Source organism: Diabrotica undecimpunctata, chromosome 9 (assembly GCF_040954645.1).
Source record: "Diabrotica undecimpunctata isolate CICGRU chromosome 9, icDiaUnde3, whole genome shotgun sequence".
NCBI classification, from domain to species: Eukaryota; Metazoa; Arthropoda; class Insecta; order Coleoptera; family Chrysomelidae; genus Diabrotica; species Diabrotica undecimpunctata.
Window position 1 is genome coordinate 9,855,455 of NC_092811.1, and position 140,276 is coordinate 9,995,730.

The 140,276-nt window shown below is 33.4% G+C and overlaps 7 protein-coding genes across 13 annotated transcripts; 3 read left to right on the forward strand and 4 right to left on the reverse strand.

The window, feature by feature from the left end:
- Positions 1-3,241: 3,241 nt before the first annotated feature.
- LOC140449507 (uncharacterized) lies at positions 3,242-52,519 on the reverse strand. Of its 5 annotated transcripts, none has more exons than XR_011951812.1 (5): positions 52,057-52,517; positions 51,203-51,648; positions 50,669-50,911; positions 49,676-49,799; positions 5,068-5,149 (listed from the first exon to the last, which is right to left on the reverse strand). XR_011951812.1 is itself a non-coding variant. In XM_072542702.1 (4 exons), exons 1-4 carry the CDS (start codon positions 52,191-52,193, stop codon positions 3,831-3,833), a joined length of 2,145 nt encoding a protein of 714 aa, XP_072398803.1. In that variant the 5' UTR covers positions 52,194-52,497; the 3' UTR covers positions 3,242-3,830. The 5 variants fall into 5 exon arrangements, 3 of the variants coding, with proteins under 3 accessions (XP_072398803.1, XP_072398804.1, XP_072398805.1); XR_011951811.1 differs by lacking the exon at positions 5,068-5,149 and adding an exon at positions 45,961-46,072; XM_072542702.1 differs by lacking the exon at positions 49,676-49,799 and having other exon boundaries at positions 3,242-5,149; positions 52,057-52,497.
- LOC140449508 (uncharacterized) lies at positions 5,257-14,560 on the reverse strand. Its single transcript, XM_072542706.1, has 3 exons — positions 14,399-14,560; positions 13,894-14,133; positions 5,257-9,930 (listed from the first exon to the last, which is right to left on the reverse strand). Exons 1-3 carry the CDS (start codon positions 14,466-14,468, stop codon positions 8,786-8,788), a joined length of 1,455 nt encoding a protein of 484 aa, XP_072398807.1. The 5' UTR covers positions 14,469-14,560; the 3' UTR covers positions 5,257-8,785.
- LOC140449505 (uncharacterized) lies at positions 15,638-39,502 on the reverse strand. 3 transcript variants are annotated; one of them, XR_011951810.1, is made up of 5 exons: positions 39,211-39,502; positions 37,496-37,835; positions 34,782-35,015; positions 31,635-32,257; positions 17,580-17,719 (listed from the first exon to the last, which is right to left on the reverse strand). XR_011951810.1 is itself a non-coding variant. In XM_072542700.1 (4 exons), exons 1-4 carry the CDS (start codon positions 39,394-39,396, stop codon positions 16,311-16,313), a joined length of 2,169 nt encoding a protein of 722 aa, XP_072398801.1. In that variant the 5' UTR covers positions 39,397-39,470; the 3' UTR covers positions 15,638-16,310. The 3 variants fall into 3 exon arrangements, 2 of the variants coding, with proteins under 2 accessions (XP_072398801.1, XP_072398802.1); XM_072542700.1 differs by lacking the exon at positions 31,635-32,257 and having other exon boundaries at positions 15,638-17,719; positions 39,211-39,470; XM_072542701.1 differs by lacking the exon at positions 31,635-32,257 and having other exon boundaries at positions 15,638-17,719; positions 37,571-37,835; positions 39,211-39,469.
- Positions 52,520-57,493: 4,974 nt separating the features above from the next.
- On the reverse strand, positions 57,494-61,512 carry LOC140450135 (uncharacterized). Its single transcript, XM_072543573.1, has 2 exons — positions 61,193-61,512; positions 57,494-60,954 (listed from the first exon to the last, which is right to left on the reverse strand). Exons 1-2 carry the CDS (start codon positions 61,332-61,334, stop codon positions 59,972-59,974), a joined length of 1,125 nt encoding a protein of 374 aa, XP_072399674.1. The 5' UTR covers positions 61,335-61,512; the 3' UTR covers positions 57,494-59,971.
- Positions 61,513-61,829: 317 nt separating this feature from the next.
- LOC140450042 (uncharacterized) lies at positions 61,830-62,712 on the forward strand. The gene is made up of 2 exons (XM_072543466.1): positions 61,830-62,067; positions 62,159-62,712. Exons 1-2 carry the CDS (start codon positions 61,830-61,832, stop codon positions 62,710-62,712), a joined length of 792 nt encoding a protein of 263 aa, XP_072399567.1.
- Positions 62,713-65,444: 2,732 nt separating this feature from the next.
- Positions 65,445-66,497, forward strand: LOC140450136 (uncharacterized). The gene is made up of 5 exons (XM_072543574.1): positions 65,445-65,657; positions 65,723-65,896; positions 65,972-66,061; positions 66,130-66,192; positions 66,247-66,497. Exons 1-5 carry the CDS (start codon positions 65,469-65,471, stop codon positions 66,427-66,429), a joined length of 699 nt encoding a protein of 232 aa, XP_072399675.1. The 5' UTR covers positions 65,445-65,468; the 3' UTR covers positions 66,430-66,497.
- Positions 66,498-71,095: 4,598 nt separating this feature from the next.
- On the forward strand, positions 71,096-73,209 carry LOC140449509 (ADP-ribosylation factor 4-like). The gene has a single exon (XM_072542707.1). It carries the CDS (start codon positions 71,325-71,327, stop codon positions 71,862-71,864), a length of 540 nt encoding a protein of 179 aa, XP_072398808.1. The 5' UTR covers positions 71,096-71,324; the 3' UTR covers positions 71,865-73,209.
- Positions 73,210-140,276: the final 67,067 nt, after the last annotated feature.

The window sequence follows — 140,276 nt, forward strand, 5'->3', positions numbered from 1 at the left end:
ATTGGCCCGAAATTTTGCGCCTACGCTCTTAAGCGAAACAAAGAAATTACTAAAAATCTTAAAATTATAACAGAACAAGACTTCAAAATTTCAAAAACATGGTTGCAAATAAACAAACTTACATTAAATTATGAAAAAACTAAATAGGTACTCATCTACTTTTTGCTATATACAAAAGTTGTCTGCCAATTTTTAAATCGTTAACAATTTTTAGTTTGAACATTTTAGTAATGTCTTTGTTTCGTTTAAGAGCGTAGGCGCAAAATTTCGGGCCAATGCTTTTTAACATTGTTTTGGAATCCTGAGAAAACTAACAAATATTTTTGAAAAATTTAAACACAGAATGAAAGATTACATTATTACCGAGGGCCGAAAGTCCCTTAGAAAAAACAAAAAGTTTTTTTGAATGAGATATTTGAAATTAAAAATCACACTAAATTTTCTCTTTTTTTTTTCACTCCTGTAACTTATTAAAATAAACATAGAAGTTTTCGGGGACTTTTGGCCCTCAGTAATAATGTGGTCTTTCATTCTGCGTTTAAATTTTTCAAAAATACTTATTAGTTTTTTCAGGATTCGAAAAAAATGAATACATTTAAAAAACATTTGCCCGAAATTTTGCGCCTACGCTCTTAAATAAAATATTCTAGTGTATAAAACCCTCTATATATTTTTATTTCCTAAAAATACTATATTCGTATTGTTGTCTTCGAGCGCACTGACGCCGGGCCACCATCTGTTGATTTTTTGACCTGAGCCTTCGGAGACTTGCGTCTTTCAATAAAAGAAATAGCACTGACACCAAATTTAATGTTTTCATTTTGAACTATCCCTTGGCAGACCAAAGTTTATTTTTTATAGCTCGGACAGACACGTCGGCGTCGGCTTACTGTTCGAAAGTCAAACCAATACTATTATGTAATAACTAATAATAATTACAAAGCAATAGTAATTACCTGTTATTATTCTTGGGAAATCTAAATAAACTTATTCCTTTTCCTGTCACAGCTGAACATCCGCGAATCGCACAAATATATCCAGACATTTTAAATATAAATTAAACTTTTAACTATAAACTTATATATTTAACTATAACTATAAACTATAACCTTTTAACTATAAATAAATTATATAAATGGTCAAATGCACTTGTTGTGTCGAGTATTTACCATAGACGCCTACGGACTATCGAAAACAACCAGAATTAAAGAATAAGCACGTGTTTTTGACAGTTACACAACCAGAATCGGGCATGCGTATACAAAAATGGTACACGCTTTTGGACCGTTGTGTCGCTTCTATGTGTTCGGTTTTTATATGATGAAATGTTGGCGTTTGGCTGTGTTGCCATATCTTTTTAATAAACCAGGAAAGAGCAGGTTATATATAATTAATAAAAATCCAATAGAACTTTAACAAACTAACAATAAAAAAGAAATTCTTTCAAAAAATAATAAGAATACTATTCTTTAAATTTTCTGGGTAGTTTTGGGGTCATATGTTTCCTCAAGCCATAATAGCACTATTCTTCTTTTGATTTCTTCGCTGACATTGTTGTCTTTGGTCAGCAGAGAGCCCAGGGCCCTGATTCTATTTCATTTCGATGTCGAAATTTAAAAGCGACTACGCCATGACAGTCGCAATCGCTAGCGATTCTCATTCATTTCGATTGTAGTTAAAACTGGGGATATTTACTTTATCATTTTGACACTGCTGAAAATTTGGGTTGGCCCTGTTGTTTATTGGCTGCACTACGCTTGTTGAATGTTTGTTTTGTTTACGTTACGTGAACGTCTTTTTTTTCTTGTTTGAGTTGTTAAATCATAAATATTGGCCATTCTCAATTATATTTTGAATTGAAAGAAAAGATGGCAAGAAAAAAAAAAGGCGATGTGGGAGATCCTTAAGTTATAACCACTAAGATTTGACTTAGTGGTTATATTCTAATATATTTTTAAATTTACTGCAGCTTAGTAATACTAACCCTAAACATTTTGGGTATCCTAGAGGCATAAACACCTTCTTCCAAATATGGTTCTAATACCCTTATTAAATAATTTGCAGCTTGTTTATTAAGCCGGAATTGCTGCCTAAATTGAGCATCACTTAGTGAAAAAGAATTTTGAGTATCCCCTAACATTCTTCTTATCCTCCGTTATGAACGTCGGATATCTAACCTCTCTAATTCCTCCAAAACTAGCAAATGTCCGTAAAACACAGCCATATTGATACTTTTTGCCTCAGTTTTCCTTGCAAGGATCAAAACACCGCCTACTTAAACTGAACCTAAGTTCACTTCTCCCAGTCCAGTCAGTCATGACAGATTAATTTCGACTCGAAATGAAATTTCAACCACTTTCTTGAAGTTGAAATTAATTTCGATAAGTCGAAAATTAGTGACGTCGTTTGATTAGTTCAGCTGAAATCCACAAGGTTCGCAAAGTCGCATTTCGACGTCGCCATATTAATTTCGACATGTTTTGAGTCGAAATCTCAATTAGAATCAGGACCCAGGTAGACGAAGGTGTCCACACCTTCCAGTTCCAGGTATCTGGTTGCCTGATCTAGTACAATACATTAGCATTACAACAACATAAAAATGAAAAAGCCCCAAGATGTGGCTGAAAATGACTCCTGTCATAAGTTCATTTGTTATAAATTCCTACAAATCAATCAAAACATGAAATCAAACACTCTACACCTCTCCAACTTCTATTAATCTCTACTGCTGCTTTTGCTCCCAAAACATATATTTGATATTGAGACAAAATTCAAAATGACTTGCTTTTTGTTCGTTCTATCCTCTCTTAATATTTGTCTGGAAATTTATTGAATAATTACTTATCATTTTTGAAAACTGCTCATCCCAAAGGACACTACCACGACTACTTTTTCTTCTTCAATTCTCTTACTGGCACACAATTTTCTTCAGGTTAACAGCCTTCTTATAACTACTATCAAAATCGAATTCCTCTTTTATGTCTTAATTATAAAAAAACCTTTTCACTCTTTTTCTCGCCATTTTTAATTTCTTAGCCTTTTATTCTTAATATTAACAAGTAGCACTCCCTAAGCTTTGTTCCTCGATTTTTATTCAAAGTAATTGTTTTCCTGTTTGAGTTTTCAAAACTGTTTCTCAGATTTATATATTATTTACAATCTTGTTTATGTAAATTATAATTGAGGGATTAAAACGATATCTCTAGGACTTTCGACACCCACAGGTTGATATTAAATTACTTCTTTATTTCTATGTATACAAGAATATATAAATTATAATATATTAAATTATATATATAAATATTTGTCATACAATAATTTTATATACGATTCCTTATAGTGATTAATGTTTTTTTAACAATTAAAGCTGGTTTTTACTAAACTAAATTCTACCTTAAATTAACACTCCCGCACTTCACTTATTCGTTTTAATTAAATTAAATACAATTCTTTAGACATACTAGTTTTTTAAAGATCTTTAATTCTTTTTTTGATTTTATATAAATAAGGCTGTTTGATCATATCTCAAGACCTCTTATACAAATACCATCTTTTAAATTAGTAACAATATTTTTTATTTCAATGGTCATGCTGATTATGCATTCAATTAATTGTTTAAACCATCTTCACACTTTTTTCCAGTATGTTTTTTCAGATCAATGGGGTAGGAAACTTATTTAAAAAAAATTTTACATCTGTAAGATTTTTCCCCGTAAGCTAAATTGCTTAAAACATATTTCACACTTGTAATGCTATTCTTCAATGTGTACTTTTTTATGACTTTTCAAATTGCTTTGTTGAGAAAACTGTTTAAAGCAAATTTTACATTTCTAATTCTTTTCTCCAGTGTGTACTTTGCTATGATTTAGCAAATTTCTGTGCTGAGAAAACTGCCGAAGACAAATTTCACACTTATACGGTTTTTCCCCAGTATGTGTTCGCAAATGACTTTTCAACTTATGTGCTGTAACAAATGCCTTAAAGCAAATTTCACACTTGTAAGGTTTTTCCCCAGTATGTGTTCGCAAATGAATTTTCAAGTTTTCTGCTGTAAAAAATGCCTTAAAGCAAATTTCACACTTGTAAGGTTTTTCCCCAGTATGTATTCGAGAATGTACTTTCAAATACTTTGCTGTAGCAAATGCCTTAAAGCAAATTTCACACTTGTAATTCTTTTCTCCAGTGTGTACTTTATTATGATTTACCAAATTTCTGTGCTGAGAAAACTGCCGAAGACAAATTTCACACTTATACGGTTTTTCCCAAATATGTGTTCGCAAATGAGTTTTCAAATAACCTGGTAAAATAAATGTCTTAAAGCAAATTTCACACTTGTAAGGTTTTTCCTCAGTATGTGTTCGCAAATGACTTTTTAAGTTCTCTGCTGTAACAAATGCCTTAAAGCAAATTTCACACTTGTAAGATTTTTCCCCAGTATGTATTCGCATATGTACTTTCAAATAACTTGCTGTAGTAAATGCCTTAAAGCAAATTTCACACTTGTAATTCTTTTCTCCAGTGTGTACTTTACTATGATTTAGCAAATTGCTGTGCTGAGAAAACTGCTGAAGACAAATTTCACACTTATACGGTTTTTCCCCAGTATGTGTTCGCAAATGACTTTTCAACTTATGTGCTGTAACAAATGCCTTAAAGCAAATTTCACACTTGTAAGGTTTTTCCCCAGTATGTGTTGGCAAATGCCTTTTCAAGTACTCTGCTGTATTAAATCCCTTAAAGCAAATTTCACACTTGTAAGATTTTTCCCCAGTATGTATTCGCATATGTACTTTCAAATAACTTGCTGTAGTAAATGCCTTAAAGCAAATTTCACACTTGTAATTCTTTTCTCCAGTGTGTACTTTGCTATGACTTAGCAAATTGCTGTGCTGAGAAAACTGCTGAAGACAAATTTCACACTTATACGGTTTTTCCCCAGTATGTATTCGCGAATGTATTTTCAAATACTTTGCTGTAGTAAATGCCTTAAAGCAAATTTCACACTTGTTTGGATTTTGTCCAATCTGAACTTTTACACTTTTGTTTAATATGGTTTCTTCAATATGTCGACTTATTTGTTGTTCCTCGTGGTATGAGCACTTAGGTGATTTTTTTTCATTTTCCATTTTATTGTTGATTTGGGGAAAACCTAAAACATAAACCAAACTATAAAAATTTGTTTGTTTACAGCAAGGAAAAATTAGTACAGAAAGAATGTCAACAACAGGAATAAAAATAAATAAGTCTATAACAAAAAAAAATGTAATAGACAATCTAAAACAAGCAAATTTACCTTTTGCAATTTAATATTTTAAGTTTACATAATTCTATATCCACTTAACAATATTGTTATACTTGGTTTGTTGATCCCAGTCGTAATTGTCTACTAAATTTAGTAATTATTTTTGATGTGTTGGTTAAATTTTGACCAACCCTCAGTGACTGGAAATTACTATACAAGCATACATTCACATAGCCAATATTTAAACAAAAAAAATCTTCATATGCTGTTTGTTAACAAAATTAAACTACCAATTAAAAAAAAAGTTTATTTATGAAATTGCATACACTGAGTATAAAATTAGGGTCACCCCATAATTTGAATTTATTATTGCCCAAATATATGCCCAAAAAACAAAAAAAATATCATAAAACTAACACCAATTATAAATTTAAGCTAAGTTAAATAATTAAGTAAATCATACAAAAAATTGTGAAACAATAAATAAATAATGCGGTCCGAGTAATCCTATAAATAATATAAAGCGCTATCAAGTTTATTTTTAAAGATATTAACACTAGTCGCCGATATGGTGTCTTGATCCAAATTATTCCAGAATATTCCAAAATATTCTATTTGGGAAGAAGTTCACTCTGGACCTTACAGTATATTGTCCATTCTTTAATTTGCAACGATGGCTTCTTAATCTTTCGTCTTGGTTTAAAGTGAATATGGTGTTTAGGTTCCCAAAATTATGTTTTAAAATACGGAAGGACATAATTAGGTCACCTCGAAGACGTCGCTGAACGAATGTCGTAAGATGAGTCATGGATAGTCTATCTTCATAGTTAGGTCTTACACGGCCGAATGCCAGTCTTGTGGCTTTACGCTGAACATTTTTAAGTAGGATTTTATCGCGACTGAGATCTGGATTCCACACATCTAACGTATATTGAGTAAAGTTTACTAACAGAGGTTAGAGATATACGTATAAAACATTTACGGATCAAAAATAGTTTCTAGTTTGCTTTACACACCGATACTATATGATCAGACCAATTAAGTCAGTATTAATTATCACTCCGAGATCTTTGTGAGAGGTTACCGAGTTTAAGGTATGTCCATTAATAAAGTACGGCAGTGATGGGTTATTTTTGCCGATATGTAAAACAACGCATGTTTCAATGTTAAGCGGAAGACCATTCTGAGGACCATTTGAATATTGCATCAAGATCGTGTTGAAGAACATGCTGGTTAATAGGTAGATTCACATATAATTTCGTAGCATCAGCGTAAATGGAAACTTTACTGAATATAATGAGCGGAAAATCACTAGTGTAAACACAAAAAAGCGGTCCAAGTACTGATTCCATAAGAAGAAGATAAGCCATTCTTGACTGGCTTATCTAGTGAGTGGTCTTCCCCAACACGAACCTTGAAATATCTGTTGTGATAGAAAATCTTGAATCCAAATGTTTAACTTTCCGCGGATACCATAGTGATCCAATTTAGCTAGTAATCAACGTTTTGGAGCACAGTCGAACTCTTTGGAAAAGTCTAAGCAGACTACAGCGACAGGTTGCTGATTGTTTAAAGATAATGACCAATCATTTACACAATGAAGTAAGTTTGTGATCGTTGAACGACCTTTGATAAAGCCATGCTGTTGGTGAGGGATGATATTTTCTTGAAGAAGAAACTCAGACATAGCTTCCTAAATAATCGATCCCATGACCTTGCCGACAATAGGAACTGATTGGCTGATTGGGCGATAATTATTGCAATCAAGTTTATTTAGTTTCTTGAATATAGGAGTAACCGAAGCCAATTTCTAGGACAAGGAGAGAGAACCTTCATTAAAAGAAGTATTCATTATTAGAGATATAGGGATGGCTACACAGATTCTGCACATTTTTTGAGGAAAAAGGAGGTGAGTCCGTCTAATCCAGGTGATGAATTACTGTGTAGTTTTCATAGATGTTTAATTTATTTAATTTGTATGTATAATTATGTTTAATATAATTTTATTATATTTATAGGACGGTACCTATTCCGCACGATAAAATCATATGATTTTCGATAATAATACTGGTAACACCAACATATTTGAATATCGTGCCTTAGTCTTATGTCAATTCAGTGAAATTCCCTTCTCGAGAGACAACATCCTTTATTTATTTATTTTTTGTTTGTTGCATTCAGAGTATATAATACTTTGGTTGCATTGATATTGAACCTATTGTCTAATCTGTTGTTGGCGGCGTATTATTTAATAATAGTCAGGAATCCAATGCAAGCAAAGATTTATTTTCCATTATAATAGTTTAAAAATTTAGTTGTTACCTATACTGTGTCTAATATCTCTATGACCATAAACAAAAAGAAAAGTCAATAAAACCTCATTGTCACTCATATAATAAGTCTTAAATTATCATTCAGTGTAAACATAATTTTTTAAAACATCATAGAAACAAGGAATCATAACAAATCTCATATGATATTGTCATTTGATAAAATCATGTAGTGTAAAGTCGACATAAGTAATTAAAAAGATTATGGAGAACTCCAGTGCAGTTTACTGTGCCTTGTACTACAACAAAAGGTTTTCTGTGAATTTCATTAATCATTTAGATGTGTAAGTTGGTTGAATGTACTGTATAAAGTATATTAAAGGAAAATTGTTCATTTTCATTACTTTGAATAAACTTTGAGGGTAAAAAGGTTGTTTCCTTTTAACAATTAGTTGGTAAACTATTGGTAAACACAGCTCGAGGAGGAAACAGGTAAACAAAATACATAGTAGTAACTAAAAATCCAAGACCAAGAGTTAGGCAAAACATCAGTATTAAAGATCACAACTTCGAAGTAGTAAAGGAGTTTAAATACCTGGGGGCGATAATCACAGCGGACCACCACATAGAAAAAGAGGTCTCAGCAAGGATAGCTGCGGGAAATAGAGCATTATACCCCCTTTCAACATTATTAAGATCGAAGCTGCTAAAAAGAAAATCTAAATTAACACTGTACAAGTCGATTATTCGCCTGATTATTACATATGGCAGTGAAACATGGGACTCTCAACCAGTGGGAAATCAGTAAGCTTCTAGTATTTGAAAGAAAGGTTCTCAGAATAATATTTGGCTCTCAAAAAGATGAATTTACAGGGGATTGAAGAAGACGCCGCAATGCTGAATTGGTGACTTTGTATGGTACTAAAAACATAGTCAGACATATCAAGGCAAACCGAATAAGATGAGCAGGTCACGTGGTACGATCAGAGGATGACAGAGTGTTAAAGACAGTGTTTTTTGAAAGACCAGATGGTAGAAGATCAGCAGGCCGACAGAGAAAAAGATGGAAGGATGATGTTGAAGCCGATTTATCTAGAATTGGGGTACAACAATGGGAAATAAAAGCGCAAGATCGTAGAGGATGGAGGGCGATAGTGGATGCCCCGAAGACTCACCCCGTGTTGTAAAGCCAGTGAAGAAGAAGAAGGTTTTTCCCCAGTATGTACTTTCCCCGTAAGCTAAAGTGCTTAAAACAAATTTAACACTTGTAATGCTATTCTCCACTGTGTACTTTCTTATACATTTTCAAATTTCTTTGCCGAGAAAACTGTTTAAAGCAAATTTCGCACTTGTAACTCTTTTCTCCAGTGTGTACTTTAGTATGATTTACCAAATGGTTTTTCTGAGAAAACTGGTGAAGACAAATTTCACAGTTATACGGCTTTTCCCCAGTATGTGTTCGCAAATGCACTTTCAACCTATGTGCTGTACCAAATGCCTTCAAGCAAATTTCACACTTGTAAAGGTTTTCCCCAGTATGTATTCGCAAATGTACTTTCAAACCATCTGCTGTAATAAATGTCTTAAAGCAAACTTCACACTCGTAAGGTTTTTCTCCAGTGTGTACTTTCTTATGCGTTATCAAATTTCTTTGCCGAGAAAACTGTTTAAAACAAATTTCACACTTGTAATTCTTTTCTCCAGTGTGTACTTTAATATGATTTACCAAATGGGTTTTCTGAGAAAACTGGTGAAGACAAATTTCACAGTTATACGGCTTTTCCCCAGTATGTGTTCGCAAATGCATTTTCAAAATACCTGCTCTAGTAAATGCCTTCAAGCAAATTTCACACTTGTAAAGGTTTTCCCCAGTATGTATTCGCAAATGTACTTTTAAACCATCTGCTGTAATAAATGTCTTAAAGCAAATTTCACACTTGTAAGGTTTTTCCCCAGTATGTATTCGCAAATGTACTTTCAAATAATTTGCTGTAGTAAATGCCTTCATGCAAATTTCACATTTATAAAGGTTTTCCCCAGTATGTATTCGCAAATGTACTTTCAAATAATTTGCTGTAGTAAGTACCTTACAGCAAATTTCACACTTGTAATTCTTTTTCCCAGTGTGTACTTTACTATGATTTACCAAAGTGCTGTGCTGAGAAAACTGTTGAAGACAAATTTCACACTTATACAGTTTTTCCCCAGTATGTATTCGCAAATGCTTTTTCAAGTTATCTGCTGTAACAAATGCCTTAAAGCAAATTTCACACTTGTTTGGGTTTTGTCCAATCTGAACTTTTACACTTTTGTTTAATATGGTTTCTTCAATATGTCGACTTATTTGTTGTTCCTCGTGGTATGAGTACTTAGGTGATTTTTTTTCATTTTCCATTTTATTGTTGATTTGGGGAAACCCTAAAATATAAACCAAACTATAAAAAATTGGGTTGAGTTTACCGAAAGTACAAGCTGATTATAGCCGCAAATGTCAAACATGGAACAAAAATGCTAAGTGCCAACACTGCTAAACCGAAATATTTGCGGCTATATTCAGCTTGTACTTTCGGTAAACTCAACCAAAAATTGTTTGTTTACTGCAAGTAAAAATTAGTACAGAAAGAATGTCAACAACAGGAATAAAAATAAATAAGTCTATAAGAAAAAAAATGTAGTAATCAACAATCTAAAACAAGCAAATTTACCGTTTGCAATTTACTATTTTAAGTTTCAAGTAATTCTATATCCACTTAACAATATTGTTATAAAAATTTTTCCAATAAAATCCTTTATAAAAAGGTATATAAAAAAACCCCGTCGGGCTATGTTAAAAAGACAAAACGTTTTCGGAATAAGTATTCCATCATCAGTGTCAATATATTACATGAATGTAGCCACTAAATATGAGGGTAAAAACCCTTTAAAAATTAATATATAAAGTTTAGTTTACATTATGTCGTGTTTACAAATAGGATGGTAAAGTTACCGTTGGATTGGTAACATGGCGACATATGACTCTACATTAAGTTGCAAGTCCTGAGACGGTATGTCTACGAGGACTTTATTAAAGCAACAAAGCAGGTCGGTAAGAAGGGAAGATATTCTGTTGTTTGCAGAGCCTTTTTCTTAAAACTGTTTGAAGTGAAAGCTCCACGTGTTTTATTAATTGCACGTAAAACTCTAAACGGAGAAAGCGTTGGAGATAAAAGTGGCGGTGACAGGCGTTCTCCAAAAGAACTACCTAAATTTGAACGAGTAAAACAATTCATTGGTAATTTTAAAGCCCAAGAGAGTTATTATAACCGAAATAAATCTAAAAGGCTCTATCTGCATTCGTCATTAACCATAAGAAAAATGTGGGAGACGTATAATGATCAAGCAGATGTCGAGTTTCAAGTGAAATATTGTTATTTTCATAAAGTTTTTTCTACGCAGTTTAATCTTGGATTCGGTTCACCTGCTACAGATGTATGTAGCTACTGCGAACGCACAAAATTTCGAATAAAAAATACTCCAACAGACGATGAGGCCAAACGTGATTTAAAAGTTCATCAACATAAGGCCAAACAGTTTAATTTACTAATGAAAGAAAAGCGAGACAACGAAGTTACTTACTGTTTTGACCTCCAACAAGTTCAAAATCTGCGAAAAATTCCCATACAGGAAACATTTTACTCTCTCCAAATAGCTTATTATTGTTTTTGTGTAGTTGATGTAGATGCCAGGATGCCAAACTTTTATATTTGGACTGAGAACCTTTCCGGCCGAGGATCAAACGAGGTTGGGTCAGCGCTTCTTCATTTTTTAAAGCACTCTCAGTTCAATGAATCCGTAACGAAAATTCGTTTGTTTTGTGATGGATGTGGCGGTCAAAGTAAGAATAGTCACATCCTGCACCTCCTAATGTACTGGCTGTATACGGAATCACCCATGCATATTAAAGAAATTGAAATCGTTTTTCCTGTGCGTGGTCATTCTTATTTGCCTGCTGATCGCATCTTCGGACGAGTTGAAAAAGACTTACGGAGACACGACAGAATTATTTTACCTTCAGATTATACTGCTATCTACAAGAAGTTTGGAAATGTATTTGAATTGGAGAAGGATTGGAAAGTGTACGATCTAAAGGGCTTGCTCGCGGTGTTTAATAAATACGACGGGATAAGCGAACAAAAAATTGTTAATATAAAGAAAACTTTAAACCGTGGTAAACAACATAATGCAGTAACGATAATTTCGCAAGTATTTTATAGAAACAACGATCCTTCAAAAAGAGAAAAAACCCTTTTGAAAAGAGGAAAATCTTTAGCAGGTGTTTCACTGAGACAATTAAGGGAAAACAATAAGATTTCGGCTGATAAAGGAAAAGCCGTTAACAAACTTTTGATTGCAGCTTTCGGAGAAAACTGGCGTCTTGAAGAAGGCTTAAGTTGGTATTTCGAACTGCTGATTAATAATATTCAAAACTATGAAGAGGATGCGGAAAATGATCACGACTATCACGTTAATTGCGAATGTGTTCAAGAAGAGCCAGAACTAAAGGTGTGAATGAAATGCATATTTTTAATTCGTTCTTTATGTTTTAGTGTATTAATTAAAATACATATTTTTTTCAAAATGTAACTAGTCCGCGTTTTTTTTTTTCAAAAAGAGACAAGTCCATTTAAATGGCGGTCAAATAAATGGATAGGAATCATTCTGATTTACCAAAAATCATAATTCTAGATAACTATATGCCCTTAATTCTAAAACACATAATTTGGTCTCCTGCGATTTGCAGAATCGTCAAATCAGTTATTTAACCATACCCAAAAATTGGAAAAAATGGACTTGTTGCCTTTTGAAAAATAGCTCCTCATATTTTCTTGAAGAAGAAACTCAGACATAGCTTCCTAAATAATCGATTCCATGACCTTGCCGACAATAGGAACTGATTGGGCGATAATTATTGCAATCAAGTTTATTTCCTTTCTTGAATATAGGAGTAACCGAAGCCAATTTCTAGGACAAGGAGAGAGAACCTTCATTAAAAGAAGTATTCATTATTAGAGATATAGGGATGGCTACACAGATTCTGCACATTTTTTGAGGAAAAAGGAGGTGAGTCCGTCTAATCCAGGTGATGAATTACTGTGTAGTTTTCATAGATGTTTAATTGTATTTTGATAGATGTTTAATTTATTTAATTTGTATGTATAATTATGTTTAATATAATTTTATTATATTTATAGGACGGTACCTATTCCGCATGATAAAATCATATGATTTTCGATAATAATACTGGTAACACCAACATATTTGAATATCGTGCCTTAGTCTTATGTCAATTCAGTGAAATTCCCTTCTCGAGAGACAACATCCTTTATTTATTTATTTTTTGTTTGTTGCATTCAGAGTATATAATACTTTGGTTGCATTGATATTGAACCTATTGTCTAATCTGTTGTTGGCAGCGTATTATTAATAAAAGTCAGGAATCCAATGCAAGCAAAGATTTATTTGCCATTATAATAGTTTAAAAATCTAGTTGTTACCTATACTGTGTCTAATATCTCTATGACCATAAACAAAAAGAAAAGTCAATAAAACCTCATTGTCACTCATATAATAAGTCTTAAATTATCATTCAGTGTAAACATAATTTTTTAAAACATCATAGAAACAAGGAATCATAACAAATCTCATATGGTATTGTCATTTGATAAAATCATGTAGTGTAAAGTCGACATAAGTAATTAAAAAGATTATGGAGAACTCCAGTGCAGTGTACCGTGCCTTGTACTACAACAAAAGGTTTTCTGTGAATTCCATTAATCATTTAGATGTGTAAGTTGGTTGAATGTACTGTATAAAGTATATTAAAGGAAAATTGTTCATTTTCATTACTTTGAATAAACTTTGAGGGTAAAAAGGTTGTTTCCTTTTAACAATTAGTTGGTAAACTATGCTACAACCAAAAATAGTGAAAAATTAATAAATTCTAAAATAAATTCATATTTTTGGGTGACCATAATTTTATACTCAGCAGTGTAGTTGTATATAGATTAGTATTTACAGTAGAAAGTTTTTAATTACAATAATAAATACATATCCACTCCCACAATGGAAGAAATCTGTAATAGTAATTTTATTTGAGCTATTAATAAGTGTGGTATGAATTTTTGTTTTGTATGTTTCCAACAATTAATGTGTCAAAATATTTTCAAACTATAACAATAATTTATAATTTTCGATTTTTAGTAAAAATGCTTATTTTACAATTGTTTTGTATCTGGACAAAAATTTATTCATGGCATTAGTAATAATAATAATAACTGCAACTAGGAAATGTAACATGTCTACATTTGGTTTTACATTTTCATGTTTAATTTAGTGTCTTACCTGAATGATCTTCTTGTTTTTCTTTTTTAACATCTTCAACATCTATTATATCTACTTCTGTGGATAACCCACTCTGCATATATTGTATGTCTCCACTACTAAATCCATTATCATATTCCTCAAGTTCTTTCTTAATTTCAACCTTAATATCCATTATATTTTCACTCACTGAATTGGCTGCTATTTTTGACTCCAAATTCTTCAGATGCAGATCATTCACAGAACTGATTGGCTTATTATCTACAATGGTGGTACAAAACAAATTAATGGTGATTTTGTTTTTAGACAACTCTTTTGCCCTCTTACTACACAATCAAATTATACAAGAATGATGCTAGAAATACTATTGCAGGTTATGTTGGATTTATTATGTTTAAAAGTCACATTTTCCAATTACTCTGGTATGAACATATGGAAATAAATATTAAAATTTATGCAAAACTGTAACTAGGAAATGCATGTCCATATTTGGCTTTACATTTTCATGTTTAATTTAGTATCTCACCTGAATCATCCTCTTGTTTTTCCTTTTTAACATATATTATATCTACTTCTGTGAAGAACCCATTCTTCATATATTGTACGTCTGCACTTCAGTAATATAATATATTCTTTATCTATGGTCTGCATGCACTAAATCCATTAACCTATTCGGATATTTGATATTTCGGATGTCTCTCACATTTAGTCCCAGTGAAGTTAGCTATAATTGAGCTGTCAATTAAAGTTCATAGAATGAAATGTTGGCGTTTGGCTGTGTTGCCATATCTTTTTAATAAACCAGGAAAGAGCAGGTTATATATAATTAATAAAAATCCAATAGAACGTTAACAAACTAACAATAAAAAAGAAATTCTTTCAAAAAATAATAAGAATACTATTCTTTAATTTTTCTGGGTAGTTTTGGGGTCATATGTTTCCTCAAGCCATAATAGCACTATTCTTCTTTTGATTTCTTCGCTGACATTGTTGTCTTTGGTCAGCAGAGAGCCCAGGTAGACGAAGGTGTCCACACCTTCCAGTTCCAGATCATCAGTCCAGGTATCTGGTTGCCTGATCTAGTACAATACATTAGCATTACAACAACTTAAAAATGAAAAAGCCCCAAGATGTGGCTGAAAATGACTCCTGTCATAAGTTCATTTGTTATAAATTCCTACGAATCAATCAAAACATGAAATCAAACACTCTACACCTCTCCAACTTCTATTAATCTCTACTGCTGCTTTTGCTCCCAAAACATATATTTGATATTGAGACAAAATTCAAAATGAATTGCTTTTTGTTCGTTCTATCCTCTCTTAATATTTGTCTGGAATTTTATTGAATAATTACTTATCATCCTTGAAAACTGTTCATCCCAAAGGACACTACCACAACCAGTACCATGACTACTTTTTTCTTCTTCAATTCTCTTACTGGCACACAATTTTCTTCAGGTTAAAAGACTTCTTATAACTACTATCAAAATCGAATTCCTCTTTTATGTCTTAATTATAAAAAAACCTTTTCACTCTTTTTCTCGCCATTTTTAATTCCTTAGCCTTCTATTCGTAATATTAACAAGTAGCACTCCCTAAGCTTTGTTCCTCGATTTTTATTCAAAGTAATTGTTTTCCTGTTTGAGTTTTCAAAACTGTTTCTCAGATTTATATATTATTTACAATCTTGTTTATGTAAATTATAATTGAGGGATTAAAACGATATCTCTAGGACTTTCGACACCCACAGGTTGATATTAAATTACTTCTTTATTTCTATGTATACAAGAATATATAAATTATAAAATATTAAATTATATATATAAATATTTGTCATACAATAATTTTATATACGATTCCTTATAGTGATTAATGTTTTTTTAACAATTAAAGCTGGTTTTTACTAAACTAAATTCTACCTTAAATTAACACTCCCGCACTTCACTTCTTATTCGTTTTAATTAAATTAAATACAATTCTTTAGACATACTAGTTTTTTAAAGATCTTTAATTCTTTTTTTGATTTTATATAAATAAGGCTGTTTGATCATATCTCAAGACCTCTTATACAAATACCATCTTTTAAATTAGTAATAATATTTTTTATTTCAATGGTCATGCTGATTATGCATTCAATTAATTGTTTAAACCATCTTCACACTTTTTTCCAGTATATTTTTTCAGATCAATGGGGTAGGAAACTTATTTAAAAAAAAATTTTACATCTGTAAGATTTTTCCCCATAAGCTAAATTGCTTAAAACATATTTCACACTTGTAATGCTATTCTTCAATGTGTACTTTTTTATGACTTTTCAAATTGCTTTGTTGAGAAAACTGTTTAAAGCAAATTTTACATTTCTAATTCTTTTCTCCAGTGTGTACTTTAATATGATTTACCAAATTTCTGTGCTGAGAAAACTACCGAAGACAAATTTCACACATACGGTTTTTCCCCAATATGTGTTCGCAAATGACTTTTCAAGTTCTCTGCTGTAATAAATGCCTTAAAGCAAATTTCACACTTGTAAGGTTTTTCCCCAGTATGAAGACGCAAATGAGTTTTTAAATTATTTGCTATAGAAAATGTCTTAAAACAAGTTTCACACTTGTAAGGTTTTTCCCCAGTATGTGTTCGCAAATGAATTTTCAAGTTTTCTGCTGTAAAAAATGACTTAAAGCAAATTTCACACTTGTAAGGTTTTTCCCCAGTATGTATTCGAGAATGTACTTTCAAATACTTTGCTGTAGCAAATGCCTTAAAGCAAATTTCACACTTGTAATTCTTTTCTCCAGTGTGTACTTTATTATGATTTACCAAATTTCTGTGCTGAGAAAACTGCCGAAGACAAATTTCACACTTATACGGTTTTTCCCCAATATGTGTTCGCAAATGAGTTTTCAAATAACCTGGTAAAATAAATGTCTTAAAGCAAATTTCACACTTGTAAGGTTTTTCCTCAGTATGTGTTCGCAAATGACTTTTTAAGTTCTCTGCTGTAATAAATGCCTTAAAGCAAATTTCACACTTGTAAGATTTTTCCCCAGTATGTATTCGCATATGTACTTTCAAATAACTTGCTGTAGTAAATGCCTTAAAGCAAATTTCACACTTGTAATTCTTTTCTCCAGTGTGTACTTTACTATGATTTAGCAAATTGCTGTGCTGAGAAAACTGCCGAAGACAAATTTCACACTTATACGGTTTTTCCCCAGTATGTGTTCGCAAATGACTTTTCAACTTATGTGCTGTAACAAATGCCTTAAAGCAAATTTCACACTTGTAAGGTTTTTCCCCAGTATGTGTTGGCAAATGTCTTTTCAAGTACTCTGCTGTAATAAATCCCTTAAAGCAAATTTCACACTTGTAAGATTTTTCCCCAGTATGTATTCGCATATGTACTTTCAAATAACTTGCTGTAGTAAATGCCTTAAAGCAAATTTCACACTTGTAATTCTTTTCTCCAGTGTGTATTTTACTATGACTCACTAAAGTGTTGTGCTGAGAAAACTGTTGAAGACAAATTTCACACTTATACGGTTTTTCCCCAGTATGTATTCGCAAATGCTTTTTCAAGTTATCTGCTGTAACAAATACCTTAAAGCAAATTTCACACTTGTAAGGTTTTTCCCCAGTATGTACTAGCGAATGTACTTTCAAATAATTTGCTCTAGTAAATGACTTAAAGCAAATTTCACACTTGTTTGGGTTTTGTCCAATCTGAACTTTTACACTTTTGTTTAATATGGTTTCTTCAATATGGCGACTTATTTGTTGTTCCTCGTGGTATGAGCACTTAGGTGATTTTTTTTCATTTTCCATTTTATTTTTGATTTGGGGAAAACCTAAAATATAAACCAAACTATAAAAATTTGTTTGTTTACTGCAAGGAAAAATTAGTACAGAAAGAATGTCAACAACAGGAATAAAAATAAATAAGTCTATAACAAAAAAAAATGTAATAAACAATCTAAAACAAGCAAATTTACCTTTTGCAATTTAATATTTTAAGTTTCAAGTAATTCTATATCCACTAAATATAGATAAACAATATTGTTATACTCAGTTCGCTGATTAGGGATACCCCATAATTTGAATTTATTTTTGAAATTATACTTTTTCAGCTATTTTCGATTGTAACATAATTTACGAATGGATTACTTGAAAACATTGTTATTGCTGTTTTTTCGATAAGCTTTTTGAGATAAAAAGACCCCGTTACCCTAATTCTAAAAAACCATTATCAGCAGTTTTTGTTTCAGCGGTTTTAATGTCAATTGTAAATTGTTTGTGTAGTGTTGTCACTGTCAGTGTATTGCAATGACCAGAAGTTCTGTTGTGGGGCGTAAGAAGATGGCCACGGTCAGCGCGAAACTGTTAGAAACGTTGGTGTAAGTCGTCCAAGTGTGCAGAACGTATGATGACAATACAAACAGACCGGTTTGTTTGAATATCACAGAATGTGATATAAAAGTTTCAAAGCATGTCACATCATTTGCAAGCTATTTTCACTGCCAGAGGAAAGAATACTCGCCACTGAAGTGCAAAAATTTCTTTTGTTTCAAGAAAACCAATTTACACCTCTAAACGATTAACGGAATTACAGAAAACCTTTCGTTGTTGTAAAAGGCACGGTAAACTGCACTGGTGTTCTCCATAATGTTTAACACTTTGCTAAATTTTAGGTATAAAATAAATATATGTGTCATTAACCCGTTGTTCATAGTTTTGCATATTTTGCTACATTTTTTTTAAATAAATAGTAGATATTCTTGCATAATGTTATTTAACGTAAATTTCTTTCACCTACTTGTTTAATAATTTTGTTCTGAAACAAATACTATCGTGCTAAGGATAATCTATATTCAAAGTAGATATACAAAGTACTAAAATATCGTTTTTACTTTTGTTAAAAAATACTTCGAAGTAAACTAAAAAATTATTTTATCAATTTAAATAGTGGTGGTTAGATTGACCGTATGTCTGTTAGAGTGTACCGTTTTTGAGATGTCTGCGATTACAAGTTTAAAGTTAGGGTTTTGGTAAATATATTTAACTTTTTATTTTCAAATGAAAATACTTGTACTAAAAATAAAATCATTGTGGGAAACATTTTAATTTGTTTATGTACGATATCCAACCATTTCTAAACTTTTTATCAGACATAATTCAATTACAATCGGCATTCCTAATGATCATTAGGCTAATTTACTTAATGTGTTTAGGATCTTTGTAAGCGGTTATATTATAGCTTACCTCTCAAGCTTTGGAATAACCACATCACCCGAAACACAAAAATTAGGATATACAAAAGTATCATAGAAAGCATTGCTATATATGGTTCAGAACTTTGGGTAATAAATAAAAATGACGCATCCAAAATAAAAGCAATGGAAATTAATTATTGGAGAAGATGTTGCCAACTCACTAGAAGAGATAGAGTAAGGAATACTGAAATCAGAGAGCGTATGGGCATAGACATTGACGTCCTGGAAACTATAGAATGCAAAAGGCTGAAATGGTATGGCCATGTAGAAAGGATGAATGATCAACGATGGCCAAAGAGAATGTTACAGTGGATCCCCACCAACCGCAGGAAAAAGGGAAGACCAAGAAGATCGTGGAGACAAGAAGTAAAAGGTGCAATGGAAGATAGGGGTCTACAAGTAGATGACTGGAACGATCGCAAGCGTTGGAAGCTAGGTTGCGAGAAACGGCGGCAGCTGTAATAAACTCCTTATATATATATATATATATATATATATATATTGATTCAACTATCTCTACCAGTCCCAAGATACTTAACAGACCACCTAAGACCCAGTTGAAATATAATGTTAAAAGAAGTATATATTGTATTTTTTAGGTGGTTTTATTGTATTAGTTCAAGGGAACTTGAGAGGGGTAAAAAAATTTATTAAAAAAAAATTTAAGATAGTAAACAATCTTTACCAGACCCAACAAACTTAACCGTTTTCCCAGACCCTTATATATGAAAAAGTATCATTCACTGGACGGACCCAGTCCCCGCAATGTTGCCAAATTTTTTGGCGCTAAAATGATTGGTAGTGTGCGTTTTGTGGTTTACTTCTTACCTTCTGAAAGGATTTGTTTACTCCAAATGGCAGGCATACAAGTTGCCATCAATTGCAATTAATATAGATTAATTACGGTATATACAATCGTTTTATTAACACATTTATAGGGGCTTATTTCTGTAAACGTACTTTTTAATAAAAATAGAGTTAATAATATTAACTACAATATTTATTTAAGAAACGCAAAGAACAGCAATTTTAGGTTTAGTTACTATAAACAGAAATTCCCGTTATTTCGCAATTTATTTCTCAAATATAAATCAAGTTTAAGGTCAAGTCGTTCCTTAAAATTTTTTAAATATTAAATTTCAATAGGTATTTTTAGTTTATTTTAACCAACAAGCTCAAATTGCAATCGCTTGAACATATGATTTGTGCATTAAATACACAGCAGTGAAACTTGGAGTGATAACTGTTTATGTTTTTATAAATATACTTTTCCGGCTCCATTCAAAAACCAATAAAAGAAAAATTGTGTATTTATGCGTGTCATACTGCGAAAAACATCTGAAATTTATCCCTAAAAACTATTATATTGATATTTAAAAATATGTTTAATATGCAAATGATGTAAATAAAGGCATTTTATATAATAGTTAAAGATATAGTCCTATTCATATTTTAGGGTTTTGCTGGCATTATCTAAATAAAATACATAATATATGTTTAATTAATTTTGGTCACTATTAATATCATCTTGAATTTTCATAATATTTTAATAAAGAATTTTCTTTTTGAATTGAAACGTTTTTCCTTAGTATATTTAAAATGCAATACGAATATAAAATTTATTAATGTGAGTGGAAAATAAGAACTTTATAAAACAAGGTGCAAAGAAATTAAGAACGGAGGACAACAGAAATCATTCCAAAAACGAATAAATATGTTTTTGCTTATCCTGGGTCAAACGATAGATGGATAAGTGCTGTACCTCATTTAAGAAAATTTTCACAGAAATGTGATGCAAAAAATCCAGAACTGTTAACAAGTACCAGGTTCCGAAAACAAATAGCAACCATTTTACAGTTAACCAGTTTTGAAAATGATGAAATGGATCAAATTGCTCGATTTATGGGCCACACCCAAAAAACCCATTTAGAATTTTATAGGTAAGTTATAATACTACACAATTTGAGCTGTAAAAAAATAAGTTGGAAACAACCATATTTTACGAATAATTGAAATTAACAATTTTATGAATAAATCTACCGTTCCATAAACCTTTTAAATTTAAAAACTTGCAACAAATATTTTTCAATTTTAATGACCACAATTTCAATTTTATTTCTCGTTGGCAACTTTAATGACCACAATACAATATAGGACTTAGAACGCAAGTTTTATAAAAGCAAAATGATAGAGAACTTCTAAAAGAATCATAATATCCATCTGAGCCATCTATGCATCTGAGAATAACAGAGATTAAACTACAAGAGAAAATTTCTTTGAACACTCAATTAAATTCTCATTAATGATTTTTGATCGTAAACTAACGTAGAAATCAATTATACAATACCTGAAGAAATCCTGCTAACCTAGGATAAATTTACTACGATCACTTGCTTTTAAGAACTGAGGAGCCGACAACTCATGCTTACTTCACATATACAGAGCTATAATTCACTCAGAATTAGATTACGGGTCTACTGTATACAATTTGGCCAAAAAAACACTACTTAAAACTTTAGATACTACATATTCACAATATAGCTATTTAAATTTCTCTTGGGGCCTACCATTCTAGCCCGATTTAAAGCCTTTGTTGTGAATCTGAAGAACTCCCTATCTCCCACAGAAGGCAATACCTAAGTCTATGTTATGCCGCTGCAGTTTCGGCAAACCAAAAAAAACTTGTAATTCACAACGTATTTGCTGACCGTTTCTAAACTAAATTTGATTCAACTTCTCGAACAGATCCTCCCTTTTATCACAGTATAAAAACATTTAGTCAACACCAATTTTCAATTCCCAAATAACTATGACCTATCCTTCACTCCCATCCCGTCACCTTGGACAATACCTTTACCTAAATCCGATCTTAGCCTAGCACAATTTAACAAAGCAGAAACCTTAACAACTATCATACAGCAAGAATTCCATCATATAATAAATTCAAATAGTGGTGTGAAAACGACGGAGTAGGAGCTGCTGTGTACTCAAAACAATTCTCAGCCTCTTTTAAATTACCAGACATCACCACTATTTTCTTTGCTGAATTATTTGCCATCTTACAAGCTATTATTCACATACATCAGGAAAATAAGCAAAAAAGGATAATAATCAGTGACTCTCTTAGTTCGCTTAAAGCCATACAACAGCTTTATTGCAACTATCCCCTTCTACTTTTCATTAAAATAGAGCTTAAAAGAATCCTAGACGAAAACACTGAGTTGAAATTTTTGTGGGTCCCGTCACATAAAGGAATAAAAGGAAACGAAAATGTTGACGCGCCAGTTAAAAATGCTACAAGTAATCCAAAATCAAGAATATTTAATATTACGATACACACAGATAAAAACTCATTTCAAACAGGATTACAAGAACTTGGCAAGACAAATGAAAAGTACCCCAAGTAAATTACTAGGAATAAACGAAAGTGGACAACCATGGAAATCAAAATCAAGGAAGTGAAGAGAACAAGTGATAGTGACACGTTTGTGTATCGGATATACGAAAATCACACACGAATGCTTGCTGAAGAGAAGAAACAAGCCAATTTTGAAATTTTCAACTCTGACTTATCTGTAAAACACGATAAATATAAAAGTGAACGAAAGAAACATTGCATCCCGACCTCACTTAAAAGTGCCTTAAATGGGAACAGTGTCCTCCAAAAACTGTTTCATTCCCTAAAGAATTCACTATTGTAACGCTAATAACCCTGAGAGATTGATGCGTTTTTTTTGTCTTCTTAAATAAGTAAGTCTTATAAATTAAAAATAAAAAGTATATGACAGCAAGTAAGTATATTATATAATTACTTTATCTAATCGTTTCGAATGTGCCTATAATAATCGTTTTAACAACGTAGGATCTAAAAACGTGTCGATAGTCTGTAGTATGTACGGATGAGTAATGATTTGATATTTGATACCTTTAAAAATATTTAAATAACAGTAACTACTAACATACAGCGTTGCCATTTTTTGGGCCTGAGAAAGTCTTAGAGGTTGTAAGAAGGAATTTAAATTATATACGATATACAGAAATGAACTGCGCTCCCTCTTTACAATTATCAATTGAACTAAAACTGTGTATAATGTGGTGTGTAACCGTTATACCAGTCCCAAATAAAATTCTCTAAAAATTTAGTGGCATGTACGGGGATGCATATGATATGCAAATAACGAAGAAAACGTTGTCAGACCCTTTTGCGGGTCTGGTAACGTCAATTTTGGACTGGTAACGTCGGTATACCTATGCGTTTCGGGTCTGTATAATCGGTTGAATAAATATATATATATATATATATATATATATATATATATATATATATATATATATATATATATATATATATATACCTCTCAAGCACAACAGTTAGAAAGTTTCTGTCATATTGATCTAAACTCAGTATATTGTAATTCAAACGTGTAGTTTCAAGTTCATAAATACTTCACCATGAAAAGAGACAATGGTGGACCTTTAGAGTCATTATTATGCATAAATCAACGCGATTGTGACGTACTCGGGATAAGTGAAAGTAAGCTAAAGACTGTAATCAAGACTGCCAAAGATTCTCAAGAAGATCTTATATCGCAAAATTCGCAATATTTTGTATCGAATTCGTGAAAACAATCAACAAGTCAGTTTAGATACTTTACTTGCCACAATAAGAGAAAGACAAGTTTCTAAAATTAAAAGGACTAGCCTGTGGAGAAAGCGTTGAGAGATTTAGGATTTACATTCAAAAAAAGAAAATAATAGGTTACTTTTATGCAAAAGGAGTAGTGTGGTTCACAAAAGAATTAAATTTTTGAGAGAATAGACTTACATCTGAAAATGCAACATTCATATACTTAGATGAGACATGGATATTTGCAAAGGGTGAAATTAAAAGAATTTGGCAAGAGGACAGCATAAAATCAATAAAACACAGATTGTGAAGGCAAAAGACACATCATTTTTCATGCAGGAGGGAAAGAAGGCTTTATAGAAAACTCAGATTTGATTTTTTCTTTAAAATCGAAATCTGCTGATTACCATGGAAACATGAATGCAGTTATGTTAAATGGCTTGAGGAGAAACTGTTAACGAGTCTGATCAGTTATAGTTTTAGATAATGCACCTTACCATTCAGAGATTTTGGAGAAACAACCAAAACAGTCGTGGAACATATGGAGCATAAAAAATTGGCTAGTTAAAAATAATATCAATTTTCCGGAATACGCCTTCAAATCAGAGTTAATGGGAATTTCGAAACGTAATGAAAAACCAACAGCTTATATAGTTGACCAAATTGTATCAAATTTTGGACATTAAGTACTACAGTTACCGCCGGGTCACTGCCAGTTTAATCCCATCGACCACATCTGGGGTATACATAAAACATATTATGATAATCATGTTGGATGCAGCAGATACAGTGACGATGCAGTTAGCGAAATATGGCAAGAAGCTCTTTAAACTGCAACTCCAGAAATATGGGCCAAAACTGTAAATAAATGTGAAAAATGAATGACTGCTTCGCTTGTAACCTGAAACTGACGGTTCGTTGTACTATTAAATAAACATATATTGCCTCCGTAGTACAACGAACCGTCATTTTCAGGTTACAAGCGAAGCAGTAACATCTCCAGAAGATGCCAACCCCTAGTGTTGGCGAAAGGTCGAGAACTAATCTCATAAGACAACGGCCTAACAGCCCGAACAAACAGTTTAAGAAATTTTTTATTTACAATAATTAATGCATATCCACTCCCACAATGGAAGAAGTCTGTAACAGTAATTTTATTTGAGCTATTAATAGGTGTGGTAGGAATTTTTGTTTTGTATGTTTCCAACAATTAATCTGTCAAAATATTTTCAAACTATAACAATAATTTATAATTAAAATTATAATTTTCGATTTTTAGTAAAAATGCTTATTTTATAATTGTTTTGTATCTGGACAAAAATTTATTGATGCAATTAGTAATAAATATAATAAATCTGTCAAAGTTTTGACTACAAGTGCACATATGACAGATAATTGGAAATAAAACTATTACGTCAGTAATTTTTATTCATACAAAATGTCCAGCATATAGTCAAATATGGTAAACTTTAGACCATTAAAACTTATAGACACGCCCTGTACCGAATCGTTGAAGCAAACACCTTTTGCGCAAGTAACGTCACAATATGGCAAGAACTCTAACGTTAGATTGGATTTTTCGAAAAGCCCTAATAAAATTACCTAATTTTAGATGAATTTTATTAAAACGGCAATATTTTGTAAAAGATATGGAAGATATATCATTTATAGTCCATTTCCATCATATTGATAACACATTATGTATGCAAATCCCTAAACTGTTAATACGGGTGACTCAATGAAAAATAGATATTTGTCAACAAGTTTACAGAAGTATATAGGAAAACAATTTTAAATTGAGTATGACCACCAGGTATAAAGGTTGAAGCAGAATAGAATACAATAGTTTTGAGGGTTACTAATCCCTAAATAAAGTTGCCAGTGTCGGAGTGGAGATTAACAGGTAAGGTAAGTGACCCAAATTCAGACACTGTCCTAAATTCAGACATATTTCTGTTTATTCGGTTACAATAAGAAATTTGATATACCCAGATAAATATTAAGAGATCTATTGGTTTAATTTAACATTGATTTTTTCATTTCAAAATTCGTTTCCTATCTTACCGACATTGTATTTGTCAATACATAACCTAAATGTTGGACGGTTCTAACACATTGTGTGTTGTGTCCATCGAGAAAGAATTTCTAATAAGGTAAGCAGATTTCAGCTATTATTTTATTTACTATAAGATATTACTAGTTAAGAAAATTAGAATAAACTTTGTTGAAGTTGTATATAAGGGCTTTAAATTTTCATTTTAAGTTGGAATTCCATCAGTATAATTACAGCATCCAAAATTTTTAATCGTGTCGGAATAAGGTATAAGAAATTTCCTGTGTTTCGTAAATCAGACACTAGGTGTCGGAATTGCGTACATAAGTTATAAAGTGGATATAGTTCTCTTTCTTTCGTTTGTCTTATATTAACATAAGTCTATACTACTTTAGTTAGTAGAACTATTTTTTACAGCTTGTATCCAAATTCCGACACAGGTGTCGGAGTTAGGGGCTTTAACTGTCCGAATTATGTTTAATTTTTGTAAACGAATATTCTCTGTTATTTTAACATTTAGATATTATTTGCAATAGTTTTTTGCTTTATTTACAGAATGTCGACGAAAAAGAAGGCATATACCCAAGATGATGTGAGACGTGCTTTAGATGCCATTAAAGGTGGAACACCTTGTTTAGCCGCAGCGATGCTATATAACGTCCCGAGAACTACACTCATTGGGAAGATCCGGGGCATTTACCCAGAAGAATGTCGCAGCGGACCACCTTCTGTACTATCCGTTTATGAAGAAAATCTATTGGTTCAATGGATAATTAATATGGGGCGAATGGGTTTTTCTGTCACCAAGGATCAATTGTTCCATAGTGTTTGCCTTCTGATAAAAAATTTAAAGCGCCCTAAGAATTTTACAGATGGAAGATCAGGTCGTCACTGGTATGAATTATTTACCAAAAGGCATCCAGAAATTAGTGAACAAATAGCTCAAAACTTATGTACATCTCGAGCAGCCGTAACTGAAAACAAAATCAGAAACTGGCATAAGGAAATTGAAGAATACTTCATTTCATGTAATATTAATATAATTGATCCAAAAAGAATATACAACACGGATGAGTCTGCTTTTTTTCTCTCGCCAAAACGTCTCAAAGTACTTGCCACGAAAGGAAGTAAGTCCCTGCACGATAGATCTGGTGATGACAAAGAATGCTTGACTGTTCTTGTTACGGCTAATGCTGCCGGTCAACTAGCTCCACCCATGGTAATGTACGCATATGAGAGAATACCCAAGCACATAGTATCGCAGGTGCCTAAAGGTTGGAGTATTGGTAAGTCAACCAGCGGATGGATGACTTCAGAATCTTTTTTAGAATATATTATAACAAACATTTTTTACCCATGGCTCTTATCTGAAAATATTCAGTTTCCAGTAATATTATACTTGGATGGACATAAGGCACACGTGACCTTACCTCTGACTGACTACTGTAGAGAAAAACAAATAATCCTGATAAGTTTATTACCAAATTCCACACATATTCTACAACCTCTAGATGTGGGATTATTTAAATCTTTAAAAATGAAATGGAAAACTGAAGTACAAAATTTTAAAATCCAAAATAATTATAAACATTTAGGAAAAGACACCTTTGCCTTTGTCCTTCAAAATGCTTTAAGTTCAATAACAAATGTGGAAGATATTTTCAAAAAATCTTTTAAAGTATGTGGTCTTTGTCCATTTAATGCTGATAATATCGATTATCATAAACTTCTCGCTGAAGACAATGAGCTTAACACAAGTACAGCCGCACCGGATCCTGAAAGAGTGAGTCATTTGCAATATCTGGAATCATTCATTCAGCCAGATGGTTTGACTAAATGTTATGGACTGATGGGTGCAGAGTGGACAGGTAAAATTAAAGATAAGAGTTTGTATGACGATTGGTACAAACTATACCAGAAATCTGGATTATCCCAAAATATTGAGAAAACCGCCAACATTATAATCGATATTCAAGAAGACCTAATTTTAGAAGATGGATGGGAAAATAAAGTCGAATTTGAAGCTGATGATACGTTACAAGGAGTAATTTTGGACATACAAGACATAGTTAAAGATACTGAAACCGAAGTAGAACTTCTTGGCGTTAGCGCATATGCTGAAAAAGAATTAACAATTATTGAAGAAATGAAAAGCATTAACAAAACAGGCACAAAAGAAATATTCGACGAAACAACAAAAACTAATGTTATAGGAAAGAAAATTAATGCATTAGAAATTATTTCATTGGCCCCAGAAAAACGAATTGATATCATTGAAAGCGAACGAATACCAAAGGAATCAGTCAATAATAAAAATAAAAATATCATTGAAAATGAGCAAATAAATGAGGAATCGGCCAGAGAAGAGAAAAATAATACTGGAAAAATATTAGCAACCTTACAATTGACACCAGAAAAATCAACTGTTATTAAAGAGAAGCAACTAAGAGAGGAATTAGTCAATAAAGATGAAGATATGAAGACTTGCAGAAGTAATAAACATTCTCTTGTTCTGCCAGGAGTGCTTATACCATCCCCGTTTAAAAACGCATTGTTCTGGCCTGAACCTACGAAAAAAATAACCTCAAGAAAGTGTCGAATTAAGGTTCCTTCGGTAGGCACCTCCGACGCTTGGAGACAATATTTTTTGAAAAAAGACGAAGACCAGAAAAACGCAATTAGAGAAAAAGAAGAGAGAAAGAGAAAAATAGAAGAAAATAAAAAATTGCGCGAGGAAAATATAAAAAAACCTAGATAAAAGATCATTAAAAATAAACAAAAAAGCACAGAAGAAGAAAAAGATGGATCAGTTAGTGACGAAGAGTCAAATAAAGATAACGATGACATGAAAAATTCAGGTAAGACACCATTTTATTTAAGTAACTAGGTGTTTTGCTTAATTTTACTCTACAATAATAATTATTTTAGATGAAGTTTTGATTGGAGAAATAAAAATAGGTGATTTTGTAATTGTCACCTATTTTGAAGAATATTATCCAGCACAAATTACAGATAAAAACAGTGAAAAGATGTTTAGCTAATGCAATGGTTAAGGCTGGCGGTTGGTGGAAATGGCCAACTATAAAAGATGAAATTTGGTATGATAACCATGAAGTTGTTAAGAAGATCAAACCTCCCACAGAAATAAATAAAAGAAGATTTTTCCCTATTCAAGAATTAAAAACGCATAATAATATATAATGTTATAAATAATCTGTACTATTTTATATTAACTTTTCTTAAATTAGTGTTTTTATTTGTTGTCGGAATAATGTTCCTCAAATGCCTGATTTAGGATCAGTGTCTGAATTAGATTCACTGACATGTCTGATTTTGGAGCAAACTGCACTCCTGATGTCGGAATTAGGTGATTTTTGTATGGTTATAATAAATATAAAAATATAATTAACTTGTCGAAGTTTTATGATTAATAATTTGTCAGGTTCTCTTAGAAATAGTTATTAATTCGAGAAAATAAAAACTGGTCAATGTTACTCAATAAGTATTAATTCCAATAAATAAAATGGAACGTGAAAGTCTAAACATGTCTGAATTTGGGCCACTGACCTTACTAATAAATTTGCAAGAAATGTAAGATGTTTATTTTATTGGTTATATATAAAATAATTTGTGGCCCTAACAGGGGCCGATTTGTAAAAAAATGAATATTATTTTAATCAAATTCCATTTCAGATTCACTGCTTTCTTCAGAATCTAAGGAATCTTCAACTCCAATGTTAATTATTACCGGTTCCAGCATTGCATCAGTCATATTATCCAAATTACACATTTTATTTTCTTCCTTGTGAGCATGACTAACAGCATTTTTCCAATTTTCTGGAGTTACTTTTGATAAGGAATGTTCTAATAATTGTTGTAAGTCTTCTAATTTAAAAGTTTTGTTGTTGCGTCCGACTTCACCCTTTACTTGAGACCATATATTTTCTATCGGATTCAGATCAGAGTGGTATGGGGGTAAACGTAAAATAATTACATCACGGTTTAATGCCATTTCATCAATTATATAGTTTTTATAAGCTGCTTTATGTTGCCTTACAATAGGTAATAATTCCTTTTTTTGTCGAATTCTCCTTGTACTCAATTGCGTGTTTATCCAACCATTCGATTATCTCTCCTTTTTTCCATGCCGTTGTTGGCAATTTTTCTGCTAGTCTTGAATGGTAACTAGCATTATCCATGACTATGACAGAATTTTTTGGAATCAAATCCAACATTTGCTCAAAATATTCTTCAAAAACGTCAGCACTCATTTCCTCGTGGTAATCTTTGGTTGATTTTGAGGCAAAACTTAATAATCCACCATTGACAAAACCGTATTCGTTTCCAATATGGGTTATTATGAGTCTGCGTCCTTTTCCAACGGGAATATTGTTTACTCCAGTAGATACACCTTCGATGAATGCCTGACGGGAACTTTTCACATTTGTATCAACCCATAGATATGGTACAGTATGACCTTCATTTAGCCAAGTCTCGCCCAAATAAAAAATTGTTTTCCCTTCTTCTCGGTACTTTTTAATAGTTCTTAGATAATCTGGTCTCCAACATACAATGTAATCTTTTTCAATTAAAACGGATTTTCTTCTATTCTTTTGCCAACGAAATCCCATCTCTCTCAATAGTCCCCATAATTTCTTGTTGCTTATGATTGGTAACTCTTCGTTTTCTCTAATTAATGTTTGGATTTTGTCCAATGTTGGAAATTCTTTGTTAAAAAAAAAATGAGTGGATGCTGCGTCTTATCATGTTTTTATGTATTTCTTCAATTTCCAAGGGTTTACTCCCTCCACTCTTCTTGGGAGATGAAACAGTTCCTCCTATTCTTTCTTTTACGAATCTATAAATTGTTGCTTCTCCAACCCCTGTCATATTTGAACACATGTTAACGATTTCACGAACATTACTTAAAGGGTGTTGATGTACAAGTGCATCGTGTACATTTAATATTATATTTTTCTCTCTTAGACTGAAGGCACCTTTAAAACTACACTTAACCGGGATAAAACCTGTTGTCGACGTCATTTTTAAATGCAAATAACAAAATATCGACACCAAAAACATAGGTAGGTAAGACATGAACAATGTACTCTACAAACTAAATGGAAGATGCAAACAATTTCTAATTTATATTATTGGCATAAGCTGTAATGTGGCATAAAAACTACTTAAACTATCATTAGTGAAGCCTGATCAGTAATTCCAGGTAATCGTTCAAAGAAGGTATTTTTTTTGTGTCAGGCGATAACTTGTATAGAAAACAATAATCACCTTTAAATTACTGTTTACATTAATTTATTTCATGAAACATTGAATTCTCTCATTAATCACCCGTGTATAATTAACAATAATCGTGTGGCATATATACCGACGTTTTTTACGCACAAAAAAGGTATAGAGAGATTAGTGGACACTTATTTTACAGAAGATTTTTTAAAAGATAATGAATTGTTGACGGCATCTTAAAATATTAATTTTTTTTTTATTTATTTCAAAACAAGTATAGGGTGACGCCTATGGTTTTTTGACCTGTTGAGGATTTACATACATAATGTGCTATCAATATGATGGAAAAGGACTATAGCAAAGGAATTAATGAATATTTTTGAATTAAAGTAATTTTGTAAAAATAAATGTTTAAATTGAAAGTGTACCTACCTCTTCTTGTTTGATAATGAAAAATAAATTTAAAGGATAAAAATTTTACTTATGGATGGAAGTTTCATTTTAGGGGAAAAAATTATGTATATAAATCTATTTATTGGTCACAAAATAAAATAGTTTTGTTAACTTACTTTTAAGTCTATTGACATTATTATTGCAGTTCTCATCTTTATTGCAATAATGAAAATAAATTATCTTTATTAGATTTTTATATTATTTCTTTAAGATGTTCTAGTAAAAATTTTAAGGTATTAGCTTTTTTAACAAGCCTTCTATTTTGTTGTTGCAACATTTTGATTTTGATTGTTTTTCTTTTGAAATAATTTATTTACTACCACTTTATATTCCTCATCTCTGTTAGATGATTCTTGTTCAACAAAGTCACCAAGATAATGTTGTAGATGAATGAAGGTTTTTTCTAAGGTAGTTTCCTCTAGAATTTCTACTGGAGTCTTTATGAGAGATTCACTTGTTGTTGTATTTATATTTTCACTTTTAGAGCCTGTTGTTTTGTCTGAGGCAGTTTTTTTTACGGAAAATTTTCTAATTTTAACTTGCTCGATTAAACGGTTTGGAAAATCGAAAATGCTGGGTACAGCATCTTTTTTGAGTTGTTTTTTGAACTCCATCCGCTAGCAACAAATGAATCCGCCGTGAAATGCTTGGAGCACATTTTAGAACTATTTGATGGTTTAAAATTTTCACGGTGCTTCGCTATAATCCATTTTTTTGCAATGACGAGTCTTTAGGAAATCTAAAACAATTTATTTACTTTATCCTTCAGTTTTCAACGTAATTATAAAATAAAAATTATATAAGACTCTCATATTATATGTATCTATTTTAAACACTTTGGATGCTAAATGGGTGCTAAATTTCTGGTAGGTTTAACAAGTTTAATTTATGAATTTTTTTTACCGATTAAATGATATATCTGTCTTTTTTTTGTGTCACTGCATACAATTAAATGCGCTGAAAGATAATATAGACAATACCAGGCTGGCTTCAGAGGTGGTAAATCAACAATTCATCAGATTTCAACCCTGAGACAAATTCTAGAGAAAACACTGGAATACAGTGTAGACACGCACCACATATTTATAGACTACAAGGCAGCCTACGACTCTGTAAATAGAAGAGAATTGTTTAGAGCAATGATAGACCTAGGAGTACCAAATCAGTTGGTAAGTTTAACCAAACTAACCCTTGAAAAAGTTGAATGCAAAGTACGAATCCAGGGGGAACTCTCTGAACCTTTTAAAACAAATAGCGGGCTACGTCAGGGAGACCCACTCTCCTCTATACTATTCAATCTAGCTCTGGAAAAAGTAATACGTACGTCACAAATCACAACTACCGGTTCAATATATAACAAATCTGTGCAAACCTTAGCATATGCTGATGATATCATTATTGTTGGGAGAACGGAAAACGCAGCACGAGAGGCGTATGTAGCATTAAAGGAAGCGGCTACAAAAATGGGTTTAATAATAAACACCAATAAAACAAAATACATGAAAATAGGTACGCAACCACAAACACTACGGCCACTTGGTATAGAAAATGACGTCATCGAAGCAGTTAACGAATTTGTATACCTGGGAACGCTCGTCAATTCTGAAAATGACACTACCGCAGAGATAAACCGCAGAATTTGCATGGCCAATAGATGCTATTTTGGGCTTAATCTCCTTTTTAAATCTACAGTTATATCAAGAAATACAAAAGTAAAACTCTACAAAACAATAATACGCCCCGTCCTAACATATGGTTCAGAAACCTGGACTTTAACAAAAAGCAATGAAAACATGTTAGGATGTTTTGAAAGAAAAATACTAAGGCGCATCTATGGAGCGGTAAATGAAAATGGTGTCTGGAGAAGACGATACAACTTCGAACTCTATAGGATATACCAGGAACCAGATATCGTAAAACACATAAAGATAGGACGTCTGAGGTGGGTAGGCCATGTAATGCGGATGGAGCAAACCGACCCAGCTCGAAAAACGCTCCTTGATAGACCTATTGGTCAAAGAAGAAGAGGAAGACCCAGAACAAGATTCCTAGATAACATCGATGAAGACATGAGAAATATGGAAATACGTGCTTGGCGGAGGAAGCGATGGATAGGGACGACTGGAGAAAAATTCTTGGGGAGGCTAGGACCCACACAGGGTTCTAAAGCCAAAATGATGATGATGAAAGATAATATGATAATTAAAAAAAATAATAATGTATTGAGAAAGTTTTAAATTGAAACTTAACACTCAGCACTTCCAGTTTCTAACGTTTTCTGCCTAACCTTGCCATCTGAATTACATGTTTGGGCGTCACAGTATTGCCATATTTTTTTGTATAAAGTCTAAGAGTTTTTAAAATATAAAGATACTTTGACGAAGTTGTTTTGTTATGAGAAGCCACAATTTTTGAATTCATATTAAAAAGCGTTCATAAAATATTATTTTTAACTTTAAATGTAGCATAGAGAACATTTGGATGCGCCCCAAAAAGAAGCTCCGGAGACAATGTGGTACTTTCTCAGATTCTTTCCCTCGTACCTACAAGAGTTTATGTGGACAGAACGTATGAGGTGTAAAGACCTATTTGTAGAATTCTTATTATGTGGCACAGAACAATATTTAGTGTAGTTCAATTTAAGTTTAGTTTAATTTAGTGTATTCTTTTGTTTAACCTTTTTTTTTATTTTTTTATTTTCATTTAACTTCACTTTATTCTGTAGTTTCTAAACTATTAATTTTTACCTTAGGCATAAATTTATTTTATAAGTATAAGGTATAATTTTAATGCTTTTAATTATATATGAATTTTTCACGTTTTTGTTTGTTTTAAATTTTAATTTCATATAATTATTTAAGTGCTCTTGTCCATAATTTTAGATGTGAGAGTATGAAAATAATTGACCCTATGGCAGCAGTGACATATTATATTAAGCTTACATTTAATGTCAAATATATCTATAGGTTATGGTTATGTTCATTGCATGAAAAACCAATTTAACCCAAATATGTTTTGCATAATCACTAACTAAAGCAAAATCCATTGACATAAATTTCAAGTTTGTAGAGGTTCTTATTACACAATCAAATTATACAAGAGTAATGCTAGAAATACTATTGCAGATTATGTTGTATTTATTTTGTTTAAAATTAAGGTCACACTCTGATATGAACATATTAAAACTTATGCAAAACTGCAACTAGGAAATGTAACATGTCTACATTTGACTTTACATTTTCATGTTTAATTTAGTGTCTTACCTGAATTATCTTCTTGTTTTTCCTTTTTAACATATTTAACATCTATATCTACTTCTGTGGATAATCCACTCTGCATATATTGTACGTCTGCATTACTAAATCCATTATCATATTCCTCAAGTTCTTTCTTAATTTCAATCTTAATATCCATTATATTTCCACTCATTGAATTGACTGCTATTTTTGGTTCCAAATTCTTCAGATGCAGATCATTCACAGAACTGATTGGATTATCTACAATTAATGGTGATCTTGTTTGTAGACAACTCTTTTTGAAATGTTCATGTCTATTAACCTCTTATTACACAATCAAATTATACAAGAACAAGAATGATGCTAGAAATACTATTGTAGGGGCAAAAATATAGATAATAGATAAATAATATATTAGAAAGTATAGATAGAGAAAGTGCCAATGAAGTTAGCTACATACAAACTACAAATGATCTGTCAAATTTGTGTTTGCGGTATTGCCATGTCCTTATTATGTATAATGTTTTATGCCTCAAATATGCTTTGAAACCATTGATACAATAACAAGATATGCTCACTTGCGTTCTAATTTTAATCGATTTTGCACATGACGTCATAGCGAGACAAAGCCAGGAGACTTTTATGTATTATATTTTAACGATGCATATAGCAACGTTGTTCCATTACTGTAATCAACAACTTAAACTGTTAACGGTAAGTATACCTCGATGCCATATCTTGCACTAAGAAGTCATAACTAGTTACTTTCTGTGAAAACGTGTTTTGAAAATTAATAAGTAAATAATTGTAAAATTAATTAAAGAAATATATGAATCTACGATTTGATTGTATGTATTACAAACAAAATAAATATTGCTACAAAACATAAATTAAATATAAAAGACCGGCAAAATGTAAAGAATTTGACCATATAGGAAAAGCGGGTCATACTTAAGACTTTATGAATATCATTTAGACATTTATTTTACAATCTTTGTGATTTTTCTTTTGCGGATATTGCAATTATCTTTAATATTTTGATTTAGAATTCGTATTTTAAAATACATTTTACATCTAAAAAAAAGTAAAAGACCTATCAAAAATAAAGTATTACTTCAAGTTCTATTAAAATGGGCATTAGTATATATTATTATCTATAGAAACATTTATTATTATCTATAGAAACATTTGCTCTGCTGTAAAAGTGTGTCTAAAACCAAAATACTTACATGTTTTTTAATATATTTCTTTTTTCCATTCTTCTTTTGCGTCTATTTTCAGGCCATGTTTTATTAAATGAACTGAATGTTTTCACCAGAAAATTTATATAACAATATAATATACAAAGTCTTTACTACATCAATGAATAAATAAAAATATCATTCACTACGTTTTGAAATACACAGGATAGCAAACTCGATTAACACAGTAATATAATTAACATGAACACTTATGAACATTTAACTTGCCCTCATTAAAGTTGTCTCGGGCTTACGTCACAAGAACATGCGCGTTGACTTATCTTGTTTTGTTATAGTATCATGCTTTGAAACGGTACATTTTCATTTTTATTATATTATTTTATGAAATCTGGTACTTTTTAAAATCATTTAAATTTATATAAAACACGAACGAATGAATATTTGTTTCTTTTCATATTAGTTGCAGTTAGTTATTAGAAAAAACTTTTATAATTGGCTTTTGGTAGATTAGCAAATAAACTTGGCAATACTGTCAACACTTTGAAAACACTAGTTGCCAGATTGCAACAGATATTCAGCAGATTTTAATTTTATGCCTATTTTCTTATAATTTTTTGATGAAATGGTGCATGAATACAGTAATTGTAACATAACTTGGTAATTTAAAAGCTTAAAAAATCAAAGTTAATTTAAATTATAATAAATTAAATTTAAATTAATTAAACTTCTTTTAAAAACTTAAAAATAATGTTTAGTAACATTAATAATTAATATTATATCAAATGCTCTTTCGTGATTGATTTGTGATATGGTAACACTGCCAAATATAAATCTGTCCCTCATTTGTAGCTAACTTCATCGGCACTTTCTCATTACTTTTGCCATTGCAGGTTATGTTGTATATATATTTATATATATATATATATATATATATATATATATATATATATATATATATATATATATATATGTTTAAAATTCAAGTCACATTTATGGAGGACATAAGGGTTGAGTTTACCGAAAGTACAAGCTGATTATAGCCGCAAATGTCAAACATGGAACAAAAAATTTCGGAACAGCAGTGATGGCATGTTTTTATAATGTAGATGCTGTATACTTCAAATATAAAAAGATAAAGCTTTAGAAAAGTACATTTTGTTTATATTATATGAATTCTGCAATTTTTAATTTACATAAAACAACAATGAGTAAATATTTATTTCTTTTGAGATTAATTGCAGTTAATTATCAGAACTTTTTTTAACAATTACACTTTGATAGATTAGGGGATAGATTCGGCAATCGTCAAATCAGCAGTTGCCAGATTACAAAAGGTGTTTGCAATTTGCAATTAATCTCGAAAGAGACAAATATCTATTCCTTATTACTTCATATCAATTTAAAAATTGCACATACAATACAACCTTTCATGTATACTTTTCTCAATAACAGATTCAATAGGAATCACAAGTTTTATGGGTGAAGTTGAAATATCTTTTACAATATTTTTTAAATGCCCTGACACTTGTATTGACTTACTACGATAATGCACTGGATTGGCCTGACAACCAAAGTTAACTTTAAAAGGTGGTGACAAAGTTTCTACAGTCTCACCATGATTCTTGGCCTGGTATGAAGTACTTGGTTGTTGATTGTCTGGTATATCTTCAGGTAATACTGACTTGATTGTCGACAACTCAGATTCCACTAAAATGTCTTCTATTTTCCTTTTTCTACTTCGGCTTTCACTACTTGGCCGGAAGGTGGTATTTTTTTTGTCTGGCTGACAAGTAAATATATGTGGAACTACTTCAGGTTTCATCCGAGCAGCAACTTTACTGAGTCTATATTCCATATAATTTTCCATGTCTTCTTCAAGCTAAAAAAAAAAATAAATGCTTAATTGTCTCCAAAAAAAAAATGTCAAAGTTGTATGTATGCATGGCTACATTGGCTGGCTATTAGGTGCTTTAACTTGCTTAGGTGTATTAAAAATATTTTTAAACTAGGTAACCATTACATAATTTCGCAAGAAGTTAAATTTTATGTACATTTGACATTGTTGCCATTAAAAATTTAATGAATATTACTTTTCTTTAAACTAAATTTTTCTTTACATTTTAGTATTAAAAATGCAAACCAATAAACCAAATCTAACCTAACAATGGTAAAAAGAGCAGTAATAAGAATAAAATTTTGTAATATAATTAAAAATCAAAATTTTTATTTTTCAAAAGAAAACATGATAATAAACGTAAAGTAACGTAACCAGATCTAACCTGATCCTTGTAATTGTTAAAAGGCTATAATTTTCAGTTAAAAGTAGGTAACAACAGAATGTTATTTTAATGTCCAATTTGAAGGTAATTTTTTTTTCATTAGAAAACATAATTTTGAATAACTATGGCAACACTGGTTAAAATTACCCTTCTTGGCCATAAGAAACAGTTAACTGTTGTACTCATTCCTGCCTTTTCTTGTTGTTTCATGGTAAATAATGGCGGTGGCTTTTAAAAATCGGGCATATTTTAAATGGAAATTACATAAAAAATAACGTTTTGCATGAAATAAAAATCATTGCACAATCATTATAGTAAGAAGTGAAGCAGAATTCATTCCTTAAATGGTGTCAGAGTTGCCAAGTCTCCAGTTTTTTCATACTCGTACATAATATAGAAAGGCATTGAAATTATATAAAAAATCATAGATTTTAATTAAATTAAAGATAATTAAATGCATATACAAACTAAAGGGTATTAAAATGATATAAAAAATTAATAGTAATAATAAAATTACTGTATATAATAGAAATGCATTAAAATTGTAATATAAAAATTCATAGATTTTAGTTAAATTAAAGATCAAACGCATATACTGTAAAATTGTGCTAATTTACAATAATTAACTTCATTTAAAGTAACAGAAAATATTTGTTTTATACTTATTCAAAACTTGTAGCTTCTCATAATACAAATTATAATTTCGTAAAAGTAACTTATATTTTAAACCTTCATATACATTTTACAAAAAAAAAAATATGGCAAAATTTGTAGCTTCTCAAACACAAATTATTATTTCGTAAAAGTAACTTTATATTTCTAACATTCATATTATATACATATTTTACTAAAATAAATACGGCAACACTGTGACGCGGTGCCTTGAGGAAAATATATTTGGTTAGGTTAGAGTGTACTAAACTGAGTATTGCCCGTAATTTAAAAACTTATTTAGAAACAAGATCCATAACTTACATTAAAGTGATCTTCACAACAGAAAAACTTAGTTTTTATTGACACTTCCTTGATGTCCCTTCTAGCTGCAACAAACCATTTCTTTTTACGGTTTAAATTGTTTGGAACTGTAATAAAAATCTTCTCAGAATTGTTTTTCGATGTATTTAGACATCCAGGAACAAAACACCACTTATTTGGCTTCATTATCACTGTATAAATACTTAAAGAACTGGTTATACACTTTGTAAAGACGTATACACAAGTTGTCGATACGACTGCTGACGTCACACACCGTAGCCTCGCTGCGAAGAGTCGTTTTTCAATACTATATACCAACAACGTATGACGTAGATATATTAAAATTATACGACATATGACAAGTGCCTGAAACATATGAGAAACGTTGAAAAGCCCTATTAGCATTTAATGATGACGTACATAGACGAAACTGTGGAAGAGTATTTTACATTTATGAAAATATTGTTTTAAACAAAGTTAGCAATTTATAATGAAAAACTGTTGAGTTGTTTTAACTGAAATAATCATCATATTAGCGTACCTTGTCTAAAATATTTCTACTGCAGACGACCTCTCATCATCGTCACTATCCACCAGATTAATAATAAGTTGTCCACTGTTTGAAAATAATTGTCCTAGTCTTCTGTACTTATTTTCTACTTTCACTACACTATTTACTGCTTTTTTCTAGTCGGCACTTGTAATCTTTGAGAGTTCATATCGAAATATATCGACCACTTTCGCGTCAAATTTTGGAAAAATATTTTTCCTCCGAATCCGTTTTTTTTACTTGTCACCAAATAAGTTCGATAGGATTGAATATCCAAAAATAAGGTGGTAACCTCAAAACAGTACGGCCATGTTGTATTGCAATAGTGTCCAGTATATATTATTTCTTATAAGTTTTAGTACGAAGCACTCCAAGTAACTGTTTTTTATTATATTTGTCTTCAAAATACAAATCATTATCTGAGAGGAAATCTTTTAGTTCCTGTTTTGAAGACGAACTGTTAGGAATTTTTTTGAGAAACCTTGAGTGGTAGCTAGCATTGTCCATAACTATCACACTGCCCGGTGTTATATTGGGAAGTATTGTATTTTAAAACCACTCTTCGAATATATTAGAATTCATATTCTGATGATAATCTACACTACATTTTTCTATTTTTTTTTTCGCAAAGGGTAGTATCCTCTTACTTTCCATAACAGCCACCCGTTTATCAACAATTTTGTATTTGAACCCAAGTTTTTTCAGCCGTCTACGTAAAGTGGTTTTAGGGCAGCTTCTTCCCATCGCAACAAGCTTGGTGTACATAATATCAATTGTTGGTATTAATTTTTTTTTGTATTCCTCGTATCCTCGTAAACCAAATTCCTCAAACATTTAGCAGTCACGATATTAATTTGTTTAGGTTTTCCAGCATCCGATCTTGTTTTTCTCTTTTTAACTTTTCACGATGCTGGCCGCTGGAAAAGGCTGCTTTTCTTATCTGCCTTTACAACTATTTTCAGGATCATTTTGAAGATTTTTGTTAACGTTCTTACAAATTCTCTTAGATTATTTATTCAAAACAATCCTTTTCTTTGGAAGTCTTAAACACTTTTCTACAAGTACAGTCTCAGCGTCATTGTTTTTCGTATCACGTACACTTAAAAGATTGTTGACTACTACACTTTCTCTACTACTACTGGGGTTCTCTTGCTCCCATGCGCGAAAAACTGTAGGTGATTTTTCTCATGGTCTAAACAGTTTCTTTATACACAAATAGACAGTTTCAAAAAAACAAACATTATTATAACTACTCACAACAAAATTTCAACACAACTAAGTTAAAAATTTGCAAGTTCGGTCCCTTAGATAAGGCACATGTCGGTATTTTTACAACCAGAGTACTCATCGTAAATAAATCAGTTTAAAACTTGAAAATTGATACTTGTGCACTAGTACAGTTAAAATTGTTAGACGATTATATTTAGACGAAATATTAAGCAATATAATTGAAACTTTTTTCTACTTTTAAAGATAATAAAGCAAGTTCATTAGTGGAACGTAATTCAAAATTATTGTGCACATGATATTTGAAGCATTATTTGGTTAAAACATCTCATTTTTGGTGGTAAATAATATATTAAATACATATATTAATTTGTCTGGACTAAAGGAGGTAAAAGATAATCTGGAAGTTATATTTTTGTTTGAATTTGCCGACGGACGATAGATAGTTGGCCTCAACTATATCTTTTGTCAATCCAAACCTTACAAATAATCACGAAAAGCTAAAAAAAAGAAATATTTACAATTTTTTTTTTAATCTGAAAAAAATAAAATTTACAAATTTCTACAATTTGAATATGTGATATGAGGGTTGGGTTATAGTATTACGAAACTGAACTATAATTCAGTGGCGCACCCAGGGGTGGTTTTGGGGGTTAAACCCCCAGGACCCTATTCCGACACTGTTACTCACACATTTTAAGGGCTCAAAATGGAGGTAACATAATAAAAAAAATTTCGGTGACCAACCAAACCCCCCCCCCCCCAGAGGGAAATTCTAGGTGCGCTACTGCTAGAATTAATTTAAATAGGTTATGAAATCGGACGGTCGGACGTAAGAATGCAAAATTTAGGTTATGTTACTTACTTTTGTCAGAATATATTGCTACAGGACGACCTTTCTTATAAAATTGTTCTTAGCGTGATCCACTCCATCATTTTTTTTTTATTTTCGACACTAAAAAATTGAACGATCTGCGTATTTTTTTTAATTTCTGGATTCTGGAAAAAAAATCTAATAACTGAATCGAAGAAGCAAACATGGATAGAAATTGTAAAAAATGGGGTGAAATAGAAAAAGAAATCAAAAGCTTTTTTTATAGAACACTAAGATCATTGAGAATCGAAAAAACATATGACATAAATCACACAAAAATGAATATTGTCCGATCAGAAAGATTTGATGAATAAATGGAAAGAATAATTTCAAGATCTACTAGGTGAACGAGACACCAAAGAAGGCAATAAACAAAACGAGGTAGTAAGAGATGATAAAGAAGAACATTTAACTATGAGCGAATTAAGAGCAGAACAGAACGAGGCAACCAATTTCAATATTACAGCAACATTAGCATTACAACCACTTAAAAATGAAAAAGCCCCAAGATATGTGGCTGAAAATGATTCTTGTCATAAATTCATTTGTTATAAATTCCAATGAATTAATCAAAACATGAAATCAAACACTCTATACCTCTCTAACTGCTATTAAACTGTACTGCTGCTTTTGCTCCCAAAACGTCTATTTGATATTGAGACAAAATTCAAAATGAGTCGCTCTTTGCTCGTTCTTTCCTCTTTTAATATTTGTTTGGAAATTTTTATTGAATAATTACTGATCATCTTTGAAAACTGCTCATCCCAAAGGACACTACCACAACCAGTACCATGACTACTTTTTTCTTCTTCAATTCTCTCATTGGCACACAATTTTCTTCAGGTTAACAGCCTTCTTATAACTACAAATCAAATTCCTCTTTTATGTCATATTTGTAAAAAAACCTTTTCACTCTTTTTCTCGCCATTTTTAATTTCTTAGCCTTCTATTCTTAATATTAACAAGTAGCACTCCCTAAGCTTTGTTCCTCGATTTTTATTCACAGTAGTTGTTTTCCTGTTTTTTTCAAAACCATTTCTCAGATTTATATATTATTTACAATCTTGTTTATGTAAATTATAATTCAGGGATTAAAACGATCTCTCTAGGACTTTCGACACCCACAGGTTGATATTAACTAATACTCAGAAAATTTTAAATTACTTCTTTATTTCTATGTATGCAGAAATTCAATGAATTTAAATATTTGTCTTACAACAATTTTATATATGGTTCCTTATAGTGATTAATGTTTTTTAACAATTAAAGCTGGTTTTTACTAAACTAAATTATATTCTACCTTAAATTAACACTCCTGCACTTACAGACATACTAGTTTTTCAAAGATCTTTAATTCTTTTGCATTTTATATAAAAAAAGGCTGTTTGACCATATCTCGAGACCTGAATCAAACATCTTATACAAAAACCATCTTTTAAAATATTGTTACGAACATGCATTCAGCGTGGCCCATGTAACGGTTGCATCTCGAAAGAGACGAGAAGCTTCCAGATGAATCGAGCGCGGGGAGAGCGACCCGTCAACCAAACGAATTAGAGGTGGCCTACTCCATAATATTCCAGTACCTACATAATAACTTGTATATATATATATATATATATATATATATATATATATATATATACATATATATATATATATATATATATATATATATACATATATATATATATATATATATATATATATATATATATGTATATATATATATATATATATATATATATATATACAGTACACTCCCTCTATAACGAACACGGTTATTACGAGGTTTCGCTTATAACAAGATACATTAGATGTACCGTGAAATTTCTATTGAACTATAACCGTCTATAGCGAGGCAAATTTGGTTATAACGAGAGAAAATAAGATCCAAAAACGTGTTTTTTATATTTTTGGTCCGGTTGTGGCCATAAATAAATACCTTTTCAAACAGCCCCTCAATAAACTTAACTGCAGCCCGCAATAAACTTCTTTACAATGAATAAATACAACTGTTTCACATCTTTAAAAAATATATGATACAATGATACTGGACCATTTAAAGCAGTTAAAAATGACAGAGTTCTTAAAATTGCAGAAGCAATAGTTTGTGTTATCCTTGAAAATATGTTTTATACATTATGTAGTTGGAAAAAAATATAAGTACAGATTTTTTGTTTTAACGTATATCATTGATAATAAAAGTAAACAACTCTTTTATGTTTTAATATATTTCATTGACAATAAAAGTAAATAACTTTTTTTCAAAAACGTCATTCAAACAATATTTATTAGCATCTTATATTGCTCCGGATGGATTTACTATAGGAAGTTAATGGTTTAGAAAACTACAGATTCATATGTATGCACAGTATTATTATTGTCTGATATAACGAGATCGGCTTATAACGAGGTAATGTCATTTCAGTTCTCGTTATAGAGGGAGTCTAGTATATATATATATATATATATATATATATATATATATATATATATACATATAAGTAACGATGATTGACGAGTTTAGTTGTTAAGATATTTTCATGCTGTAAACCTATAAATAAATATATTTACATGAATTAAGAACCGCTCGTTTTATTTAAAAACGGTTCAATAGTAACGATATTTTTTATTTCGATGGTCATGCTGATTATGCATTCGATTAATTGTTTAAACAATCTTCACACCTTTTTCCAGTATGTTTTTTCAAATTAATGGGATAGGAAAATTATTTAAAACAAATTTTACACCTGTAAGGTTTTTCTCCAGTATGTGTTCGCAAATGTAATGTCAAACCATCTTCTGCAATAAATTTTTTAGAAAATTTCACACTTAAAAGCTTTTCTCCAATGTGTACTTTCTTATGCTTTATCAGATTGCACCAGAGAGAAAACTGCCTAAGACAAATTTTACACTGGTAAGGTTTTTCTCCAGTATGTGCTTTCCCCGTAAGCTAAATTGCTTAAAACAAATTTCACACTATTCACCAGTGTGTATTTTCTTATGCATTTTTAAATTGCCTTGCCGAGAAAACTGTGTAAAGCAAATTTCACACTTGTAATTCTTTTCTCCAGTGTGTACTTTAATATGATTTAACAAATTGCTGTGCTGAGAAAACTGCTGAAGACAAATTTCACACTTATACGGTTTTTCCCCAGTATGTATTCGCAAATGTACTTTCAAACTATCTGCTGTAATAAATGTCTTAAAGCAAATTTCACACTTGTAAGGTTTTTCCCCTGTATGTCTTCGCAAATGTACTTTCACATACTGTGCTGTAGTAAATGCCTTAAAGCAAATTTCACACTTGAAATTTTTTTCTCCAGTGTGTACTTTACTATGATTTACCAAATTGCTGTGCTGAGAAAACGGTTGAAGACAAATTTCACACTTATAAGGTTTTTCCCCTGTATGTATTCGCAAATGTACTTTCAAATTCTTTGGTGTAGCAAATGCCTTAAAGCAAATTTCACACTTATAATTCTTTTCTCCAGTGTGTACTTTACTATGATTTACCAAACTGCTCTGCTGAGAAAACTGCTGAAGACAAATTTCACACTTATATGGTTTTTCCCCAGTATGTGTTCGTAAATGCATTTTCAAATAATCTGCTAAAATAAATGTCTTAAAGCAAATTTCACACTTGTAATTCTTTTCTCCAGTGTGTACTTTAATATGATTTAACAAATTGCTGTGCTGAGAAAACTGCTGAAGACAAATTTCACACTTATACGGTTTTTCCCCAGTATGTATTCGCAAATGTACTTTCAAACTATCTGCTGTAATAAATGTCTTAAAGCAAATTTCACACTTGTAAGGTTTTTCCCCTGTATGTCTTCGCAAATGTACTTTCACATACTGTGCTGTAGTAAATGCCTTAAAGCAAATTTCACACTTGTAATTCTTTTCTCCAGTGTGTACTTTACTATGATTTACTAAATTGTTGTGCTGAGAAAACTGCTGAAGACAAATTTCACACTTATACGGTTTTTCCCCATTATGTGTTCGCAAATGCATTTTCAACTTATGTGCTGTAACAAATGCCTTCAAGCAAATTTCACACTTATTTGGGTTTTGTCCAATCTGAACTTTTACACTTTTGTTTAATATGGTTTCTTCAATATGTCGACTTATTTGTTGTTCCTCGTGGTATGAGCACTTAGGTGATTTTTTTTCATTTTCTATTTTATTGTTGATTTGGGGAAAACCTAAAATATAAACCAAACTATAAAAATTTGTTTGTTTACCGCAAAGAAAAATTAGTACAGAAAGAATGTCAACAACAGGAATAAAAATAAATAAGTCTATAAGAAAAAAATGTAGTAATAAACAATCTAAAACAAGCAAATTTACCTTTTGCAATTTACTATTTTAAGTTTCAAGTAATTCTATATCCACTTAATAATATAAATAAACAATATTGTTATACTCGGTTTGCTGATTCCAGTCCCAACTGTCTACTAAATTTAGTAATTATTTTTGATGTGTTGGTTCAATTTTGAATAACTCTCAGTGGCTGGAAAGTACTATGAAGCATACATTATATAGCCAATATTTAAACAAAAAAAATCTTCATATGCAGTTTGTTAACAAAATTAAACTGTATCAATTAAAACAAAAGTTTATTTTTGAAATTGCATACACTGCCGAGAAAAAAGGGACTACGCCAGGGAGACGCTCTATCATGCATCTTGTTCAACATCGTGCTCGAGAAAATACTGAGGGACACAACAGTCAATACACGAGGAACAATCATTAATAAAAGCGTGCAAATACTAGCATTTGCAGATGATGTTGACATAATCGCAAGATCAAGAAGAGAAATGATAGAGGCATACAACCAAATAGAACGAGCTGCACAAAATAGTGGTCTTAAAATCAATCAGACCAAAACAAAATATATGCAGGTAAGAAAAAACGCAGAAATAAGGCAGCCACAAAATATAACAATAGGAGAATACAACATAGAGGAGGTAAAAAACTTTATATACTTGGGATCCCTAGTCACGTCTGATAATAACGTTACGGAGGAAGTGAAGAGTCGAATATTTATTGCAAATAAATGTTACCATGGCTTAATTAGACACCTAAGATCAGATAACGTCGCAAGAAAGACAAAATGCCAAATATATAAAACCCTAATAAGACCGGTACTCACATATGGCTCAGAAACCTGGACACTTACTAAAAGAGAGGAAACGTTGTTAGCCACCTTCGAAAGAAAAATCTTGCGACACATATATAAGAGCACAAAAGAAAACGGAATATGGCGAAGACGATACAACTGTGAACTATACAAAATATACCAGGATCCGGATATTATAACATTCATCAAAATAGGACGGCTGCGTTGGATAGGACATGTAGAAAGAATGGAAGAAGGCGAAATACCAAACAAAATATTCAAACAGATGCCAGTAGGAAAAAGAACAAGAGGAAGACCGAAACTGAGATACTTAGAACAAATAGAAAATGATATGACAACCTTAAAAATAAAAAACTGGAGAAAAAAAGCACGAAACAGATCGGAATGGAGAAGAATCCTAGAACAGGCCAAGACCCAAAAAGGGTTGTCGAGCCAGTGATGATGATGATACACTGCCGAGCATAAAATTATGGTCACCCCATAATTTGAATTTATTTTACAAATTGTTCTTTTTCAATATTTAGTATATCAAAGGAAAACTGCTCATTTTCATTTCTTTCAATTAACTTTGAAGGTCAAAAACATGAATCAAGTTCATGGTCAGAAATGCTTGTGGACGATGAGGGTATTCTTTCCTCTGTTCCCACAGAAAATGACTCTGAGGTAGACGAGGATATTTTAAATGAGTCAGGGCAAGAAGGGACTTCAGAATCAGACTGTGTGCCATTACCGAAAACAACGACACAGTTACTATGCACGCCTAAAGTCACAAATGAAGCGCAATCTCAGGGTTGAAAAAAACATAAAAAGAAAAGGAAAAATGAGGTATCAATTAATAAACTTGTCAATACTTGCACAAGTGTAGGCAAGAATATAGTACAAATTCTAACCAATAACGATACCGACCAAGAAGACTACCATTTTGCCATAGCGCTTATGCAGGAACTGAAAAAATTCCAAATAACAGTGAAAAGATTAAACTAAAGGCATCATTTTTTTTATGCAAATAGCTGATGTGGTTATCCACCACATATTCCTAATATGTTTAAAACGGCAAAAAATAGACCAGTACACATGGCATTCATAGATTTAAAAAAGGCATATGACACGGTCCCCAGAAAACAACTATGGAACACGATGAAGGAAATCGGAATAACTCAGAGGTTAATAGAAGCCGTAAAAAACCGTTACAACAACAACAAGGTAAGAGGTAAAACCGGCAATAAATACTCCAACGAATTTAAGACCACAAAAGGCTTATTACAGAGATGCTCCACATCTCTGAAACTGTTCAAGATATTCCTCGAACAAATATTAAAACCATGGAAAAGGAAATGTGAAGGGATGGGAATACCAATCCGGGACAACTTCTTGTACACATTAAGCTTTGCAGATGACCAAGTGATAACGGCTCAAGATGAAGAAGATCTGTGCTATATGCTCCGAAAATTAGAAAAGAAATACACAAAAAATGGACTGGAAATAAATCTAGAAAAGACCGAATATTTAACAACAGAGCAAGAACCAGTGAGAAACTTGGAAATGGACGATAATAGGGAAATTAACGGCACTGACAAATTCAAATATTTAGGATTCATACTCTCAAAAAATGGAACCACCTAGCGAGAGATAACCAGCAGATTAACACAGACAAGAACATGTATTAAACAAATGAACGGGGTACTGTGAGATAGACAGATTACCATAAATACAAAGAAGAGAATTTACAACACCTTGGTACGCAGTGTAATGACCTATGGAGCAGAGAATTGGGTAATAAAGAAACGAAACAGGTCCAAAATCACAGCAACTGAAATGGAGTTCATGAGAAGAAGCTGCAGAGTGACAAAAATGGATCGCATCAAAAATGAGGAGATAAAATGAAGAATGGCAGTAAAACAAGACATACTCAGCTACATTGAAGAAAAACGTTTAATTTGGTATGTACATGTGAGAAGAACAGATCATACAAGGTGGATAGCAAAGATTTCGGATTGGAGCCCAATAGGAAGGTGGAAAAGAGGTAGACCCCGAAGATCATGGAGGGATGAAGCAGACGAGGCCATGGAAAGACGAGACCTTAGAGATGGAGAATGGCAGAACAGAAAGAACTGGAGACATTGGTTGAAAGAAGGAAGGCAGCGACTGCTGTAAAAATCCTTATATAGATAGAGATAGATGTTTAAAACATATATAATTAAAAAGCTTTAAATTGGAATTCCATATTTATTTATTTCAATTCCTACAGGAGTTATCCCAGTATTTAGGTATCTAAATTGTAGTACAATTTGGGTATAATACAAAATACAAAGCTGCACTTTAAAGGAAAAATATTTCATGTAAATGGTTTGTTCTTATTTTTATTATTATTAAAATATATACTGTCTCTTCTTCTTCTCAGGCAAAAGAACATAAACATACAAAAGAAATAATACACTGGTAAGTTTACAAAGGTAAGGTCTATAAATTTGTGAAATAGGTATTTGGAAAAAACGTAGAACATTAACAAGGTATATTATACACAGATGTAGAAAAAAATGTATTTAACTTTTTTCATATTTTGCTTGTGTGTATTAGCACATAAGAGAATTACAAAACAAGTACTTTAATTTTAGATGAAAACCACTCGATTGTTTACTAGCACTGGCATGTGTAAAAATCTAACCTGCTTTTTCGCCTCGCCTTCTTCGTCCTGGACTGCGTTTGCCTGCTATTTTTCCTTGCATGATATTTTGTAGCAACCTATATTTGGGACCTCTCATTACATGTCTGAAATACTCCAGCTTTGTCTGAAATACTCCAGTAAGTTGGTTGAATGTACTGTATATAGTATATTATATGAAAACTGTTTATTTTCATTACTTTGAATAAACTTTTGAGGGTAAAAAGGTTTTTTCCTTTTAACAATTGGTTGGTAAACTATGCTACAACCGAAAATAGTTAAAAATAATAATTTCTAAAATAAATTCATATTATGGGGTGACCATAATTTTATACTCAGCAGTGTAGTTGTATATAGATTAGTATTTACAATAAAAAGTTTTTAATTACAATAATTAATGCATATCCACTCTCACAATGAAAGAAGTCTGTAACAGTAATTTTATTTGAGCTATTAATAAGTGTGGTAGGAATTTTTGTTTTGTATGTTTCCAACAATGAATCTGTTAAAATATTACCAAACTATAACAATAATTTAATAATTAAAATCTAGAAATATTTTATTTTTGTTATAATTTTCGATTTTTAGTAAAAATGCTTATTTTACAATTGTTTTGTATCTGGACCAAAATTTCCACAAAAGTCCACATATGTCAGATAATTGGAAATAAAACTATTACATCAGTAATTTTTATTCATACAAAATGTCCAGCATATAGTCAAATATGTTGAGCATAATCACTAACTGAAGCAGAATCCATTGACATAAATTTCAAGTTTGTAGAAGTCCTTATTACACAATCAAATTATACAAGAATGATGCTAGAAACACTATTGCAGATTATGTTGTATTTATTATGTTTAAAATTAAAGTCACACTCTGATATGGACATATGGAGGACATAAAGAAATATTAAAACTTATGCAAAACTGCAACTAGGAAATGTAACATGTCTACATTTGGCTTTACATTTTCATGTTTAATTTAGTGTCTTACCTGAATCATCTTCTTGTTTTTCTTTTTTAACATCTTCGAAATATTCTATTATATCTACTTCTGTGGATAATTCACTCTGCATATGTTGTATGTCTGCATTACTAAATCCATTATCATATTCCTCAAGTTCTTTCTTAATTTCAACCTTAATATCAATTATATTTTCACTCATTGAATTTGCTGTTATTTTTGACTCCCAATTCTTCAGATGCAGATCATTCACAGAACTAATTGGCTTTTTATCTACAATTAATGGTGATCTTGTTTTTAGGCAACTCTTTTTGAAATGCTCATGTCTATTAACCTCTTATTACACAATCAAATTATACAAGAACAATGCTAGAAATACTATTGCAGGTTATGCCATATTTATTATGTTTAAAATTAAAGTCACATTTTCCAATTACTCTGGTATGGACATAAATATGGAGGACATCTAAGCAAATAAATATTAAAATTTATGCAAAACTGCAACTAGAAAATGCATATGTCCATATTTGGCTTTATATTTTCATATTTAATTTAGTATCTCACCTGAATCATCCTCTTGTTTTTCCTTTTTAACATCTTCAACATCTATTATATCTACTTCTGTGGATAAGCCATTCTTCATATATTGTATGTCTGCACTACTAAATCCATTATCATATTCTTTCTTAATTTCAACCTTAATATCCATTATATTTTCACTCATTGAATTGGCTGCTATTTCTGACTCCAAATTCTTGAGATGCAGTTCATTCGCAGAACCGATTGGCTTTTTATCTACAAATATTGGTAATCGTTTTTGTAGATAACGCTTTTTGAAACGCTCATGTCTATTAAGAGATGCATTTTGACTTAATTTATGCTCCAACTTTGGTGAAAATATTGTTGGTACATAATCAGGACTTAGCTCACTTTCACTCTTTTTATCTCCTATAAAATGAGCACTGCAGATTAAGTGAGTACGTGTAGGGTTCCAATTGCAATCAAATCCGCTGTAAAATTCAATTAAATAATTCACTTTAATAATTGCATATCATATTTTGCGATTTCATAAATGACAACCTAAAGTACACTTTAACTAATGTTCATTTTAGACTAAGTGTATGCATAACTGTATCTTTTACCAATCCATACCTTACAAAGAATCGTGAAAAAACTTTAAAAAAAAATATTTACCAATTTTTTAAATTTGAAAAAAATAAAATTGTAAACAAACTTCAACTTGATCCAAGATGATTATCAGAATTTTGAGTTTAAAATGTTAAGCTAACAGATTTCTACAATAATTTAAATTTTAGATACGTGAGAGTTATAGAATTACGAAACTGAAATTTACACTTTATTTTATGAAATCGGACATAAGAATGCAAAAATTGCAAAATTTAGGTTATGTTACTTACTTCTGCTTTATTATGGTATAAATCCACTTCTCTCTTTGTATTAATTTGTGTTTAGCAGTTGGAAACGAATAGAACTTGAATTGAGTATTTTTTGTTGTATTTTTACAATTTATAACACAGCATTTTCGAAATCCCATTTTCTTCAATTACTGTACTTATTAAATGTTCTAAGAACTAAAAATATTGCAAGATTTCGCCGCTGCACGCGCACGATCGTTTCTCGTATCCTCTCTAATAATTTCAATTTATTATGTTTTGTTTTTTGTTATTAAAATCTTATTTTTCTAAGATTTTTTCATAGATTTCCTTTTGACAATTATAATTTAATTTCATTATAAAATCAACGAGCAAGCCAGTGTTGCAGTAAACATATACCTCCAAGCAGGTCCTTATGACACTCAATTATATATCAATGCTACGGCACAGTTTAATGCTAAAAGAATATGAATATGGGTCTATTATATTGATAGACATTTTATTTGGCTCTCGTCTACCCAAGGTCACAGCATAAGGAACAATTTGTGTCTGCTGTGCCAAGACTGCCAAGATTCTTTTTTCAAGGTTAAATAGAATTGAATCGTTTCTGACCACTGATGTGTGTGTGTGTGTGTGTGTGTGTGTGTGTGTGTGTGTGTGTGTGTGTGTGTGTGTGTGTGTGTGTGTGTGTGGGTGTGTGTGTGTGTGTATGTAGTGTAAACTCCATTCGCTTAGCTCGGGCCTCGGGCATATTTTGACAGATTCATTGTCGGAAACCTACAACACAACAATTCCTACTTCTCAGTATTAATAGCTCAAGTATCCTACTATTGCAGACTTCTTTCTTTGAAAAAAGAAGAATTATTCTAAATAGTGGAAGTGTATACTAAACTCATCAAATTTTGGGTAGTATCAGTGGCGGCTTTTGGGAGTAGGCAGGATAGGCCGGGCCTACCCTATAATTTTAAGAGCTTTAAAATTGAAAAACATATATTCAAAAATTATGTTAATGCATGTAAATAACTTTTAAATGTACTAAATCACTCAATACATTAGCGTCCGTTAAAACAACTATGTTATTATATTACCACAGAAAGCATCGAATCGTATTCAGGCATTTTAAATATCATTAATAGGCCCGATCGGAATTGGCCGACCCAGCTCACATAAGATCTCCGTACAAATAGCGTTTGAAGTTACGCAGCTTGCCGGACAACGATTTATATTGTCGTGTTTATGCTTGCTGTTTAGGCACCAGACGATCGGGCCTACACCGACCATCATTGAAACTTGTAACGTAATTATCGAATTGTAATATAAATTTTCTTTTAAATTATGATAAAAAAATATGTAACATAATCTATAATTGTAACATATTTTTAAACAAACAACACAATTGCAAACAAGTGCACGGTTGCCCAAATAAATTTTAAAAAATTCGTAAAATTCGAAGAAAAAAAATCTCATTTGCATGATTTCTATATCTCCTGATTGTATGCAACTTATATATGTGAGATTGTTTTATAACTGATACATAAAAATGATAGAAAAAAATTATTATGAATGAAAGGCCTACTCCAACATTGCGTATTGACCAAAAAGATGGGAAAAAGGTGCGTACTTTTAATTGCTCTTGGTATGATGTCTACAAATGGTTTTCTGAAAGTATTACGAAAAACAGACTATATTGTTGGCCGTGTTTGTTATTTTCTAATAAGAAATGTGTATAGAATTGTGAAGGATACTTTGATTTAAAAAATATGCCTGCATCCTTAAAAAAAAAACATTCCAGTTGCAAGGAACATTTAAGTAATTTCCTGTCCTTTAATTAAGGATGTACAGAAGAGGGTGTTTTCTGTTCGCGATTTGCTAGACGAAAAATAAAAATCGCAAAAATTAGATACAACGCAGAAGTTAAAATGAACAGAGAAATCATTAAAAAATTAGTTAGGGGGGGGGGGGGTCATGACCCCGTGACCCCTCCCTCTGGATCCGTCACTGATTACACATAGCTATTATGTAATTTGCTGGCTTGGCCTACCCAAAATTTTGCCACACCAGCCGCCACTGGGTAGTATATATTTAAAAAATATATTTTAGTCGTTATAATTTAACATAACCATTTATTATATGGTGCAGATAAATAAATATTAATTGTCGGTAATTCGCAAAGTTCTATTTTATTTACTATTTAGTTTGTTTACTATTAATATTGGCTGTGAGTACGTGTGCTTGATTGTATAGTAATTTCCAGCCATTTTTAGTCTGTCAAAAAGTAACTAACTTCGCAAAAAAATAATTACTAAATTCACTAGACAGTTCGGACTGGGAATAGCGAACCGAGTTTAAAAGGGGGAATGGTGGCCGCTGGGGTAATGGTAGCCATGAAATATTTACATTTACATTTTCGCGTTTAATACCTGTTGCGCCATCTAACAGTGTTTCGTTCAAACTGCACCTAAATGCACGATGTTTTGCGGCAAAGAAGGAATTTTTGAAAATGTCATATTTTGTTGGAGTTGACGTATTAGTGCAAGATTTTTAAAGGTATGTACAAGTATGTAATTAAGTTTCTTTAGCTGCATAATTGGTACCCATTTGTTAAATTTTTAACGTAGCTTAAGACTATATAAAAAGTTCTTGCTCTAATTTAAATGATTAATGATTATGAGTCGATCAGTATAAATATGTATTTTTGGGGTTATAATAGCCACGCTCCTGGAGGTAATGCTGGCCGGCCATTATTAACCCCAAATTGTATTTACTTATATAATACAGAGCATTTATTTATAAATTCTTATATTTCAGATGCCTCGAGTTTACAAGAGAAAAGGTGACAAAGCACGATGCGGAATGCTGAGCAAATTAGTGCAGCAATAAATGCAGTAAATAATGGCAGAAGAGTCCGTGAAGTTGCAAGAAGTTTTGCAATTCCCAGATCTACAATTCAACCATGACTAAAGCAAAATGATACAATAGCTGCTTCTTTAGCTATTCATTCTTTATTTACTAAAGAAGAAGAAGTTTTGACAAAGCAAGTCATAAAGTTATCAAAACATTTTGATGATACATGAATAACTCCCACAGAAATAAAACAAAAAGTGCCTATAAATTTACATAATCAATTTTCAAAAGAAAAAGAAATTTCTGCAAGAGACTGGGTTGACGGCTTCCTTAAAAGAAATCCAACTATTCGATTCAGAAAACCGGAGGCGACAAGTATTAACCGCATTATCTATTTTTAACAAAACTGTAGACCTACAATATTTTTCTTTAATTTAAAATCCATATTGGATAAATATAAATTTTCGGCATCCAAAATATATAATGCATACTAAACATAGAGAGGTAGTTTAAGAAAAACGAAACACGTAGTACATACCAATTTATCAAACATCTAAGACAAGGATACAAACCGATTACTAGCCTCTGCAAAAATAAGAAGGGTGAAATCATTAGCGATATGGACGAAATTAAGAGAACCTGGATGACATATTTTAGGAATTACTAAACAAAGGGACACAACCACCATTACAACAACAGAGGCAGCAGCAGGCACGACAGGAGGTACAACAACAAGAACTGGGGAAAGATGGAGAAGAAAATGAATTAACTAGACCCCCAACGCTAGAGGAGGTCCAAATGGCAATCCACATACAAAAAAGCCATAAAGCACCGGGAATAGATAAAATACCGGCAGAACTACTCAAGCAAGGAGGAAGGAATTTGACACAACAGATGTACCAGCTAATACGAGAGATATGGATAGAAGAAGAAATTCCCCAACAATGGAAGAAAAGTATAATCTGCCCTATTCATAAAAAAGGAGACAAACTGTTGTGTCAGAATTATAGAGGCATCTCTTTACTTTGTTCGGGATACAAAATACTCACAAACATCATTAATCGAAGACTACAACCTCTCACGGAAAAAATCATCGGAGAATATCAAGCAGGGTTTAGGCAAAATAGATCTACCATTGACCAACTATTTACAGTTAAACAAATACTAGCCAAAGCATGGGAATATGACATGGACGTTTACAATCTCTTTGTAGATTTTAAACAAGCCTATGATTCAATAGATAGAACAATTCTACCTAATATATTGAAAGAATTTGGCATACCATCAAAATTAATACGACTAGTGCAAATGACATTGACAGAAACAGAAGCACAGGTATGTATTCAGGGACAGATCACTGATGCGTTTACGATCACGCAAGGACTGAAACAAGGCGACGGACTAGCTCCAACGCTCTTTAATCTTGTTCTTGAATATGTAATTAGACGGTTGACGGTGAGCGGAAATAACATACTTACAAACAAGTCTACCCAATTAGCAGCATACGCAGATGATATAAACATAATGAGCAGAACAGTGAATGCAGCGGAAGAAACCTACGTTGAGTTGAAACAGAGTGGAGAAGCAGTAGGGCTAGCAATAAATACAAATAAAACAAAACTACTCATACAAACCAGATCAAATAGACCGGTGCAACAACACTTTATTGACGATATAGAACATGTAAAGAGATTCACATACCTAGGAATGGATCTGGTCGCAAGCAATGAAGAAGAACCGGAAATTAATAGAAGGCTTGTGCTGGCAAATAAAGCCTATTTCGCGATGGGATACATATTCAAATCGCGAGACGTACACCGGAAAACAAAACTCCGGGTCTATAAAACAATAATCAGGCCCATAGTAAGTTATGGTAGTGAAACATGGGTGGTGACACAGAAATCTGCCAATGCATTAGATGTGTTTAAAAGAAAAATATTACGTAGGATCCTGGGCCCAATAAGTGAAAACAACAACTGGCGAATTAGGTATAATAGAGAAATATACGAGCAATATAGCGAACCAACTCTAGCACAACATACTAAACTGCAGAGATTACGATGGGCAGGGCACGTGGTCCGCATGCATGAAAATAGAATCCCCAGAAAATTATTAAATGCAAGAATGCAGGGAAAAAGACCTGTTGGAAGACCTAAAAAGAGATGGGAAGATGAAGTCGATGAGGATGCCAGGAACTGCCTGGGAACGCGTTCATGGAAAAGAACAGCGGTAAATCGAGATGATTGGAGAAGCCTTTTGAAGGAGGCCAAGGCCCGATTTGGGCTGTAGCACCATTGGATGGATGGATGGAAAATATATAATGCAGACGAGACAGGTATAACAACCGTCCAAAAGCCCGGAAAATACTTGCTGAAAAGGGACAAAAGAGAGTCGGCTTTATTACAAGCGCAGAAAGCATCATACAAAATAGCACTTTTGATAGTTAAAGACAAGAAACCACATACTATTGATGAGTCACTAATTAAACCTTGTTTACTTACTGCTTGTAGTACCGTACTTAGTGAAGACAGTTGTAAGAAAGTAGAAAACATTTCTCTCAAATGACACAGTAAAACGTAGAATTAATGACATGGCTCTGGATTTGAAAAATCAAATATTGCAAAAATTAAAAGGTTCACCGTTTTTTTCTTTGCTTCTGTACAAAGCTAGACTCTTACCAGTTTGGCCATATGGAATAGAACTATGGGGCTGTAGTAAACCTTCAAATACGAAGATATTTCAAACATTACAATCCAAAATACTTTGTATGATAAGTAAAGCTAAATGGTATATATCTAACCAAATACTTCACAATGATCTGGACATCACATTACTTAAGGCATAATAAAGAATCACTTAATAAAATATAAAAATCGCACCATTGACCACAATAACGAACTGATAAATAATTTATTCACCCAACTACTTGCTGAAAGAAGATTCAGACTAAGAGCAGAAGACCTACCGCAATAATACTTATAGAACCGTCAGTGGACGGGACCTAACTCACGATATTTTACTTACAGACTATTTACTTATTACTCTGTATATATAGAGTAGATTGTAAACATGCAATGTAACAATAAAAATAAATTAACTGTATGTTTAATATTTAAAAAAAATATGTTTTGGAATTACATTTACCTAAACCCCTGTATCTAAATTAAATCTCACCATTTTATTACATCCTGTTAGTTTTAAATCTTTAAATCAGTTTTCACACAATGTATTGATTTTTACAGCAAACAACACAATTTCATTATAATTAACTTGCCTACTACTACAATGAACATTAGACATTTGATTACCATTACCTATATTCTATAGAGTTAACAATACTTTTATATAAAAAAATATATATTAAATTGGTGTAATAATTTATACACTGTTTTCCCATAGCAGGACAGACATTAAAAAGATGTGGATCTTCCACATTTTGCTGTTGTACTTCTTTATTCTGGTTTGTCCTCCAATGATTTGCATTTTGTTGATTACTAATATGTGGTTTGTCTTGACTTCTGTTTAAATTTCCTTTTTTAACATCATTTACCTCTAAAGAGTTTGTTTTGTCCATTAACTGGCGGACATATTCCTCTGTTTGTTCAGCTGCTTTACATATTTCAATAGATTTAACTACTATTAAATCTGTTTCCTGAAGTAAGCTGTCTTTTATCTCCAATTTATATCACTATTTCACCTTTAAGTATCCAGTCTTTTAATGTACCAAAATCACCACCTGAAGCTAGTCTTATTAAATCATCTAAAAAAGGATCAAAACTCTCACTCGGTTCTTGTTATTTTCTATTGAATTTATGTGACTCCACTGATAAATTACTCTGTGTAACAAATTCTTCACTCAACAAAAAATCATAATTCTGTTTTTGTGCATCTGTTAAAATTTAATTTAAATTCAAAGTGTCCAAGACCTCTTTCCCAATGCACTAAAGAAAACCCTGTTGCTATACTATAGAGTTCAAAGGAATTTTTAACTTTCTTCTAATTTACAGCCATATTTCCACTCACTGACATAGCCTCCCACTTTTTTAGCATCTCCATTTTGATTTACTTTTCATGTAAGGCTTTTATAAAAATTAAACTAGAAGGCTCACTTCATTAAATCATCACTGCCACCATATTATAATGGTAATTAATTAATAAATTATATTGAGGATTTCCAAAACCATTCCTCAGATTTGTATACTATTTACATCCTGGTTTATGTAAATTCATGTTTCATGATTAAGGGATTAAAACAATCTCTCTAGGACTTTCTACACACAGGTTGATATTAGCCAACACTCACGTTTTTAAATTCATTCTTTATTTCTATTATATTGGAATTAAATGAATTTAAATATTTGAAATACAATAATTTGAAATATTGTTCCTTACAGTAACTAGTGTTCTTCTAATTAATAACCAAAGACACTTTTTACTAAACTTAATTCTGTTCCACCTTAAATTTACACTCCCGCACTTCACTTCTTATTCCTTTTAAGACCTTTTAAGATCTATATTTCTTTTTCATTTTTAAATAAAAAAAGCTGTTCAACCATATATCAAGATCTTAATAAAAGCGACCAATTTTTTTTAAATATGGACAAATTCCTTTGATTATAAAGAGGTCTGGTGACACAATGGTTTATGGAGGCATCTCCTAATATAGTAAAAATTATCTTTTTTATTTTGATAATAATGCCGAATGCCAACCCAATGCAGCGATAGTTCGTGGAGAATTAAAATGAACCACGAGCTGGATGAACTAACGCAGAGCGCAGATATTGTCAGATTTGTAAAATCACAAAGACTAAACTGGCTTGGTCACCTAGAAAGAATGCCAGATAATCGAGCTGTAAAAGTAGTCCAGAGATGGAAGCCCCAAGGAAACAGAACAAGAGGAAGGCCCCGTAAAAGATGGATAGACGACGTAGAGAGGGATCTTAAAACCATGAACATCAGGCAGTGGCGAAGGAAAGTATCCGACAGGGCAGAATGGAAGAACATTGTTAAACAGGCCAAGACTCACAAAGGGTTGTAGCGCCATTAGAAGAAGAAGAATAATGCCGAATATGCATTCAGTTAATTGTTTAAAACACTACACTTTTTTTCGAATATGCATTTTCAAATGTTTTTTCAGATCACCTTGCTGCGAAAATTGCTTAAAACAAATTTTACATGTGTAAGGTTTTTCTCCAGTATGTACTCTTATATGTATTTTCAAATTTGACTTTTGTGAAAATCTCTTAAGACAAATTTCACACTCGTACGGTTTTTCCCCAGTATGTGTTCGCACATGTAATTTTAAATTACCTGCTGCAATAAATGTCTTAAAGCAAATTTCACACTTGTAATGCTTTTCTCCAGCGTGTACTTTCTTATGCCTTATCAAATTGCTTGAGTGAGAAAACTGTCTAAGACAAATTTCACACTTGTAACATTTTTCTCCAGTATGTAATTTCTTATGTTGTATCAAACGGCATTGATGAGAAAACTGCAAAAGGCAAATTTCACACTTGTAAGGTTTTACCCCAGTATGTGTTAGCAAATGTATTTTCAAATTATTTGCTGCAGTAAATGTTTTAAAGCAAATTTCACACTTGTAGGGTTTTTCATTACTATGGTTTCGCAAATGTACTTTCTTATGAGTTATTAAATTGCTATTCTGAGAAAACTGCAAAAGACAAATTTCACACTTGTAAGGTTTTTCCCCAGTATGTGTTCGCAAATGTAGTTTCAAATTATTTATAGCAGTAAATGTTTTACAGCAAATTTGACACTTGTAAGGTTTTTCTCCAGTATGTGTGCGCAAATGAGTTTTCAATTTATATGCTGCAATAAATGTTTTAAAGCAAGTTTCACACTTATAAGGTTTTTCCCCAGCATGTGCTCGCAAATGCATTTTCAAATCATTTCCAGCAGTAAAAGTCTCACACTTATATGATTTTCGTCCAACTTGAACTTTTACACTTCTGTTTGATATGGCTTCTTCAGGATGTAGAGTTACTAGTTGTTCTTTGTAGTATGACTGTTTAGGTGATGTTTTTTTAGTTTCCATTTTATTGTTGATTTGGGGAAATCCTAAAATATAAACCAAACTATAAAAATTTGTTATTTTTATAGCAAGGAAGGGAAGGAAACATTAAAGTAGGCTATGTTGTATTTATTATTCCAATTGTTATTATATTTAAAATGAAAGTGTCATTTTTAAATAAAATAATATTTAATATTAAAAATGGTTATAAAGGATGTATTTGATTTCACTTTGTCTTAGTTCAAGGAAATATTAAAACTTATCCAAAACTGTTTAATTAATCACCTGAATCATCTTGTGTTTCCTTTTTAACATCTTTTATATCTACTTCTGTGGATAACTGACTCTGCATATATTGTACGTCTGCACTATTAAATCCATTATCATATTCCTCAAGTTCTTTCTTAATTTCTATCTTAATATCCATTTATAGTCATGTGCCAATTCACATTGTTTTCATAAACTTATGTCTCCTTCTTCCTTTATTGGGTAATATATCAGGGGAAAATAAACTTACGTCTATTACTATTCTTATTAGAAAGATAGCCACTATACTCTGGAAAGCACAAAGAAAAAAACATCGAACTCAATGGAAAAAAAACAAACCATAAGGGAGGAATCAGACTGCTCGACCAGACCGACCGTCCACGATCGACCAACATTACGAGTCTATGAAAATGTATGCGCAGAGTCAGACTAATGGACCGTCCATCACTTACGGCGACCGACCGCGATCGTCCAGTTTTGAAATTCGGACTTGTTGGAATTTTTGATCGTTTGGTCGATGAATATGGAACATTTCGCATTCATTTATAGTGTTCTGAGCAATGACATTGACCATTGACATATCAAAAGTTTTAATTAACCTATCAAATTTTTGTTTGTTGTTTTTCTTTTTAGCGTTACTATCAGAAAAATAAGTATGAGTTCTAACAATTCTGAAGATGGTAAGTTATATGTTATATTGTTAAAATTAGAAAAATGGGTTACTCAAACTTGTATTTTTTTAGTGAATAAATGGAGTACTTCGGAAATAGATCAATTGATATGTTATGTGAGAGCGAATAATGTTTTGTATGATCAGTCTCAGCCTGGATACTCCAATAGAGACTTATCTGATTCCTTGTGGCAAATTATAGCCAGCAGATTGAATAAGACAGGTAAATATTTTATTTGTATGTATATAATTCCATTTTAAGTTATAGAAATATGTGATTTATGTCAAATGTGTAATTTTTCCTTTTTTTATAGTTCCAATCTGTGTAAAAAAGTGGCAAATGTTACGAGCAGGGTATAGGAAACGGAGACACGAATATGAAGCCCCTTCAGGAAGTGGTGCAAAGCCTATAAAGAAGTGGGTCTATTTTGACCACCTCACTTTTCTGGAAAGACACATTCAAGATCGGCCTACCAAATCAAATGTACCACTTCCTGAACCTGATTCACTGCCACCATCTGAAAATTCAGGTAGTTGTCAATCGTTTCAACCAGATGAAGAGGGGTTTTTAGAAACAGACGAGGATGAAACTATTAGGGTGTATGTGGAAGACACCCAAGAACAGGAGGATGTTTCATGTACATCGCCTAAAAACAAAAAAAGGAAAATATCAGCAAAGGAGGTGGATAAGCAGATGTCTGAATATATAGAAATCATGAAACAAAAGGAATTAAATTCAAGAACGAAAAAAAACAGTTCAAGTGAGCTATTTTTATTGAGCTTAGTGGATGATGTGGAGGCAATGACACCAGACAATCAAAGACTCTTTAAGCGAAAAACTTTGGAATTAATAGAACAGTTGTTATAAAATAATTTTTTGATCAGAAAATAAAATTATTAAATAAAATAAAATTTTAATTTAATACATCTTTGTATATATCCTAATAAACCTAATTATTATATTAATGGGAATAAGCCACAATTAAAGTTTAAAGTAAGTTTATTGGTATTTCAATTTTCACTTTATAAATCTTTCATAAATACAAACATTAATAAATTAAACAATTTTTTTTGTTGCTTGGTGAAAAATTCTAATAATTTAATTTTATCTGACTCTCTGTTATATTGGCAATTCAGTATATATTTTAAATAAATCTATATTGCTTCACCTTCTGAATAGTAGATTAGAGACTTTTTAAAATAGAGGCGTAAAACATGAACTAATTGTTTCTTTAGTTCAGAACAGAATGGTAGACCTGAAAGATATAGTCAAACTATTCTGGAAAAAACTCAATATTAAGAGATATTTGTGCAAAACAAATGTAAACATGAACAGCTAACACTACTGTGTATCTCATCATATATTTACCAGTGAGGAAAAAAGATGCATCTGATCAAAAAATGGATCTGAAACATCTATATATTTAGATGTTATGTTCACATACCTAATGTAAAAAATACATATATATATATATATATATATATATATATATATATATATATATATACAAGAAATACTGGATATTATTGACTGTAGATATAAACAAACAACACAGTTTATTAGGGCTGCAGTCAGAAGGTTTGGCCGGGATGTTACAGAAACACTCTTGACTTTTGGTCTAGCTTTCAGAATTGTTTTATTCCTTCTTTTATATATATATATATATATATATATATATATATATATATATATATATATATATATATATATATATATATATATATCTGATGTATTTGTAAATCCTCAGAAAATAAAACACTACTTTCATATTACGCTTCTTAAAAATAAACCATCCACAAAAAGTATAAAAATTCAACTACAGAGTAATAGTATTTATTAAAAATTACAAAGTGTAAAATGAATTCAACAATCCTCTTTTAGTATTAATTGTCTTCATTATTCATAAAAATCTTTTCATCTTGCCAAGATACTTTTCCAGTTGAAGAAAAATATTCTGCATAATAGTCTCTTATTCTTCGGGCTAAACTTGTAGATTGATTTACATTTCCATGTGTGATATGTGCACTATGGAGATCTACTAAAGCACCTGAATTAAAGTTTATTTGGGATTCATTGCCTTCATCTATGAGTTTATCAACAGTTCTTATCATGTTGTGTAATACTACAGCACTTAACACTATATCATCTACTTTTGTGGGATTCACATTGATAGCGCTTTCAAATATCCGAAATTTTGAAACTAATATACCAAATGTGCATTCCACAACTCCCCTTGCAAAAGCTAATCTATAATTAAAAATTTTTCTTGTTCTATCAAGGGATCTTCTTGGAAATGGTTTCATGAAATGCTTACTTAAGCGGAATGCTTCATCACCAATGAATACATATGGTATAGACTGACCATTTTCTTCAATAGGAGAATCATTGGGTAGCTTTATTTGATTGCTGTTAAATAACTGTCCAAATGTGCTGTTTTCAAAAATTCCCCCATCACTATTTCGTCCCATAGAACCCACATCTACAACTACAAATTTATAATTCACATCCACTATACTTAGTAAAACTATGGAATGATATAATTTGTAGTTAAAATATAGTGAACCACAATTACTTGGTTTTCGAATTCTGATATGTTTTCCATCTACAGCACCTGCACAGTTGGGAAAATATTTTTTCATTCGAAATCCTTCTGCAATACTACACCAATCTTCTTTTTCAGGGAATTTTAAATATATATCTTTAAGAGACTCATATATCAGTTTTAACATTTTTTCAATTATAATTGAAATTGCATTTGGACTGATTCGAAAACGATATGAGGCAGACGCAAATGACTCCCCTGTTGCCAAAAATCTAAAATAAAAATAAATTAATGATGTATAAACATAGCTAGGTATAAATTAGGTTATAAAATTTTATAAATTACATTGTGATTTTGTATTTACTGATTTTAGATACTAACCTTATAGTAACAGTAAGACGTTCTAAAAAGCCAATAGTTTTTCTGCAGTTTGTATATCCAATACAAAAATTAGGCTCTACCAATTCTACAAGTTTTTTGAAACAGGACTTGCTCATGCGATAATAATTTTGAAATTTAATACAATCATTTAATAGAATGGGATATAACACAAAGAATTCTCCTTGTTGGTGTCTTTTTAAAAAAATATCTCGCACCCAAACTGTCCTACGCCTACGAAGACGTCTCCACATCAAATAAGTGATAAACAATTTATCAGTAGAATTATCGCTGCTAATTCTATCCATAATTCAATATTCTACAAAAAGCCCGGTAAAATAATATTACAAAAATGGAAAATGTGGTTATGTTGCTACACCCTCCTGAGGCGGGATTACGAACATTCGATACGAATCGTATCCGCCATGTTTTTCCGAAGGGAGTGATTACGAACAACTTTCGTCACGTTTTCGTATCGACTCAACTGGAAGAAACCATACGATACCTACAGCGCTATCGAATTGCCAATTCGATGTTAGTGTCTCTTTTTAAATATACTCTCTTTCAGTCTTCTAAAATTCGAATCTATTTGTTCTGTTCTGAGTTAGACAGCGACATAATAAAAATTCGTTAAATTAAAAATTTTCTTGGGTTTACCATTAACGTTTATCTTCTGTACTTTTCTTGTACTTTAATAATTATCATGTCTTTTAAATTAACAGAGGGTCATTGGAACGTCCTTTTAGAGTTTATGGAGCAGCATAAAGAATTTGCAAAAGGACAGTTTTCTGGCCCCACTGGAAGAATAATTCAAAGAAAACTTTGGGAAGAGCTTGCTCAACTATTAAATTCACTTGGTGAAGGAAGTAAGCCTGTTGAGAAATGGCAAAAGGTTAGATTAAATATATCAAAGTATGGTTTTTCCATTAATTATTTTTCTGTATTTTTTTACTATAGACTTGGTCAGATATTAAATACTCGATTAAAAGGAAGGCTTCTGCGAAAAAACAAGATATTGCAGCCACTGGTGGAGGGCCAAAAGTGAAGCCCAAACTAAACCAACTAGAGGAACGGGTTGTCAATATATTAGGAAAAACATTTTATGAAGGAGTCAGTGTATCTGAGTGTGGAGTATGTATCAGTCACATGTTTAATTAAGTCTGTTATTTATTTATTATATATAGTAAATATTCAAAAAAATTTCAGATTCCATCTACCAGTGAAGATGATTTCCTATCCACCTCTAAAGATGTTTTCCCACAGAATAGTTTGGAAGACACACCTATCCATTTACCGGTATGTAACTACATACTACATACTTAAGTCATATTATTTCACTAATAAATTTTCAATATTTTTTATAGGTTGCTTCTACAAGTAGTATTCAGACATCTAAATTTTCTGAATTTAAACATAAATCTATAGAGGTAAGATCTGATACATGCACCTATATCAAGTCATCATGTAAATATTTTTTACAGGCTTCTGACCATGGATATTCTAAACTTCCCCATCCAAAAAAAAGGAAAATACAAGATGTTGAGAATGAGCTAATGCAGGAGAGCTTGACTGAATTAAAGGAAATAAAATTAGAGTTAAGGGAGCTTAACAAAAGCATGTCATCAATTGCCAATTCATTAGCAGAACTAGTGGCAAAAAAGTGAAAGTATAATTAATTTTTTGTGTTTAATTTCTGTTTTTTTAATGTATTTTATTTTTGTGCTTAGTTTTATCCTTATATATATATATATATATATATATATATATATATATATATATATATATATATATATATATGTTATATATATATATATATTATATATATATATATATATATATATATATATGTTATATATATATATTATATATATATATATATATATATATATATATATATATATATATATATATATATATATATATATATATATATATATATATATATATATATATATATAAAATAAAGGTAAATGATATCGGCATAGCTCGCAACAAAGGAAAAAATATATAATAAAATATGTGTATGATATGGAAGGCAACCATGTATACGTATTTCTGAATATTGGTCATCTTCAGTACAGTGCAGCTAAGTTAGAAAAAGAGCAATATTAACTTAAGAATGGAGCACTACATCAAGCTATGCCGATATCTTTTACCATTATTTTACTTAATGCATTAACCTTTTTCTTCTTATATATATATATATATATATATATATATATATATATATATATATATATATATATATATGTTAATGTTAGTATATTATAATTTGTAAGAAAAAAAAATTGAAACTGCTACTTATTTCAGTTATTTATTAGTTTTAAGATTCCTTATTTTGTTTTTGTATTTGTAGCTTGTATTTGAATTATTCTGTTTTAGTTTTAATTTTATTATATATATATATATATATATATATATATATATATATATATATATATATATATATATATATATATATATATATATATATATATATATATATATATATATATAAATATATATAATTTTAACCGAAGTCAAAATATTTATATATATTTTAACCGAAGTCAAAATATTTTAATGTGTCAATCAATTTATGAGTGTCTATTGTGTCATATGCTTGTTGAAAATCAATAAATATATTAAGTGACAGATTAATTCAACATATTAGCTAGTCAGGATCTGTTTAATTGTAAAAATTTGGTCTATTACAGATCTGTTTGTTCTAAACCCTCCTTGGTATTCACCCAGGTTATCTTCAATTTTGGCATTAATTCTATTTCTGATAGATATAAAGAATGTACTTTACCATATTTGTAGTTATAATATAGCAATTTTATTAATGACTATATGGCATTTTGTAACAACAGTAACTCACATGTTGACTGTTTAAATATATATTTTTTTAAGTTTTTGGATTTCATTTATAAATATCATAGCCTAATATATTATCAGGATGTGAAACTTTGGAGTACACAGTGGATTTAATAAAACACAAGGTACTGTTAAGTACAGTAAATTTTTTAGTAAAATAATTTAATTAATAAAATATCTATTTACAATGCCATTTCTAACTAAAATCCCATCTCTAACAGGTGGAGGTGCTGGAATATTATTTGCATCATCATTGGTATCAATTATATTGTCTGCTGCTACATTGGGATCATCAATATTATTTTCTATGCACATATTGTACAATGTAGCACAAACTTTTATAAGCCTGCATACAAACTGTGGTTCGTATCTTGAGCTTCTCTCTTTTAACAGACAACGAAATCTGACTTTCAACAGCCCAATACACCGCTCAACACAATTCCTGGCACGCATGTGTGCTTGATTAAAATGTGCTTGGGGTGTCCCATCCACAACATCTCTGAAAGGAGTGATTAATATTGGGCTTAGAGGATACCCTGAATCTCCTATGAGCCACCCAGACTCTCTATTTGCATGGATTCTCTCCAAATAATCTTTAACCTCAGATCTACTTCAAATATATGAATCATGACTGGAGCCTCAAAAATTTGCAAATATATTTAATATTCTAAGGTTACTGTCACAAATAATCTGTGAATTAATGGAGTGGAATCCTATAAAAAAAAAGTATGCATGAAAGTATATACATTTATATAATTAAAAATTTATGAAATTACCTTTCCTGTTTATAAAATTTTGCTCATCCTGACAAGGCTTTAATATGGCTATGTGTGTGCCATCAATTGCGCCTATGGTACCAGAGAACCCAAATTTATTCATGAAATCCATTTTCATTTGGTTTCTCATAGCAGGATTATTCGGAAATTTAATATATTGGGGAACAACATTTTGCTCCAATAACTGTGTCACTTCATGGATTATGAAATGAACTTTGGATAGACTAACTCCAAAATTCAATTCCTCACCCACACCTCTTTGGTAAGAGCCAGTTGCATAGAATCTTAATGCAAGTAAAACTTTTCTCTCTATATTAACGCCTCTTCTTGACCTAGGCGCCTGTATGTACGGCCGTAATTGTTCTACTAAATTTCTCACAATGTTTTTATGGAGTCTAAATAATTCTACAAATCTGAATTCGGGTAAATCGAATGGTTCGCTTTCCGTTCTAATATATTGCCGATGCAAAATAAGCCTCCTATTTTCATCTCTCCTTCTTTGCCTTCTTTGTAAAATAAAAATTGGCAACATCTACAAAAACATACAATAATTATCAACATAATATAACGCTGTATTTATAGTAGAAAAATAAATACATACTTTGATTTCTTCAATTTGAAAATAATTGAAATCTGTTACTATTTTACATAAACGTTGTGTTATATAAATATATATAATGAAGGTTATTTATGACAAAAGACATAACCGAACCAGTGACATAACCAGTGATAACCATATAAATCATTCCATTTGTTCGAATTATTATCTCATCAGTTCAAAAATACGATGATTACCGATCATTTTCTGACATTCCAGTCGAACCGAGTTCGTAATCACTTTTTGGCTTCGATACGTATTCGTATCGAGTTTGCCTTCGTTTCGTTTTGTGACTTCGTATCGGAATTTCATAATCCCGATGCTGAACTTTCTTACGGTCGGTCGGTCGATGGAACACGAACGATTAATGTGAGTTTAAAAATAAAAATACAAAATTTGGTTGATCGCCGTCGGACGGTTGGTCGTGGTCGGTCGATCAGTCTGATGCCTACCTAACCAAACCTTTACCTACATCAACACGATGACACAACCTTAACACTTTCGTATTCGTGGTTACCAGTTGTCAATGGTCAATGGTCTCGTGCCTTTCAACATCCAGCCACGTTCCATTAACCTCACGTTTTTGGTTCAGTATGGGCAGAGAAAAACCCAACACAGTCTCTGTGTCTCTGTTATTCTAGGGTATGGGCTCTTATAGTTATAGATTATAGATTAGACTATGGACTTATATTTTATAGTATAGTTCGCGCTCGCGTGCGTCTAAAGAAGACCTCATATCTTCTGCTTGTTGCAATTTTGATTGTATATATTTTGGAAGGATAAGCAAAATACAAAATTGTAGAAACTTTTCACATCCCGCGACGTATATCTACAAGATGGTTTTACATAAGGTTTGCGCCAGATGAAATAGGAAGGTCAAAGGTTGATTTTATTCTGTTTTATATATACTAAAAATAAATAAGAAATTGTTAATATATACCATTTGCCAAGATTGGAAATATTTTGATAGATTCATTGTCGGAAACATACAACCATACAATACAAAATTACTACCTCCTAATATTAATAGCTCAAATAAACTTACATTTTTTACAGTTTCATTAACAAAAGAAGAATAATCATACATACTTCTATATTTTATGAACTTTCTACTCTAGTCTGTGTATATAAGTTAAAAATCATCGGCCGATCTTGTTGGCTGATGCCCCCTTTCTCTAAAAGCATCTTTTCTGGATGTACATTCGATAATTATCTTAATTCACCTAATATAGTCTAGTTTTGTGATATATCCTGTTCTAATTTCACTTTCGGGTAATTCTTTGCACAGCATCTTGTATACAACATTATATGTACTACATTATATGTGAAATTAGAATAGAAGTTTATGAAAATATTTTGAAATCATACCGCACAGACTTCATTAGTGATTGCCTAAGCACTGTTGGTGATTGCCTAAGTACTAGCACTAATTGTTCGGTGACCTAAGCCTAAACCACAGTATATTGCTTATTAAGCAATATACTGTGCCTAAACTAGGTTTAGGCACAGTTAAAGTTTAATTAAGTTTAAAATTGCAAAAGGTTTATCTTGTCTCAGAATTGGTTCCATATTTCTCTTTTAGAATTTCAATTCTTGGGAGTGAGAGCAGCAAATTAAAATGTTATAAATATATTTTTTTCTTTCTCTTCAAATACTCCACTAGGCACCTATTTGAAAACACAATTTATTTATTAGAAAAACAGATGAATATGTTTGCAGTAAATATACTAAAAATCATTTAAGTATTATTATGTAATTTGCTTTTAAAGTCATACATTTAAAATATAATTTATATTAATAAACAGACATTTTGATATAAATTTATATTTATAAATAAGATATAATTGCAGAGACACTGTGAAACTGGCAACACCGATATTATCATTTTGAAGTTCTGAAGTTCATCTGAATCGTTCTGAATAAAGACAAACTTGACTACATAAGAACCAAATTAGATTTTTTATGATATATCCCACACAATTATTTTATGATTTAATATATTTATATAAAATACAACTTAATCATTTATTATAGTTTAAAACCACAATTTTTTAAAAATTGGATGACATTTTTTGACATGACATCTGATTGGTGACGTCTATCCTTTTGACGTTTAATATTTATGGTACACATCACTAAAGTATTAATCACCACACTTTATAAATTCAAATTTGTAGAGTTGGAATCTACAAAGCTAGTGATAATTACAACAATTGTGACATTTAAAAATAGTGTAAAATTTCAATGTTAGCAAACTTTTATACATAGCTATAACACCGATATAAAAGTGAAGTGCAAAACTCTAGTATAGTGATACAAAGCATTTATCATGGGTCTTACCATATCTGCAGTGTTCAATAGGTTGTTTAGTAAAAAGCCTATGAGAATTTTAATGGTAGGATTGGACGCTGCAGGTAAAACCACAATCTTATACAAATTAAAGCTGGGTGAAATTGTAACTACCATCCCAACAATCGGCTTTAATGTAGAAACCGTCGAATACAAGAATATATCTTTCACAGTGTGGGACGTAGGTGGCCAGACAAGAATCAGAAAACTCTGGAGACACTATTTCGCCAACACTGACGGACTTATTTTTGTGGTTGATTCCAATGATCGAGATCGTATCGCGGAAGCCGAAGAAGAATTGCACAATATGTTAGGAGAGGACGATTTAAGAGACTGCATTTTGTTAATATTCGCCAACAAACAAGATTTACCAAATTCGATGTCCACTGCTGAATTGACAGACAAGCTTAAGTTGCACACTCTGAAGAACAGAAGGTGGTACATTCAAGCCACCTGTGCCACCCAAGGGAATGGTTTGTACGAAGGACTAGATTGGTTGTCGAATGAGTTGGCCAAGTGAAGTAGATGTTGTGAAGAGTAGCTTTTTATATTTTTTATTGATAATGTAAAATCCTGTTTTATTTGCTCCAGTTTAGTAGGATTCATGCAATATTGTTTCTATATTTTGTGTATTTAGAATAATTTATATATTTGTATCATTAAAATATGGATCTTTTTATCAAAATCCTAGTCAAACCGCTATCAGTTAATCTTATCTTTAACTTTTGATGTTGTTCAGGATTTGAGTATAATTTTGGTCAGTTCTGTTAAATATTTCATTTTTCTTCTATTATGGTAATTAACGCTCAACAATTTGTTCTTTTAGGCAACCACACATTATTTATACATTACATATGATTAACATACAAGTTATACCCGCCTTTGTCTTTTTCTATTTATACTGCTCTATATATTATATCAGTTGTTACATTTACTTTTTTCATTTTTATTTGGGGCCGATTTTCTTTGTGGATTCACAATATTTTTATACCCTTTCTGAGAAATGTTTCAAATGTCTTTCATTTCGATTATTCAATATTACACAATATGTCTGTAATCTCAGGTGTAAAATGAAATTAAATTATTTTTGTGCCATAGGTAAGGTTACAGATTCTCCAAATATACATTATTTACATTTCAATATGCACATAATCACCAACATCCATACATGTTCAAAAATATAAAACACTTGTTTATAATTTTATGTTAGAAATACATATTTTTATAATTTAAGTCAATATTTGTGTTTATTTTCTTTGTCACCCTTTGTATTCTCATGGTGTTTGTATAAATGGAGATAAACAACAGACAGAAAAACTTATTTACACAAATCCTATCACACAATAATTAAGTCTGATAGTTAATTGTTTCTAATAAATTTTGTTTTGTGATAATAAACATTTTAACAGATATAAGATAAATTGACAATTTGGAGTAAATATGTCTTTTATAGTAGGTTCAGCAGATATTATTGGCTAAAAAATAATCATAATGTATCGCAATTAAAAAAAGGCATAATTTTGGACAAAAGTAGCTATATAAGACAAATTTTAAAAATTAAATGCTACAAATGTTTTCTTTGATACTAAAATATAATATAGTTACAAAATTACCTGTGTTTAACATTTATTTTTGAACTAATTTATAAATAAACAACATTTCCATAAGTTATATTATACATCAAAGGGATAATATTGTATGAATCTATTAGACCATATCATAAACCAACTTTTTCATGTAGTAAACATTTCTGCAAACTGTTTCTTCTGTGAATTAACTTTTTAGATTTAAATCTTTATATAATTAAGTTTCCTATTATATATTACTTTTATTGTATAAATATGTTAATAAATATAATAAAATTAGTACTTATGTTGTTTTTTTAAGTATGCTTACAGGAGAATTTGTGGGTGAAGATATTCCTCAAACTAACAATAACTGATTGGAGAACTTTTTTTATGCTTAGTTTAATTCCTAATAAATTGTTTTATACATTTCTGTCTCTTTTCTACCACCTAAGAGCTGAATGTAAACAACTGTCTGAAATTTGCTTCAGCAGCTATATTAAAGGTATAGATACTGGCCTAAGAAATGATATAAAATCATTTTGGAAGTACATCAATGATAAGCGATCGAGTCATAACCTACCTAACTCCTTATTTTATCAAGTTCAATCAGCAACAAATGGTTAAGACATAGCTAATTTATTTATGAACGTCTTCCAAACTGTGTATTCACCAAATAACAACAACCTTTATGTACCTATCCATCCATTAAATAGCAACTTTATTTCAAATATTTGTCCTTCTAAGATTACCATGACCGATATGTTTATTGGCATAAATGAGCTGCCCAATAAGCTTACTGCTGGTCCAGATGGAGTGCCTAATTTTTTATTAAAAAAATTGTGCCGGTACTCTTGTAATGCCATTTGTTATATTGTTTAATAGATCTCTGGAAACCTCTATGTTTCCTTCTTCATGGAAAGAAAGTTATGTTGTTCCTATACTTAAAAATGGTCAGAAAGACAATATTGAAAACTATCGTATCATTTCTATACAATCTGCAATCAATAAGCTCTTCAACAGTCTTATACCAAAGCAACTTTTCTGGTTATGTACAGACTTGATATCTCAATCACAATATGGTTTTCATACCAAAAAATCTAATGCAATATTTTATCTCATATTTAAGACTGTAAACAGGTATATGCAAAATACACAGATTTTTCCAAAGCATTTGATCTTGTAGATCACTAGATACTTTTGGGGAAATTAATTAATGTAAGCTTTCATGTCAGGTTTGTTGAATGGATTAAAAACTCTACATCTGGGAGAAGTCAAAGAGTCAAGATAGGTTGTCATCTGTCTGACAGTATCACAGTAACATCTGGAGTTCCTCAAGGAGGCCACACTTGTCCACTTTTTTTTAATATCTTCGTTAATGACGTCCTTGCTACAAGATGACAGACCGACTACAGAATTATTGGTGCAATCAGAACAAACTCCACTTAAATGTAAAAGAATGTTGTTTTATGAGTTTTTCTCATAAAGAATTGGAACAAGCTATACTATTAATAATCAGCCACTGAACAGCTTACTTTCTGTGACCACATAAACTCTATTTCAATAAAGGCATCTAAACTTCTTGGTTTCGTTACTAGGAATTCCAAGCATTTCTCCATTGATTCAAGAAGATTAGTGTATTGTTGTTTAGTTAGAACTATTTATATATACTAAAATACTGTTCAGTTACTTGGTGACCCTATTTTCAGAACAATATTGATAGCATAGAAAGAGTCGAGCATACATTTTTGAGATATTGTGCTTACCATGTCCACACTACTATTGAAAATCATGATTATTCCCGTATCGAACAATTATCTTTACCCTCACTCAAGAACCGTCGTGATATGTCAGGAGCTATTTTTATATATAAGATCTTACATGGACGTATTGATTGTCCAAACCTGTTAAGCCAGATTAACTTTAATGTTCCCCATCAAACTCTACGTTACCACAATTAATTAATTAATTTTATATTATAAGTAATTTCAAGTTTTGAATCCTAATCTTCTTCTACTATTAGTTTCACTAATGTACATTGAAATACAGTCAGTTTATTTGCTAGGATGGCAGCTCATTTACCACAGGAAGAAGCCAACAGACCACAGGGTAATATACAGAGTCAAGCTCCTATAAGCATAACGCAAGAAGCCACTCAAACAAGCCTATTTTCGGGGATAAAGGCGAAGAACGAAAGGAGATAAAGAAGACCCCAACAATTATAGAGGTATAAATCTACTAAACACCTCATTTAAGCTTACCACAAAAGTCCTAACCAACAAAATCAATAAACTAACAACTGTATCAGATGAACAACAACGATTCAGATCCAAAAGATCCTGCATAGACGCCGTATTTTGTACTAAGACAAATCACAGAAAAGGCCATCCATCGAGTACAATAAACCAGCATATCTATGTAGACTAGACCTGACAAAGGATTTCAATCGCATCCAATTCGAAGACTCGTTACTCGTACTGTATAAAAGAAAACAAATGGACGAAGAAATATTGGCAGACCAAGAAAAAGATGGTGCGATAATTTAAACAATTTAGGAGGCTAACATTGAAGAAGAAACAGGGTTTAAAGCCTACATACAAGAAGGAAGAAGAAGAAGAAGGCGAAGCCCGGACTGTAAACTGAAAAGTCCAAAGGTATAGCTTTTATAAACATTTTAATATCATAGCACCCAGAGTTGTATCGCTACATGATGGTAATGGTAATAAATATTTATTTCCCACACTTCTTTGAAATGCCTTCAATTCTTTTTATTTCAAATAATTGTCCATAAGTTCAATTACTTATATTTATATTCTTTCTTTTAAGTTTTTTTAACGAAGTAAGTAAAATTCGAATGTTCCAACACCTGTTGCAAATAAGTATTATTAAACAAACTGAACAATCATTTAATTTTTAAAAGTCCATTTATTAAATTTGTTAAATTTGTAGTGTAAGTAGATATGAAATAGAACTCATACTATTTACAAGGTCGTGTACACGCTTAAATGAATAAAACGTGAGGTGATAATAATTATCGGAGATTACTTATTTTAAATTTGTAGATAAAAAAGTGGAAATTATTTTGTATGTGTAGGTGACGCCATCTAGCAAAAGTAGCGCGAACTTAGGAAGTATTTTATTCTGGTTCCACTACAAGATGTCACTTCTAACCATGATTTTATGTTCTGTTGTAATTTAATTATTATTAAGTGTGTATTAAAGCCTTAGAAATAAAAATTGTTACAACACTGTTATTATTAATTATTTATCGGTGGGGATCTATTATTTTGAGCGGCAAATACGAAATTATGAACAACCAAAAAATTGTGAAATTATGAATTACCTAAGGATTCTGGTGAATAGTCTTGGTTTATTAGTAGATATAAGTTCACAATACTTCCAAGCACATCACCACTACAATATAAACAATTGTTTTATATCCTAAACAGTTTTTAATTAGCAGGATTTATAATTAAGTTCAATACAACGTGTTTTCTGGCTTGCAAAATGGTTAATGACGAGTTCATTAAATTTTTGGCAGTTGGATATTATTTGTTTTTCAATGGATAGCAGTGGATAGATAACTCTTTTAGATTTAAAAAGGATCTCTCTGCTTCTACTGTTGTGATAGGAGTTGTGCTTGCAATGTTAATTAATTTTATGGACTCTGAAAGCAGAATTGTACGATCGTTTTCAACCGAGACCTCAAGCAATGGCACAAGACCAATCGCAGTTCCAAAGTCAGTATTAGCGAATAGTAGGGGAAACCGGGGTTAGTTGTTATAATTTTTACATTTTATTTTTTTGTGCATTCGTATGTAAAATAGGCACCTCATAAACATTGGTGTCAGAAGCACTCACTTCGATATAGTTATTTTAAATATTATATTTAGAAGAAACTCAGCATTTTTAAGAAAAAAATATATATTTATTTAGTCTTGCAAATTGTATCATATTACCCCGTAATTAGGTAAGTTGTTACATGGCAGGAGTAAATTGTTACACTAGTAACTTTCATTCTTTCCAAAGAATAGTTTAATTTTCTTAATGACTGGCAATGTATGCATACAAAAATTGGAGAACCGTCACTGCAAAGTTCATGCGCTCACCCCTTACAGTCTACACATTGCACCCATTTCTCTTTTGATTTTGAGTTAGTGTACGAATCACAACATATAATGCAGAAACATTCTTCATTTTCTTTATTACCTCTTTTTATTAGCTTTTAAGTTTCTCAGTTGCTCTTGCTGTAATGATGCTTTCTTTTCAGACGTGTCCGTCAAAATAGCCGTATGTCTTCGTTTCCTATTTTGTGCAGTATTTTTTCTGGGTTGAGCTTTGTAACGATATATTTTGCCTACCATAGGGGTATTACTATTAGGGGAAGAAGATGGAGGATAGAAATTCTTGGGGCGAAGATAGGGTAAGCAAAATAAACGCTACTTGTGCGAACGGGCACTCAAGCTTTCGTAGGAGAGCTGGGGTCATGGATAAGTAAAAGACAGGGTGTCGGATTGGGGTAACTACCAGAAAAATGAAATAAAGGGTCATAAATCTCTTGGGACAAACAGAATGAAAATAAACCGGAAACACTTCAAGAAATTTAATATAGGGCGCCACTTGAGGTTCCTAATTATACCTATTACAACCAGCTAGTTGTAACTGGAGATATAATTATTAAACATAAAAAAATATATCTTCTCCAAATGGAAACTCAAAAAAAAAGGGTTAGTTAAAAAAATAAACAAATGTTAAGAAACAAAATTTAACATTTATTTTTGTGTCACCACAAACAGTTACAAAATATAGAGAACACAAGAATGCTCAAAAAAGACAATACAAAAATATAAGAACAATAGCTGCAAAATACAAAAATACAAAAAAAAACTTACATGTGTCATCTGTTTACAATTTCCAGGAGTTGGAGATACTACAAAAACTTACAAAATTTACATGTAAGCTAACCTTTCTTTTAAAGAAAACAAAACAAATCAAAAATGTTAAAACGGGCTGTCATAAATTAACATTAAATTTAAAAAAAACTGAACAAATAAATTGACAGCTAAAGTCAAACCATACAATTTATTACTTTAAATATTACAAATTCCTTTTTGTATGAAAGCAATTATTACTTTTTTTAAAAAATGTCTGCTTTACTTTAAATTTACACAAAAAAATGTTACCTGGATTTCACTATTTCGCACATAACTCTGAAACTTGTTACATCTCTGGACTGAAACTGCAAGAACGAAACTCTGGAACAAAGGGAAACCATTTCCATATTCTGGAACGAAAATCTGACGTGGATGGAGTTGAATCCTGGACACGAACACACGAACAAAAGGGACTGGATCTCACACTGCAAATTGGATCGACCATTTGAGGCCGAAGCCGGCACTGAGCACAAAACTTATGACTCTGCCTCTTAAACAACCGGAACAGGTGGAATTAGACGATTAACTGCTACTAAAATTGATTTCCATAACGTAAGACGAAGATTTCCCTAAAAAGGGACAAAAACAGAAAACTACAAATTCAAATTGAATTTGGACATGACGCTGGCCGCTCTTCACCGCGGCTTCAACGAAAGTGACGAAATTATCTTTAAAAATTGCTCGCATAAGTTAGAACAAACAAAGCACTTAGCGTATAAACTAAACACAACGGAAATTAAGATGTAAATTAATTTGAAAACGCAATATCGGGCGGTTTGAACAAAGAAATATCGAAGAATTTGCGCCTGTGACATAAATAAACAATAAAAAGATTTATTGTCGACGGCGGCGACCTAAAAAGAACGAAAAAGATTATTTGGGTTTTAAATTGAAGGATACGAACTAAGAAACATTGAAAAAATTCTTCGTTATTATAATGCATATATAAGGGGATTTCAATTAACACATATACGAGGGGACTTCAAAATAAAATGCTACAGCTTTAAGTATAGGACGAATATCTTTAGGACTAATAAGTCCTGTAACTAAAGCGCGAGAAGTTGAAGGTTGTGGATCTTAGTCTGGTTCCTTGTTGATAACTTGTGGTGGCGTACTTGGTGGTATTTGTATATTTTGTGTGGCTGCTTGTGACTGAAACTCCATATTTTCTTGCGGCTCAGGTCTATCTGTAATGGATGATGGCAGAAAATCTTCATCAGTTACACAGCTACATTAGTTAGAGTCACAGTTAATGTTATAAATTGTCATTGCAACTCCTGGATGAGTTTTCATCCAGCTATCCATCTGACTGCTAATAAATTTTTTAATGGTCCAAACACCGATCTGTCCAAAGGTTGCAATCGATGAGAGCAATGCGGAGGCAAGGTCAAGAGAACAATGCCACTTTCCTTGCAATAATCGATTAGCTCAACCGACAAATGGGAATCGTGATTGTCCAGTATTAATAATACTGGACTTTCCTTAGAACATTTAATATTCCTATGAAAATAAAACTAAGAATTCACATAAACTAAGAATTCCACTTTCGTCATCCATCCAGAAGGATTGCTCGTTCCTATACATTCTGGTGGTCCACTGGAAACAAAATGTTCTCGATGATTTTTCCACGGAAAAATAAACATTGGCGGTACTGAGTTTCCACTGACATTCACTGCCAGACAAACTGTCACCAATGTTTCTTGTTCCCTCGAAGTGACCGCCCCCACTTGCTTCACACCTTTTGATGTTATTATTTTTGCAGGTTTTTGAACTGTAGTTACTCCGGTTTCATCTAAGTTGTAAATATCGTTTGCTCCAAGATTGTACCTATTTAATACATTGGAGACTTTGTCAAAGAATAAATTTACATTGTGTCTTTTAAAGTTTGTGGCTCGCCCTAAGCTCGTAGCCTGAGGGGTACGGATGGATAACTCATTGTGGCGTTTTAAAAAATTTGTTAGCCAGGCAGCAGATGCAATCTCAAATTTGCTCCAGTTATCGGGGACAGTTACGTTAGTTTTTAAAGCAAACTGAAAAGCAAGCTGTTTAAGATCTTTTGGGAAAGACCATGATATATCTTTGAACATTCAGTAACATAAAAAGCTAATTCATTTTCTTGTAGATCAAAGAAGATCTTCCGATTTTTTAAATATCCTGTGGACATGGTATTAGCATCTGAAAAAAAAAAAACAACTCTTAACGAAGCATGTGCTATATATGTGTTCATAGAAAAAAAATTACCATTTTACTACACTCACTATCAAGCATAATTTTCTGGATCTTTTTGACGTATCTCTGAAGAGTCATAAAATTAATCCCGTATTCATCCGCTACTGGTTTAAGAGGTCTTTCATTTTCCATGACCTTCTTTGCTGCAGCAATAATGATTTCCTGTGGCGTTTCACCACGCTTAGTTTTTTTCTTCAGGTAGATTCTCATTTTGATCTATTAAAAATTTACAATTTTATTTACAACAAAATCTAGGTTACTAATAAAGCTACAAACAAATTTCTTGAGTTGGGGCAGGTTGTTACAGTATCAACTTGTCCCTTGAAAATAGTAACAACCTGCCCCAGGACGCCATATTAAAAATAAATTGTAATTACTCATCAGTCCCAAAATTTTGTACGTATGGACAATAATAAAGCTACCAGTCAATAAAAAAAATGCTGTGAAAACAATAAGTTGCCTTACCTTGTAAAAATAGAACCAGTAAAAATTTAAACAATGTCGGAAAATTTACTGAGCGCTACTAAAAACACAAAAATAGTCGTAGTAAACCACACTAACCAAAGTTCGTTAAAATGTAGTGAGATATGCACCGCATTGGCAACGTCGAGTTAAAGGTGCTGCCATCTCGTTAAGTTGATTAAAATTAAATGTAACAACCTGCCCCGTGTAACAACTAACCCCGGTCTCCCCTACACATAACTCGGATTTTAATTTGGTGGTATCTACAAATGGATAATGTTACAAAGCAATCTTCAGTTTTTCTTCGGGAAAATTTTTATTCAGGAAATAATTTGGGATCGAATAGTGCCACAAGAGTTAAATGGGCCATGAATAAAAGTCGATCCTCAATAGTGACTCTAATAAATCGCTGTCACCACTGTTACAATTGGGGGGGGGGATCCGCTGTAAATAATTGGAGAACCGATTATAATATTCGCGGAAACCCTACTGTCACCATTCTAATGAATGCTGCTGTCATCATTGTAGAAGACGCCTGTCTCAATATCCTTGGATGCATCTACAATTCTTAGGGGATACTTATCCCTGCGAGCGGGACAAGGCTTACTGGTCCCACTAGTCTGGACTGACTGGTTTCGCCCTCGCGGATTTACAAGAGGGTAGGGAGATTTGGGAGAAAGAGGATTAAGGACTTCTAGGTCTCAGGTCCTGTAAAGAGTGAGTCTATGGGCTTGCTTTAGAAGCGGGAGAACTGCATAAGCGAAAAATGTGTATTAGAGACCGACCGAATGTGATTTTTTTGGCCGAAGCCGAAGCCGATGCCGAAGTTCGGCCTGTAGGATACCTTCGGCCGAAGCCAAAGCCGAAGGTGACTAAAAATATACCTATTACTATTATATGTTAATAATTTAAATAATGTGCATTATATTTTTATTACCTGATATGTGATAAACAAAATTATGAAATTATGAGTTAAAAAAGTCAAACATTTATACATTATTTGGTAATAGAAGCGATAATAAAAATAAATAACAATAAAAAACATTAAACACGAAACATTCATAGTCGATGGTCGATGTTTTGCCATTTAGGTATCTAGTCAAAACACCAGGAATCATGAGTTTTAACAAATACAATAAAATTATTATTATCAGAATTTTACTACGTGAGAAATATTCAAATGATGATCTTTGAGACATCTTGGCCTATTGTTAAAATTTATATCCTACCTACTACCTGACCTGAAAGTTTGTAAAACGTTTTAGTTAAGGGTATAAAATAGGGTGTAAATATTATTTAAATTATCAAAGACTCACCGAAGCATACTGTTCAGAGATTATTTCATTTCTATAGTATAGTAGTATAGTATACTGACAGAGCATTTTATTATTCCACCTTCGGCGAAACCTTCGGCTTTGTTTTGGCCGAAGCCGAATTTTGGCTGAACGTTTAAATATTGGCCGAAGGTGGCCGAAGCCGATGCCGAAGCCGATTAATCGGTCGGTCTCTAATGTGTATCTCTTCTAGTCTCTACCTGTAACGGCCGGGAAGAACAATAAAACCAAATTTCGAGTTTACAATGTATTAAATAGACTGTATACTACAACTAAGATAACGAGATATCGGTTATGACCAATAATGATTCGATCAGGCGCGAAGGGAGACGAGAAGAGACAAAGCAAGGAATTAAAGGGACAATCCGTATTATTATATATTCCTTGGGTTAGTATATAGATCTTAGTTACCTTACCTATGCGTATTTAGGCTCTAGCTAATAAATACGCCTCCAGTCCTACAGGAATTCAAGATCAGTCAGTTGAAGTACGGCGCGCTATCACGAACTTTCGAATCTCCAGATACCGGCACTTATACGTCACACTACCCCGTCGAGATACAATAGCGCGCTCACTGGCTGCGTATTGTCTCGGTCGCCCGTGCTTCTTGCGTGGAGCACTCTCAAGTGCCTCCTTCTTACTGCCCTCATCTGGCCCGCTACGTTCGTTTGTTATGAGCCCGTATTCTCAATTTTCGATCGTAGTACCAAGTTCGAGTTTTTTATTTTTTTGCTGACTGAGTCCCCGTGTTATTTTCCAGCGAAGGTCTATGTTTTTAAACGTGATTCTTTTCTTTTAAACAACCGTGGCGACCTGATATTTGAGACTCGTGTAATACACTTAAACTAGGTCGAGTTTTCAATCTTTGTTTAATGTAAAAATGTATACATTAACTATGTTACTAACTAACTATGTTAGTTAGTAACTGTGTTGTTCTTTATTCAATTTGGAATATATAATAATTACTTAAATAATAATTACTCTTTTCTAGGCTAACTACCCCTTATTTATTCCTTCTTTATTTCCTTGCTATGTTTACATTACATGATCCTTATTAGATCACAAATTTACTTCGCCACCAGGTTGTTATTTTCCTGGGTTCGTTCCCATATTTCTCATGTCTTCATCGACGTTATCAAGAAACCTCTTCTTCTCTGACCAATGGGTCTATCAAGGAGCGTTTTTCTAGCTGGGTCATTTTGTTCCATCCGCATTATATGCCCCATTCACCTTAGACGTCCTATCTTAATATGTTTTACGATATCAGGTCCCTGATATATTCTATAAAGTTCGAGGTAGTATCATCTTCTCCACACTCCATTGTCATTCACTGCTCCATAGATTCGCCTTGGTTTAGGAGTGGGCGTATTATTGTTTTGTAGAGTTTTATTTTTGTATTTCTCGATATAATTGTGTATTTAAGGAGGAGATTGAGCCCAAAATAGCATCTGTTGGCCGTGCAAATTTTGCGGTTTATCTATGGGTTGGTATTATTTTCAGTGTTAAGGAGCGCTCCCAGGTATACAAATTCGTTCACTGCTTCGGTAACGTCGTTTTCTATAACAAGTGGTCGTAGGAGTTTTCCTTGCTTGCTTATTTTCATATACTTCGTTTTGTTCGTGTTTATTATTGTTACGTAAAAATATGAGTCATATTAAAAACCTGTAAACATGTTGTTTATTCACTAATATGTTGTAGATTCTACGAGACCCTTCGATCAGCTGGCAGAAATCTACCTGAAACGGTCACTTCGAAGCTTCCAGAAACCGGTCGAACGATGACCCGGATTTACTTTCTAGTATAATCAGAGGGATTCGCCTGAATTCTACGGCTAGCTGTATTTTCATATATCATAACGGAGCTTTCATTGAAGGAGAACAGTCAAAAGAAGATATCGCGATCGGGTATTTTAAATGTGACGCTCGGATATACAAATTATTGTAAGATAAATTAATATAAATAAAATTTTAATAAATTAAATTCATAAGTGTTATAAATATTGAACCTTTAGTAAATTAAGATAAGAACAATAAATTAGAATTAATAAAAACATTACATTATTAAACCCATTTTGTAGCTGATTCTTTTATTGCTACACACGCCTCTCGTACAGCGTTTTTCGCCCAACATCTCCCAACATCATTGATATCATCAGCATAGGCAAGGATTTGTACTGATTTATTATCTATTGAACCAATGGTTGTGATTTGTGACATACGTATTACTTGTTCCAGAGTCAGATTGAATAGCATACAGAAGAAAGGGTCTCCCTGACGCAGCCCGTTATTTGTTTTAAAAGGTTCAGACAGCTCCCCCTGAATTCGTACTCTACAATCAACTTTTTCAAGTGTTAGTTTTGTTAAATTTACCAATTGATTTGGTATTTCTAGCTCTTTTATGGCTTTGAATATTTCTCTTCTATTCAAAGTCGCAGGCTGCTTTGTAGTCTCTAAATATGTGATCAGTATCAATGCCATATTTCAGGGATTTTTCTAAATTTGTTTCAGGGTGGCAATCTGATAAATTGTCGATTTACCACCTCTAAAACCAGCCTGCAATTTTCTTACTATCCGTTCTGCATATAAGTAGTACTTTGGAAAATATTTTATACGCTGCATTTAGAAGCGTAATTCCTCTGTGGTTAGAGCATTCAAAGATATCACCTTTTTTGTATATGGTGCAAAGTACTCCAATATTCCAATCATTGGGGAAGGATTTTTGTGTCCATATTTCTTTTATAAGCTGTTGTAATCCCGTTATGGTCTCATGGCCACCTTCTTTATATAGTTCAGATGGGAGATTATCTTTTCTGGGTGATTTGTTTCTGCTAGTTTTTTAACTGCATCTTTAACTTCAAGAATCGTTGGTGGTTCGTTTTTCCTTTCGCCTGTTCCCCTTACATCATCTCTTTCGTCTTCCAATTATTTTTGCTTCTTTCTCTATTTAAATGCCTAGTTAAAGTATTCCACCCTTCCATTCAATACATCTTTCTTTGTTGTTAATAGGTCGCCATTCTAACTGCTGCATTGTCTTGCCGTTGCCTTCAATTCTTTTCTGTTGATGTTAACTTTCTTATAGAATACTCTGAATTATTTCTATCGGTTTTCTATATTTTTAAGTTCCTTATTTAAGTGGTTTTGTTTTTTTTTGTGTATCTTCTTTCCTTCTCTTCTCTTTGTCTGGCAATTCTCTACAGTTGTTCTTTACAAATCAAACCAATCTTACAAATTGTGTCCAAAAGCAGTTGCTAGATACCTGTATCAACGAAATCGTTAGTTTCCTGGTCTAACAAGAAAACATTTTTAGAACCTTATTAATCTATCTTCTTCTTCTTAAGGTGCCGTGCATTTCTGCGTATGCGTCCACCGTACATCGTCTTGTCAGGTGAGCTGTTAAATAGTCAGGATTAAATAATTCTGTTTTTAGCAGCATTGGGAAGCATTTCATAGCTGTGGATTCCTGTCCATTGTCGAATATTGCGCAGCCATGACATTTTTTTACGTCCCAGACCTCTCCTACCCTCTATCTTCCCTTCGAGTATCAGCTGCTGAAAAGTATATCTTTCTCCTCTAATATGTGTCCCAAGTATGCAGTCTTCTTACTTTTTACATAACTAAAAAGTTCCCTATCCTGTAAGCCCGCTCTTCTGAGTACTTCCTCATTTCTGACCCTGTCCGTCCATGATATTCTAAGCATTCGACGCAGGCACCACATTTCAAACACTTCAAGTTTGTTAATGGAACTGGCTCTTAACGTCCATGCTTCCATTCCGTATAAGAGAACAGGCCACACGTAACACTCAAGCATCTTGTATCGAAGGTTGAAGTCCAATTTGCGATCAGTCAGAAACGAAGCCTCAAAAAAACATTTCTGGCTTGTTCAAGTCTGCTCTTTATGTCATTCTCGGGGTCTCAACCCTCGTTCAGCAAACAACCCAAGTATTTAATTTGCCTGAGCTGTTCGATTTCTTCTCCAGAGACATATATCCTTGCGTTGGGGTAATCACTTCTACTTATAATCATTAGTTTTGCACTTGCAAGAGTTAGATCATTTAAAAGGCATTGAAGATCTTCGATGTTATCTGCCACTATGGCTGTATCATCGGCATACCTGAAGTTATTAATAAATATGCCGTTAACTTTAATACCCTTATTAGAGTCCGCCACTGCTTCTGCGAAGGCTTTTTCTACGTATAAATTGAACTGCATTGGAGACAGTATACAACCTTGCCTTACTCCTTTTTTAATGGAGAAATCTTCTGTTTTGTTGAAACTTTGAAGACTGTTGCTGTCTGGTTTGGCGATAATTCTTATATCCTTGTCGTCTATAACGATATTAATCTATAACTACTGTTAAAAACTATTAACAACTTTGTTTCTTAGTTATCGTCATAAATTTTTTGCATTTCTTAATTACATTTATATTTCTTGGTAACGAACATATCCCAAAAGTTTTCTTTGATTTTAGGTTCGTTCTGACGTGTCTGAGTAATGTATAAATATAAATCATTCTGAGTGTTGCCTAAAAACTTTCCTAGTCTATAAAAACAAAAAAGCAATTATGCAAAGCAGCCGGTTGCACCGAAAGGGGAACTTTTTTATTTACGGCATCCATAATCATAATTTACACAGTTTAAAATTTGTATATCAATTCGCTCGCAGGCTGTTTGATAATGTTCATCATTCTACCAAGAAGTTTTCTACCACTCGATTAGAGTTCCTTATCTACCCACAACAATCCAGCACTCGGCACAATATTGGTTCAGCCCGAAACAAGATTACGGCCATATGGGTTTCATCGCAAAATGAACGGAATTTCCTGACCCTAAACGTACAATCTGAATGATTGATGACCGCTGCATACAATATGCAAACGTTATTGAACGTTTCTCTTTCGTTCGCATCCATATCGTGTGTGCAATAATGGAGAGGTGGCGCGTTTAGGTAACGCTTTGCTGCCGCCAGCCACTTTTTTCGGCTGCGTGCATCACTCTAACTAAATGTTACACCGAAAAATCAATCCAGATAGAATAGTTTGAAATTCCGAGAATTGTTAACTGATTAATTTTTTTTAAATGATGAATAACCATTCCAGTAAACAGGGATATTGCAGGGTACATAGGGAACGAAACATTCTTTCATTATTGAATTTTTTAAATTTTCGCAACATTTTTGTAAAATATCAGAGCATAAGCATAATGTTCTTAGATTATTTTTTGATTTCTCTAGATTCTCATGAATATTAAAAATGACAAAGCAAGGAGTCCTAATGATTTCCTGATTGAGTTGATAAAGTAGACGCCGAGTGGAGTACCGTACTGTCAAATCTTTTTAATGTAGGGGAGACTGGGGAGGGCTGAGCCAGTGGGAGGTTTGAGCCATAAATATTACATCCATAACAAATACTTAAATAAATTTATTTTTCCGTTTAGTGGATGCTTACTCATTGCTTCTTTGACGTTAAGTCTCATGTCAATCGAAGTCTGTTAAGAAAGTTAGAGTGAAAAGTTGTTTTTGAGGCTAAACAACAGAGGCGTAACAGAGGCCCCCGCGGCATGAAATATATAAGCAGACGCAACGTTTTTTAAGCAGTGCCTGGAAATCTTAAAAACATAAACATAAAAACATTAACTAACATAAAACCTGTAAGTTTAAATTTAAGAATGCAAAATTTTAAATAGGCATATTCGGCATTTCGACAACTATCATCTCATATCATATCTATTTCGATACGATATTCGGCAGTAGTACTATATCCTTACATTGTTTGGTTGTTTGCATTTTGTGTTGTTTTACGGTTTAGTTGCATCAATTTGGTACGCACTTAGTTATCAATTATTGATGACTTGTGTTATCATTGGACAATCTCTCAACAGATAAACGGTAAGATAAGGAAATTATAACACTTACACATCGACTGGTCCAACGAAGACTGTAGTAACTCAAATTTTCCACTTTTTGAGTTACGAGCGCAAAACAATAAAACATAATGATATCTTCCCCAGGAAAGAATCGTATCTCAGTAAACGTAGTTATGCAACCAATATTACGTGTAAGAGTTTTATAGTATCTCCGATTTATGAAAAACAACCGTAGAAAATCATCGTATCTTGAGTTACAATAGTCTTCGTTGTTATCTGAGGCGATAGCATAGGTATCGTAACATGAGTTACTACGGTATTCTGCGTTAGTTTAAGGTTATGTTCAAAAGTTTAGTTTTGTTATAATTGCCATAATGTGTTCCAGAAGTGAGTTAATATTGGAATTAGCTGAGAAAGCGTATAAAACACTGAAACGGATATTTCTTATCGTTCTTTTGAAGGTAAATTTATAATAAACTTTATTTAAAATAATAACAGCAAAGTAAAAACCTACTTATTTTTTAAGGTAAACATATTGCTGAAAGTATTGTAGAAGAAAGCAAATACAAAAAGGCGAATAAGGATCCTGGTGACCACGAGACTGATATTAATCCTGAATGTTCTACAGGTTGGTTTAAATTCCGCATGAAAAAATATTACGTAGACATTTACCTCATTTTTGTTTAATTTTAGTAAGCTTAGAAGAGAATGAAGCCAATAGGAATGAAAATGAAATAATTGAGAAGGAAAGCGATGAGGAACCATTTCATGCAGACTCTGATACTGACCCAGATTACATTCCGACAGAAGACAAAAACATCCCTGAAGTAATAATTGAACCTAATAAGAATATAACTGAAGCAACCACAAATAGAAAGAGAAGAAGCAGAGGCAATATAGAGAGAGTAAGTAGGAAAAGAATTAGAAACGTTAGTAAGTGGGCGGATGAAAAATCTAAAACAAGTCCTAACCTGGGACTTGAACATGAAAATCGAAAAGGTATTCAAATTAAAGGAAGACAGATGGGTGCACCATGCGCAAACACATGTAGACTAAAATGTGCTACCAAAATAGCTAAAGAAGATAGAGACCTTTTTTCAATGAATTTTGGAAGTTAAAAGATCATACGAGAAAGTGGGATTTTATTGCTCGTCATGTGAGACAGGTTGCCAAAAAACAAGTAACTATTACTGCAGAACAACGGTCTCGAAGAAATTACTCTCGAGAATATTACTTCTACATTCGCAATGAAAAACAACGTGTTTGCAAAACTATGTTTTTGGAAACCCTTAACGTTTCAGAAACTTGGATCACTACAGCATTAAGGAAACTGAAAGATGGTGGATCATTAGAGGAAGATACACGTGGAAAGCACACTAACAGACCACATAAACTATCACCAGAACTTATAGACAACGTAAAAATCACATAAATCAGTTTCCTGTAGTACCTTCCCATTATACCCGTAAGAATACGATGAAGATGTACCTTGAAGAAGGGCTAACTATCCAGAAAATGTACCGATTGTACAACGAGCATTGCGAAAAAAATAACATCACTACAGCTGCCACGTCACGCCAGTATAGAGATATTTTCAATGATCAGTTCAATATTGGGTTCTTTAAACCAAAAAAGGACCAGTGTACTGTTTGTTCTTTTTTTAATATGGCTAGTGATGCTGAAAAAGCAAAATTGCTCGAACAATATGAGTCCCATATGAAAAACAAAGAAGTTATCAGAAACTTAAAAGACATAGACAAACAGCTTGCACTAGATGATAAGAGCTTGTGTGTGGCTTGCTTTGACCTTCAAAAGGTTTTAGCTACCCCTTTGTCTAACGTAAGTGATTTTTACTACAAAAGCAAATACTCTACATATAACTTTACAGTTTATGATGTTGGAAATAATCAAATTTTTAGATCTCAAGGCACAACAAAGTGTTAAAACGATAATATTCTACTCAGACAACTGTGGGGGACAAAATAGGAATCGTTTTGTGTTTTCGATGTTTGCTTTTGCTGCTGCTCATTTTCATATTGATATTGTTCACAGATTTCTGGAAAAAGGCCACACTCAGAACGAGGGTGACAGTATGCATGCTGTTATCGAAAATGCAAAGAAAAGGCAATCGGTTGTATATGTGCCAGAACAATGGGTTACATTAATTAGAATGGCTAAAACTACAGGAAGAGTTTATGATGTTACGGAAATGTCCCAAGATAATTTTTTTAATTTTAAAAAACTGACTGATACCGAGAATTGGAAACTTGACAACGAAAAGAAATCAATAAAAGTTAGCAAAATACGAGAAATAAAATTTTCGCAATGTTTCGCAAATTCTATAATGTTTAAATACGAATTCGATGATGGTTTTAGAGGTTGTGACATAAAATTAAATCGAAAATGCAGAGGACTGCCTTCCACTACTATCAAATTTCCACCGAAACTGTATGATGCACCATTACCAATTGAAGAAAAAAAGCTAAAAGGATTACTGTAGCTGTGTAATACCGGCAAAATACCCACAATGTACCATGGATTTTATAAAAATCTTAATTCAAAGAGTTATGTACCTCCTAAAGTCGAGCTCGAAGTTGATTCAGTTGAGAGCGAAGCAGAGTCGGATGAGGAAAATTGAATTAAAATATAAAACTGCAAATTATATCAGGAGCTTCTTCAAAATGTAGCATTTTATATAAATAAAGTTAAGAAACAAATAATTCTGGTATTTATTACTTTAAAAATATCTCCATCGAACACTATAGTAACTCATTCAAAAGTCACTTATGACCATTTCTGTCTTAAATCTGTTTTACCCTTGTAAGATCATTATTAAAAGTATCACTTAATGCTATAAAAACATCCATTTAATAGATTAATGAATTTTGGTAACAGTGTAAATACATTTTTATAATTATCTCAATTACATAAAAAATGAGTTACTACAGTCTTCGTTGGACCAGTCGACATGTAATAACGTTCTTATTGTAATATATCTGCAGGAGACAGAATCAGTTCTAAGAGGGAATATAAAAGTGGTTCAGAAAATCGAAAGCAACGTGCTCAAAAATCCGAACAAAAACAAAAATTACCAAAAATTTCTTTATTTTTTGTGACAACTGGTAAATTAACACAGCAGCCTAGTGAAGCTGGTGAAGCATCAATAGATTTAGTTGGTCTTAGTCACGAAACAATAATTACTAATCCTACTCAAAATGAAAATGACAACCCAGAAGTAGAATTGGACGTCGAGCAGATTAATTACGCTTATTGTAGTTCCAGGTAACGTTTCATTTTTATTTGGGTAGATAGACTCATAATTAAAAAAATGCTTTTAGTTCCCATGAAGTTTATCACTGTTCCGATAAGGGGCTGTATAATGACAATATTGAAGATTTTGCTATAAAAAAACAAATACTACAGCAGGGGTCATACCAATTCAGATATTTATTTTAAGGATATCAGCTGTGCAGGATTGTTAACCATCTAGTTATCGGCTGCTTCATTATAAAATCTTTTAAATGACCCAAAAACGTTGATATCCAAGGGCTGTAACTTATGGCTACTATGAGGTGGAATGGTGAATAGTATTACTCCATTGTTTTTACAGATGTTAAGCCCTTTTGGGTATCAGCAGACACTTGTGATTCATGTCGACTCGGGAATATCTAATAAAGTACAGTAAATATTTTTCAAAATTCTCATGAGTCGTCCAGCCTGATGGGCTAACAGCAGCATCAGCACCAATGGGAAGCCCTCTTGTTATATAATTCTGGATCCTAACCCTCGGGTAAATTAAAAATGGGGGAATAGTGTTACCAGACGCACTTATAGTACATAAAACCGTTACCAGTGATCCTATTTCACACGATGTTGCCTTTGACACCTGCTTCTGCCCTTTCTTCGCAATTATTTTTTGTGGCTTGTGTGCTGTTGTAACTCCCGTTTCATCTGCGTTATATATACAATCAGGTGTAAAATCGATTCCCTTTCCATGCTGGTCTTTAAATTGTCAAAAAATAGCCGAACGGTATATTTATTAAATGCAGTGGCACGTCCTACACTCGTGGCTTCTGGTGTTCTAAGTGATAAGTTATTATGTCGCGACATAAAACCTCTTAGCCAGTCACGCGCAGAAGCTCTATTTTTCTCCCAAGCTACTGAATTTTTTTTATTATTTTTAGTTGCAAAGATGTAAGCAAACTTTCTTACTGCGATTGGAGTAAGTCCATAATGAAAGTCAGCACATTTGAGTAGGTATTGAACTAACAAATATTCTTCTTGATTAGTAAAAATTTGCGAAGAATTAAAGTTTGCTACAAACGACACATTTTCATTTGATTTAAATTTATTAATATATCTAGATAGAGTCGTTCTATCAATATTATATATTTAGCGATAGTGCGGATTTTACCGTTAGTGCTACGTATTTCCCGTACTGCAGTTTCCAAAATTTCAGAATCAGTAGGCAGTCGGCCTTTCGATTTCCATTTAAAAGGCATCTGTAAAAAAATTAATATTGTAGATGCCGTAGTGCATATTTTAGAAGAAAAAACAAACGATTGTGAGCCCACTTTTTTTAATATCGAAAAGAAAGAAAACATACTGGAAAACAGTTTTTTTATCATGATGGGAGGTTTGAGCCATGTTTCAAGCCTCCCACATAAAATATTGTTGTGGATTTATTAAAAGGTTCAATATTTATAACACTTACGGATTTAATTTATTTCTTTATTTATATTAACTTATCTGACAAATTTATATATATCCGTACGTTACAAATTCGCGAGCGCGAGTTCAGAATTAACTGCCCTCCATATAAAAATGTTGTATTTATATACGAAATCCTGATATACTAGAACAGCATCGAAAGATCGAGAAGCTTGGCCGGCTCATTCACCATAATTTTGGTTCTAGACTTCCACCGAAATTTCTACAATAAAACAGAATAATTAGTCATAAAAGTTAGGCCAGTATATTTATCGTAACATTGCCCCCCTCTTAAAAGATGGTTCCTCCTGGAACCTTGTCGGGACTGGAACCGGAACTGTATGCTGGTATCGGCAACTGGACCCTCTTTTACAACTTCCAGTTGTATAAAAATGACAAGGGACGGTTTTCTCTCCGCACCAGTAACTATGCGGATTGCAACAGACTAACACCTGGACTTCGGTGTCTTTAAAGATCTCCTCCACCATATTTCGGATAACCCTCCAATCTAATTGGCGGCACTCCAACTTTGGCATGGCTAACTTTTGCACGTCGGACTCTAGTACGTGCTCTCTCAATTGAAGTAAGGCTTCCCACACATCTCGGTAGGTAGGTTGGTCACGGGCAGTGTCTTTTGTTACCAGGTAGAAAAGGTAACGTGATGCATCTTGGAGTTTCAAGGTTTTACCGGGAGCTGGCACCTGGCATTGAAGTTCTGTAACTCGACCAAACTTCCTTCGAAAGACGGATGCCAACCCTGGTGCGTCTTTGATACTGGCCGGGATGGTAAGGGCCAGCGAGTAGTCATCGGGGAGCGCGAGTAGATCTTGCTTTTCTTCAGTGGTAACACCATGTCTTGCTTTACCGGTACCTCCATAGGCACCCATGAATTCCTCAAACGTGAGGTCAAACACATCTTGGACTTGGTTTACTTCCACTTCTTCATCTACGTCGTGGTCACCTTCGAAAGATGCCAACCGGTTATGGTGTACTATCATCGGCTTTCCCCTCGGAATCTTGCTTATTCGGTAGATGACATCGTTGATCTTCTCCATGATGAGGTATGGACCTTCCCAAAACTGCTGCAATTTGGGAGAACAACCTTTTCGCTTCTTGGGATTATACAGCCATACTTTGTCGTTCTTCTTAAAGCAACCCTTTTCGGCTTGTGTATCGTACCGTTTCTTCATTCGGTCGCTAGCGATCTGAAGGTGGGAACGGACCAACTCATGTACATCGTCCATTCTTCTTCGTAATTCGATCACATAATCTTCACCTGCTACATCTTCTCCAGGTCGACACCCAAATTCTAGATCACAAGGTAGTCGCATTTCGCGTCCGAATAGGACTCTGGCTGGTGTCTGGCCCGTTGATTCGTTAACAGCAGATCTGTAGGCCATTGTGAAGAACGGAAGGTATTGGTCCCAGTCTCGCTGATGATCGGACACCATCTTTGTCAAATACTTGCCAACTGTCCTATTCATTCGTTCTACCATACCATCCGATTGCGGATGATACGCGGTAGTTCTTGTTTTCTTCATGCCTAGTCTATCACATATTCCTTGGAATAGATCACTTTCGAAGTTCCTGCCTTGGTCACTATGGATCTCCAAAGGCACTCCAAATCGGCTGATATATTCTTGGATCAACTTATCTGCAACGGTGGCGGCCTTCTGGTCTGGAAGTGCGTAAATCTCGACCCACTTAGTGAAGTAATCCATTACTACCAACATGTACTTGCCCCCATTTTCACTTTCTGGAAATGGCCCTGCAATGTCCAAAGCTATTCTTTCAAACGGGCTTCCAACATTATATTGTCTCATAGGAGCTCTCCTTTTCCGGTGAGGCCCGTTACTCGTAGCACAAATAGTACATTTCTTACACCAGTCTTTTACGTCGTCGGAACTGTTCATCCAATAAAACCGTTCCCGAATTCGCTGAAGGGTTTTCCTTACACCAAAATGCCCTCCCGATGGACTGTCGTGTAACTGACGAAGTACTTCGGCTATTCTGCTCTTTGGGATCACCAACTGTCTTCTTTTCTCTGAACCGTCATCATTTTCCAGGACTCGTTTGAGCAAGCCATCTTCGATGATAAATGAGTCCCACTGGGCCCAATACGTCTTAACTACTGAGCATAGGTTTGATATTTCCTGCCAAGGTGGTCGACGGTTTTCCTCTTTCCATTTTCGGATTTTCTGTATAACTGGATCTCTCTCTTGTTCTTCCCTTATCTTAGTAGGCGTCCAGTCGTCGTTGACAATCGTCGTTCTTAGCACTGCTGCTTCCTTGGATTCCGTTTTGTTGCAGTGGGAACACTCTGCTGGGCATGGCCTTCTGGAAAGAGAATCAGCATTTCTGTGGCTAACTCCGGCTCGGTGCTCAATCTTAAAATCGTATTCTTGGAGTCGTTCGATCCACCTGGCTATCTGACCCTCTGGATTCTTAAACTGCATCAACCACTTGAGGGCGGCATGGTCGGTTCGGATTAAAAACTTCCTTCCATAGAGGTATTGATAGAAGTGCTCTACTGATTTCACTACTGCCAGAAGTTCTCTTCTCGTGACGCAATAATTCCGCTCAGGTTTTGAAAGAACTTTACTAAAATATCCGAGGACTCGTTCCTGTCCTCCTTGAATCTGAGACAGCACTCCTCCAATTCCCACATTACTTGCGTCCGTATCTAAGATGAACTCTCCTTCTGGCAGTGGATACCCTAAAATTGGTGCTGTTATTAAATGCTTTTTCAACGTTTCAAAGGCATTTTGGCAGTCTATATCCCAGCGGTATTCTCTTGCTTCCTCTGTAAGTCGCGTTAATGGCTTAGCGATATCTGCAAACTTCTTGATAAACCTCCGGTAGTAAGTACATAGTCCAAGAAAACTTCTCACTTGATGTTTGTCAGTTGGTTTTGGCCATTCCTTAATGGAATCGATTTTTCCCTTATCCACGGCCACTCCTTCTTTACTGACTATATGACCCAGATAATTGACTTTACCTTGAAATAGCTGGCACTTCTTGGGGTTTAGCATCAATTGGGCAGCTTTAAGTCGATTAAAAACGTTTTCTAAATTCCTCAAATGATCTTCGAATGTCTCCCCCAAGACGATTATGTCATCTAAATAAACCAGGCATGTTTTCCAAGATAACCCTCTCAACACATTTTCCATAAGCCTCTCAAATGTCGCAGGAGCATTACAAAGTCCAAATGGCATAACGTTGAATTGCCACAATCCAGATCCTGTGGTGAAGGCTGTCTTTTCTTTATCTACTGGGTCCATTTCTACCTGCCAGTATCCAGACTTCAAATCCAAAGTGGAAAACAATTTACTTCCAGCCAATGTGTCCAATGTGTCATCGATCCGAGGCAGAGGATAACTATCTTTCTTGGTAACGTTGTTCAGCAAACGGTAATCCACACAGAACCTCGTCGTTCCGTCTTTCTTCTTAACCAGGACCACCGGAGAGACCCATGGGCTCGTAGAAGGTTCTATCACCCCGTCTTTCTTCATTTCCTGAACAATCGTTTCAGCTTCCTCTCTTTTCGCCTGTGGTAATCGTCGAGCTGTTTGACGAATTGGCTTAGCATTACCAGTATCAATTTTATGCTTAACAACACTAGTTCTTCCCGTCTTTCCTCCTTTCGGTACGAAAATATCGCGATACTGCCGAAGAAATTCCCTTAATTTCCTTTTCTCCATCTGATTTAGAGACTGTCCTGCAACTGCAACCATTTGGTCGAATTTATCGTTGGAATTATCAGATGTTGTCGCCTGACGGATTATGGATGTCACAGGTACACAAGTTCCTACTTTTGTCTCTTTCTTTATGGTCACTGGGTAGTCGTTGACATTGATAAGTCTCACAGGAATTTCCTTAGCCGAAGTCACCAATTCCTTTCCAATTATGATTCCACGGCCAACCTCATCGTCGTGGTTCCAAGGCTCCATCATAACAGGTCTCCCTTCGTCCACAAATCCCTGTAGCCGCGCTACTATGATCGTTTCGCTTCTTGCAGGCACGACTGTATCTTCTGTAATGGCTGCTTGCACAGTGTTGTCATTATGTGGATGGAGAAATACCTCCTCGTTGCCAACTTTGATTACCTTATTCTTAAAATCCAATTGGAATCCATGCATATTCATTACGTCCATTCCTAATATAACATCCTCTTCGATGTCAGCAACTATAACAGTATGGACGAACTTTTCTGCTCCAATTCCCAATTGTACCTGGATTTCTCCATGAATGTTGGCATTTTCACCTGTAGCGGTCCGAAGTCGCAACCTCGTTGGTAACAGTTTCTTTCGGCTGTTTATAACTGTCGGGCGTATGATGGTTCTGGTCGCTCCGGTATCCACCAACAACGTATGCTTTTTACCATTTATGTCTCCATCTACATATACACTATCTTCACGACATTTCAAAGAAGCTATTAGTATAAGAGGGTCTTTGGAAGAGTTCCGGGTCGAAGCTGCCCCCCTAAGGTTGACTCGTTCTGGTTTTCCTGATGGTGAGTTTCTTGATTTTATGGTCTTCTTTTTCTTGCATGTCATGCTTTTCATCAAATTAAAGAGCTGGTCAAGTTTATCTTCGTCTCCTTCCTCTTTTACAGTCCTAACTTTACTGTACCCGCCAGAGGCCTGCGTAGCTGACTCGTATTCGAGGGCGGCGGATAAGACATCAACCAGCGTTTTGTGACGAGCTAATCGCAGTGTTCTCTGCATTTCATGATCACGAAGACCATCAATAAACGTTTGAACGGCCAATTTTTCCATCATGTCTTCGGGAGCTGTTGGATAAGCATATCGTACTAATCTGGCAATATCTACCTCATATTCTTGAAGAGCCTCATCTTTCTTCTGTCTACGATTTTTAAGCTGTGACTGATATACATGCTCCAAATGTTCGTGGCCATATCGCATATTTAACCTCTTCTTCAGTTGTTCGAAATCATCGGTCTCCTCTACGGCTATGGTCTGAAGCACATCTAAGGCATCTCCTCGAAGAGCGATAGTCAGGTTTACAGCCTTTTCTTTTTCAGACCATCCATTCGCTCTTGCAGCTGATTCGAACTGTTTCATGTAGTTGTTCCATGACGATTTTCCGTCGAAAGTTGGGACTTTGACATGCACAGAACTTCCACTTCCTTCAAATTTCGGCCGTGTTTCCAACTTACATTTCGTCTCGTCTTCTTTTATCTCTACTCTAATTGGATTGTTTCCTCTCTCTGCTGTCCCTGTTTCCTCCATCTTCCTTTCCATCTCTTTCCATATCTTTTCTTCGAAGGCCAACATATCGGCAGCAACTTGGTTTTTTAACGAAGACACTCTATCGTCAAGAGCAGACATCTCAGAAGTGACTTTAGAGATGTTAGCAGAAACTTTGCTTTCCAGAGAAGAAATCTCGTTAGAAACTTTGCTTTCTAAAGAAGCGATGTCGCCGGAAACTTTCGAAATATCGCCAGAAACTTTGTTCTCTAATGATGCGATATCACCGGAAACTTTGTTCTCTAATGATGCGATGTCACCACAAACTTTGGAAATCGACGAGAGGACAGCATCTTCAAATATATAAGTCTCTGGATCTAGTCCTTCTTCTAGCAAAGCGTTCTTTAGTCGTTGGACTAACTCAGCCTTTTTTCCGGTAGAAGCTAATTCTCTGTCTTCGAGATGTCTTCTTAAATTAGTCACTGTCAGCTCATAAATCGTAGCCATTTTCACAATTTATTTTACGTATTCACTTGTATTATTATTATAAGTCTAATTTATGTTCCATCTCACTCTGACACCATTTGTTGTGGATTTATTAAAAGGTTCAATATTTATAACACTTACGGATTTAATTTATTTCTTTATTTATATTAACTTATCTGACAAATTTATATATATCCGTACGTTACAAATTCGCGAGCGCGAGTTCAGAATTAACTGCCCTCCATATAAAAATGTTGTATTTATATACGAAATCCTGATATACTAGAACAGCATCGAAAGATCGAGAAGCTTGGCCGGCTCATTCACCATAATTTTGGTTCTAGACTTCCACCGAAATTTCTACAATAAAACAGAATAATTAGTCATAAAAGTTAGGCCAGTATATTTATCGTAACAATATGTTCATCCCTCGCCTCGTACCAGTAGCCACAATAAATTACGATTTTTCGTTTAACACATAACCTAACAAATAATTAAATACATGAAAGTATGTTGAATAAGTATCATATTCGTATAATTTGTCTACATATTTCTAAACATATTAATGTAAATAAAGAATCCTTATACATTTTGATAAAAAACTTACATTGTTTAGCAGTGGAGTAACAAACTCCATCAGGACCCCCCCGCAAAATTATAAATGGGGCCCCCTTTAAAAAATTACTAAATGCGACTTGTGTAACAAAAACTTATAATTATAATTATGTGTTAGTGTATTGATGCACTGTTTATAACAACTAACATTTTTCATCTTTATTGGTATAGAATAAAATAGAACAAAAATTAATAAATGATTACATTTCCCTCGATTAGATGGAATGGTGGAGAGGATGTAACAAACGATGGGTACACACCTGTCCAAAGTTGTATCAGAACATCAAAGAGATTGGAACCAGCATATTCATTTATTTCTAATCGCCTACTGCTCGGCCGTGAATGAAACTACAGGCCAGACTCCAACCTGCTTGATGTTAGGTCGTGAAGTTCGTTTGCCCTGCGACCTAGAGTTTGGCTGCAGACCTTCCGAAGAACATGTTGCAAGCGAAGATTATGTCGACCGCCTGAAGTTAAGAATGAACAACATTCATGAACTTGCCCGACAACACATCCAGTTAGCCAGTGACATAATGAAAGATCAATATGATTCTCGATGCAAGAATGAAAGCTATGAAGTAGGTGATCTCGTTTGGATTTTTTAATCCACAACGCCGTCGAGGCTTGTCTCCTAAATTGCAAAGACAATTGGAAGGTCCGTATGAAATTAAAAAGAGAATAAATAAATTAAGAAGTTGCCGAAAGGTAAACCAAAAGTAGTTCACATAAATCGTTTTGCACCTTATGCTGGCTCAAACGAAACAGAAGAAGCACGAACCCTTTAACATGGGATCGAAGATGACCGGTGACCAAGCTTTAATGAATTTATGTCAAATTACGCAGAGAGAAAGAGTGCTAGATTCGGCGTGACCATAGAAGTTCAGCAGGATCTTTTTAGTGTTCCGCATAACGTCTCTCTAGCCCACTGTGTTGCCCAAGATCTTGAGATGACTAAAGGAATCTCATTCGTATTTTATAAGAACTTCGGTCGTTTGGACGAGGTAAAAAATCAGCAATCTAAAGTTGGAAGAGTACTGAGATTAGAAGACGGTCCTCGATCTTTGCTGCATATGGTGACCAGGAAGTCGTATACAGACAGGGCAAGCTACGAGGATATATGGCGTGCTCTAACTAATTTGAAGAAAATAGTGTGCAATTATGACATCAAGAATTTGGCCTTACCCAAGATAGGCCATGCACTAGAAAATCTGGATTGGAAGATTGTCAGAAGCATGCTTGAAGTGATCTTCCGAGAAACCGGCGTACGAATTACTGTGTGTTGCATTAATCCGACGAGACCGTGTACTTCAAAGACAGTAGACTGTTATTTCTTTCTGAGGGGTTCATGCACAGCTGGAGAGTCCTGTGGATTCCGCCATCCTGGGCCTACATAAAGAGTTGCTGATCGGGACGCTCAGATCTAAGAGGGAAGCAGTGTTACGAACATGCATTCGACGTAGCCCATATAACGGTTGCATCTCGAGACGACGAGAAGCTTCCAGATGTATCGAGCGCGGGAGAGATCGGCCCGTCAAACAAACGAATTAGAGGTGAATTGCTCCAGAATATTCTAGTACATAACAACTTTTATATATAAGCAGACCTTCTATGACTTAAGTTAGTTGATAAGATATTTTTGTGCTGTAAACTTATAAATAAATATATTTATATAAATTAAGAACCGCTCGTTTTATTTAAAAACGGTACAATATTGAATACGTACATCTATAAAAGTCTTTTATAGAACTGTTTTTGTTATGTTGAGCTTTGGCAACGGTAGATTTTGTGCGTAATCAAATTCCAGGATAAGAATGCCACTATTATCTGTTGCCTTTCTCAAGTAATCATTTTTAGCTTGGAATATGCCTCGAGTCTCTTTTTATGGAGATTGTAATTAACACGGCATTCATCATTTTGGTTCTTTTCTATTTTGATTTCACACTCACGACAATAATCGCATGTGTCAGTCTTCGGTTTTTTGAACGTAAAATTGGTTTCTCTGAAAAACTTCAAATAGGTCTTGTATTTCATGGTAAGATTATTCCCAGTAGTGTCTTTAAAATTTTCTTAATCGTTAGTTCTGGGTTGTCGAAGTATAATCTGTTTCTTTTTCCAGGTGTATAATGACTTACTTTATGAGGAATAGATTTTAAATGTTCTAAAGCCATAGAGTAAACATCATCTGAAATTTTTCTTTGGTTTCCGTGTTTTCTACGTTGTTCATCAAGTGGAGCTTTCTCAACAATTTTTTTCTGTAATATTCTTCCACGCTTCAGTACTACTTGATATAAGTCAATAAAAAAGGAACGGCACACGGGTACATCACAACCAGAAGTTTTAAGCTTGTATTTCCAGTGACACTGTGCTAATTTTGGGATTTTTTATCTTTCTATACATTTTTGGAGCTTCCCCTAATGCCATACAAACTGCTAGAAGACCGTCTTGTTCTTTTTTTGAACCATTATCATGAAAAAGAGTCAAATAAACGCTTTTGATCTTGCAAAGCTATTTTTGCAAAACATATTTCTACACAACACTTACGGACAACAGAAAATACCTTACTCTGTACAGCTTTTCCCGTAAATTTTGACATATACTCCTGTCCACTCTGTTTCTTAGATTTTGCCACGTTTTCTTTTCAATGGTTTTTTAGAACAATTTTCTCTTTGGTACCTTTTGACACCGCATTATCTAAAATAGCTTTACGACTAGCCATTGCTTTAAAATACACTTAACCCTACAGCAGGCGCGCCGACTACCGTTTCATAACCGGGCGCACTGTGTATTTTGAACACAAAACACATTTTAGTTGATTTTACCAAATTTAGTGCGTTTTAACAAAATGACAACCACGATTTACAAAAATAGTTTATTGTTACATAAAATAATAAACATAAAACATGTACCTACGGGTTACTTCACTCGATTTCTTCTGATTGCTGCCGTTCATTGTTCTTATATTTTACGCAGGTAATTGTGGTTTCTGAATGCATTTTACATACAAATATTCTACATAGCCCACATCTAATGGTTGTGCTGGAATTTTTTGAGCCTGGACATATTGCACAACGTCTACGTTTTCTAGAGCTTTGCACTTCTGTTCTAGTAAGTTCTTCACATGATTTATATTTCATTAGAAAACTTTGAATATCCTGAGGAAGATATCGCATTGTCGCTCTTTCTGAAAGATGTACTTTCATTAAACTCAAGCTTAAATTCTTTAGAAAAATTCGGCGACATATTTTGGGATTTGTTTTATTGGCACAAAACAACACCTGCGCGTTGATACCCGCCATATCCATTAGAGAAAAAAATATAATTAGTGGCCATCTTCTGGTTACTCTTTTTACAGAATATGATGCACACATTTGGTCAATAGTATCCACACCGCCTTTTGTGGCATTATAATCTAGAATAATTTCTGGTTTTTTAGTTTCAACGTCTACGATGGCAGTGTCATGCATCGTGGATAAAAGTATGACCGACTTACTTTTTTTTGGAACAAATGAAACCAAAGTGAAATTTTTCTGGAATCCAAAGAGTGACGTTCCCACTTCTTTTTGTTTTTGGGGTAAAAATTCAATAGGTATTTCCCTTTTGTTTTTTCTCAAAGTGCCAATTGTAGTTATTTTATTTTCCAAAATGGAAATAGCTAAAGGATAACTGGTATACCAATTATCGGTTGTCAAATTGCGATTTGAACCTTTTATATAAGCAATAAGCCTATCTACAATATCACTGGGAGAGTTTGATACAGCATAAGGCCCCTCAGGTTGCCGTCCACAATAAACCTCTAAATTTCCAACAAAGTAAGTTTGTGCATCGCCCAAAATGAACAGCTTAATACCGTATTTTGCTGGTTTATTTGGTAAATACTGGATGAAACTACAACGTCCTCTGAATCCCTCTAGTTTTTCGTCTATTGTAACAAATTCACCAAGATTATAGGAATTTTTACAGTTACTAACAAATGCATCCAATATTTTTCTAATTGGTGCAAGTTTGTCATATATTTTCCGTTCATGTCTTGTGGTTTTGTCATCAAAGCGCATTGAACGTAACAAAAATAAAAATCTTTTGTAACTCATTACAGCTCTAAGAATTTCTATACCTGTTCCATCAGATGTCCAAAGTTCAAGTGCGTTAGTATGGTTAGCCTTTTTAGTGCCTAGGAGGTAAAGCACTCCCAGTAACGCCATTATTTCACTTTTTGAAGTATGTTTCATATCTCGTTCTCTTTTATATTGAACAGATTCTTTTTTACTATCAATGTACAAATTAGTAAATTGTACGATGTTCTCTAATATATCAGAATGTATAATTTTTTCAAAAGCTGAAAGTTCTGAGGTCACTTTTAAAGCCACCGCCTTTGGTCCTGGAAGTATTTTGATAATATTTTTCTTTTTAATTTTTGATTGCGACGACAGCGGAGTCTTACGCCATGCAGTTTTTTTATCTTTACCTTGAAAATATTCGAAAGCAGTCGTACTGACTGCAGTATTATCCTCGAAGTTACTGGCTCTATCGTGGTCATTCTGTTCTTGTTCAGATTCAGAATTGTGGTCATCATGGTGTATTATTTCTTCATCTGTCTCAGATTCATCGGAATATTCTATTTCACTAGTTTCTGTTTCTGGGTCTTCATTAAGAATTTTATATAACTCAGCCTCAGTTAAAAACTTCTTTCTAGCCCTGCAAAAATAAAAAAAAGTAACACACAAATAATATAACAATGCAACTAAATCCTTACATGATATTCTCTCAGCGTAGCCGTTATATTCCTTCTCAATTATGTTACAATATCCTGTTCAACCTAAAATAAAGTAAAACTAAAGTTAATTTGACTTTAATTTCGAATTACAACTTTTTATAAAGTAAAATAATTAATGGATAAAATACTTACACTAGAAGGAGCGCCGTGTATTATGTACACAAAAACCGTCACACTCTCATATTTCTAAGAATTCTCACAAAACTCAGCTGCAACAAAAAATATTACTCAACTATTCGAAAGACAGATCTCTACTGGACAAATAAACGCGACGATATCGCCAGATTGATGACACTTCTATTTTTAGACGACTTTTTCTATTGGACGTGTACAAAATACACGGGCGCGCCCGCTCGAGGGTTAAACTTATAGTGAAAAATATAACATAACCTCAATCACATTGTCAGAAATTCACCAAAACAGAGTTGATCTAGAGGCACAAATCTTTCTCAGCTGTGCCAGCACTTCACTAAAAAGTGTTGTACCAACGTAAAAAAACCGTAGTATCGTAGAAAAAATTGGTAGACTACAGAGAACAACATAAAGAGTTCAATTCTGTGTTCTGCGGAAGAACGGTCCATAGGCCTATAGGCCCTTATTCTACCCACCGCCTCAATTACCAGATTATCTTCTCTTACCGTAACATATATATTAAAGATATACTAAATCTTGTAAGAAATGATAAACTAGTCCCGTACTATTTAAGTTTATCGTATCAGAGAACTTCGTCTGGTCTAGTGTCATTTAAATTCTATTTAACAGTCCCAAATTCAAATTAATTGTTGGGTCTCTAGCAGTCTTTAAAGGCCATAGAACTGTATCCTTTGAATATCCATCAGCATATCGGTTGGACCGGTAGGGAATAATTAAGTTAGTGCCTTTCACAGAAAGAGTGCCACGTTGGTCACCTTATTAGTGTTTCCTTCCTTTTGGATTTGGCCAAAGGAAAATGTAAAGGGGAAAATGACCATTCGTAATTACGTTACAAGTCACTTCAAAACGAGGTGAAGTACGCGGTAAGGGTTGAATTAGCCACGCGTAAATAATTAAAATATACGTAAGGGGTTAATGTCTTTTGGGATGTCTCAGTTGTAAATAGTTGATTTTTATTTCCGACCCAGACACAAAAAACGGGATAAAAAACAATGGGCCTTTGATGTTCGATGGCGTACGTTGTTTTTTATTCGGTTTAATTACAGTGGACTCAGTTTATACGAAGAACAAACAATTTTTTGTTAAATTACACTAAATGATATATCCCTCTTTCCAAGACTTCCTTTTGGTTGAGACGTATTGTGTTTTGGGCATGTCGAGAATTATTGCGTGCATTTCTAAATACATCTGACAATTACGAGGGTTGTATTCAGTCAAATGTGACAATGTTATGTAGTTATGTGGTATTTTATTGCAATTTTATGATTAGTAACTAGCCATATTTATATTATAATTATTGTCAACTGACATTACTAGTCATAATACCGCAGTATGTTCTCAGTTTTGAAATTACCGTCTTAATTATTGAAGTCAAATGTCATGTCACTCGGCTAAGGGTAGAAGGCCCCTACAGAAATCTTCCCGGTCCACCAGGATTGGAGATTGTGGCGATGGGCCTGCTCCCCATCACACGGAAAAAAACTGTATTGAAAAAAATCCTAGAAAGAAAACGCCGGACGGTCTTAACGGAAAACGACCCAGATTACGAAAAAGGTTAATGAGTTTTGGATTATGGAATGTGCAAGGTATTCGGACTAAGCTTGATGAGGTGTTGAAAGAAATTAAGAGATTTCAATTAGATGTAACAGTCCTTACAGAAACAGAAAAGAAAGGGAAAGGGACAGACGAGTTTAAAGATTTTGTTCATTTCTATAGTGGAGTAGGAAAAGACAGAAGAGCAGCAGCAGGTGTAAGTATATTGATAAAGAAAAGGCTGTCACGAAATATTAAGAACTGGGAACAAATAAACGAAAGGCTAATACAAGTTGAGATGAAGCTAAAAGGATGTGACATAGTGGTAGTGGGCGCATATGCACCTTCTGAAGATGAAAAGGACGAGGTAAAGGATAAATTTTACGACGAATTGACGGACCTGGTAGAGAGTATTGGAACTAGGAAGGAAGTAATTCTACTAGGTGACTTAAATGCTAGAACCGGAAGAAAAGTAAATAGCAAAGTGGTCGGTCCATTTGGAGAAGAAAAAATAAATAAAAACGGTGAGAGATTAATAAGTTTCTGCGATCATATGAATTTAAAGATAATGAATGGATATTATCAGCACAAGGATATTCATAAATTCACGTGGATTCAGCCAACGATGAATTTGAAATCAATAATCGATTACTGTATATGCAAAGAAAACTCCACAATAAAGGTTAATAACGTTAGAGTCCATCGAGGAGCAGAATGTGGATCTGATCACCATTTGCTTAAAGCGTCACTACTATTTACATTTAAAGGAAGCCAATGACAAAATGAAAACGAAAGTTCAATGATACTGCAAGACATTTCAACAAAGAGATATAATCTACAAGGTTTTGAAAATGAGTCTACCCAGTTTCTGTATCGAATGAGGTTGAATCTGAAATTGCACGATGTTTGTTACTCCTCACCAATTAATACGTACAACGAAATTATGAAAGCTCTTGACGAAGCTGCAATGGAAGCTATTGGAGAAGTGGATAGCAAGAAAAATAGAAATGAATGGTGGAATAAAGAGATAGAAGATTTTGTGGGGAAGAAGAAGAATATGTATAACAAATGGCTAGCAACAAAGGACCCTTACTATCGACAACAGTACAACAGCTTAAACAAAGAAGTAAAAAAAGAGGTAAATAAAGCCAAAAATAAGATGTGGAATAAAGCCTGCGATAACGTAGAAAATTTTATGGGTACAGCAAGAAGTAAAGAAGCCTGGAAAACAATTAGAGGTAGTAGAACAGATAGAAAAGAATGCAGTAGGTTAACTCTAATAGCCTCAGAATTATAGGTCGGATATTATGAACAAATGCTGACAGAAGATCGAACAGAATTCCAAGATATTGGCTACTAAAAATATGATATTTCCTACCTCGAAGAAACTGAAATAACACCAGAAGAAATTAAAAAACACGCCAACGCTATGAAAAATGGAAAGGCTCCAGGACCGGGGGGAGTACCTATTGAACTGATTAAATATGGCTCTGACAAACTATTTCAGCTATTGGCTTATACTTTTAATTTATTCTTGAGAGGAGAAGAGCTACCCCCAGAATGGAAAACTGCATATATCAGCAATCTATACAAAAATAAAAGCGACTGAAAAGATTGTAAGAACTACCGAGGGCTTAGTGTAACTAACTCAATCTGTAGAGTCTACTGGAAGATAATTAAAAGCCGAATTGAAGATTGCTGGGAAGACGCTGAAGATCAGAGTGGCTTTCGTACTGGTCGTTCTTGTATAGACAATGTGTTCTGCCTAAACAAACAATAGAAAAGGGTTTGGAACATAATATGGAGACACACATGGTATTTATTGATCTTCAAAAGCGTATGACAGTGTCCCATTAGCCAAGCTATGGCAGGTGCTAGAAGACAAGAATATTCCACCGATTTACATTAATGCTGTAAGGGAGTTGTACGATGATATGACGAGTGTAATAAAGATTGGACAAAAAGTGACAAAAAAGATAAAAGTGACCAAAGGACTTCGCCAAGGCTGCTGCATTGCACCTACACTCTTTAAGATTTATTTGGAGGGGGTTTTGGATATTTGGAAAAGAAAATGTGAACCTATGGGTGTTAAAATTGGAGACCATACACTGTACAGCTTGCATTCTGCTGATGACCAAGTAATACTTGCAGAAGATCAAGATGATATCCACTACATGTTACGAAAAATAGATGAAGAATATACTAAGTGGGGCTTATCAATTAATCCATCAAAAACAGAGTACGTAGTAGTGGGAGGTGAAGGAAAGCACTTAGAACTAGGAAGCAAACAAATTCAAAATACTGATAGCTATAAAAATCTCGGTGTAAACATTATAAACAATGCTCGGAATACAAAAGAAATAGCTACTAGAATTGGTCAAGGAAATTCAGCAATACGTCAACTGAATAGTATACTTTGGAATAACCGCATCACCCGAAACACAAAAATTAGGATATACAAAAGTATCATAGAAAGCATTGCTACATATGGTTCAGAGCTTTGGGTAATAAATAAAAATGACGCATCCAAAATAAAAGCAATGGAAATGAATTATTGGAGAAGATGTTGCCAACTCACTAGAAGAGATAGAGTAAGGAATACTGAAATCAGAGAGCGTATGGGCATAGACATTGACGTCCTGGAAACTATAGAATGCAAAAGGCTGAAATGGTATGGCCATGTAAAAAGGATGAATGATCAACGATGGCCAAAGAGAATGTTACAGTGGATCCCCACCAACCGCAGGAAAAAGGGAAGACCAAGAAGATCGTGGAGACAAGAAGTAAAAGATGCAATGGAAGATAGGGGTCTACAAGTAGATGACTGGAACGATCGCAAGCATTGGAAGCTAGGTTGCGAGAAACGGCGGCAGCTGTAATAAACTCGTTATATAAAAATAAATGTCATGTCACTTTTTACGAATTGGAAGACGTCTGTTTGACAAAAGAGAAAATAGTTAATATAGGAATCACTGTGTGAAGATATATAGATAAGGGTGAATTGAAGATACACTTACCGCCGTTTTATGGAGACAAACCGCTTGCCACAGGAACCAACTTGAAAATGAATTCGAATTCTGATCTTAGACAAGCTACGGATAAAAAGTGTGGGAGTATTGGCCAAAGAGTGCCACGCAAAAATAATATTTAAATGGCAAGGCTAGTGTGGTCATTTTTGTAACCTAAGCTCTCTCTCCCGACAGGAATTATACTTTCACCAAAAACCAACATGTCATTTTTTCTTAGAAGGTAAACTGGGTATTTGACAATAGAAGCTGAGTTCTTTGTTACTAGGAAAGGTTTCTATTTAACAAATGATAGATAAAAAGAGCAGAGAACATTTGGCGAAATATTTCATTGCAAAAAAAAAGCGTGACAAATCGCTCGTTGCTTTTGGGCTAATTTTAAGGCTTTTTAAAAAATATATAGACATAGGCGGCGTGAAAGTAATCTCCTAAGGGGAATAATTTAAAGAGATTTTAAACATGCTTCAATTATAGCAGCTTATAAAAGAAATATGGACACAGAAATCATAAAACAAAAAAGGAGATATCTTTGAATGCTCTAACCATAGAGGAATTATGCTTCTCAATGCAGCGTATAAAATATTTTCCACAGTACTATGTCACTGTATGGCATCATATGCAGAACGGATAGTAGGAAAATACCAGTGTGGTTTCAGAGGTGGTAAATCGACAATTCATCAGATTGCAACCCTGAAACAAATTACAAAAAAAAACACTCAAATATGGCATTGATACTCATCACATATTTATAGGCAACAAAGCAGCCTACGACTCTGTGAATAGAAGAAAAATATTCAAAGCAATGAAAGAGCTACAAATATCAAATCAGTTGGTAAATTTAACAAAACTAACTCTTGAAAAAGTTGAATGTAGGGTACGAATTCAGGGGAACTGTTTGAACCTTTTAAAACAAACAACGGGCTGCGCCAGGGAGATCCTCTCTCCTGTATACTGCTCAATCTGGCTCTGGAAAAAGTAATACGTAAGTCACATATCACAACTATTGGTTCAATATATAATAAATCAGTGCAAATCCTTGCCTATGCTGATGATATCAATATTGTTAGGAGAACGGAAAACGCTACAAAAATGTGTTTAATAATAATCCTACAACCACTTGTTATAGAAAACGACGTCATCGAAGCAGTGAACGAATTTGTATACCTGGGAGCGCTCCTTAACACTGAAAATAATACTAACGCAGATATAAACCGCAGAATTTGCACGGCTAATAGATGCTATTTTGGGCTTTAACTTCACCTTAAATCCACAATTATATCGAGAAATACACAAATATAACTCTAGAAAACAATAATACGCGCAGCCCTAACATATGGTTCAGAGAACTGTACTCTAACAAAAAGTAATGAAAACATGTTAGGATGTTTTTAAAGGAAAGTTCTAAGGAGAATCTATGGAGCAATGAATGACAATGGAGTGTGGAGAAGACGATACAACTTCGAAATTTATAGAATCTACCGGGAACCAGATATCGTAAAACATATTAAGATAGGACGTTTGAGATAGATAGGGCATGTAATGCGGATGGAACAAAATGACCCAGCTAGAAAAACCCTCCGTAATAGATACATTGGCCAGAGAAGGAGAGGAAAACCCAGAACAAGGTTCCTTGATAACATCGATGAAGACACGAGAAATAAGGGAATACGTGATTGGCGGAGGAAGGCGATGGATAGGGACGACTGCAGAGAAATTATTGAGGATGATAGGACCCACGCTGGGTTGTAAAGGCAAAATGATGATGATAGTAAATTGTATATTATTAAAAAAATAATATATTAAACGAATACCAAAAGTTATGCCGAAGGAATACTCGTAGCAGCGCAATGATTTATTACTCCCTTCCAATAGTCTGTATAGTGTTCGGAGAGACTCCCACAATTACTAGAACCATATACGAGGCGTGTTTTTTTAAGTAAGTACCGTTTTGGAATTAAAAAAAGACGTGCAAAAATATGGCAATAATTTTATTTTTACATGAAAGCCTGTACCTTAATCTACTTTTCTACATAATTTCCGTGAATATTGAGGCACTTGTCATAACGTGGTAATAAGTGTCAGAAGTTTTTGAATACCCTCCTGATAAAATTCTGCTGCCTGACTTGTTAACCACTGCATCACAAATGTTTTGACTTCGTTATCGTCTTGGAGACGCTGACCGCCCAGGTGTTTCTTCAAGTGCTGGAACAAATGATAGTCGCTGGGCGCCAGATCAGGGCTGTATCTGGGGCTGAGGATGATCTAGAGTTTCCCATTTAAATTATTTGATGAGATCTTTGGTCTGATTAGCCACATATGGACGGGCATTGTCATGCAGCAAAACGATACCCTTACTCAACTTGATACGTCTTTTGTTCTGGATTGCACGACTCAGATTTTTTAATGTCTCACAATAAGACGCTGCATTGATTGTCTCATTACGGGGCAGAAATTCCACTAGCAATACTCCTTTTCTGCCCCAAAAAACTGTGCACATGATTTTCCGGGCAGAAATTGTTTGCTTAAACTTCACTCTTTTGGGTGATGATGAATGTCGCCATTCCATGGATTGTTGTTTCAATTCTGGTGTGACGTAGGCCACCCACGTTTCGTCACCAGTAACAATTTGATCTAAAAAATCTTCACCTTCACTGTGGTACCGCTAAAGGTAAGTCAATGCACTGCCTAAACGTTGGGTTTTGTGCAAATCCGCCAACATTTTTGGAACCCAACGTGAACACAATTTCCGGTAATTCAAGTTCTCGGTAACAATGCGATACAAAATACTACGAGAATACTAAGGAAAGCAGTCGGACAATGATGAAATTGTAAAGCGTCTGTTTTCTCTCACCTTTTCGTCCACTTTCTGCACCAAATTTTCATTAACGACCCGAAGGACGCCCACTTCGTTCTTCATCATGCACATTTGTGCGGCCATCTTTAAATGCTCTCACCCATTTCCTTACCATTCTATCACTCATAATGTTTTGTCCGTAAACTTCAACGATCTCACGATGAATATCGATCGGTTTTACGCCTTTAGCACTAAGAAATCGTATAACAGTCCGTACTTCACAATCAGCGTGACTCACGATTGTTGGAGGCATCTTAAACACTGGAGTAAACAAGTATACAATGAAGAATCAGACTGTAATGGCGTCAGTGCGTAGACAAGAGATGTAGGTAACCAGCGCTCATGCGCGGAACGCCGACCGTAGCGCTGCGGCGGCGGAATCGCAAAACAGTACTTACTTAAAAAAACATGCCTCGTAATATGGATTAATAATATTAACCATCTTAAAACACACACGAATAATTATGATTATGTGATTAGGGGGATTTTCGTTCTACATCACGTTGTTAACTCCACATCACCTGATAAAAACAAACAATGCGGGTGAAAAAACAAGTAAAAAAATTCTGACGTGCTAAATTAATACCAAAAACAAATTAAGCTACAGCGCTAATAAAAACAACAAAATAATATTTACCATGAATATTTAGAGTCAACATCAGGCATTGTTTATGTTTTCGGGGGAGATTTTGCAGGTAAATAAAAAATTTGCATTCAACGTAGATGTACCTCGATCTAAAAATGCTTTTGTGATGAATCTATTTGCGATATGACTCGGTTTTCAATTAAAAATTAATTAAACATTTATTGGACGATCTCTGAAATGTTTAAAAGCTACAGTTTCGTTATTAGGTTTTCAAAACCTCTATGGAATAGATTTATTAATATTTTATTAATGTGTTGGAGAGAAATAAAAATATCTAACCGCATATATTAAAATAGCATTTATACATAGTGTCCACAAACAATCTTAAAAAAATTGCAAATTGTAGAGCTCATTTGATATCGATTCAATCGACATTCGATGTGGTAACATTTAAATTTGATTGGTAGAAACCAGCTGGAATGAGAGGTATATTTGTACATTCTAATTGATTTAAAAAATATAGAGAGAGGTTTGAAGGGTCGATGTGAGTCCTGCTAGGAGAAGAAATAGTGTAACGTTATAAACGTCACATCTCTATTAATTTATATTTAAATAATTATTTCATTTTAATTTGTTTATCAATTTATTAATTTCTTTATCTTCAGTTTAATTTTTACTATTTTTTATTTATAAAAATAGTTGGCGCCCGCTGTTTTTCTCTTCTTTCTCTGTCTTTATTTTTTTTTCTCTCTTTCTGTCCCATAGAATAATTATTCGCCCTCTCACTTTTGTTCGGCAGACTATTCTGTTCCGTGTTGACTGACAAGCTAGTTTCATGATATCTATAGCAGATTCTATGACATCTGTGCTAACTTCATTCAGTCTCCCACTTTCTGTCAAAACAACTTTTCTGTAGTGGGATTATTTTTTGCCTCTTTTTGAAATTTATAAAAGAAGGCAAACATTATTATAAGACTCATTTTTATGGTCTACAAATTCTCTTGGGGTAAGTACTTTCATTGTGATATTTATTCTATAATTTTGACCACATTTCCAATGTAACCTTACTTTCTTTCGAAAGCACATTTTTTTTTCTGATATATGCATTAGGACTCTTTAACAGAATTTAACTAAGTAGTAACATTCATATGTCATTTTATCCTTGCCATACGCTATTTGTTTAAGTGTAATTTTGTAAGATGACAAGGAAGTTAAACCTTTCTTTTTGATGTGTTTCTAATGCGAGTTGTTCCTTATCTTTTAGTTTATTGGACATATCAAAACCTTACTGGTTTATTGGACATTTTATTGGATTCATTGAATTTATTGGAAATATTGGTTTATCAACAACTGAATTGACCAGATTGAATTGATTGGCTACATTCAATTGTGTGACTGCAGCTCTCTCTCCAGAAGCCACAACTTCTAATTGGAGGACCCAACAGCTAGAACACACAAGCAGCCCATCGAAGCAATAAGTAACACTTATTAACTGTTAAGCTTTGGCAGGGTTAATTATTGTTTTTTTATTCATTTAAATAAATATGTTTGGTTAAAATTTGTCTTATTTGCTATCAACTAAGAACTCAGGTTCAATCCCTAGTTTAAGACAAGACGAATTCACCCTTGAGATACTGAGCTAGGCAAGGTATAGACGATAAGCTCCCATGGTTGATTGAGGTATTATTTTTACAATAATATTTCAATTCTCTTTGGTAGTCTTATCGTTACAATAGGTATTCTGGTTTGAAGACCCGGAGACGACACTAGAGTTTTTCTGATACGACGGTGCTAATTAGCAGAGTTTCCAAAAAGTAAATCTTGTGAAAAGTTGGGTCTTGTGTTTGTGGAAGAAGTTCCAACTGTATAATTAGGTAAAAGAAGTTGAAGAAATAAATGACATACTGTAAGGAAAAAACAGATGTCTCTACTGCTTCTTGAAAGATTTTCTCAGCGTATATGTTGAATAGCAAGGATGATAGTATACGTCCCTGTCGGACCCCAGGTTTGATTTTGATATCATCTGATTCTCCTGCCTGTACGGATGGACAATTCCAATAAAGATTGCTAATAATTCTTAGATCACAGGTGTTTATTCCAAATTTGTTAATATCTCCATTAGCTTGTCGTGTTTTACTGTATCAAATTATTTTTTGGTAATCAATGAAGCATGCATAAATATCGTAATTCACAACTCTACATCGTTGAAATAGCACTTGTATGCTAAAGAGAGCCTCTCTCGTACCCACGGCGTTCTGAAAACCAAACTGTGTACGGCTGATTTTTTCTTCGTCTATATATGCTTTGATGTATGATTTTTATCATCATCATAAGTGGCTCGACAATCCGTTGTGGATCTTGGCCTTCTCACAAAGAAGTCGCCACTCCTGTCGATTCCTGGCAACTTCCCTCCATCTTCTAACCCTTAGAATCTGTAGGTCTTAGCTGCCATGCAAGATTAAAATTTGTAGAAGAAAGTGGCAACAAGCTGATAACCTTTGTTGCATTGCCAGAAATGGCAGATTTTAAATAGTGAAATTTTTGAATTTGACTTAAAGTACTATTATTAATAATTAGAGACTCAAACGAGTCATGAAGATCTAGTTGGTTTTCAAAGTTACCTGATAATTTAGGCAACTCTATTGTAGGTAATTTAATGTTGCTATGGTTACCATTATTTGAACAATTTTGACTTGAATTATTAGACATTTCAGATGATGTATCAATAACAGATTTTGATATAAGTACTTTTGCTAATGCTACTGCAGAATAAAAACTATTTTCAAACTCTACCCTTGAAGTAATATCATCTTCAGACACAGAATCTTCCAGACAGTCGATTTCATCTTGAATATTTTCAAACGTTTTTAGTGAGTTATTCATCTTAAAAAGACGTATTTCTATATCCGCTACTGGAAGATTCTGCTCGTCCAAAACTTTTATTTTATCTAAATAATTATTAAAATTTGTTAATTTTGTTTTGATTACTGACCGTTTCCTTCGTAGCATTGCAATTGACATTTTATCAGTTTCAAGTCAAATATTAGGAATAATAAATTATATTGAAGGAAAAACAAAGAAAATTATAATATAGAAAAGTTAAAAAGGATATTACTTCGTATGACCTATTGTAAACTATCCTAACAGTACCAGACCGATACCTTCCTAGAGGGGTACGTTGATTTCCGTTACGAAGAGAACTGTTGAATATTTTAATGGACCAACAATACTTGCTTTCTTGATGTAGATTAGAAGAAAGCATGAAACGTTGGACTGTATATTTGCGCTGGTTATGGATTTCTTGTTGAATAAACTTGAATAAATTAATTAAAACTTTGACAGAATGAAAAACGTGTTTGTCAACTAGAAGAAACAATTTATTCTGACTTTTACAATGTTGCCGTTCAGACAATTTTGTGCTAATTGGCGTGTAATTTGCGTCCAAACACTGCCAATACTGCGAAATGACGAAACGTTCATTTAACATAAATTTGATGGTTCTCTTAGAATAGCGTGTTATTTTATTTTGGACACAATGCCAAGTGAAAATCCATCCCAAATCGGAATTGCTTTACGGATAATAAAACCTTCCTGAAAAATGCATCGGATTATAATCATCGATATCAATGGTGTGCAGGTAAGCGCGTGAAATTAAAACGTTAGGATTGTCCCCCGGGGCAACGAGTCTCACGCCATTGCTCGTCCGCTCCCCATTTTTTGCGCACGAATACGTTATTGCTTCAAAAGTGTTATTTTTACATTAGACGCTCACGAAAACAGAGTGAGCTTTGGAAAACCGACTTTTACTATAGGTAGGCGGTGATGCGAGAAAGAATAACTGAAAATATAGAGCGTTACAAAATGGATAACGTATATTGTATTCTTTCTTCCCCCGAATGCTCGTTAGGATTGTGGGTTCATTGTCGACCTTTACCGTTTTAAGTTTTTGCTCGCCTTCAGTAGCGTATCAGCCATGATACGATAAAGATCTTCGTCTATTGTTCGCCGATGAATATGTAATGATTTTCTGATTTCTAGAAATATAAAAACTCGGTCTATTGTCAGCTAAAAGTCGAAGTTTTTTATTCGAGTTAGACGTATTATTAACTTTGAACGATTTCGATCATATCATTGATAAAAAGCACGCTGTTATGGTTTATTTTTAAAATTTATTCTTTAGCAATATAATTCTCTTAACAATATCCATTGAAAGTTAACATTGCCAATAGAAAACTTGTAAGTTACTGTAGAAGATATCGATACCCTAGAAATTTTGGCGCATGCACTGCATTTCCACCATTTTTTTTAATAAAAACGAAAAAAGATTAATATTGAAGTAACTGGTTACCGATTCTGCTTATCGAAAATCCAAACTATCTGAATACTATGGCAAAAACAGTAATACAAATGAATCAAACGTGACATTTTAAAATTTATTTGGATGAAGTTGTCAAACTCGATCGTGTTGTCATAGGGATTGAAAATTGCACTGAATGCAATTATCAGTCTAATGTTGACATGATTGGGTGAAATTGTTCCACATGACACAAAATGACGAAATTTGAATGGTTGTTAGAACAGTCGAAAAATTATCCAAATAATTTGTTATACGATCTTTAATTAAGATTTCAAAAATTTTACTTATTATTGGTACTATGGTAATAGATCGGTAATTGTCTGGAGCATTTTTATTTCCTTTTTTATGAAGTGAAATTACTTTTGATATTTGATATTTTGAATACATTAGGTCAGTAAATCGTGTTAATACATTTGTTAAATATTATTGTGAGTAGTTCCATATTAATTATATCTAGAGATGCCTTAATAATTTTACTGTTAAAACCATAATGCTCAACACATGAGGACTTTTTAATTTGTGTATGCATTATTTTACATCAGATGCTACTATTAGGGGCATAAAAATCGAACTTGACCTTCTAGGTAGCCTGCTTAGATAGTAGTTTATGCCATGTTCAGAGTTTCCTATTGATTTCGATATAATATCTCCTATATTCGTAACGTATTGGTTAATCTTTTCTGGTGTTAAGCTCAGATTGGACGTAGTATTTTCCTTATAGATTTCTTTTTTAACAATACTCCATATTGTCTTATTAATAACTTTGAACTTATAAACTTTGAACTTATTATTAACTACAGCTTAGAATCCGAATGATCAGATGTTACGTTGTTTCTATCTTACTGTATGGCTGTGAAAGTTAGAAATGGACTCTGAAATAGAAAAAAGAATAGATGCCTTTGAGATGTATATATACAAACGAATGTTGAGGATTCCATGGGTACAAAGAGTTACTAATGTTGAGGTACTTCGTCGCATGTGTAAACAAAAAGAATTACTAAGAATAATCAAAGAGAGGAAAATGCAATACTTGAGTCATGTGTTGAGAGGCGAAATATATGAATTACTTCAAGTTATACCGGAAGGAAAAGTACAGGGCAAAAGATCAGTAGGAAGACGCCAGAACTCGTCGCTGAAAGACCTAAGGAGATGGTTAGTTTCCAAAACTACATTTGCCATTTGGATAATATGGAAAGTATAAAATAATTAAAAACACGCCACTGATCTTAATATTTGTGGACTACGAAAAATCGTTTGAATTCTTCGTACGCGGCAGGAGTATGTACAGTATTGTAATTGTTCAAGTATAATTAAGTGAACATAAATCCCTTTATGTCAAATCCTTTACTTTTTCTCTTTAAAATCCCATGACAAAGGGGATAAAACCGATCAGACAATAAACACTTCATTGGCGACATAACTAACCAAATAACAGGTGTAATTGATTTGTTCCCGTTTTTTCAAATTGTGTTTTCGGTGCAGTAATTTGTCCAGATTGAGTATTTTAAACCAGTTATTGATTGTTTCAGTGAGTGCGTTTGGAAAGGCACTCGAAATAATGAAGCAGTTTTATTGTTACTGGAAAATTTGCTAAAATTTTAGGGTGTAGGATCAATTAGAAAAAAAAAACTGTTAATAATTAATTAAGTATATAATAAGAAAACATGTTCTCTAAAAGAGACAGAGGAAAATATTTAGAAAAATAAAGAGGAAAGAGTTTGGCTCAGTTTGGCTTCAGAGGAGGCATGGGTACAAGAGAGGCATTATTTGCGTTGACGGTACTCTTGCAGAAATGTCGGGAATATAACAAGAGTGCATATGTATGCTTCATAAACTTTTGGAAGGCCTTTGACCGAGTGCAGCACATGAAGTTAATAGATGAATTAAAAACATCAATTTAGACAAAAAAGACATTGAGTTTATTAAGGCTATATACTGGAACCAAAAAGCAGTAGTAAAGGTGAACGATATAGAAACAAATAATATACCGATTGCGAGAGGGGTTAGGCAAGGATGCGTCTTGTCTACGACTCTTTTCGACGTGTACTCACAGGTTATATTCAGAAAAGCCTTATGGGAAAGAAAAGAGGGAATAAGAATTGGTGGAGAAATCATAAACAGCATGAGATTTGCAGATGACACGGTAATTATGGCTGAGAGTATAGAAGAACTACAAACTTTACTAGATGCAATAAATAGTGAATGCATTCAAATGGGACTTGACATCAACACATATAAGACCAAATTTATGATAGTATCAAGGAGTCCAATAAATAATGAACAACTAACTCTTGGTAGACAGCAAATAGAGAGAGTGACAAAATATAAATATCTGGGAGCTTATATCAACACAGAATTAGATCCAGACCAAGAGATCAGGGTACGAATAGTAATGGCAAGGGCAGCGTTCTTACAATTCAAGCAATTGTTCTGTGACAAAAATCTGAATACTGCGCTGAGACTGAGGTTTGTTGAATGTTACGTCTGGTCCCAACTATTGTATGGGGTAGAAACATGGACATTAAAAGCGCAAATAGTTAAGAAGCTTGAAGCCTTTGGACTTTGGATATACCGGAGAATGTTGAGAGTTCCATGGACTGCCAGGGTCACCAATGAGGAAGTGCTGAGAAGGATGGGTCGAGAAAAAAAATTGTTGAGAACAATAAAAGTACGCAAGACTGCATACCTTGGACACATACTGAGAAATTATAAATATAGTCTTCTGCAGGTCATCATGCAGGGTAGAATCGATGGCAAAAAGGGAATAGGTAGAAAGAGGAAGTCATGGCTGCGAAATATTCGAGACTGGACAAACATGACTGTAGACGAATTATTCCACGTTGCAAAAGACAGAGAAGCTTTTAAAAATGTGGTCGCCAACCTCCGTTAATGGGGACGGCATAAGAAGAAAAAGAAGAAAGAGGAAAGAGACTAATGAACACTTTTTTAATAACACAAGCCGACTATCCTAAAATAATACGCATAATACCTTAGACTCAAAAACTGTTAAAATGTTTCTAATTTTTCGGAGCTCTCCAAAAAAATATTAATTTTTAGCAGTTTTTTGTCAGATTCCAGTCGTGTTTCTACATTCAAAGACCTACGTTGTGTTTATAGTGCAGTGTTTATCAATTGAGACTAAATATAGCAATTTTTGACGGGTTTTTACCCACATATTTAGTGTCTCAATACATGTATATCTAGTAAGTATTAACTTCATTTTGTATTAACCTTGGTCAAAATTTAAATTTCACGTTCTTTTTAATTAAGTGGTTTTATAATTTTTAGGACACTGATGATGGAATATGGATTCCGAAAACCTTTTGTGATATAGCTCGATTCTGTTTTTAAATTATACTAGCGGACCAACTCGACATCGAGTTTTGATGTAAGTTTTGCTGATATTTAAGAGGGGCGGAGTCTGTCGATCCATCGTTTCCGTCGCCTGGTGTAAATGTTCCAAAAATCCTAAAAATAAACTGTATCGACGCCAATTTTTTTTAATTAAAAATCGATACAGTAGTTTTTAGGATTTTCAGGAAGATTCACATTAGGAAACGGAAACAATATGATTGTTAGACTCCGCCCCTCTTAAATAAAAAATGGAAGTAAAACCAGAAGTAACTTTTTTTTGCATATTTTAGATTGTAAAATGCCACGTTTAAGAAAAAGAAGTCGGTTTTAGAACTCTAGCTAACTAACTAACTAAATTTATATTTAAATATTATTTAAATTTAAAAAATACAGAAAACAGTATGATGCTCCGCGCTAGTCTACACTACCGCCTACTGTTCCACTTTTTTGAGAATATGCCACAATTTTACTTTATAATAAGTTTATTTTTTATTTATTTATTTAAAATAAACCTAATTTAAAGTAAAATTGTGGCTTATTCCCAACAAAATTAATAATATATTTCTAACTAATAAATTAAAAACAAAGTAATGCTTACCTCATTATTTAATTCTTCAAGTATTAAACTCAAAACGTAGTCTAAATCTCTAAATATCAATCACAACACCTCACACACGCTGCACTTGTTGGAAACAGAATACTTTCTAACTAAACATAAAAATAAAAAAATACCAACTCATCAGATAGTGTAAAACAGACCCCATAAATTAAAATCGGAGACAGGAGGATCCCGAATTTTGAGTGGTCATTATCGTTATTCCTTAAGTGGAAACACTTGTTGGTGCATTCCAGCATTCGAGAATTGACGCGTTGTTGCATTGTATATAATATTGAACACCTATACTTTACTATAGAAAAAATTAATTTTATGGCCGCCATTTTTAAACCGGTTCGAATTTTTTAAATTTTATACCCTAGAGGGAATCTACTCAACAATCTGTTCAATTATTTGAAAAAATTATTCTCCTATCAATCACCGTTTAGGAGGAGTATTGCGCACAAGAAAAGGGCTTAGCCTTTTAGTATATAAGATACCTTTTATAAAGGATTTTTAATAAAAATTTTTGTGATATATGGTATACAGCCAACTAAAGGAACTTAGATTCCTTGTTCAATGGACACAATATTTTAGGAATCAGCGATGTCCAATGGCCCGACTCAGGAAAGGTAAAAATCAACAACAAAACAATATATTATTCAGGAAGTCAAGACGGTTCACACAGATATGGTGTCGGGATAATATTAAACAAAAACATTGATGAAGCTGTAATAAATTTCACTCCATACTCCAACAGAATTATACTCTTACAATTAAACCAGAACAAACCCAAAATAAACATCCTACAAGTTTATGCTCCAACTGAGGACAAACCAGAGAGCGATATTGAAACTTTCTACGAAGACCTAGCCAACATTTTAAAATCCGTTAAAACGCAAGATGTAACAATTATAATGGGAGACTTTAACGCAAAGGTTGGGAAAGAAAAAGTAGAAGAATGTACAGGAGAATATGGTCTGGGTAACAGAAACGAAAGAGGTGACAGGCTTATCGAATTTTGCCAAAACAATAATTTTGTTTAAGCTAATACATTATTCAAAATGCCAAAGAGAACACTATATACCTGGAAGTCACCAGCAGATCAAGAAGAGAGAATTGTAAGAAACCAAATAGACTATGTATTAGTTAGACAAAGATACAAGAACGCAATTATATCCGCAAAAATCTATCCAAGTGCCGACATAGGATCAGATCACAACCCAGTAGTGACCAAAATTAGGCTCAAAATGAAAATAATAAAACGAAGAACAACAAATGCAAAAATCAATACAAGTAAATTAAGGAACCCATACATAAGGTAACGCCTGGCAGATGAAATCAACAGCGGATTAATGGATGTTAAAGAACAAATTCTACAAAATACTGAGACGGATAAAAAATGGTTATTAATACAGAAATAGATAAAAGTCAAAAAGAAATTCTAATACCAACCAGATATAAAACGAAGCAATGAATGACGGAAGAAATTTTATATGTAATGGAAGAAAGACGTCAATATAAAAACAAAGATAATCAGATGTACAAAAAAGTGGATAAACAAATAAAATACAGAATTAAGAAAGCGAAAGAACAATGGATAAGAACAATGCGCAGAAATAGAAGAATACCAGAAAAGACATGATAGTTTTAACGCATATAAAAAAATTAAAGAAGTAACTCACAACAATAGAACAAGAAAACTGGGAATACTGAAAGATGCAGATGGGAAACTTGTGTTGTATACTCACGACAAATTAAAGAGATGGACAGAATACATCAATGAACTGTTCAAAGACAATAATAGAACAGAACAGATGGAGATAGAAGTAGAAGAGGATATGATTTTAAAGATATTAAAAGAGGAAATTAAAATGGCATTAACAAACAGCAAAAATGGTAAAGCAGTAGGTCCAGACCAAATCCCCACAGAAACCTTAAAATGCATAAATGATGAAACCTTAGACATTATAGTAGACTTATTTAACTCAGTATACAAAACATGACACATACTGAAACAATGGTTACTCTCCATCTTTTGTGCTATCCCTAAAAATACAAACGCTAAATATTGCAGTGAATACACAACAATATCACTAATAAGTCACATTCTCAAATTATTCCTGAAAATAATACATGGTCGTATAAATAAAAAACTGAAAGAAGGAGTAGATGATAGTCAGTTTGGGTTCAGAAACGGACTAGGAACCAGAGAACAATAGGAACCAGAGACAACAATAGAATTTCCAGACACCTTCGTAACGGATCTGTCATAATTTTGTCGCTGATAACTCACGGGCATGAAGAACTTTTGTCAGTAGGAAACGTGGCGCTGCTATGACGTTTTATCAGTTAAAAATAGTCTAGTGATATAGTCTCTATTATATGTTCTAAGTATTTTACTCATTTTCTGCAAAAATACGTTTTGATCGTTTAAGTCCAAATAAAACCTTTAACTATAATTGGTTATAATAAAAAAGTTTAGCGATATTCTTCTTCTTCTTAAAGTGCCTATTCGTTCTGGATGTTGGCGATCATCACGGCTACCTTTACTTTGTTTATTGCAGCGCGGAACAGTTCAGTGGTAGTCGTGTTATACCACTTTCGTAAATTTTGAAGCCAGGAAATGCGTCTTCTTCCCGGTCCTCTCTTACCATTTACCTTCCCTTGGAGACTCAGCTGGAGAAGGCCGTAACGTTCTTGATTTCTCATTACATGTCCTAGATATTCCAACTTTTTAGTTTTGACGGTCATGACAATTTCACATTCTTTTCCCATTCTACGCAGGACCTCCACATTAGTAACTCTGTCAACCCAGGCTATACGTAAGATGCGCCTATAACACCACATTTCGAAAGCTTCGAGCCGATTCATAGATGCAACAGTCAGTGTCCACGCTTCCATTCCGTAGAGCAGAACTGCGATTATGTAGCAGTTCAATAGACGGCATTTTGTTTTTAATGATATGTCTCGACTGTTGAAAATAGTTCTCATTCTAACGAATGCTGCTTTTGCTTTTATTCTTCGTTGTTTAATTTCTGTTAAGTGGTCCTATTGGCTATTTAAATTGGTGCCTAGATATGTATATTGCTCGACTCTTTCGATATTCTGTTGGTTGATTGTAAGTTGAGCGTGTAGTATTGGTTTTTTACTAATTGTCATAAATTTGGTTTTCTTTATGTTAAAAGCTAGTCCGTATCTGTTGCTGACTTCTGTTATGCGATTTGTTAATATCGGTAAGTCATTCAGATTATCGGCAAAAACTATAGTGTCATCTGCATATCTAATGTTATTCAACCATTCACGGTTTATTAGTATTCCTTTCGCATAACCGTCTAAAGCTTCCTTAAATACCCATTCAGAATAAATATTGAACAACAATGGAGACAAAATACAGCCCTGTCGTACTCCACGTTCTATTGCAATTTTATCAGTTAACTGGTCTTCTATTTTGATTTTGGCCGTTTGATTGTAGTAAATGTTTCTGATAATTCTAAGATCTTTGTTGTCAATTCCAATTTCTTGCATTAGAGTCATTAATTTGTCATGTTTTACTCTGTCAAATGCCTTCTGGTAATCTATAAAGCATACGTATATGTCACAATTCACATCCCTGCATCTCTAAAATAGCACCTGTACAGCAAAAAGGGTCTCCCGTGTTCCCAGAGCATCGCGAAATCCGAATTGTGTTCTTATTAGTTGTTCCTCACATTTTGTATATATTCTTTTGTGAATGACCTTTAGAAATGTTTTAAGTAAATGGCTCATAAGGCTTATAATTCTATAGTCTTCGCACTTTCTCGCATTGGGTTTTTTTGGAAGATTTATAAAAGCTGACATTTACCATTTTTGGGGAATTATGCCTGTATCATATATATTGTTAAATATATTTGTCAACCATTTTATGCCATCATAGTCCATAAGTTTTAAGAATTCTGAGTGGAAATTATTAGGGCCTACTGCTTTACCATCTTTGGTGCTTTTGGTGGCATATTTTACTTTTTCGACTGTAAATGGTGGTCCAGATTCGCAATTGGTGTTTGTTGTAATACCAGTGTTACTTCGTATATCTTCAAAAGTTTTTTCCAAGTATTTAATCCAAATATCCCTTTTATGCTCTATTTCCAGTACTATGTTTCCCTGATTATCTGTCAGGAATCCAGTGTTCTTGTGTTTATATAAGCCTGCCGCTTCTTTAATCTTTTTATGGAGGTTAAATGAATCATGTTTTTGTTGTAATGACTCTATCTCTGTACACTTCGAGCTAAACCAATTTTCTTTTGCTATTTTAATAGCCCTTTTTATTTCGTTATTTATGTTGTTATAGTAATTCTTATTGTCTTTAGCGTTTCTTCTGTCTTCCATCATACATATAATCTCCTCCGTCATCCATTCCTTTTTATTTGCTCTTTCAGGTTTTAAGTATTTCTTTGTTATTTCTTGACTTACTTTGTGCAAATTTTCTAGTTCTACATCTGTGTTATCTGTTTCTGTACGAGCCCATGGTTTTTCTGTACGAGCCCACGTTTTTTCTTTTAGGCGTTTTTGTACCTTCTCCTTTACTGTTTTATTTTTCAGTTGGTTAATATCGTACTTCATAATTTTTGGTCTTTGAACTTTCTTTAAACTAAGTTTCATTTTGACGATAAGTGGATTGTGGTCCGAATTTATGTCGGATCCCGGGTACGCTTTAACAGATGTTATAGAGTTTCTAAATCGTTTGTTAATAAGAATATAGTCTATTTGATTTAGTACTGTGTGATCTGGAGTATCCTGGGGAGATTTCCAGGTATTTAGTCGTCTAGGAGGAAGATCATAAAAGGTGTTTGTCACTACGAGCTGTTCTTCAGTTGCAAATTCAATCAAACGGTCTCCGCGCTCATTACGTTCCCCTAGACCAAAGGATCCCACTAAATTTCCGATAATAATAAAATAAAATTAGCGATATTAAGATATTCAAATCTCTTAAAACGCTTGCAAAAGCATCAATAACCAACGCTTCATAAAGCACATAAGTCGTTTATTATCTACAAGATACTACTCAATTCCATAGAGCTCATATTGCTTAAGAACTGCTTGACATATAAAGTGGAAAGCTTTACAACATCCACATTACTTTCCCAATTTATTACTGTGTAATTAGATAAGGATTTCTGATTAGAAGTAGATCCAGATATACCAAACATATCTTAACAGAATCTTTATATATTTGTAAACCAATGGCCCTCTTGTATTGATGTACCTAATTTAAAATTTCTTTTGAATTAGTTGAATAAAAATATTCTTTTAAACTTGCTCTCGTTGTAAAACCGTTGGAAGTAAGGTTCGTATACCTGCTTTATATGCATTTTAGATTTTTTTTTCCATTTTTAAGCTTTATAAAATACCTATTTATATTTAGCCTAATAATACTCCAAAATCGACATCACAGCTTATCTCTTTATCGTCTCTCTACTTTCTGAAGATTTTCCTTTATGCCCCAATGGTCAACCGGTCAAAAGAGATTGAAACGGAATCGAACTTAAAGTTAGCCCGACAAACTTGTCCTTCGAAAAGAAGTAGGAAATTTGATTAGGAACGTCGTTTCAAATTGAAGCTTCTGTTGAGAGCGGAGGTGGCGATACAAATTATTTGTACTGTTGGGAATATTACTTTACCCGATTGCTCAGATTGGTTTGAGTTTGGTTTGAGCGAGCTTTAAGAAAGGAGGGTGGGTGATAGCACGAATTTGCGAACGTGTGGGACACTTATCAAAAATATTCAAATGTTAATTCAGATTAGTTCATCGACAGAAATTAACTGTGTGTTGTCGGTTTTTTTATTGTGAGTTTAATTCTTATTAGTTACAATCAAATTACTCCGAGATATATTTCTTACTTATTGCATTTTAACCCTTAATTAGACATGGAATATAAGGAGAATTAATTTGTTTGTTTATATAATTTTGATATCTAAAGGAAGTAAATAAAACATATTTTTGTTGAAATAAAAAATAATTTCAAAAAGCAATAAAAAAAGTGGTGGGAACTATTTTCCTGTTATTCCTTAAAAAATGTTTGTAGGTGGGAAATTAATTACCCTTGTACAATTTGTTAAACAATTTATTTAATAAAAAATACAAAAATGCATATATGGGTGACAAAACTAATTTAGGTCTCAACTAAGCATTGTGAAATTATTTAAAACATTTTTTTGGGCATAAAGCTACTTGACAGTAACTACATATAATGTTAAATCGTGTTTCTTCTTTTTTTTGTTTAGCAAAATCTGCATCTTGTATAATTTTTTTGAACATCTGGTAAATGTGGTCCTACATTGTTTAGCCGAATTTCGTCTGAACCACCAAACCTTCCCGATTTTAAATATCGCAGGTCAAGATGCCTTTACTGTAAAGTCACCTATGAGAGCTTTTCCAAGGCGAAGCCTCGTTGGAAGTATTTTTTTGATCATGAATTCTTGTGTACATAATACATGCATCAATCACACTTGCATCTAAAAGAAAGAAGAACAATCTCATCTATGATTTTCTAGACTTCCTACTTATGTTATTTGATGATCTAGAGTGATCAAAGTGATCAACACCTCCCATGTTTAGTGTGTAATCTGCAATAACTTTTGGGCATATTATATCTTTATTTGTGCCACCTCTTTGTGAACATTTTATCATGGTTATTTCATGTGGTTGATTGCCAGTTGTAATAACCGTGACTTCTTTGGTATTCAACCACTTTATTGCTGTTATAGGGCAACTGCTCAAACAATTCCTTTGAAGTTTTTTATTTTTGGGTTGCTTTTTGCTCATGAAATCAGGTAAACCTTTGCGTATAGGTTTGACTGTACCTATACCATTCAGCTGTTTAGCATATAAATTTTCCAACAGTTTACAACTTGTAAAAAAGTTATCAAAAACAACCAAGGATTTGTGTGGTATATCTTGGCATAATTCAGTTACAACCTTGTATCCCAAGACATTAATTTCAATGCCGTCGGTTTTTCCAGGATTACCAGAAACTAATTAAACTAAGGTACTATACTTATATTACAATCAAGTAGCCTCTATCCAAATTGAAGACAGTTCGACTGAAAAAATACCCATCAAACGTGGAGTACGGCAGGGTTGTGTTTTGTCCCCCACTCTTTTCAATTTGTACTCTGAAGAAATCTTTAGGGAGGCTTTAGATGACAGACAAGAGGGAGTAAGCCTAGGTGGAGAAGTAATCAACAATATTAGATACGCTGACGATACAGCCATTCTTGCAGAAAATTTACAAGATCTCCAAACAATACTAAATCTAGCCAGTAAAGCAAGCTATCGGAGAGGCCTAAAAATCAACATTTCAAAGACAAAGTGGATGGCAGTTGAAAAGATCAATATAGATCAAGGTCTGATTTCTCTTAATGGAGAGGAGATCGAAAAGGTAAATCATTTCAAATACCTTGGCAGCTGGTTAAATGTAAATTGTGACTCTGATGAAGAGATAATAACCAGGATCGAAATATCACGCAAGGCTTTTATGACCCGGAAACCAGTTTTATGCAACAGAAACCTGTCGATGAATATTCGTAAGAAGGTCCTGAAATGTTATGTGTGGTCCATCCTATTGTATGGTTGTGAGACATGGATGTTAAAAACCACAATGCTAAACAAGTTAGAAGCATTCGAATTGTGGTGCTATAGACGAATCCTAAAGAAGATGTTCTTCAAATGATCAATTCAGAACGTCTGCTCATAAACACCATAAAGAGTAGAAAAACAGAATACTTCAACCATATAATTAGAGGACCTAAATACCATCTACTTCGCCTTATAATACAAGGAAAAGTGGAAGGAAAGAGATGGATTGGTCGAAAGAAACTTTCATGGCTGCGTAATATTAGACAATGGTGTGGTTCCACAGTAGAAGAATTATTTCGCGCAGCAGCCGACAGAGAAAGGTTTCAGGAAATTGTAAACATGATGACGGCTAACGTCTGAATACGGACACGGCACCCAAAGAAGAAGAAGCAGAATAAAACTAAGTATTTTTCTTTTGACTTGCAAAAAGTATTATTGTTACCAGGAAACGATGTCTTTTTTACTAATCTTTTAGTTGTTTTTAATAAAGTCTTCACTTTTTTAAAAAAGAAATCAAGTTCCAAATATTCAGTGGTTTGGCATGAAGCATTTGGCGTCCGCGTTGCTTCTAATATCATCCATGCAATATATGCTTTACTTAAAGAAGATCCTGATACGAACAATTTTGTTTTTTGGGCAGATAATTGCAGTTCCCAAATTAAAAACTGGTATTTTTTTACTGCATTGGCGATTATGGTAAATAATGATACCCATACCTCTTGTACAAAAAATTTCAGTTAATGGGGACTGTATTACATAGGGCTGGTTCAAATAAATTAGGATATGTGGTAAAAGGTTATACAGACAATAGCAAATTAAGTTTATACAAAGTCTTACCAATTTTTCTGATCCACACACTCGCGGTATTGACAGACTTACACTTGCGGTTGTTTTTCATACGCGAAATCTGTCCGTGTACCGGTTTCTGAACACGTGTTTCGCGCTACTAACACTGAGATCGCGAGATAGGGCACATTTTGCGTTTGTACACGATTTAAAACAGTATTTGCGGTATTTTTCGCGTAACTAAAAGCATGAGAAAGATAATTAGTTAGCGGCAGTCAACAGTAGAGAAAACACCCCTGTCAACAAACGACAGTTAACAGGGAAAAGAGAGCGTCCGTTCTCATCGATAGACAACAAGCAAGAGAGGTACATCTGTCCCGAGCGTTAGGTAACAGGTAAGAGAGAGTCTTTCTTGTTTGCTATCTTACAACTGTCTGTATTTTTAATGGAGTGGGGTTGAAATGTGAGTAGGAAGGGTTGGAGAATGGCAAATAATTGTAAAATTGTGGTATAATGGTAGTTAGTAATAGAGCGAAAAAATGACATGTGAATTTTCGCATGTGAAAAAATTGAACACCTCTCATGTAAACAACATAGCATTCAAATATCTTATCAAAGGTCATACACATATGACTGCTGATGGTGTTCATGGCAACATTGAGCAATAAATTAAAAAAGAGATGTATTTGACTTTCAAGATTTATTGTCTGTTATAAGGCAATCACGAAAAAATTTAAATGTATTTCAAGTACAAACTTCATTCGAATGGCCAAAAAAGAAACAGCAACCTCGAAAGGGAGATGAAAATGAACCCTTGAAAACATTTTTAATAAATAATTCAAAAAAACTCAAAACCAATTTCGAAGATGAAAACTATTAGGAGCTTGAATTCCTGCAAGTAAGATTCGTGGTGTCAAATTTTTCGCAGAAATACGAACATAGGAGGTATACGTAAAAGCAAAAAAGATGAAATAATACAGAAACTTATTCCTTTGATGCCTGAAAACAGAAGATCGTTTTGGCTTAATTTGTCGGTCTGCGAGACAGTAGTGGACGATCTCCTCCATAACCGTGGATTGCAGCAATTACAGGACAATGACCATTAAAATGTTTTTAAATATTTTTTTTTTATATATTTGTTAAATTTATTTAATATAATTTATTATTATTACTATCAGACAAAAAATCAAAACTAAGTGCCATATCTTTAGACATGCTACAACAACGGAGAAGCCTACTACAAGAAAATAAAAGAAATACAACTGAATACAAAACCCTTAATACAGAAATAAGAAGACATATAAAACAAGATCTCAAACGACATCAAAAAGAACGAATCGAGAAGATTATAGAAGAAAACAGAAACTTAAGATCTATCAAGTCCCACCTAGGAAGAAATAAAATCATAGAGATGGAAAATAAACAAGGTGTAATAGAAAAAAGCAGAACCCAAATATCTAAGATAACAAGGAAATATTATAGTGACCTCTACAGCTCTAAAAACAGTCCACCTGTTACAACTTAACAACGCCTGTAAAAGAAAATAATGAATGTAAACTCTGAAATATTACCCCCCATAACCGGAGAAGAAATAGAAAAAACAATTAGAGATATGAAAAAAATAAGGCTCCGGGAGACGATGAAATTGAAATTGAAATTGAAATGTTAAAACAAGGAGGGGAAAAGATAAAAGAATACCTAAAGATACTTTTCAATAAATGTTTGCTTGAAGGACAAATACCGCAAGAGTGGAACAAGGCAAATACAATTCTGATATATAAGAAAGGAAATAGATCAAAATTAGCTAACTATAGACTAATATCTCTCTTGTCACAAATCTATAAAACTTTCACTAAGGTGATTACAACTAGACTAAACAACAAATTTGATGCATACCAACCAGTTGAACAGGCAGGATTTAGAAAGGGGTACAGCACAACCGACCACCTTCACACCCTTAAAATTTTAAGGGTGTGAAGCAAAGTGGGTAACGTCATAGCAAAGACCAATGAATACAACCTTCCAATATACCTAGCGTTTGTTGACTATGAAAAAGCGTTTGACAGCATAGAACTATGGGCAGTAGAAGAAGCGCTAGTTAATTGCCGAATAGATTCACGGTACAGAATGTTAATCCACAATATATATCAAAACGCCACCCAAACTATTTACTCTGGCTTTGGAAGACATTTTTAAATCTATAGACTGGGACAATAAAGGGATTTGTATAAACGGGAAATATTTAAATCATCTAAGATTCGCTGATGATGTACTCCTGATAGCAACAACTATGGAACAACTACGAATAATGATTTCAGACCTAGAAAAAACATCTTTTGAGAAAAGACTAAAAATGAATCTAAAGAAAACTAAAATAATGACTAATACAGAAGACAGATCAGTAATTACCATACACATACATATAACACGTTCAAGAATATATTTTCTTAGTACAAGCTATCAGAGCAGACAAAAGTAACCAGACTAAAGAAATAACCAGAAGAATAAGAACGGGGTGGGCTGCATTCGGAAAACTCTCATATACTATCAAAAACCAAAAAATATCTTTAAAATTAAGAACGAAGGTATTTAATGCATGCGTCCTACCTATTCTGAGATATGGTGCCCAGACGTGGACGTGTACCAAGAGCAACTTAGATAGAATAAAGAAAACTCAAAGGGCTATGGAAAGACAAATGTTGGAAATATCGTTGAGAGATAAAAAGAGGAACGAGTGGATAAAATGCAAAACCGAAACAACAGACGCTGTCGAACATGCATTGAAATTAAAATGGAAATGGGCTGAGCATAACGAAAGATATCAGGATGGAAGATGGAATAAAAAAAATTGGCCGCTGGAGACCATATACTGCAAAAAGGTCAAGAGGTCGACCGCAAATAAGATGGAAAGATGACATTGAGCAAAGAGCAGGTCCAATGTGGAAAAGACAAACAGAAGACAGAGACAAATGGAGACAAATGGGAGAGGCCTATATTCAACACATGAATAGATTTTGGGCTATAGATAGATTATTATTACTTAATATTTTATTACTTCTTATTATAAAGTTTTTTTTTAATAATCTTCTTAAGACTTTACAAGACGCAAATCTCTCCAAATAATTTTATATATATATATATATATATATATATATATATATATATAATGAGTTTATTACAGCTGCCACCGTTTCTCGCAACCTAGCTTGCGATCGTTTCAGTCATCTACTTGTAGACCCCTATCTTCCATTCCATCTTTTACTTCTTGTCTCCACGATCTTCTTGGTCAACCCTTTTTCCTGCGGTTGGTGGGGATCCACTGTAACATTCTCTTTGGCCATCGTTGATCATTCATCCTTTCTACATGGCCATGCCATTTCAGCCTTTTGCATTCTATAGTTTCCAGGACGTCAATGTCTATGCCCATACGCTCTCTGATTTCAGCATTCCTTACTCTATATCTTCTAGTGAGTTGGCAACATCTTCTCCAATAATTCATTTCCATTGCTTTTATTTTGGATGCGTCATTTTTATTTATTACCCAAAGCTCTGAACCATATGTAGCAATGCTTTCTATTATACTTTTGTATATCCTAATTTTTGTGTTTCGGGTGATGTGGTTATTCCACAGTATACTATTCAGTTGACGTATTGCTGAATTTCCTTGACCAATTCTAGTAGCTATTTCTTTTGTATTCCGACCATTGTTTGTAATGTTTACACCGAGATATTTATAGCTATCAGTATTTTGAATTTGTTTGCTTCCTAGTTCTAAGTGCTTTCCTTTACCTCCCACTACTACGTACTCTGTTTTTGATGGATTAATTGATAAGCCCCACTTAGTATATTCTTCATCTATTTTTCGTAACATGTAGTGGATATCATCTTGATCTTCTGCAAGTATTACTTGGTCATCAGCAAAATGCAAGCTGTACAGTGTATGGTCTCCAATTTTAACACCCATAGGTTCACATTTTCTTTTCCAAATATCCAAAACCCCCTCCAAATAAATCTTAAAGAGTGTAGGTGCAATGCAGCAGCCTTGTCTATACAAGAACGACCAGTACGAAAGCCACTCTGATCTTCAGCGTCTTCCCAGCAATCTTCAATTCGGCTTTTAATTATCTTCCCGTAGACTCTACAGATTGAGTTAGTTCGACTAAGCCCTCGGTAGTTCTTACAATCTTTTCTGTCGCCTTTATTTTTGTATAGATTGCTGATATATGCAGTTTTACATTCTGGGGGTAGCTCTTCTCCTCTCAAGAATAAATTAAAAGTATAAGCCAATAGCTGAAATAGTTTGTCAGGGCCATATTTAATCAGTTCAATGGGTACTCCCCCCGGTCCTGGAGCCTTTCCATTTTTCATAGCGTTGGCGTGTTTTTTAATATCTTCTGGTGTTATTTCAGTTTCTTCGCGGTAGGAAATATCATATTTTTGGTAGCCATATCTTGGAATTCTGTTCGATCTTCTGTCAGCATTTGTTCATAATATTCGACCCATAATTCTGGGGCTATTAGAGATAACCTACTGCATTCTTTTCTATCTGTTCTACTACCTCTAATTGTTTTCCAGGCTTCTTTACTTCTTGCTGTATTGCTTAAAATTATTGTCAAATAATTTTAAGGTTAAAATTAATTCCTCGCTTAAAGTATACCAAGAAGAAGACAAGAATAAAGGTACCGATACAGAAACTATGTAATGAAAGAAGAAGAACTGCAAATTAAATATGTATACTCTCGCCTACGATTCGTGGCGAAAATATAATATGAAGTAATTCAAAATAGTGATAAATCGTACGGACACTAATTGGACGTATTATAGCGAGTGGCAACTACTGTCAATTCCAAACAAGCTTTGGCCAAACTTTAAATACCATAGAGGACTTTCGAAATTGTTGTTGCAGGACTTCAAATAAATTAATTAGTAATAGTTTTAATGGGTGCGCTTAACCCGTATTTTAGTTAACGAGCGACTCATTTTCACGATGCGAAAATTAATTTAAAATTTAATAGCACCGTTATTGCGCGTATGGTAATGCATTTCGCCGATTGGTCGCTGGACGAACTGCTCCGGATTCGATGCGAAATGTTTTATTTTCTAACGTGAGAGGTATTTCACAATATACTGTTCCAAGAATTTAGTGCGTAACACTTTAGATCGAGGCGCCATCTCCGCATTAAAATTTGGTAATAATTACGGTTTTAAACATTCTATTAATCGCATAAAAACATGTTCAGAAACATGTACGTACGTAGCGTATGGCATGTAATAATAACACATAATTAAAAACAATACAACACGTTATATGGAGTATTGCAAACATCTAATGTATCAATATAATCTAAAACATTTTCGGTTGTATTCAAGAACTCATCAAAAACCCCAGGGAACCGGCTTCGTGGTCATTTTTCAACATTGTGACGGACAGTTTGTCGTTGCGCACCACACTCACACTCAGGAGACTTTGTATAATATTGGTTCATCATCATCATTGGCTTTTACAACTCTTTCCACCTTTTTCCAGGCCTTCCTGTCGATCTTCTACCATCTGGTCTTTCCCAAAACACATTGCTAATCAGTCTGTCGTCATCACTCCGCACCACGTGGCCTGCCCATTTTAATCCATTGGCTTTTATGTATCTTACGATGTTTCCTTTCCCGAAGAGAGTCTCTATTTCATTGTTGTATCTGCTCCTCCATCCATTTGTCACGCTGTCCCTGCAAGGACCATATATAATTCGCAGGATTTTGCGTTCCCATACTAATAGCTTATTGATTTCTTTCTTTCTCAATGTCCATGTTTCACTTCCATATGTCACTGCTGGTCGTATTATGGTTTTGTACATTTGGATTTTGGCACGCCTTGATAGAAGCTTTGACCTCATTAGATGTTGAATGGCAAAGAATGATTTATTCCCCGCCAGTATTCGTATTTCAACCTCCCGTTCTCCTGTGTTTTCACTGGTAATTGTTGCTCCTAGGTATTTGAATTCTTTGACCACCTCAAAATTATGATCGTTTATGGTAATGTTTTGTCTTATTCGCTGTCGTTCCTTTTTTGATACGACCATGTATTTAGTTTTTTCTTCGTTTATTTTCAGGCCTACGCTTAGTGTTGCTTCTTCAAAGTTCGATACTATATCCTTAACTTCCAGTGTTGTCTGTGCTACTGCATCTACATCATCTGCAAATGCGAGAATAATCTTTGCTCCTCTGGCAGTTATGTCTGGTTTGACTCTGGTATAGATTTTTCGCATTGCATATTCCAATGCTAGGTTAAATAGTAATGGGGACAGCGGGTCTCCCTGTCTGAGTCCGGTGCTTATGCCGAAAGCCTTTGAAGTTTTGCCTCCTATTCTAATTTGTGCAAAGGAATTGTTGACACACATTCGCGCAATCATGATTAGCTTCTTTGGTACGCCTAACTCCATCATTGCACTCCACAGTTTTAAGCGATCTATGGAATCATATGCTTGTTTGAAATCTATGAAGATCTGGTGTACTTCTTTATTATATTCCCAATACTTTTCTAGCATTTGTCTGATAGTAAATATTTGATCGATTGTTGATCTTCCAGGCCTAAAGCCGCATTGGTAATCGCCAATAATTGCCTCTGTATATGGCAGTAATCGTTTTAGTACAACTGAAGCTAATATCTTATATGTAGTACCGATTAGTGAGATTCCCCTGTAGTTGCCACATGTATCCTTTCTGCCTTTTTTATGTATTGGCACGATAATACAGCCACTCCATTCTTTTGGCATTATTTCTTGTTCCCAGGCTTCTTTCATTAATTGGTGTATTTTAGTTCTAAGTTCATGCCCTCCTTTTTTAATCAGTTCTGCATCAATATTGTCTAGTCCCGGGGATTTGTCATTTTTTAGGGTTTCTATCGCCGTGATAATTTCTTCCAGGCTTGGCGGGGGTACTTCTATCTCGGCCGTTTGGTACTCACAATTTGCTTTATTTCCATCCGCGTCTACCTGGACATTTAGAAGACTTTCAAAGTATTCAGCCCATCTTTCGATTATTTTATTTTCAGCTGTAATTATTTGCTCATTTTTATCTCTCACAAAGTTCGGTGTTCTTATATATGCACCTTTCTTATGTTGTCTTACTTCTTTGTAGAATTTTTTATTTTGCTTGCTTCTGTGTTCACGTTCTACTTTTTCAATTTGTTGTTGTAAATGTTGTCTCGTTTTTCTCCTTACTGTTCCAGAAGTTACTCTTCTGGCTAATGCTCTCTCTCTATTGTATTGTTCACGCTTTTCATACGTCGGGTTTGCTAGGTAGTCGATTCTTCTTTTGTTTGCTTCTTTTAAGGTATCCTTGCATTCTTCATCAAACCATTTATTTCTTTTTGCTTTTCTCTTCCGACCTATACACTTCTCTGCTGTTTCTGTAATGATCGTTTTAATGGAGTGCCATTTCTGGTCTATATTTTCTCTTTCATTTTCTTTCGTTTCCAACACCTGGAATCTGTTTCTCAATTCTAGTTGGTATTGTCTCTTTCCCTCTTCTTCTTCCAATTTAGACACATTCCATCTTTCGATCTTCATCTGTTTGTCTGTTGTTTGTGTTGAGATTCTAGTTCTGAGCTTGGCCTTTACTAGGAAATGGTCTGTATCACTATCTGGTCCCCGTCTAGTTCTTACGTCTATTATACTACTGGAATGCCTCCCATCAATTAATACGTGATCAATTTGGTTCCTCGTTCTTCCATCATTTGATCTCCATGTTACCTTATATATGTTTTTCCTGGCAAATTGGGTGCTTTTGATAATCATGTTGCACCCTGCTGCAAACTCAATCAGCCTTGAACCATTGTCATTGGTAATGTCATGTAGACTCTGATTTCCAGCTACCGGCCTTATGTGTTCTTTGCCTATTTTTGCGTTTAAGTCCCCTAATATTATTTTGATGTCATGTTTTGGGGCTTCCGTGTATAATCGGGTTAGGGAGTCATAGAATTCTTCCTTCTCTTCCTCTGCTGCTTCTTCGGTTGGTGCATACACTGAGAATATCGAGAGATTGAAGCATTTGCCCTTTATTCTTATGCTACAGACTCTATCATTAATTGCTTTGAAATCTAGTATAGCAGATTTAATCCTTTCGCTTATTACAAAACCACACCCTCTTTCATGACGTGTTTCATGTCCAGACCATAACACTATTGACTTCTCCATTTGGATTGTCCCAGACCCAGTCCATCTGACTTCTTCGATTGCAGTCACATCGTATTGTAGTTCTTCCAGCTGTTTTATTGCTCTTGTGGAAATTCCAGGTCGATACCAACTTAGTACGTTCCATGCCCTTATAAAGTGTCCTTTATTCGTAGCTTACGTCGTTTGTCCTGATAATCTGTCCTATTCCGAGGCAATAGTTATAATATTGATTGCTATGTTTCTTTTATACAGTAGGTGTAAGACGTCTTCGACTTGGATGCCATCGAAAGCCTTTGTCACGTCTATAAATCATAGATATGCTGGTTTATTGTACTCGATGGCCTTTTCTGTGATTTATCTTAATACAAATACGGCGTCTACTCAAGATCGTCCGAAACTGAATCCTTGTTGTTCATCTGATAAAGTTGTTTGTTTATTGATTTTGTTGATTAGGACTTTTGTGGTAAGCTTAAGTGCGGTGTTCAGTAGATTTATACCTCTATAATTGTTGGGGTCTTCTTTATCTCCTTTCTTGAACATTGGTATCATTATGCTGTTGTTCCTCCATGCATCTGGTATCTTGCGGTGCAATATTAGTTTTTGTATAAGTTTTGTCATCTCTAGGGTTATACTTTCTCCTCCGTGTTTTAGGAGCTCGTTGGTTATTCCGTCTGGTCCTGGTGACTTTCTATTTTTGGGTGAATTTATGGCTATCTCTACTTCCTGAAAACTGATTTCTATTTCGTGTCTTAATTCAGGTACCTTATTGTGTTGATTATTATTCTCCTTTTCTTTAAACAGTTCCGTCAGGTATCTGTCCCATTCGTTTGCTGGTATGTTATTGTATTGCTTCAATTCTGCCATACCAAATACAGTCAATACTCTGCATTTTTTCTCTGTATTGATAGATCTATTGCTCCAGTTTCCGATTATATTTTTCTTTTATAGTGAAGTATGTTGCCTGATTTTAGTTTGACCTGATCTTCGCCTCTTCTTTTGACTTTGGATTTCTCTCTCTTTGGAGACTGAGGATCCTTTTCTTGAATATCTGTTTATGCTGAGGGGACTTTGGCATTTAAACATTACGTTTTCCAGGCCGATTGGTGAGTTGGTTTGATAAATTGGTAAGATATGATAGGTATTTTGTAGGAATGGGGTTAGGATATAATTTCTCGATAGAATAGGACTTGAGAGAGTTTCAAATATTGCGTATGGCAGGATCGCATTCATAAAATAGGTCTGTCCTTCATTCGGATTGTAAAAGAGTACCTATCCGCTACAGCACATCATCATAAAGTTCCTTAAAGACTTTAAAATAAATATTTAATATTACACCACTAAATATAAATATCTGGGAGCTTACATCAACTCAGAATTAGATCCAAACCAAGAGATCAGGGTACGAATAGAAATGGCAAGGGCAGCGTTCTTAAAATTCAAGCAATTGTTCTGTGACAAAAATCTGAATACTGCGCTGAGACTGAGGTTTATTGAATGTTACGTCTGGTCCCAACTATTCTACGGGGTAGAAACATGGACATTAAAAGCGCAAATAGTTAAGAAGCTTGAAGCCTTTGAACTTTGGATATACCGGAGAATGTTGAGAATTCCATGGACTGCCAGAGTCACCAATGAGGAAGTGCTGAGAAGGATGGGTCGAGACAAAAAATTGTTGAGAACAATAAAAGTACACAAGACGGCATACCTTGGACACATACTGAGGAATGATAAATATAGTCTTCTGCAGGTCATTATGCAGGGTAGAGTTGATGGCAAAAAGGGAATAGGTAGAAAGAGGAAGTCATGGCTACGAAATATTCGAGACTGGACAAACATGACTGTAGACGAATTATTCCACGTTGCAAAAGGGAAACTTTTAGAAATGTGGTCACCAACCTCCGTTAATGGGGACTGCATAGGAAGAAGAACAAGACACCACTAAATTTTTTGTATCAAAAACTTGACCTTATACCCTAGAATAACAGAGACCATGTGTTGGGTTGTTCTCTGCTTATACCATTTCCCCTTTTCATCACACATACCCATAGCTGTACGTTGTGTCGGGTAGCTCTGTAAGACACCAGATTCAGTAAAACGCAAGTTTATTTTAAATAAAAATATATTTATATAACAAATGGGCTGTGGTCCTCAACATTGATGCCGTTGAACGAAAAATAAATGGTAGTGGCGTATAAATGGGTAGGATAAAGGAAGATATTTATTTAATATCCAAAGATCAATGAGTGGCCAAACAATACTCGGCCAAGGCGAGGTGTAGGACGGAAACTTCTTCTTCTTCTTTTGGTGCCTATTAGATTCGAATATTAGCGATCATTCTGGCTATAATTATTTTATTAACTGATGCTTTAAATAGATCAGTTGTTGTTGTGGAGAACCATTTCCTCAGGTTTTTTGAGCATGATATTCTTCTTCTCCCAATTCCGAATACTTTACCTTGAAGGATTATTTTCAGTAATCTGTATTTAGTGCCGTTTCTCAGTATCTATCCGAGATATTCTAACTTTCTCCTTTTAATCGTATACATCACTTCTCTTTCTTTCCCCATTTTTCGTAGTACAGTCTCGTTGGTTATCTTATCCGTCCATGATATCCTTAGTATTCTTCTGTATAGCCACATCTCGAACGCTTTAAGTTTTTTCTTCATCGCTTCAGTGAGTGTCCAGGATTCAACTCCGTAGTATAATATCCAGAATATATAACATCGTAGGAGCCTTATTTTTATCTCCAGATTTTGTGAGTGATCCCATTGTTTGTTTACTATTGCTCCAAGATAGAAAAACTGTTTCACTCGGTCTACTTGTGTATTCATGATAAGCAGTTAGACCTCTCTAATTTTATTTTTGTTGATGACCATAATTTTGTTTTTAATATGTTTGCTTGTAGTCCAAATCTTTAACTTACTTCATTTACTTTGTTTATTAGTTGCTGTAAACTGTTTAAACTGTCTGCAAAAATAATGATGTCATCTGCATATCGGATGTTGTTTAGGCGTTATCCATTTAAAACGATTCCATGTTATATAGGTTAAATAATATAGGTGAGAGTATACATCCTTGTCTAACGCCTCGCAGAATCTGGATCGCTACCGTTCATCTCCAAGATTTGTTCTTATTGTGGCTGATTGGTTCCAGTATAAATTTTGTATTATACGCCGGTCTTTATCATCTATTTGGGCTTTTGTTAGACCATCCATTATTTTTCAGAGTTGAACTATGTCAAACGCTTTTTGGTAGTCCACAGAGTAGGTGTAGATATCACAAGTGATATCTCTGCATCTTTCGAATAATCCCTGTAGACTAAACAGTGCATCTCTCTTACCTACGTCTTTCATGAATCCAATCTGTGTGTCTTGTACTCTCTCTTCGCATAGCTTGTATATTCTGCAATGTATAATTTAAAAAAAAGTTTTAGTGGACGGCTCATTAGACTTATTAGTCTATATTCTCTGCACTTTTCTCTCCCTATTTCTTTGGTAACGTAATAAATTCTGAAACTAGCCAATCTTTTGAAATATCGCCTGTGCCATAGAATTATTAAAGATTTTACACAGCAGTCTTAAAGATTCATCATCAAAAAGTTTAAGAAATTCAGACTGTACTCCGTCTGGTGCTGGAGCTCTCCCTTTTTTTAGTCTTATTTCTGCCACTAGTATAGTTGGTCCTGTTTCCGTAGGTATTGGGGACTGGTTTTCCCTCTCATCAAAAAATA

Excerpts from the sequence above, each read along its gene's own strand:
- LOC140449508 (XM_072542706.1), bottom strand. The coding sequence starts at position 14,468 with ATGAAGAATGGGTTCTTCACAGAAGTAGATATAATATATGTTAAAAAG. Across the intron at positions 14,134-14,398 it reads AAAACAAGAGGATGATTCAG|ATAATAAGCCAATCAGTTCT; the intron begins GTGAGATACTAA and ends CCACCATTGTAG. Across the intron at positions 9,931-13,893 it reads AAAACAAGAAGATCATTCAG|GGTTTCCCCAAATCAACAAT; the intron begins GTAAGACACTAA and ends TTTATATTTTAG.
- LOC140449505 (XM_072542700.1), bottom strand. The coding sequence starts at position 39,396 with ATGAAGCCAAATAAGTGGTGTTTTGTTCCTGGATGTCTAAATACATCG. Across the intron at positions 37,836-39,210 it reads GTTGTGAAGATCACTTTAAT|CTTGAAGAAGACATGGAAAA; the intron begins GTAAGTTATGGA and ends TTTTTTTTTTAG. Across the intron at positions 17,720-34,781 it reads AAAACAAGAAGATAATTCAG|GTTTTCCCCAAATCAAAAAT; the intron begins GTAAGACACTAA and ends TTTATATTTTAG.
- LOC140449507 (XM_072542702.1), bottom strand. The coding sequence starts at position 52,193 with ATGGGATTTCGAAAATGCTGTGTTATAAATTGTAAAAATACAACAAAA. Across the intron at positions 51,649-52,056 it reads TATACCATAATAAAGCAGAA|CGGATTTGATTGCAATTGGA; the intron begins GTAAGTAACATA and ends TGAATTTTACAG. Across the intron at positions 50,912-51,202 it reads AAAACAAGAGGATGATTCAG|ATAAAAAGCCAATTAGTTCT; the intron begins GTGAGATACTAA and ends CATTAATTGTAG.
- LOC140450135 (XM_072543573.1), bottom strand. The coding sequence starts at position 61,334 with ATGGATATTAAGATAGAAATTAAGAAAGAACTTGAGGAATATGATAAT. Across the intron at positions 60,955-61,192 it reads GGAAACACAAGATGATTCAG|GATTTCCCCAAATCAACAAT; the intron begins GTGATTAATTAA and ends TTTATATTTTAG.
- LOC140450042 (XM_072543466.1), top strand. The coding sequence starts at position 61,830 with ATGAGTTCTAACAATTCTGAAGATGGTAAGTTATATGTTATATTGTTA. Across the intron at positions 62,068-62,158 it reads CAGCAGATTGAATAAGACAG|TTCCAATCTGTGTAAAAAAG; the intron begins GTAAATATTTTA and ends CTTTTTTTATAG.
- LOC140450136 (XM_072543574.1), top strand. The coding sequence starts at position 65,469 with ATGTCTTTTAAATTAACAGAGGGTCATTGGAACGTCCTTTTAGAGTTT. Across the intron at positions 65,658-65,722 it reads CTGTTGAGAAATGGCAAAAG|ACTTGGTCAGATATTAAATA; the intron begins GTTAGATTAAAT and ends TTTTTACTATAG. Across the intron at positions 66,062-66,129 it reads ACACACCTATCCATTTACCG|GTTGCTTCTACAAGTAGTAT; the intron begins GTATGTAACTAC and ends TATTTTTTATAG.
- LOC140449509 (XM_072542707.1), top strand. The coding sequence starts at position 71,325 with ATGGGTCTTACCATATCTGCAGTGTTCAATAGGTTGTTTAGTAAAAAG.